The following is a 111,486-nucleotide window of genomic DNA, read 5'->3' on the forward strand; positions in this document are numbered from 1 at the left end:
TCAGGTTAGCCCAACCACACACAGGATAATGGTTCTGGTTAAAGGGGATCGCCGGATGGGATCTGAGGTTAGCCCAACCACACACAGGATAATGGTTCTGGTTAAAGGGGATCGCCGGATGGGATCTGAGGTTAGCCCAACCACACACAGGATATTGGTTCTGGTTAAAGGGGATCGCCGGACGGGATCTCAGGTTAGCCCAACCACGCAGATTTTGATTTTGGTTCAAGGAGGTCGCCAGATGGGATCTCAGGTTAACGAAAAAAAAAGAGAAAAAAAAAAGAGAGAGAGCAAGAAAGAAAGAACGAAGAGAGAGAAAAGAGAGAAAGAAAAAAAAAAGAAGGAAAACAGAGAGAAAAAAAAAAGGTCATTAGATGAGTGAATATTCAACAAGTTAGGAAGACAAAAAGACAAGTTTTTCTTTACAAAGCTTACTATGCAAAATATTGAGGAGTTTTGCTTCGTAAGCATTGTAAAGAGGGGGCATCTGTTGCTACCCAATTTTTTACCCATGTTTTAATAAATTTTCAGAAAAAATCCAAAAATAGCGAAAAGCATTGAAAACCCAAAAAAATACATTTTTAATACATTTGCATCGTTTTTAGCATTTGCAGCGTCGTTTAAAAAGAATTTAAATTTTCAAAGGTCTTTCGAACACGTTCAACTTTTAACGCGTTAATTTTAAAATCATTGATTTTCCTCATTGAGTCGATGTTGATATTGCTCATTTTTAAAAATACAAAAAAAATTAAAAAAAATCAAATTTACAAAAAAAAGAGAGTTGATGACCAATTTTAAGGCTGCATAGGGAATTTTGAATATTGGATGGGGGGGGGGGGGCAATTTTACAATTAAAGGGGGGCAAAACTGAATATCTTTTCTTCTCCCCTGCACCCACTGCGCCGAAAAGCCGCTCCCCCCCGGGTCCAAGACCATTTTTGATCCCTCTCTTTCGGCTGAAAATCAGGGGAGGAGCCTAGACAGCAGCCCCACCTTGTTTTCACTTTCCAGCCGACAGGCGGCTCCTCCCTTTTGGCTTTTCTTCTTCCCCACAGCAGCTGGCAACAGGTCCCTGGTCCCCGGCCCCTCTTCCTTCCCCGCTGCTCCCTTTTCCTTCATATAGGCAGACCTAACGTATGAAAAGGGGAGAGGAAAGAGAGCTGATAGCTCTGCTGCATCTTTGCCAGGCCGCCAGCCCTCCCTTGGCTGGAATTTTTTGCCTTCTTCTCCCTCGCTCAGCTGAGACTCACAGGGGTTGATTCCCCATCCCCCACAAACCAGCCACCCGAAGACCAGCCCCTTCGTCTCCCTCCAGCTTCTTCACCCAAAACCATCCTTCCATCTCCAGTTTTCTGCCCACACAAGACAGCCCCTCACCTCCTCTCTCTTACTCCGATCTTCACTCATCAACCGGCCATAGAGCAACAACAGCCATGAATTAGCTCCCCCTTCCACAGATCCTCTCTCAGCTGCTCCCTTCTCCAGCCGCAGCGGCGCCTTCTTCATCCGGCAGCACCCAGCAGAGCTTTCCTTCTCCAGCTCCTCCCTCACAAATCGCCTTGCAGCCGACCTCCAGCAGCTGCAGCTTCTGCCCACAGCCGATAAACCCAGCTCTCTCTCCATCAACCGGCCTCCAGCGAGCACCACAACAGCAGCAGCTCCTCCCGAACAGCTTCCAGCGGCAGCAACCATCAGACAGCCTCCACACCGTCAGCTAGTAGCGCCGTTCATGCCCGGCCACGGATCCACCATCAGCCAGCAGCGCCGTCCGAAGCAGAGGAGAAGGAGATGAAATCCATGAGACAGAGAAGAGATGAGGCAGGGAAGAGGAGCGGATCTGAAGAAAAAAAAAAAAAGAAGTGGAGCAGATCTAAAAAACGAAGCCGATTGAAAAACAAAGAATAAGACTGAAATCAACTTGCTCTGTTGCGTTTTCTTGATTACTTTGCAGGTCACCACCGGCAGAGAAGAGAAAAGGAGAAGAAGCTGAGCCGAACCCACCATTTTCCGGCCACGCGCCGCCACTGTTCATGCCATCACAAAACTGGTCCCAGCACTGTTATGGATTTTTGGATGGCTGTTTTGTAATTTTAGAATTGTTTAATGTAATTTTTGTTTAATGTAATATTGGTTTAGTTTGGAGTTTTTTTTGTTGTAATTTGTATTTTGTAAACATGTAAGCAAAAAAAAAAAAAAAAAGAAAGAGAAAAAATACAGTAAAGAAAAAGAACAGAAAAAAATACAGTGAAGGTATATGTGTGTTTGTGTATTTTTTTTATTTTATGTGTGTTATTGAATAAAAAAAATGAATTTAATATTTTAATTTATATGTACAAATATCTAAAGGACAGATAAAAATCATGTTGTATTTCCCATGAAAATGTAGAACATGTATCTACATATATTTTAGGAACCAATAACTGATTTATCAAAGTCTTAGAATTGGGCTAAAATTTTATTTTTAAAAAACACATCAAGTCCACGAAGCAGCTTACCTTAGGGTGTGTTAGGGGTGCTAATACCTTTCCTAACCACAACCAGTTCCTTTCCTGTGAATCTCTGACAAGACCAGTACATCAGGTTTCCTAGTAGCCCTTAATAAATTACTAGGTGGCGACTCCGACGAACTAATCAAATCTAAACAAACAACGATAAAATCGCCAGCCGACGCCGCGCGAATTTTTTGACGTGCGACACCCACTATTTTTGTATTTTATATCATGGTAATTAAATGTTGCCTATTAACATAAATAAGGTGACTGTAAATTAGCGGCACAAGTCGTTCTTACAGAATTATATAAAATTAAAAACGGATATTAAGAATATTCATTAGCTTAATGATTATAATTCAAAGTTGATTGTTTCCTTGCCAGAATTATATAAAATTAAAAACGGATAACCTCGACCTCTTTTATAAACATGTTCTTGCTTATCATCCTTTATTAATTTTAGAATAATATTGCCAACATATTATTAGTTTTTTATTTTTATGATCACTTAATACCTTCAAATCAGTTTTCAAGATTAAGAACCGTTTGATTGCTAAAAAGTATTTTTTTAAAAGTGAATTTTAGAAAAGTAAATTATTTTTTGATGTTTAATAGTGTAATGGGAAATAAGTTGGAAAACATTTTCCAGTGTATGGTTATATCATGGAAAATGAGCTGGAAAATAATTTATTAATGTTTTATTTTTTTCAAGTTTATTAAAATAATGAGAAACAAATCTAACAAATTTAAAAGTTAAATGAGAATGAAATTGAAAAAAAAAATATAATAGGTTTTAATATTAACTTTCAATATATATAAAATGAAAGATATTAAGAGTTGATTAATATTGTTAAGCTATACATGTTTATAAAAATCATTTATATTAAACATTTGCAATATGTAAATATTTTGAATTTAATATTAATAATTATAAAATTTCTATAGTTAATAAAGACTGATCTACTTTTGCTCTCTTCTCTCTCTTTTGCTATTGTTCTTTCTTCTTCTTCTTTTGAACTAACTTGTCTCTCTTTATTTTTTTGTTTCTCATCTCTCAATCCTTCAAAATTCAAGATATGTAGCAATTTATGTTAGGAATATTGATGAAAAATTAAATATAACCAGAAAACAAGTACAAACTAGTAAAGCATTTACATTTTCATTGAAAAATGCATCATATATTAATTTATTTTATTTAAACATGCAGTCTGCCAAACCCAATCCAAACCCAATCCAGAATACCAAGGCATCCTCTTATTAATTCACGTAGAAACTACTAGTCCTAAGCTTTATAAATCCAATTATAGAGCAATCAGTGAAGAAACTTCATTATTATATGTCACATGGAAGCTAAAAACAAACACAAATGAAAATCAATATAACATTGCATTTAAACTTATTTAAATCTTGAAACTAAAATACAAAAAGATGCACTAAGGCTATGAAAACCCAAGTTTGGATAAAATAGAAAGATTGTCCACCAGAAAATAATAGCAATTGTTAATGATCACCTCAATAAAATAAAACCAAGCTTGTCGCCAATATGGATTTATGTATAGAACTGCACCTATTACCAATAGCACCATGATGTATGCAACCCCAAAGGTCACATAGAAAACCTCAATATCCATGAAGCCATAATAATCTTCGTTGTTCTTATTTATTGAAGTTGGTGTTGGTGATGGTGGCATAGCTGGACCACATATTTTAGGTAGCGGTTCTCCACAAAGAAAAGGATTGTCTTTGTAGCAGCTCTCCTCAAAAGTGGCAAACTGTGCAACTCTCGCAGGAGTCTTGCCAGACAGATTATTATGTGCCACACTGAAAAATTCTAGAGAAAATAGCTCAGTAAGTCGAGGTGGGATTTCTCCATTTAGTTTGTTGTAGGAAAGATCCAAGCTCTCTATTTCCTTTAAGTTTGAAAATGTTGGTGGAATTGGTCCAGTCAAACTATTGTGCGAAAAGTTCAATACCTTGATCATACTGAGGTTTCCAATTCCAGTAGGAATCTCTCCAGTAAAATTGTTGCATGAGAAATCAATTCCTGTGAAGTACTGGATAATATTGCCTTTATAAAAAAGGGACACATTCTTCGTTGTAAACTCGAAAGATTGGTGTGATGAGGACACAGAACCAATAGAATTGTATTCAATAAATAAAGGATGAGTAGATATCATCCAAGAGAGGATGTTACCAGAAAGATAATTATGAGATAGATCAATCAAGGTTAATTGGTCCAACTTGCATAATTGAATTGGGATTTCACCTTCAAAATTGTTATAACTCAAGAGTAGAAATCTCAAGTTAGATAACTTGCCAATCCATTCTGGAATTCTACCAGTTAAATTATTATGAGAAAGATCTAATTGAATTATCTCAAAGGAGTCATCAAATGCCATTGTGATCGGTCCTTGCAACTTATTTCTAGACAAATAAACATATCTCAATTTTGAAGAAGTGCTGAATCTATACGGTAAAGAACCAGATAAATTGTTCCCTGATAGGTCCAAGAAGTCAAGAGAAGACATGTTACCTATCCATCCAAGGATCTGCCCTTGCAAATTATTGTTGGACAGGTCTAACACTTGTAGTGAGCTAAGGTTACCCAACGAGGAAGGAATGCTTCCATTCAAACCATTATCAGACATCAATAGAATTTCTAACCCTGGCAAATGATCTCCGATTTCTGAAGGGATTTGTCCTTCGAAGTAATTCATGGATATACTTAGTAATGACAAATCCACATGAGAATTCTTTGGCAACAAGAATGGACCCGAAAAAGAACAGTTTTCTAAATGAAGTTCTTGTAGGTATGTGTTGTTCTCAATCAACCAATTTGGAAACTCTCCTTTCATTTGGATGTTTGTAAGATCCATATATTTTAGACTCACCTGATGGTAAAGGAATTTGAAAAATGCTCTCGCACCTTGTCCACGACCTTTTAAATTAAGGAACTCTAACTGGAACTTTGGACTCAGATTATGATCATCTTCTTCTGCGTATATTTCATTACCCGACCCATCAAAAGACTTGAGTTTTGTAAGGTTGTATAATGGGCTCAATGACATAGGGATCTTCAAGTGATTAAAAGAGAGATCTAGTCGTTGAAGGGAAGTCAAATTTTCCAAACACGGAGGCAAGAAACCACTGAGATTATTGTTGTTGATTAACAGCTCTTGGATATGATTTAAGTCACAGAGGCCTGATCACATTATAATTTAGAAAACATTAAAACTCTGAGTGTCTAATGAAAAATATATAACCTAAAGAGAGAGAGAGAGAGTAATCAACCTTACCCATGGTTTGGAAGATGCGATTGTCGAGAGTATTGTAACTCAAATCCAAAAGTTCCAAGTTCTTGAGATTAAGGAAGCCTGTCACAATCAAGAAATTATATTAACATAGAAACAATTAATTATAAAGGAAATGAAAGAGCAAGAGTTATTAACCTTACCTTGGGCCATAGGTATTCGACCATCTAGTTTGCAACTTTGCAAAATCAAAGTTTTAAGAGAGGTCATCATTTTGATGGTTTGTAAGATGCTATTATTGAGAGTGTTGGAACTCAAATCCAAATATTCCAAGTTCTTAAGATGAAGGAAGCCTGCTAGAATCAAGAAATTATATTAATGTAAAAGGAATTAAAATTATAAAGGAAATGAAAGAGTTAACAAGAAGTAATTATTGAATGAATTATATGGATCTCAATTAAGTTGATTTTTAAATTTGGAATTTAGGTCTATCTTATTGGTCAATTTGCTGTTGTAAGTAAATTGCTATTGAGTTGGTTTTGGTCAGTTATTGGTTGGGTAATGTACTTTTTATGCTTTTTTACTTTTATTTTTTAAGGTTTTTTTTTAAATTTAATTGACTCATAATTAGTTTCTTTTTTTATTTTTTCAGATTAATATTAAACAAAGTCTCCCATGATTCCTTTGTTTAACTGTCCTATGAGGCAGTGGCGGAGCCAGGGGGAGGCTGGCAGGGGCCCGGGCCCCTGCAAGGAAATTTTTCCCAGCCTCTTCTTTTGTAAAATAATTAAAATTTTATTTTTTTTAAAATATTTCTTTTAATTTGGCCCTCCTTACTTTTTTCTTCTTGCTTCGCCCTGCTATGAGGTTATTAAATACAATAATTCATTACTTATTAATTATGGCTAAAAAAACTAAAATATGAGAAGGGAAATGTAGAAATTGTAGAGTTCAATTAAAAGAAAGAATTTTCATATGTTTGATAAAAAAAAAACACCAATGTTAATTTATTCTCCTCCTAAAAAGAGCACTCCCTATATATATGAAGTTAGAAATTATTGTTTTTTATATTATCATTCTATTTATATTACACCAAATGGTGTTGAGAGAGGGTAAAACTTGAATTGGATTATTATTCATTTTAAATGGATGGTAGACTTTTAGAATAATAAAGATTTCAATTAAGTTAATTTCTAAATTTTAGATTTAATTTATATTATGAATTTAAATTCTAGTGGATTTGAGAATTCTCCAAAACTTGTATAAAAGAGGAATTCTATGCAGATAAATCTAATCATAGCAGGTATATAAAGAAGTAAAATGGTCTATGATAAGTAATAGTGGAGTTGAAATTTGTTAATTTACCTCCATAAGGTACAGTGATATTGAGTTGTTTCAAAGACAAATTTTTTAGAGAAGGCAATGCTCCAAGGTTTTGAAGGGAGTTTTCATCCAGAGAACATCCGTCCAGATACAACTCTTTCAAAGAGCTTAGATTTTGGAACTCTGTTCAAAAGTAGCAAATTGTATTTTTTAATTAAACCTAAATATATAAATACTATATATAATATATAACTTACCTAATATTCTTCCTCTAAAATCATTGTAGCTCAGATAGAGTGTTGTGAGGGTTGGGAATGCTATTAATGATTGCAATAACTGGAAGCTGCTTCCATAGGTTGTGATATTTTCTAGGTATAGAGCACTCAAGTTTCTTGGACCTGCAAGTTAGGAAAGAAACGTATAGAAAGGCTTTCCGAAAGCAAAGATAATTAATTAATATTGTATTGATGGGCTCATGTATTATTTCATGCTACCATTTTGTAACGTGAATGTGTTTCTAATTACCTCTTGAGGCCACCAATTTGTTAATATCATTGCCGCTCAAATCCAAGGTCTCCAAGCTGCTCAAAGATTCTTGATATTTGTAAAAAATATTAATTAATTAATTAATTCACTACAAAACAAAATTTGTGTTTTTTTTTTAAATTAAATTTAATATAGAAAAAATAAGAACATAAAAAACTAACCTTTTAAATTTATTAACCCTTCCAGCCTATTATAATCTAAATATAGTGATTTAAGAGATGAAAATCCCTCCATAAATGATAAAATATTGTTGTCGAAACGATTAACTCCCAAGTCAATGTACTCTAAATTGCTCACTTTCTGGAACTCATAACCACCACCTATATAAAAAATAAACAAATTAAGACTTCATGTAAAAAAAATAAAAAAAGATATTATTGAAGTAATTTAATTATGATTGATCAAGAGCCATGTAAAGAGGCTGAGGCGATGAAAGTGAGAGTAAGATGAGTAATTGCTACAGTGTTGATGTCATGATTATAATAATATTGGTGATGTTATAGTGTTGATGCCATGATTATGTTAATAATGTAAAGAATTAAACAACACCTTATTATGCTTTCTATTTTCTTCGATGGAGAACCAAAATAATACTAATTTGATTAATTTAAAAAAACTAATATAAATATTATGTAATACTTAAGAGAGCAAACCTTTCTTCTCAACCCAACCAGCTATACGATTGCGTGACAAGTCGAGCCAATAAAGTTCTTGGAAAGGAAGAAAGAGGGAGGCGTTTAAGTACCAATCTCCCAGTTCCTGATTCCTTACGCCGTCAAGAGCGAGTGCGGTGAGTCGACCTGCACTGCTGCTGCACTCAATACGTTCCCAATAACAACAGTGGGCGTCACCTTTTATCCAGGAGGGAAGGGAGGTGCCATTGGGATAGTTAAAAGCATCTTTCAGGTTAAGCAGAGCGATTCTCTCTTCCTCCAAGCAACCAAGAGGCTGCCATCCTTGCAAGGAAACCATCATAATTGCTAAAGCCATCAACATCTGAAGGAACAGCCCCATCTTAATATCAAATACAAATGGTGATCGAGGAGGTTCAGGCTTTTATAGAGGACTTCACGGACCCATGCCGTGGAAAAAACTGCATGATGACAGTGGTCTCTATGACCCATCTCATGGTGGAAAATTTGTTGCAATGTCCTCCATCAAAATCCTTTTTGTTTTGATATAAATTATAAAATACTTATTTCGTATACCCTTGAATTAGGAAGATTAAAATACAGTTGAAAGGATTCTATATATATATAGAATCCTTTCAACTGTATTTTAATCTTCCTAATATATATATATATATATATATTCAATGATCACTCAATATCTTTATATAATTAGTTTTCAAGTTTTGAGATATAAGCTCATAGCTCTTTTCTCTTTAAAGACAACAAATATACCACAAGATTAAAAGACTATTTTATATTTCATTAAAATAAATAAATAAATTACTTATATGATTACTCTCTTTTTTCATAAACAAATAAATTGACTTCATGCGTTAATAACATTTAAGGATTTTTTCCAATCAAATAATCAAGTTTGTTTTAATTTAAAAACATTTTTTATTTAACAATATAATTATTATTTTGGAGGGAACTTTTTCTCCAAGAAAACTCAAACTCTATGTTATTTTGTCAAAGTCACATCATCGACGATTGGTATAATGATATGAGAAAATAAAAGTTTATATACTAAAATCAATAAAAAGTGAAAGTAATTGATTTAATAACATCGCAACCATATGTATTTTGTGGATCAGAAATATTAAAATAATTTATTTTTAAGCTATAATTGTGTATTCGGTCCTCTATTCATGTATATGTGGAAAATGATAATTTTAATATAATTCGCATCCTAGAAATGTTGTGAGTGTCACATTATGGAGAATAGGTTTTGATTGATTGGAAAAAAACTGCTTGATGGCAACGGTCTCCCATCCCATGGGCCCATCCCCGCGTGATTCAATATTTGATTGATTGACATCCGCAAATTGTTGCTTCTTTTCTGGCATTGATGCCCCAACCCTTTAAGTAAAATCCACATCGAAGACTTCCATCGTTCACTTATTTCTCGTGTTTAAATTGTCTCTTTTCATGCAAGTTCTCAATAAATATTGTAGGCTCTGTCATATTTAAATGTTTATTTGGTAATATTTTTTAATTAAAAATATTTTTAATTACTATTTTTTATTTTTGATATTAGCATATAAAAATTATGAAAAAATATCTAAAAAAATTAATTTAATATTTAAGTATATATTTAATTGATACAATGTTTATTAATTCAATGTTCACAATATCTGAATTGATACATTTAATATATATATATATATATATATATATTAGGGTAGAAAATGAGCTGCGTACCATTAACCTTTTATTCATGTTTTTTTCCCCCAAAAAGACTTAGACTTTGACTGACGGTCTACCTTCTAAGAAGGGATACAAGTTTTCTGTTATTTACTTTTTAAGCTTTTTTTTATATGTAGTGTTAGTTCTTAATAGAATTAGGTAGAAATTAACACGGTAAAATTGACAGTTCCACTAATTCTTCTCCACACATCAACCTTCTTTTTTTTTTGTTGGAAGCAACAGGATAAACTTATTTTAAACGCGTTACTCTCTTCTCTTTTAATGGATGTATTATATCTTGTGGTAGATTGACAAACCTCTCATTATGTTTGGCATACTCTTAAGCAAACTCTTGTCTTTACGTTTAATTTTCACATTATGCAACTTCATGGATTTTTTCAAGATCTTCGGCAAGGTGATGCTTCGGTTGCTATGCATATGCAGCAAGCAAAATCCTTATTTGATGAATTGGTTGTTGCTGGGCGACCAATTTCTCTTGAATATTTCAACCTCTATGTTTTTCGTGGCCTTCATGGTGAGTTCAAAGACTTGGTAACCAGCCTCGCAACCAAGGCAGAACCTTTGTCGTATGTAGATGTTTATAGTCATCTCCTTACCCATGAGTTTCTTCACAAGACCTCCCTTCAATTCATGGTTATCAACCCACCTTTGTTGCCTACACTACCTCTATTACCTTCAGCCAATCTTGCCCGGTATCAAACAACCCTAGCTTCAGCCGTAACAAAGTTCATTTTTGTAACATCTCTATTTTCAAGATCAACACATCAATCATGAAAAGGGAAAAACATATGAATATTTTTTTTTTCTGAATTCATACAAAGTTTACCAAGATTTCAGCAGAATCTCCCCTATACTAGGAGGTCCAAGTTATCAACAAGTCACCTATACACATCCATTATTCATTACTTACACACATTCCAATCATTTCAAGTCTCAAACATTATATTAGTCAAGAGTACGAACACTATATTACAAATATTCATCCTTTAAAGTCGAACATAAATTAATTTTTACATAAAAAAATAAATATACATTGAGATTACAGGTACATAATAATACAATTTACATTTAGACATTTGATTTAAAGGATTCTACTACAACTCAAGTCATATAGTTCCATGAAAGACAAAAAACATCAATGTTATAGAGAATTTAAAATAACACAAAAACTAGAGGATTTAAAATAGTACTCTTATTGTGAATATGATGGACCTGCAACAATATAATATTTGGAAATAATTATATTAAAAGCAATAAGGTTATAGAGAAGAGAAAACAACGATATATAAATATGTATATTCAATGCTACATACTATCATAATTTCTTACAATTCTCATCTAATGCTTCTAAGTTTATTGTTTCGGGAATCACTAAATAATTCCCTCCTCCCTTTTCATTCCATAAATTTTAACCAATGTCCTCATCTTTAGGGCTGAAGGGATAATTCCTTCAAGATGTTGATCCTCATTTCATTAACACCTTCAATTATTCCCCATCGAGGATATCATTATAACACTTCTTTCCCAAAACCTAGAAGGAGATGCTGACACTAATGAATTAGTCGCCCATATCGGGACCAACTACTCAAGTTCATTGTAATGTCGACATCAACACAATCGATTGATATCATTGGTTATTTCCAACCCGAAATAGTCAATTAATTTTCCATAACACCTTGGAATATTTTTAGGAATGCCGATGTTAAAGATTCTTCACATCATTAGCTTCCATATCAGGAATAACTAATTAAGTTTCATATGATTGTCGATATCGATTGTTGCAACCCATTTTTAGGTCCCCACACAAAAAAGGAGAAAATACAAAAAAAATATTCGGAAGAAAAGCAAAAAATAATTGCAATGAGAAAGGATTCCAGAGCGCTCGGAAAATGATCGGAAATTGGTTAAGGAGGTTCAAAATACAAAGATTGGAATTTGACAGTAGATTATTGACTAGTGAGAGCCCTGTTAATGAAAAAAATTGAATTTCAGGAAGAAAAGTCCAAAATCAAATGTTTATGGACTCAATTAAATTTTATTGAAGGTTTAATTGAATTTATAGAGGGTTTGTTTGCAAGAAAAAAAATATTTTTAAGGCAATTTGGGTTTTAATTGAAAGAAATTAAAGTTCTGGGATCAAATTATAATTTTTGAGAGTTGATTTGGTCAAATCAGGGGCTTAATTGTATAAATATTAAAGTTTGATGGCCAATTAGGGACATAATTGAAGAAATCCATAAACCAAAGACCAAACTAGAAAAGGCGCGTAAATAGAGGGGCTAAAATTTGTTCGAATTAAAGGCTAAATTGAAGAAATTTGAAGTTTATGGATCAATTGAGGGTCAAATTGCACAAATTCAAAACCAAGGACTGACATGAAAAAGGCGGTCAACTTCAGGATCGACGATTGAATTTGGCAGGGACGCAATTGAGTTGATTCTTAAAATCAAGATTGCAATTAAGGACTTTATTAAATAAATCATAAATTGAGGACTTATTTGGACTCTGACATGTTTTTGGTGTCATTTCCTTTTAAATGAAACAACGCATTTTGGGTAAAACGACGTTGTTTCATCCACTATAAAAAAAGAGCCAAAACAATGTCATTTTGAACGGCACTATAGGTCTTCTTCTTCCCCTGAGAGCGCGAGGCAAAGGAAGAAGAAGTATTTTTCCCCTGCATCTGCTCCTCTCCCTCTCTCCTGAAACCTAGAAAACCGATAAAGATCCCCACTTGCTTAAACTCTGACCCGTGGCCTACCACCAGATGAAAAAAACAGAGGGGACAAGCCCCTCGGCATCCTTGAGGTGTCTGCCCAATGGCCACCCTGCCCCTGTGCCATGATTGGACAGGGGTAGTAGCCCTTTATCCCCCATTTTCCACTTATAAATACCAGGGGAGAGAGAGGGTCAATGAAGGGGAGTGGGGGGGGGGAGAAAATAAAACAGGGGGGAGGATTTTGATAAAGAAAATGAGAAGGAAAACAGATAGAGAGAAGAGAACTGAAAAACAGGGGACATTTGGAGAAGAAAAACAGAGGGAACCGAGGGGTATATTTTTATGCTTGGAAGAACAGGAAGAGAGAGAGGAGAGTGAAAGAACAGAGAAAAAAACCGAAGCAAAAATAAAAACAAAGGAGGAGGATAGTAACAAAAGGAAGGAGAAAGACATAAAAAAAATAGAGAGAAGAGACAAACAGAGAAAAGGGAACGACTGAGGGGAGAGTGTATTGAGAACGAGAGAGGGAAGAGGAAGAAGAAAGAACAGAAGCAGAGAGAAATAGAGATTGAGAGGCGAAGATAGAAACCGAGAGGAGGAAAAATATAAAGAATGGAAAAACAGAAGAGAGAAGAGTAACGGCACCATTGTGACACCACTGTTTGCAGCTGCGTTCTGCCACCTTCACAAGCAACAACACCAAGAGCAGCGCCACCGTGAGTCACCACCGTGTCTGCTCTTCCCGGTTCTTCTCCTCCTTCATTTTCTTCTTCAACTTCGTTGTTGTTACCTATTTTTGAGTTCCCACACAAAAATGAAAAAAATACAAAAAAAAGGATATATATAAAAAAATTCAGAAGAAATCCAAAAAAATAATAGAAGCGAGAAAAGGATGCTAGAATGCTGAAAAATGGTCAAAAATTGGTTGAGGAGGTTCAAAAATGCAAAAGGTTGAAATTTGATAGTATATTTTTTACTAGTAAGAGCCCTGTTGACAAGGAAAATTTAATTTGAGGAAGAAAAGTCCAAAATCAAATGTTTATGGACTCAATTAAATCTTATCTAAGGTTTAATTGAATTTATGGAGTGTTTGATTGCAAAAAAAAATTGATTTTTAAGTCAATTTTGGCTATTATTGGATGAAATTAAAGTTCTGGGTCCAATTATAATTTTAAAGAGTTAATTTGGTTAAATAGGGGTTTAATTGCATAATTATTGAAGTTTGATGACCAATTAGGGACTTAATTGAAACAATCCAAAACCAAGGACCAAACCACAAAACACACTAAAATCACGGGATCTAATTACAATTGTTCCGAGATTTGATTACAAAATTGCATAAACATCCAAGGATCAAATCAGAAATATCATTTAAAGTTGCAAAACGGTGCCGTTTTATTCAACATTGTCCAGTGTCTTTTTTAGAAGACGTTACGTGAGCTGGCCGAGAAAAGTTTGCAGTAGTGAAGGCGCGATTTGCTTCAATCAAGGGGGCATGTTTCACGGCTACCATGATGCACGTCGGCCGTTACTCCGTCCCTGCAACAACAAAGGGAAAACGCCTGCATCCTCTAGCTATAAAAGCCAAAGGATGTACTGCACTAAGGAGGAGAAAAAGAGAGAAGACGCGACAGAAAAAAGAAAAGAAAAAAAAGAGGGAGAGGAGAGGGGAACGTAAGGAAGAGAGAGAAACAGAGGGAGGAAGAGCATAAGAAAGTAAAAAAGCCAGCACGAGAAGAAAGCAGAAGGGGGAGGATAGAGGAGAGCAGACGGGAAAAGAAAGAAAAAGAGAGAGAGAGAGAGACATGAGTTGAACAAAAAAAAACAGAGGAACCCATAGCAACCCAAAGCAAGAACGCAGATAGCAGAAGAAGAAGTCAGCATCACCATCGTCTTAATCTCTCCAGCACCAGGTATGTTCAATTCCTTCCACCGTCCCTGTAATAAAAATGACGCTTGTGTCTTAGGCTATTTGTAAGAAGAAGGGTGAGCAGTGCGAAGGTAATTTAATTACCTTCGCACTGTTCAAGCACGCGTGAAATTTTACGCGTGCATGGACTAACTGGGCGACCAAACTGGGTGGCTAGATCCATCCTGAAAAAAAAATTTCTTTAAAAATTATTTCAAAAAATCTGTGATTTTTCGCAAATATTTTACTACATTTTGATCAATATTGGTTTGTATTTTTATATTGTAAAGATACAAATCCGATATTCAAATACCTGGTTTTTTTCAAAACATAATAAAAAAAATAAAATGTTTTTTTTTCATGCATATGGTCAAGTCTCTCTAAAAAAATATAATAAAAAAATCATATTGTATCTTCATAAAAAAAAAAAAGTTTTAGCATGTATTTTGGCTTTAATAACCAGTTTATTAAAGTCACGAGAACTGGCCATTATTTTAAAAATTTCAAAAAAATTATTTTGTTTTCTTTTAATATATGGGGTTACGACCTTATACGTAAGGCGTATTCCGAATGTTAAATTATTTGTTGACGTTAGAACGGTTAAGTTTTACTTAATAAAATAAGGATTTCTTTACCGAAGAGAACTTTTCTTAAACCATAGACGGACCAATAACTAGAAAACACAACAAAACTTTAAATTTTATCAGATAATAAAACAATGCAGCTTACCTTAGGTAGGGCATATTTGGGGTGTTAATACCTTCCCTTTACGCAACCAGTCCCCGTATCCGTTCTCTGAGATCAGTTACGGTTCCTAGTGACCAAAATACTAGGTGACAACTCCCATTCTATTTTTCCACTAATAAAAGACAAGAATTCCTTGTCTCCCCATATTTGCCACATTTTAGAAGATAAAATTTTGAGATTGGATGTTTTTGCCGCGATGCCGCACACGTGCGACATCCGTGACCTCCACTGTTCACATGAACAGTGGAGAGATCCTCCACTGTTTACTGGGCTAGGCAGTGCCGGCCCAGCCCAAAATCTTTTTCACAGTGGCCTTCTGCATAAAACTTCTTTTTCACTGAGAGGTCAAATTAGACTAATTGGATTTCTTGTTTTCTACATCTTGTTTATTTATTTATTTATTTTAGTTAAACACTCCGTATGTGTGAATTAGTCTTCCTAAAACTTTACTAACCAGTTTTACACCTTCAAACTAATGACTTGTGGCTTACAACTTCAGCACTCATTCAGGAGTGAAGTTTTACCATCAGCAATGTCACTGCTTTATATATCTTGTTGTGTGGTAGAGTTCCTTGATGAAGAAGAGCCTAATGCTTTTACTCCTTTCGAAGTTTCAGAAGACAAGCTTGAAGATGATATCTCATCAAGGTATATTTATTATAACTAAGAAGCATACCCAAGGACGATACTTAAACTCTAAGAATAGATAAAGAAAGTAAGATTAAAGTAATTATTTCTTCTTTGAGACTAAGAGTCAGTGTAGCAGAATGAGCCTTCCTTCTCTCCTTCTGGTCAATCGTCTTGGAGAGCCTATGTTCTTGCCTTGATCAAGACTCCTATCTTAGTTATTCAACAAATATAAAGAAATTTTCCAAAATCATTTCTTGACAAAACATGTCACCCACCTCTTAACCCCTTCAAATCCTTCATCCCCTTGTGCCCTTGCACAGACTTGCCCCAGGGTGAATTATGAAACTTGGGGGCATCTTTTATATGGAAATTTAGAGTCATAACTTGGTTTTGTCTATGTATATACATGTTTAATTCTTTTGATTCATTGCAAAATAACTTCAATAAGGTCAAGGATAAATTTAATTACCAAAAAGAAATGGCATTACGTACTTGGCTATTTTTATTTATTTTTTAATTCTGATAAGATTTTTGCTCAATGTATTACGTACTTGGCTATTTTTATTAAAATTATATTTTTTGAATTATATATTATTTTTTGTTTTGACAAAAAAAAAAAACAGGTTTTTAATTATTAGTATTATAATTTATTGAATAAAAAACAATAATTAGAAAAAATATTCAATAAAAAATATATATAATAATTTGAACTAAAAAAGAAAAAATATATATTTTTAAGCAAAAACAATTTTCACAAAATGAAATATGATAGGGATTTTGTTTTTCATCAACACTATTGATCACTTGTTTGAATGTGTGTTGTTGTTGATGAATGAGAATTGAAGGTGGTAGAATTTGCGGATTTTTAGTATTCTTTCTCATTTTTTGAATGAAACTGTAATATCTTACATAAAATTAAAACAACACTGAGATTTATACATATTCTCTGTTATTATTACTTGCTTAAATGGATGGAGTATGGAAATATGAAATTACAATGATTGTTACAAACCAAACTTTTAAAATGTAATTAAGACTAAAAAATTACCAAAATTTGAACAAATCTCTTTTTTGATGAATAAATTCGACCAAATCCTTAATTCCCAAGCTTACGTTCGTGGCCATTTTTATTTTTAATTCTGATGAGATTTTTCGCTCATGACGTCCAGGGTTGGACACTTAGTTGTGCCAAACCTTGCTAACAAAATTACAGGGGACAAATGTATTTTTTTATTAAAATTATATTTTTTGAATTATATATTATTTTTTTGTTTTGACAAAAAAAAGGTTTTAAATTATTAGTGCATAGTTTATTGAATTAAAAACAATAATTAGAAAAAATATTCAATAAAAAATATAATAATTTGAACTAAAAAAGAATATATATATATATATATATATATATAAGCAAAAACAATTTTTTTTATTCAAGTATTTTTTTTTTGTTTTAAAGAAAACATGTTTCTTTTTATGAGAAGCATTGGACTAAAGCAACTTTGTAAAATAAAAGGATCAAAGTTAATTTTTCGCTCTAAAAATATACCATTTTAATTAAAAAAACAAAACAGTAACCATAACAAAATTTACAAACTTTAACATGATATGTTTTAAAATGGAATTGAGACTAAAAATTTACCAAATATCTTTTTTGATGAATAAATTCGACAAAATCCTTGCTAGATAAGTATAACCTTATCAATTAAAAAGGACAAAGCCAGGTATAGTCGACTGACAAAAGCCCAGAAGTTGAAGAACTTGACGGGCAATTTTCAGCAGAACCTAGTGAAAAAACTTAATTTCAGAATTAAATCGGCCCGGTGCTCGTGGAATATGCATAGAAACTACTAGTCCAAAGCCTTAATCCTTAAACATACAGTCTGCCAAACCCAATCTTGGAGCAACCAGTGAAGAAACTGAATGAAAATCGATACAACATTGCTTGAGCATGCATTTGCATTGGTTGATAAATTAGATAAACTTATTTAAATCTTAAAACTACAATAAAGAACGATGCACCTAGGCTCAGTACCATCAAGATAACAACTTGGATAAATTAAATGGGAAGATTGTCCGCCATAAAATAATAGCAATTGTTAAGTAAAACCAGGCTCGTCGCCAATATAGAATTATGTAGAGCTCACATAGAAAATGTTGCAAGGAGGGAACCGATAAGAGGATTTCAGGGGGTATTAATAAAGCCAATGCTGTGCGTTTCATTTACTTGTTTTTAATTAACTGTTAAGGCCACGTATGATAGGGGAAATGTGCTAGAATGACAAGGAAAGGAAAGACTCTCTGCTATATTTTGCGTTCTGTTGAAACAGAATGGCAGGCAGAAATTAACCATCAATACTCCAATATTTCCGGAGATTCCCTCTCTCACTCTTCTCTTCTCCCTCTCCCTCTCTCCTTCTCAGTCTCTGTATATTACCCAGCATCTTCAACCCTGACTTTTCCTGGTGCCACATCATTGATGGCATCTTCAATTTCATGAGGCTTAACATCTTTTCTCCAAGTATCTGGACATACAATTAATCAAAAACTAAAATCCAATCAATAAAAAGAACAAGTGATGAAACAGACTGTGAAATCCCACACAGTAAATATTTTTGAGGCATCATCCTTGTATCACCCATAAAAAAATAACTAATTCTGCTCAGCTTTAATCTTCTATATCCACAAAAAATGTCAACAGAACTTTTTCATCACAGGAAAATTTGAGGCTTTGGATTGAACCAAAAAAGGATCATAAATGGGTGGAAAACTGACATGATAAGTTTCACAAACTTAGCACACAATATTTGTTGATGTGGCTGGGAAACACAAAAAGTAGTGAAAGAAACAAGCCTTATGAATAAGAATACTAAAACATTGAATGTAATGTAAAATATAAGGAGCTGCAGAAAGAATAGGGCCTTAACATACAGAAAGAACAAACTTGTTGAAGAGCTGACACTCCTTTGTCAGTGCGCCCAGCAACACTAGCACAGCCTTCTAATGGCTTACATTGTTCTTTTAGCTGTTGAGCTTTCTTCTCATCAACAAATCTTCCGAGAGACTTTTCCACTAAGCTGAAAGACACGGAGAAGTGAACAGAAGAACATGAAAACAAATCCAAATAAAAAATAAATTATGAATTCGCTAACTCAGTTTCCCTGGATCATTTTAAAGGAAAAAAAAAAAAAGAAGGTAAATCCAAAGAAATTAAGAAAAAAATATTGGGGCATTTTGGCACAACATAAAAACATACCCAAATAACTGCATCCATCAAATATTTGAATGCAAAACAGTGTAATTTAGAGTAAAAGTCTCTCTAACAGTATTCATATCATACAGATTTCCTTTGAGACACAATAGATGCCTGTTTCCCCAAAACCTCATTACTAGTCGTGGAGAAAAGGAGCAAGATATGAGGCATCACATATTCCGTGTTCAGAACTTGAAACTGGCAAGCAACTCACCCTTGAACGGTATTCAAACTAGGCTGCTTTTGCCAACCATCAAATGAACCTCCATGATATGAAAGCACAATCTTGAATGTTACCCTTGCCCACCTCCCAGACTTATCTACATTTGAAACACCCTCTAATAATCCAGTTTCATTAGAAACCTCTTCAATTTTATCATCACAATGAACATCATGTGCCTGCAAACAAAATTCTTTAGCATCATGCAACAAAAAATTACAAGACCACACTGGATGCTTACAAATAACACAATTTGTATGCTAAAAATCCTAACTTTTTTAAGTTCCATAGTGAAAAATACCTGAGTTCCAAACAATTCCAACAATGACAATTGCCCATTAACACTTTTGGAGTAAAAATCAACCACTTCTTGCCAAGGCCTTGCATGCATGAATTGAAAGCTCTCCCTAACACCCCCAAATAATCAAAAAACAAGAAAACCAAGTTTAACTTGATTGAAACTGAAAACCCAGTTCGAGAAATATATAAAATCTCAAAAGAAGGAAAGTTTGTAATAAAGATGAGTTCTTTCTTGGTTTTACCTGGCAGTCCACCTTGAAAACTTGCAGGAATCAGTGTGGTTATATTGGACATAGACTTTGTCGTTTTGAGCTTCCATTACAACTGAGTTTTTAGTAAATCTTCGAGTCTGTTGTTTTGTAGTGATTGGAAGTGATTTCAGTGTCTGAAGGGAAGTCTTTAACATGTCTTCGCCATTAAACTCTTCCACTTGAGCTCACAACATGCGAAAGCAAAAATCTTTGTAAGCGCAGACCAGTGCTGTCTATAATGACTTCTCTACCCTTAGTGGAAGAAAAATTGAGCTAGAAATTAGCCCCTTGTATTTCTTAAATATGCAAAGTTTGCCCTTCTCAAATCTATTTTTTTGATAAATTAAACTTTTTTAAAAAAATTAACAAGAAGGGTAGGGATTTTTTTTTATAAATGAATTTTATGTTAGTGTAGTTATTAAAATTCTCGTACTTACTTTTTAATTAATATTTTGTTAATGTTTAAATTATTTTTGGGCAAAAAATTATTAATATTTTTTTATAATTTTTAAACTAGATAGGTCATTTAAAAGATTTTTGATCAGGTAGATTAACCACTAAATCAAGTTTAGAATCTATAAAAAAACCAATCTAATTTTTAATTAAAAATAATATCATTTAAAAAAATTAATAGATTTTGATTAAATTTTATTTAAGTTTTCCCAAAATTAACTAAATTATAGATTAATTCAAGTTTTTTACTAGGTTATATTATATCAATCCTATTTTTATTTTAATTGAAACTCCACTTCACCTCCAATTATAGTTTTTAGACCCGGCCTGGTGGTCGGCCTGGTCTAAGACCTGGATTCCTGGTTCCGGGTTTCGACCGAGTTGCCTGAGTCAATTCTTTTTTAAAAAAATCAAAATAACATCGTTTTAGTAAAAAAACAAAAGTCAACGAGTTGTGACCGGGTTTTTAACCTGGTTTTGTAAGGTCAACTTAGTTGCTAAATTTTTCCGTTTTATATTTTTTTCAACTCACCCCGATTTTAATGCCAAATCAATCAAGTCTCGAATTAATCCAGATTAAATTTTAAAATTATGAAAATAATTAAGTCACCGGTAATCCTGTGGGTTCGGTCAAGTTTTACAAATATATTCATTTTTTTTTTATTATTATTATTATTATAAATTTGGAAGATAATTGTAACAAGGCATCGAGCCCAAAAGGGTAGAGACGTAAGAGGCATTTATCCCACAAGGCACAAGATAATACAAAATTCCAACCTAAGCAATTAGTCTCGGAAAAGGAGCATCAGGTTTCAGCCCAATTAAAAGGACTAACCAAACTTCATATTATATATTATAGTTATTAGTCTTGATTTAATAAGATTAAATGAGAAATCCAAAACTTGAACTGGTTTGAATTTAATTTTTAATTAAATCAAATAAAATATTAATTTAGCAAGACTTGTCCCACTAACCTGAGTTTTCAGTGATTTAAGTGCTCAACCAAACTCATCTAACTCAAAAACCAAGAAAAAAAAACCATGATTAATTCTAATTAATTTAACAAACTAATTTTTTTGAGTTAATTCTCCAGTTAAGTATGAAAACTATATCTCTTAGCCTACCTCTAAATATCCATTTGCACGAGAATTATAGCAATTATTCTTGAATTTTATTTTCATATTAAAACAAAATAATTGCTTCATTTTTATATTATGTACTTTGTTGAATACCTGCTCTCTCCTAAAAAAAAGAAGAGAAGAATAATTATGCCACTTCGAGGACTAATTAATTATATATATAAACATGCATGGCGCCACACTATGTATATTGCTGATATTTCCATGTCTCCATGATCACAAGAGTTCCCAAGCTCTGCCACCATCCATATTGAACTTCTTAAGTCTTCCAAACACCATCACCACTATGAGAATAATCTTCCCCTCATCACTCCATTTCCCTGAGAATCCATAAAATTTGTTCACACAATTACTATTAGGTTGTGTTTGCCTGTCACAACTGTAGCCTGTTGTAAACCCTACACTTCCATATGCACTGCACCAGAAAAAAGAAAATCAATATCAAAGATGTTAATTAGCTAATTACCACATTTATTTCATCAATTATAATAAAAATTGAGGTCAAGATCCAAGGAAAAAAAGGCAAAAATATTTGTACCTGACTACCTCAACCACAATATTCAATACATTGAAATTGAGAGGATCTTCCTTCAGTTTTTGCCTCTCTGTGATGCATACAAGGATGATGAAAATAGCTAAATATGATAGTTGAGAGAACAGTATATTCTCCAAAAGCTTTCCCCTTCTGTTTCTTTTCTTCTTATATATTTCTTCGTCATCTTTTACGGGGAGGAAAGAAGTATAAGGAGGAAGATACCTGAAAAATAAAATGGATAAAGCTATTTCAATGTATATATATTCTATTTTCTTAGTATGAGAAATAATATTTTATGAAGTTAACAATGAAAATAAAATATGAATTCTTTTGGGTAAGGTCAGAAGTGGAGTTTTCAAGTCATATAAAATTTTAGATTAAAGTCTACTTCAGTAATCCTAAGATTATTTCGTACCCTAGGTTTCATTATTGGCTTTTCAAGTTTGATCAGGATTTTCCATTTATTCTATAAAATAATAATGATATACAAAATTATTAAATCCTTACAGCAAATTAACTTACTTAACCTTCAAACTAAAACCTAGTTTTTTTAAAGAAAAAATTTAGAAATCAAACCGAGTTCTAACCAACAAAATTGCAGATTGACTTGAATGATTGACTAGAACAACTCATATTTGATTTAATTTAAAATTAATTTAAATTAAATTTTAGGATGGCAAATCACTAAATTGATCCGTTGAATAGAAACTACTTTATAATAAAAAAAAACTGCTTTATAATATAACAAAAACATTATGAATAGAAACTACTTTATAATAAAAAGAAAAGTAAATGAATAGCATGTGAGGACTAACTCAATCTACTCCTTATATTGTTAGTTCATTCCTCACTCTTTTTTTATGATTTATTTAATTTGGACATTTTCTGATTATGAGGCTGTTCTGTGTACCAATTACCAAAACAACAAAAGGAAAATGGGAAAATGCCACCTTTCTTATAGACAAAATACATAGAAACTATAGGTTATAAATTTAGACAATCCAACCATATACATGTCAAAAATAAGGATATCGTATACAAGTTTGCCTTTTTCGTGAGTCTCCTATCCAAGGGTCCAAAAATCAAATCTCCTGTCCTTGTTATTGCATGGAACATGGATTTATGCGTTATTTAAACTTAGCTAGAGAGGAAAGAGAACACTTACATCATGACCACAAACAGCACCAAGATAGCTGAGGAGATGGTTGAGAGGTCGACGATGCTTTCTCCAGCATATCTTGTATTCATGGTCTGAAAAAATACTCCTATAGTTTTTTGGTAAGAATTTAGACCGCTTAATCCAGCTGAATTCTGTTAAATTAATTGAGATCAAATAGAGAAAAGGAGGCTAGAATTCTGAATAATCTGTATATTATGAATGCTTAGTCTTAACCTAAATACAAATAGAGTATATATAGGTCAAACTGAAAGTACTATTCTACCCTTAATAAATAAGACCACATAAATATTATTTAACATCTCCCCTCAAACTCACGATGCGGCAGCTACAAGCATCGAGAGTTTGCCAACCAGAAAATGAAAAACGAGAGATGGAATGCGCCTTAGTAAAGAAATCTGCAAGGAAGAAGGAACAAAAGGCAAAGCAATGGTGCCATGTTTGAGATGATGACGAGTAAGATGACAATCGATCTCAATGTGCTTAGTGCGCTAATGAAAAACCGAGTTATGAGCAATCTGAATAGAACTCTGGTTGTCACAATACATAGGAGTAGGATGAGAAAAGAAAATTCTCATATCAGCAAGTAACCAACGTAACCAAACAATCTCTTTGGTAGTAGATGCCATGGCACGATATTCTGCTTCGGTGGATGATTGAGAAACAATAGATTGTTTCTTGCTCTTCCAAGAAATAAGAGAATCACCTAAAAAGATACAGAACCCGGTAACAGACTTGCGATCTGTGGGATCACTACCATGATCAGCATCAGAGTATGCACGCAACTCCAAGGAAGAGGTGGATGAAAGTAAAAGACTCTGAAAAACTGTACCCCGAAGATATCGCAAAATACGAAGAACAGTTGCCCAGTGAACAGTAGTATGAGAAGCAACAAACTGACTAACAACATGAACAGCATATGCAATATCTGGACGAGTAATGGTGAGATATACCAAACTCCCAACAATAGTGCGGTATAAAGTAGGATCTGTCAAAGGTAAACCATCAGAAGAAGAGTACCTTGCGTTAACCTCAATAGGAGTATCTACAGTTTTGTTATCAGTAAGTCTAGCCCGCTCAAGAATATCTGCAACATATTTCGACTGAGAAAGAAGGTAACCTCTAGGTGAGTATGCTACCTCAATACCCAGGAAATATCGAAGATAACCCAAATCCTTCATTTCAAATCGTCTAGCCAACTCTATCTTCAAAACTGAAATACCATCAATATCATCACCAGTAATAATCATGTCATCAACATATAAAGACAGAATGATACGACCTGCATCAGTGCACTTAATAAAAAGAGCAGAATCATGACTGCTAGAAACAAAGCCAAGAGACGAGATCACAATAGAGAATTTCTCAAACCAAACACGAGGTGCTTGTTTGAGACCATATAATGCTTTTTTAAGCTTACAAACATTTCTAGAGTCATGTGAAATACCAGGAGGGGGTGCCATATAAACTTCTTCTTGAAGATCTCCATTCAAGAATGCATTTTTAACATCAAGCTGAGAAATATGCCACTGACGAACCGAAGCTACGGCAATAAGAGTGCGAATAGTAGTCATTTTTGCAACCGGGGCAAATGTCTCCTCATAGTCCATACCATACTGTTGAGAGTATCCTTTTGCAACCAGCCTAGCTTTATATCGCTCAATAGACCCATCAGAATTAGTCTTGATCTTATACACCCAACGACAACCAACAACACTCTTACCAGGAGGTAGAGGAACCAGATCCCAAGTATCTGTCTTATGCAAAGCAGAAAGTTCCTCATCCATAGCTTGCTGCCAAAGCGGATCAAAAATTGCCTCTTTATAGGAAGAGGGCTCAAAGAGACAATGAATAGAAGCTAAAAAGGAAGTAAATGATGAAGAATAACAAGAATAAGCAAAATCTGGTAGTTTTGTGGACTTACGAATGCGGATGGACTGACGTGGAGGTAGATCCACAATCTCAGATGAAGCTTGAGGGGCTGTAGATGAGAATGGAGCTTCAGATGTGCTAGAGAGTAAAGTACCAGTACCTGCAGAGTTATGAGTACAAATTGATCGAACATAGGGAGAGGTATCATTACCAGAATCCTCAGAAAAAGGATCTATATGAATAAGATCAGATTTTGTCAGGCTATGAGTAGTGGATGGAATAGAAAAGAAAGGTATATGCTCAAGGAAGACAACATGACGAGACACATAAAGTTTCTGAGTTATTGGATCAAAACAACGATACCCCTTTTTACCTTCATCATAACCTAGAAAGACACAAATAGCGGATCGAGAGGATAGCTTACTGCGTTCTACATGAGGACGAAGAACGAAACAAGTACAACCAAAAAATCTAAATGAGGAATAATCAGGGACATACCCATATAACTTTTCAAAAGGAGATAGACCCAAACTATGAGAAGATGGAATTGTATTAATCAAACTTACAGCAGTAAGAACAGCTTCTCCCCAAAACTCACTAGGAACAAAGGCAGACAACAAGAGAGAACGAGCAGTTTCAACAATGTGCCTATGTTTTCTTTCAGCTACACCATTTTGTTCAGGAGTATCTGTACATGAAGTTTGGTGGATGGTTCCATCTAAGGCAAGCATTTGACAAAATTTATTAGAAGTGTATTCCCCACCCAAATCACATCTAAAGCATTTGATCACAGCAGAATGTTGAGTTTTGATAAGAGCTCGAAAAGCTGCATATATCTCAAAGAATTCAGAACGATGTTTCATTAAATAAACCCAACAATAACGAGTATGATCATCAATAAAAAAGACATAATATCGAGACCCTCCTTTTGTGGAAACAGGAGAAGGTCCCCATATATCAGAATGAATCAAATCAAATGGTGAAGATGAAACAGAAATACTTCGATTAAAAGGTAAAGCAGAAAATTTTGCCAGTTTACATCCACTACAATCAGAAATGTCACAAGTTTTCAAATTTCCTAAAGCTCCTGTGGATGCCAAAAATCTCAAACGAGAAGATGAAACATGACCTAGACGGGAATGCCATAAATAAAAACTAGAAGATGAAAGACTCAAACGAAAAGAAGACAAATCAGCAGTAGTAGTAGCAGCGGTAGCAGCAGCAACTAGCACTTTTAACTCATCCAAAATATATAGTTCATTCTCCCTACGGCCTGTCCCAATCAACTTCTGAGACTGCAGATCCTGTACACAACAAAAAGAACCAGAAAACATGACTAAATAATCACCAGAATCACATATTTGACCAACAGACGCAAGATTCAATTTGAGTTTTGGAATAAGATAAACATTAAGGAGAGACAAGTGAGGTGTGACAACAGAACCAACACCTGCTAAGGGCATGGGAGTGCCATCAGCAGTCATAACAAGAATGGAGGACAAAGGGGACACTGAGGTAAAAGATGAGGAATCTGGAGACATATGATGGGAAGCACCAGAATCCAAGACCCATTCAGAATGTGACATACCTGAGGAATTATGAGGCAACTGACCTATGGAAGAAGCGGACATTGCTTGTGGCTGCAAGGAGAGAAACTTCTGAAATTGCTCAGCCAAAGTATTAGGATCGGTAATAGAGCCTGGGGAAGCTACTGCTGCAGTATTGTGGTGTGGTGGTTTATAACCCTGAGGTGGTCGATGAGCATTAGATTGTGACTGACTGCTAGACTTCCAAGCTTGATTCTGCTGTCTCAACTTAGGACACTGAGCCTTCCAATGACCTTTATGCTTACAGAAACTGCACTCATCAAAGCCAACCCTTGTGTAAGGCTTGTTCTGATGATTAGAGAATGGCTTAGAAGGTACTGCTAGTACAGAAGGATTTGAAGCAGAAAGAATTCCCTTTTCAGAATAAGACTGAAGACGTATTTCTTCAGCCAATAACTCACTGACAACAGAGTCAACAGAAGGCAGTGGAGTACGATGCAGAATTGAACCTCTAAGTCCTTCGAAGTCACTGCGAAGCGCTGTTAAAAACTGTACCAATCGTTGCTGCTCTCTACGCTCAATATAGGCACCACATGCCTTTAATTCTGCTGATTCTGTAAGAGCCAATTGATCCCAAAGATCTGTCATAGCAGAATAAAACTCTTGAATACTCATATTCTTTTGATGAAGAGCTCGTAAGTCATTCTCTAATTGGTACTGTTTTGCAAAATTTGATTGCGTGAATAACCTTTGCAGATGATCCCAAACCTCTTTTGCTGTCTCATACTTCGCCAACTGCGTACCTATCGAATGCTCAACAGAATTGTTGATCCAAGTAATGATCTTTGCATTATTTGCTTCCCATGTATCTATCAAAACAACATCCCCCTCCTCAATATTCTTAGGTATTATATAAGTTCCACTAACATACCCCCACATCTTCTTACCCTTAAGAAAATTTCGCATTACATAGCTCCAATACGAATAGTTCTTCCCATCCAACCTCACACTCATAGACTGAAGCGAATCATCTCTTTCAGTAGCCATAATTAACAATCACAGAGAACCAGAATGCAAAAGCAGCGGAAAACAAAATACCAAATTGCAGAAACTGAACAGAGATTGCAGAAACTAAACAAATATCTTCTCAAAATTAAACGATTACTCAAAAACACAAAACCAATTTGCAGAAACTGAACGCAAATACCAAATTGCAAAAGCTGAAGGGTAGACGAAATACCAAAATAATTGCAGAAACTGACAAAATACCAAATTTTGCAGAAGCGGAAGACAAAATCTCACTCCAAAAAATTGGATCCGCGAACTTGTGCTTGGGATTAAGCCTCGTTTCATAAAACCAGCTCTGATACCATGTTAAATTAATTGAGATCAAATAGAGAAAAAGAGGCTAGAATTCTGAATAATCTGTATATTATGAATGCTTAGTCTTAACCTAAATACAAATAGAGTATATATAGATCAAACTGAAAGTACTATTCTACCCTTAATAAATAAGACCACATAAATATTATTTAACAAATTCCACTCCATGGAGCAAAATAATATAAATTGAGTGATGATAAACCCAAAAACAGTAACGACCAAATAAGAAGAATGCTGGCTTGGTAGCAAGTGAAAATATCCAATTTCACTTGTTTTCTTCAAGAGGTAATTTGATTCTACTCTCTTGAAAAACTTTCCCAGGAACCAAACACAGAATCTTAGGCAAGAGGGAAATAGGGTGTTTCCAAGAAGAATCTGAGGGATGAGGATGAGTAGGAGGCCTGAGTTATTCTTAAAGACCACCATGTTTTCGTTTGTTGGAAGAAAACCACAGTTGGCAAAAGTTGAAACAACAGAAAAGATAGAAAATGTTAGCAAGTTTAGCCCCTTGTTTTTTAGCACATTTCTTGCACTAGAAACATGGGCTAGGTAGGTTGAAACTAGGGAAACTCCTAGAACTTGAACAGTTATAAAATATCCCAAAACCACAAAACACAAAAACTTGATCGATTTGTACTTCAAGAAATCTACACTACTATCTAATGAAGTTTCATGATTTCCTGATTCAAGATTTTCAAAATCTTGTTTTTCTGCCATTACCAACTCAGATTGGTAAGTGCTAGGATCATTGTTTGCAAGGGAAGAAATTTTGTTTTCCATTTTCTTAAGTTGAGACTTCTTGAAATGAAGTCCAACCATGGAAGTGAAGATTTCTCCACCAATGAGCATTAAAATGGTTAAAACAATGAGTTGGGAATTGGAGAAAACTTCCATTTCAACAGTTGACATACTTGAAACTGTGGTGGCAGACACGGATGTGAAGAACAGATCTAAGCTCCTAGGCTTAAAAGAATCATGGGTTCTTGGCTTCAAAACCTTCAGAACAACAAAACCAAAGAAAGAAACGCAGAGAAAATAACAAAGTTGAATACAAAAAGAATTCACTCTAACAGCAAGGATTAGACGGTAGAAACATGACATTAGACACCAAGTTGAGCTACAAAGATGGTGCGAGGCTTTGCTAAAAGAACAAATATTTGTCATCCCTAATCACTTTGAAAGGAAATTGTAGTATTGTAGTCCACTAAGGGAGCAAATTGGGAAGAGGGTCCGTGAGTCTATATATAGGGAATGATGTTCATGGTTCACAATTCTTGGCTAGGGAGGTGGTGAAGTTAACCTTGGAACATGGCTACATGTTGAAGCCTATGCCTCTAGTAATTAAGTAAACTGTGGAAGGAAGACAAGCATACGGGATTAGGGGAGGAAAATTCTTCATTGGATATGGTGGTCGGTTGAGTTGTGGATTAGAGCGTATTTAAGTCTGTCCAATGGTAGAGTGACATGTTGAACAACACCTCCCCAAGAATGCTTGATGCAGGGTGGATAACACATGTCGTGTTTTTAAATCATTGCCCACGGTTAACATTAATAGAAATACTTTTTTTTTATCAAAAATAGTTTGAGATACTCAAATAAAATAAAAAAAAATTCGAGTACTAAAAATTCACAATTATATACACACACATATTTCGGGTCAAAGACAGTTGAGATTTGGAATTTCAATATCTAGGCATTTAGGTCATAACCTCGAAAGAAGAAGGTATATATATATATATATATATATATATATATATATATATATATATATATATATATATATATATAATCTGAACCTTTTGATGAATGAGAGGAGCTATTGCAAGTTGAGTTCCATGAAAATATTTTTTCATGAGGAAACGTTAACTTGTAAAATGATGTTAAAATCTTGATAATGTATATTCTAAAGAGTAATATATCTCATCAACATGGGAGGCACCGGCATGCAAATTAAGTTTCAAATCAATGGTCTCTTGTTAGAATTCATTTCATGACTTGTCTCATTACATGATTCTTTATTGAAAGATATATTATATCCATAGTTTTTAAATCTTAATCAAGTTAGTTTGGACAAGTTCTAAGTCACAAATTAGTTGACTCAAGTCAACCAGATTAATTTTATTTTTATTATTTTACAAGAAAATAAAAATGATATCATTTTAAAAAAATTAACAAGAATTTTAATTGAGTTTTTTATGTTAATCAAGTCTTACATCAATCCGGATTTTTTACTAGATCATATTAGATAATTTTTTTTTTTTGAAACTCAATCTAATTTAAAGCTTAAATTTCTCAGATTACAGGTCAACCAACCTCATCATATTGAGTTTTAAAACAATGATTTTACTCCAAATTGTATTTCTTGATGTGGCAAGATGCATAAATGTTTTTCCAAATCTTATTAATTTTATGATTTGTGGTGGGTTTTGTATCAATATCAAACAAAAAAGTGCAAGAGTGTTACGGGTAGGATTGAGGAAGGTTCAAACCAATAATTGAAGCATCAACTCTAAAGAATGACCTTGTTATAAAACGAAATAAACTCTAAAGAGTGCAATTATTTCATTTTATAATGGATTAATTAATCAATTAATTGGACCATTTTATGCCAATCGTTAGGGGATATATGGTACTGATAATAATAAAAAATCCATAATAAACTCAAGTTTATTTTTTTTCTTTCGAACTTTATTTATAATAAAGAAAAACAATACTAGAAGATGGGCTTAAATAAGAATTTATTTTTTATACATGGAAAGCATTAGCATTCCATCAAATATTGTCTAATCCATCCTTTGATTTCTTATAATTAAAACATGTGACAAAAAAATTGGATTTCTTTTACAATACAGCAAAGAAGTTGTAACAAAAAAAATTATAAAAAAGGGTAAAATATTTTTTTTTAGTAATAGTCAAAAGAAAGTTTTATTAAGAAAATAGCTACAAAAATAGTAGCCTAACTTATATTAGATGAACAAATAAAGAAAAGAAAAAAGAGAAAAGAAAATCATAAAAACTACTGCATGAAATAGAGAGCGCACCAATTAGGAGAAACAAAAAAAAATATAAGAAACTAATTCCTTTCTGCTGAACATTCTCTATATTAAGCTCTAAAAGGATGGAATCAAGCCTCAACAATAAACACAATACTTTGGCGTACCTTAGAGAAACAGATTTGTAGGTTAGGAGTGTTAGAGAATAATATAAATCATATCCTGAGATCTCATCTAATAGCTTAAGCTATTGGGTTGAGATGGTTCTTTGACATGATATTAGAGTCTTGATGACTAAGCGGTCACGAGTTCGAATCTCACCATCCCCATTTATTTAATAAAAATTAAGCACAATGTTACGTGGGTCTATGCAAGTTTCAAACCTAAAAGGGCTTTCACTTGAGGGGATGTGTTAGAGAATAATATAAATCATATCCTAGGATCTCACCTAACCATTTAAGTTATTGAATTAAGAAAGTTTTTTAACAAGAAACAGCGTCATCCTGCTTAATGCCTTAAAAAAAAGGTAGGATATTAAGAAGTAAAATACTACAATTGTATTATATAATTGGTAAAACGTATAATTTTGCTCACTAATTAAACAATCAATAAAGAACCTAATCATGGAAGAAAAATTTATATATGAATACCAATCTTTGTCTATGAAAGTACGTCATTCTATACCTAGAGACCTAGAGTGAGAGAGAGCTACGTAACCTGATACTTACTTTTATATATATATATATGCCCCTCCTGCATTTTAAAGGGTATTTATAGAGAAATTTTTAAGGGAACCCTCAATTGGGTATGTTTAATTAGGATTTTAAAAAACTTTAAGCGTAGGATTAGATTATGAAAAAAAGTGGATAAAGATATTTATTCTTTATTTTTCTCTTTTTAATTTTAAAAAGTCTCCAGCTAGCTCTCTACTGACACTCACTATTTTTTTTCTCTTCATTTTTTTTTTGGGTACTCGAACAAAAATAAAAAATGAAAAAAAAATGCCAAACATGTCAAAAATATACGAAATATATTAGATTTTGAAAATGTTGAGAAATTTATGTGCTTAAAAAACTTTGAGAAATAGGTAAATATATAGTTCGATTTTGTGGTAATTAACATGGTGCCAGGACTTCAAAACTTTTCTAAGCATAGCTGTTTGCTTTTAAAAGGAAATTGTTTAGTCCCATACGATAATAAAAACACAGTTTTAAAAGAGTTTTGTTTTATTTTCTCTTGTAATAATAATAGATAAATTAATCAAGTTCCAATACCATGTAATTATAGTACTCAAACTCATATTACTTTTACATAAAATCTTAATTTATCAAGATGGAGAGTCAAATTAAAATATGGATCAAATCAGGACTTCTTTTTTTTTGTCAATTTATGACGGAAATAATTTTTTATGACTTAATAAGGCATGTAATTTACTAAAATCTCATTTTTATTTATTTAAGTTTCAGTTAAATTTATTAGATTTTTCTTGGTTAGAAACAACAATAATAAATTCATCAAACATGAACCAATTATGAATTAGACTTCTCTCATCTGCTACGTTATAACTATTTTAAAAAATTTAGACATTTTTGTATTTGGTTAGTGCATTTTAGAATAGAAAAAATAGATACAAAAAAAATATAAATGTGTTTAATTGGAAGGATGAAGATAATTATATAAAATAAATATATTATTATGATAATCTTAAAATAAATTTATATCATTTCAAAACAGAATGTAAAAAAAAAACAAGATATGTTTCTTGTCTTTATCTTTTTTTGTCTTAAAACAATCACAAAACCTATATTAAAATCAATATTGCTCCATTATGAACAAATCAAATAATAATAATAATAATAATGTCAACAAATCTTTGAATGGTCACAAAGACTTGAATAATTGAATAATTGCTCCTGAAATAGATTTATTAAAACCCACTAGCTACTTGAATAATTGCTCAGAAACTAGCACAACAAGACGTGTCATAGGACAAAACGTACCATGCTAGTTTTAATAAACTAAAAGTGCTGATAAAAGCAAGAATGAATAATGAAGTACCTGTCGTTGTAACAAGAGTACGTACTGCCTTGTGAGAAAGCTATACATTCACACAATCTGTTTTCTATGTGTATGATTAATTATGCATCCTGCATCTATAGCGACTTATCCCAAATAATGTCATGTATTTTATTTCAGTCTATGATCAACGTAATTAAGCCACAGATAAAAGCTACTTAATTCTCTTTTCTTTATTTAATTTATTCTCCCCCATAATTTTGGATGATGTCAGATTTTGATACATAGTAACCATTAACTTCACCAAAGATAAATTAACAGTGTTATTCCAATCTTTAAATTACATTCACTATTATTCCATGAAGTTTTTGATGCATTTTTGAGCGAAAAATATTTTAAAAAACAATCGCTGCCGCACTCTCATATATCTTCTAAACTTGGCTTTGTCCATGACCCGTTTCAAGACACGAATCACGGATTAAATAGGTCAACCCATATTGATTCGGGTCAGTTCAAAATAACACCACTTCAAATTTATTTTTTAAAGTTTAAATAATGTTGTTGTGACTTTTATAAAAAAATATCAAACTAAGTTTTGTCCAGAGTAATTAGGTTATAAATTGATCTATTAGATTTAACTAATTCAATTCTCACCGGCTCACATTCACTAAGTAATTAAGATAGTAATTAAATTATAAATAATCCTAGGAGTCAAAACGTTTGAGCTTAATTTAACTTTATTGATCAAGGCTTTGCCAATTCGTTTGATCATGGTTGAATTCCAACATAATCCCATGTGGAAACCGCGTAACTATAGAGATCAGAATATTTTATCTGAATTATTGTGTTTATTTATTTCTTTGAGAATATTTGAATGTTATACTTTATTATTAAGGGTTTTTATAATGAAATTATTTCAGTAAAAAAATGGTCGGTCTTATATATTACTTGGCTTTGATTTATACATTTATATGTAATCTTAAGTAAAGAGGTAGATGCATGCTGCCCATGTCGTGCTCTCACATGGCAATCGCCATGTGTTAGTTGCCTTCAATTAACACTTCTCTTACTTCTTTTTCTAGGCTGTTTTCTTTTGACCTTTTTTTTTTCTTGTGATGAAAGTCAACCGGGAGAAATTTTATAGTTATAATTATTTATATTTGTAGAGCATAGAAGATAGAGGAGAGAGGAGAGAGAGTATGTGATAATTAAAATTATAAAGAGGTTAAAATTGTTTCTTGTACTCAGTACTCCTCTGGTGGCAAACCTTTCTGGAGCAATGGACATGAAAACAGGCAAAAATTTTGAAAAAGGAAGGGACCATGTCAAATCTGCAACAACAGATACCACGCAGATGATACATGTCGTTTTTGCTATGGACCACCAGCTTTATATATCCTCCTCTCTTCCAACTAGCTCCTACTGCCAACATGTCTACCTTAGAAAACTCACAAGCATGGTATCCTGTGTTATGGTATCCTGAGACAGTGGCGACCAAACACATCACTCCTGACCTGGCCAGCCTGAGTATTTCTGGTGATAACAAGGACGCAAATGACATCTATGGTGATTCCGTAGATTACAACTATTGCCAACCATATCCTTGCAGCATTTGAGCTCCTGCATTTGGCATTCCAAACATGCCCTAGAGAGTGGATGTTCTTTTTGTTGGTGGGAGAAACCACTGGTGGTGGCTTTGAAACACTCAGAGGGGATAAAACACAAAGTTTTATTTCAAGAACAAAAGCTTACAGGAGCAAAAATAAACATAAAAGCTTAATACACGCCCTCTCTCTTTCTCTCTAGTATAAGCTGGTGTTGTCTGATGTCTGATGCCTTGTTGTGTACAATAGGCTTCAAAGTCATTTGCTGTATATTCTCCACCTTGATCAGATCTCACTGTTCTAATTATGTAGCCACTTTGCTTCTCCACAATTGCTTTAAAATCTTTAAAACAATTGAATACTTCTGACTTTCTCTTCAGAAAGTATATCCACGTCTTTCTGCTAAAATCATCAATAAAAGTGAGGAAGTACCTATTTTGTCCAGTCGACATAGGCGTAATTGGGTCACACACATCTGTGTATACTAACTCCAGTGGCCTCTTGTAAAGCATCTTCTTTTTCTTTGGACTCTGGTTCATCATAACCATAGTGTATAATCTCCAAACACTCTTGTGAACCAAGGAATGCCTTTAATTTGATGCACCAACTATCATAGTTGTTTTGGTCAGCTTCGGGATGAGTGTTTGTGTACTTTCTTTAGTCATTTTGCTCTTTGAATGACTATATCTCCTTCTGGGAGTTGAATTTGGCAAAACGGACACTATAGATCGATCCGGAATGGTCGAAATAGTCGGGAACCGGTCTGACTTTGTTGAAACTGGGTCAGCAAATGGGTGAACCGGACAAAAAACCAATTCTGTACGGCGGGCGGTTCGCTGGGTTGAACTGGGAATATTCTGTGGAATATTCTATCGGCTCGGCTTCGGCTAATAGCGGCTCGGCTTGAAAAGGGAATATGCTCAAGAATATTCTTCGGCTCGGCTGGAGGCTCGGCTGGAGGCTTGGCTTGAGGCTCGGCTCGGCGCGGCTTAACGGCTCAAATATGGCGCGCGTGTGTCTCAGTCGTCGTCTACCTCGGGGCGCGTGGTCTGCGCGTGGGAAAACAGTGCCGAATATTCAGGAGGCGCGTGTGGCTCACCCCGGTGTCCGATTGAGCTGAATGTTGCAGCAGGGAGTTCGTATGGATGAGCTCAACACGGTGGAATGATCAAAACTTGTTTTGGACAACTTTGAAAATTCAGCTATCTCTGAAAATACCTCTGTTTTCTGACGAACGGGGCTCTGATACCAATTGTTGGTGGGAGAGTAGAGAGAAACACTAGAGAGAAAAGAGAGGGCGTGTATTGTAAGCTTTTTGTGTCTGTAAGCTTTTGTTCTTGAAATAAAACTTTGTGTTTTATCCCCTCTGAGTGTTTCAAAGCCACCACCAGTGGTTTCTCCCACCAACACTTTTTGGGATAATAGACTAGATTCTGTCAACGAGCTCTGAAAGATTATTGCAGAAGTGAACCCCATCTAAGATAGTGGAAAATTCCTATCTATTCTTCCACCAAATTAAATCATTTGAGATCCAATACTATTTTAATGCTAAGCATAGCCTGATACTTGCCCTTTATGCCATGGACTGAAGGCTTATGATTAGGATCTGATCACCTCGAAACCCTCCTATATCAGAAGATCACCATTATCTTCATGAGAAAACCTATAGACCAGACAGATAATGGAACATTAATCGGAAGTAGACAGAGCTCGTGGATGCATGATAGTTTAATGCCTTTTATCTGCAAATTTGTGAAACTAGGAAATGAAAGGGAAAAAGAAGAATGAACAAGTCCAAAAGTCCAACGTTGTATTGATATCATTTGTTACATAACATTATTCTGTGATTGATATGATTGTGCTCCTAGTTGTAGATAATCAGACGCATTATTACAATTTAATTTGAGCTACCTCCACGTTCCTCAAAAGAATGACAGAATGTGACTTGGCCACCAAAAGGAGAGTATCATAAGCATTGATTATAAAAATGATGTCATCACCGGCCTCCTCGTGTTGCAGTTAGGAGAGGTTGGATTTCAGCTAGAGGGTTCACTGTTGGGTATACAACCAAAATCCCACATTGGCTAGAAATGGGGAGGATCATGGGTATATAAGGATGGACAAATATCTCCATTAGTATGAGGCCTTTTGGGTATAGCCCAAGAGCAAATCCATGAGAGCTTAGGCCCAAAGTGGACAATATCATACCAATGTGGAGATAAGTGGTGTCCATAGTCCTTACAAGTGGTATCAGAGCCAGGCCCCAGAGTTAGCCATGATGGATGAATCCTCGGAATAATGCCGAACAAAAGGTGGTGGGCCCCCAATCACGATGTAATCCATGGATCAGCTCTATTGGATAGGCGGTGTGCTCCCTTCATGGACGTGTCCTGATCCCAACACGGTGAAGAGGAGTTGACCTAGAAAGAGCAAACTCTCAAGTCAGGTAGTGCTCTCCGGATGCTTCATGGACGTGTCCTGACCCCAACACGGTGAAGTAGAGAATGAAGAATCCTGGTTGGTGAGAGTGGACAGATGAATGATCGGTTTGAGGGGAGGCTCGGTGGTCCTTTGTTCGAGGGGAGGATTGTTGGGTATACAACCAAAGTCCCACATTGGCTAGAAATAGAAAGGATCATGGATATATAAGGATGGACAAATATCTCCATTAGTATGAGGCTTTTTGGGTATAGCCCAAGAGTAAATCCATGAGGGCTTAGGCCCAAAGTGGACAATATCATACCAATGTGGAGATAAGTGGTGTCCATAGTCCTTACATTCACTTGATATGAAAATGCAAGCTGCCACAAGTCTCCTATAGCCTTCTTTGCAGCTGAATACATCGATAGAAAGGGAAATCTGATTGCCTCTATACCTTATTCAAATTTACAACCATTTCTTATTCAAAATTCAGCAACCTATAATTGTGATCTAAGTAAATACTATTGAAAGAGTTCTTTGAAACTGCTAACAAGGGAAGACAACTACCTCCACTCGAGCAATTCCCAAACTTCAAAGTGAATGACCGGAACCACCAAAAACATGGATCTACATGCAAAATTGTTTGTTTTGTACTAACCTCCTCAATAGGTCGCTAGGAAATTGTTTTCTAAGTCTTTTGGAGATCCGATCCCTCAATAACATTTGTATCTTTTGACGGAGAATAATGAGCTTCATGGTTATTTTCTTGCAAAACTGAGGAGAGCTGTGATGAATTGATGGTTTTGAGAGAATATATAGAGTGTAATCGCCTCAAAAGTACCTGGAAAAAGACATGGCAGTACGTATAATAAGATGGAACAGAATGATAATCTTCCTATGAATAGGTTAGTCAAAATTCCATGACTGCTTAATTTGTGCCGAGGACATCCATCAGAATACAATTAATTAAAGCGATTCTAATTAAAAAGTAGCTGAGACCCAAGATTTTAAATCTTACCTGTCGTTTTTCCTCAGGCAATGCAGCTTTCTCAACCCAAGGGATCCAAATCTTTCAGAGTTGTGCCAAGAAGTGTTACAGCATAGACTTCAACAACCTCCATATACTTGTCACCTTCCAAAAAATACCTCCCATCACATAATAAATATACTGTTAATTTTTTTTTATTTACTGTTTCAATTTTACAAAAAATAAATTTAATAAAAAATATTTTGAAAAACAACTATTATCATTAATCTAAATAACAAATACGTTTTTAAAAATAATAAATATGTCTCCGCTATTTCATTTAGGTAATATGTTTTACATTTTAATTATGTTTTTAAAAAATCTTGAATTTTTTATTTTAAATTAATTTTTTTATATTTTTTAATTATTTTGAAATTTTAATGTTAAAATAATATATATATATATATATATATATATATATATATATATTTTCAAATTAAAAAAATTTAAAAAACAAATTTCAAACAGTGCTTTTTTAGCCAAAATCATTATTTTCCAGCTTTAGATTTTCTTTTATTTTTTTCTGTTATTGTTTATGATTTGGGTATTTGATTTGTCCTTCTTTTTTGTTCTTCTTTGCAGTGTTGAAAAAAAGGAAGCTTTATAGAGGAAGTACACGAAAAATGGGTTCTTCATCAGCTGAAGATATTCCAGCAATGCAGGTAAATCGAATCACCTTTAAAATTGTGGATTTATCTTAAAATCTCTGTTTCTTATTAATTAGAGCCTGTAATTGCTTTTTTGGATGTACAAGTATGTTTTTTCTTGGGGTTACGTTATGGTGTTGTGATTGTTTTGATGGTTGGAAATTGTGCTGGAATTTGGTGCTGGTAAAATTGTTTTCTAAACCATGCCATGCCGGTTTTAATAAAATAAAAGGTGCTGATAAAAGCAAGAATGAATAATGAAGTACCTGTCTGTCACAGTAACATGACTGCCTTGTGAGAAAGCTATACATTCACACAATCTGTTTTCTATGTGTATGATTATGCATCCTCTATATATAGCGACTTATCCCAAATAATGTCATGTATTTTATTTCAGTCTATGATGTAACCTCTTCATCAGGACCAATGAAATTGGAAGACATGCAAAGAATCCTAAGTAATATTGATGCTGGAGGTATATTCTGTTCAGATAATGCAATTGACCATATCCTTGTTTGTTGTACTTAGGTTGGCCCTCGTGATGTGATGATACATGTTGCAGATAGTTCGGGTGATCCAGATGAAGGTAATTATTAATTCTTATTCTATACATACTGTAAGCAAGTGGATTCTTTTACTTATGTAAGAAATGCGAGGCTGGTTCTTCTTCTTCTGTTTCTTGTCTTTTTTATGATAGCCAATTTTACAAGGTTTAACTCTTCTTTTTGTTTAAAGGTTCTCCGAATTGGACAAATAGATTTTTCTCAATTTGGGATTAACCCCAGTAAATGTGAGTGGTTTGTGGCTCCAGAACCTGTAGCTTAGTAATGGTTATTAAATACATGGTTTTCTCTTTAGCAAATCATTTACTCACGTTCATCAGCATTAACTAAAGTCTTTAGTTAATTCTTTCTTGGGAAATTCTGATTAGGGTTGATTATATAACTAATGATTATAGAACCCTATTCGAACTAACCTGAACAGCCTCTTCCTCAGCAATCCTGGCTTATTTTGATCTGCCCAATACTCGTTTGGGCATACATCTATGTATATTTTTTGGAGTTTCAAGAAGCCACGCTTTGTGTAGGCATGCAAAGAATTTCCCACACCAAATTATAATCAAAATCGATCCCCTTCAGTAATCTATTTTATTTAAACATACGGTCTGCCAAACCCAATCCAGAATACCAAGACATCCTCTTATTAATTCACGTAGAAACTAGGAAAACTCATGATGCTATAAATAATGTACAAAAACAAAAACAAAACATGGAGAATATAGTTCATTATTATATTGTTAGAGCAATCAGTGAAGAAACTTCATTATTATATGTCACACAGAAGCTAAAAACAAAAACAAAACAGAAATAAAAATCAATATAACATTGCATTTAAACTTGTTTAAATCTTAAAACTAGAATACACAATGAAGCACCAAGGCTATGAAAATCCAAACTTGGATAAAATGGGAAGATTGTCCACTAGAAAATAATAGCAATTGTTGATGCTCACCTCAATAAAGTAAAACCAAGCTCGTCGCCAATATGGATTTATGTATAGAACTACACCTATCACCAGCAGCACCATGATGTATGCAACCCCAAATGTCACATAGAAAACTTCCATATCCATGAAGCCACTATTATCTTTGTTGGTCGTTAAAGTTGATGTTGGTAATGGTGACATAGGCGCACCACAAACTTTGGATAGTGGTTGTCCACAAAGAAAAGGGTTGTCCTTATAGCAGCTCTCCTCAAATGTGGCAAACTGTGCAACTCTCGCAGGTGTCTTGCCGGATAGATTATTATGTGCCACACTGAAAACAGCTAGAGAATATAGTTCAGTAAGTTGAGGAGGGATTTCTCCTTCCAATTTGTTGTAGGAAAGATCCAAGCTCTCTATTTCCTTTAACCTCGAGAATGTTGGTGGAATTGGTCCAACCAAGTTGTTGTGCGAAAGGTTCAATGCCTTGATCTTGCTGAGGTTTCCAATTTCAGGAGGAATCTTCCCGGTGAAATTATTGCATGAGAAATCAATTCCAGTAAAGTAGTGGAGAATGCTGCCTCTGTATGAAAGGGATACATTCTTTGCTGTAAACTCCAAAGATTGTTGTGAGGACTCAGGAGCATAGGCATCGGTTGATGATGTGAAAAAAGCAGTAGATATTATGCAAGAGAGGATATTACCAGAAAGGTAGTTGTGAGATAGATCAATTAGAGTTAATTGGTCTAACTTGCATAATTGAACTGGGATTTCACCTTCGAGATTGTTATAACTCAAGAGAAGAAATCTCAAGTTCGATAGCCTGCCAATCCATTCTGGAACTCTACCAGTTAAGTTATTATGGGAAAGATCTAATGCCAATAGCTTAGAGTAGTTGTAAAATGGCCTTCCGATCGGTCCTTGCAACTTATTTCTAGACAAATAAACATATTGTAACATTGAAGAAGTACCAAAGTTGGGTGGTAAAGGACCAGATAAATTGTTTCGTGAAAGGTCCAAAAATTCAAGAGAAGACATTTTCCCTATCCATCCAGGAATCATTTGAGAGAGATGGTTATTGCTGACATCCAACATTGTCAAAGAGGAGCAATTAGATAAGCTATCAGGGATACCATCAAACTGATTGCTATCCAATTGTAACCATCTTAAGAACTTCAAGTTAAAATTTTCAGAGAAAATCTGTCCTTGTAAACTGTTGTTTGAAAGTATGAGAGTGTATAACGAAGAGCAACCTGTGGTTAAATACTCTGGTATTCTGCCAATCAATACATTGTTGGACAGATCTAACTCGTACAGCGAGCTCATGTTACCCAACGAGGAAGGAATACTTCCATTGAAACCATTATTAGACATGTTTAAGACTTCTAACCCTGGCAAATAAGCTCCGATTTCTGAAGGGATTTGGCCTTGGAAATGATTCTTGGATATACTTAAGAATGACAACTTCACATGAGAATTCTTTGGCAACAAGAATGGACCCGAAAGAGAACAGTTTTCTAAATAAAGTTCTTGTAGGTATGTGTTGTTCTCAATCAACCAATTTGGAAACTCTCCTTTTAATCCGAGGTTTGTAAGATCCACATACTGTAGGTTCACCTGATGGTAAAGGAACTTGGGAAATGCTCCAGCACCTTGTCCATGATTGCTCAAAAAGAGGGACTCTAACTGGAACTTTGGGCTTATATTATAATCATCTTCTTCTGTGAATATTTCATTACCTGAACCATCAAAATACTTGAGTCTTGAAAGGTTGTATAATGGGCTCAATGACATAGGGATCTTCAAGTGATTGGAATAGAGATAAAGTTGTTGAAGGGAAGTCAAATTTGCCAGACATGGAGGCAAGAAACCACTAAGATCATTGTCGCTCATATCTAGCTCTTGGAGATGATTTAAGTTACATGGACCTGATCACATCACATTATAATTTAGGAAAACTTAAACTCTAGGTGTTTAATGGAAAATACATAACCTAGAGAGAGAGTAAGAGTCATCAACCTTACCTTGGGCTGTAGGTATTTCGCCATTTAGTTTGCAATCCCCCAAATATAAAGTTTTAAGAGAGGTCATTGTTTCGATGGTTTGGAAGATGCTATTATTGAGAGTATTGAAACTCAAATCCAAGTGTTCCAAGTTCTTGAGATTATAGAAGCCTGCCACAATCAAGAAATTATATCAAGGTAGAAGCAATTAAAATTATAAAGGAAATGAAAGAGTAAGTTTAGAAATTGTATTGTCCAATTAAGAGAATGATTTTTTATACGTCTGACCCAAAACAAATACACCATAATTAATTTATTCTCCCTCTAAAAATAACACTCTCTATTTATAAAGTTACCTTTTCATTAAAGAAATTATTGTTATTTATGTTATCATCTTATTTACATTACACAAATGGTGTTGAGAGAGGGGCAAAATTAAAGTGAAATATTATTCATATTAAATGGATGGTAGAATTTTAAAATAATAAAGATTTCAATTGAGTTAATTTTTAAATTTGACATTTAATTGTCTCTCCAAGACTTGTTTAGTAGGTTGCGAAAACATAAAAGAGAAATTCTATACATATATAGCTCTTCAAGATGATTTAAGTCACATAAGATTAATCACATTATAATTTAGAAAAATAAATAAAACTTTAAGTGTCTAATAGAAAATATATAACCTAGAGAGAAAGAGAGTAAAAGTCATCAACCTAACATTACCTTGGGTTGTAGGTAATTGGTCATTTAAATTACAACTCTGCAACATTAAAGTTTTAAGAAAGGTCATTGTTCCGATGGCTTGGAAGATGCTATTATTGAGAGTATTGTAACTCAAATCCAAGTATTCCAAGTTCTTGAGATCAAGGAAGTCTGCCACGATCAATTAAACAAGAAATTATATTAGTGTAGAAGGAATTAAAATTAGAAATAATACATTACTTATTAATCATGGCTAAAAAAACTAAAAACATCATGTAAGTGTAGAAATTGTATTGTCCAATTAAGAGAATGATTTTTTATACGTCTGACCCAAAACAAATACACCATAATTAATTTATTCTCCCTCTAAAAATAACACTCTCTATTTATAAAGTTACCTTTTCATTAAAGAAATTATTGTTATTTATGTTATCATCTTATTTACATTACACAAATGGTGTTGAGAGAGGGGCAAAATTAAAGTGAAATATTATTCATATTAAATGGATGGTAGAATTTTAAAATAATAAAGATTTTAATTGAGTTAATTTTTAAATTTGACATTTAATTGTCTCTCCAAGACTTGTTTAGTAGGTTGCGAAAACATAAAAGAGAAATTCTATATATATATAGCTCTTCAAGATGATTTAAGTCACATAAGATTAATCACATTATAATTTAGAAAAATAAATAAAACTTTAAGTGTCTAATAGAAAATATATAACCTAGAGAGAAAGAGAGTAAGAGTCATCAACCTAACATTACCTTGGGTTGTAGGTAATTGGTCATTTAAATTACAACTCTGCAAAATTAAAGTTTTGAGAAAGGTCATCGTTCCGATGGCTTGGAAGATGCTATTATTGAGAGTATTGTCACTCAAATCCAAGTATTCCAAGTTCTTGAGATCAAGGAAGCCTGCCATGATCAATTAAACAAGAAATTATATTAGCATAGAAGGAATTAAAATTAGAAATAATTCATTACTTATTAATCATGGCTAAAAAAACTAAAAACATAAGGTAAGTGTAGAAATTGTACTGTCCATTTAAGAGAAGGATTTTTTATACATTTGACCCAAAAAATAAAAATACTCCATTGTTAATTTATTCTCCTCCTAAAAATAACACTCTCTATGTATGAAGTTACCTTTTTATTAAAGAAATTATTGTTTTTTATGTTATCATTTTATTTACATTACACTAAAATAGTGTTGAGAGGGAAAGAGAGGGGGAATTAAATTGAAATATTATTTATATTAAATGGATGGTAGAATTTTAAAATAATAAAGATTTCAACTGAGTTAATTTCTAAATTTTAGATTTAATTTGTCTCTCCAAAACTTGTTTAGTAGGTTGCTAAAACATAAAAGAAAAAATTTATACAGACACCTAATTGTAGCAGGTATAGAAAGAAATAAAATGATCAATGATAAGTAATAGTGGAGTTGAAATTTGTTAATTTACCTCCAGAAGGTACAATGCCATTAAGTTCTTGCAATGACAGACTTTTTAGAGAAGACAATGCTCCAAGGCTTTGAAGGGAATGTTCATCTAGAGAACAACCATCCAGATACAAACTTTCCAAGGAGCTCAAATTTTGAAACTCTATTTGTTCAAAAGTAGCAAATTGAATTTTTCAATTAAACCCAAATATATAAACATCACTATATATAATATAATATATGACTTACCATCACTTAATATTCTTCCTCTAAAATCGTTGGATCCCAGATAAAGTGTTGTGAGGTTTGGAAATGCTCCTAATGATTGTAGTAACTGGAAGCTACTTTCATAGGTTGTGATATTTTCTAGCCATAGAATAGTCAAGTTGCTTGGACCTGCAAGTTAGTTAGGGAAGAAACAAGAATAATTAATATTATCTTCCTAATGCTACCAGTCAGGTAGGTAATGTGAATGTGTTACTAATTACCTCCTGAGGCTACCAACTTGTTAATATTATTGCCGCCCAAATCCAAGTACTCCAAGCTGCTCAAGGATTCTTGATATTTATATATATATAAATGAATTAATACAATACTCATTAATTGTGTTTTTTGAAATTAAATTTAATAGATAATTGTGTTAATTAAATTTAATATTTATAAAAATAATAGTATATAAAAAAACTAACCTTTCAAATCTATTAACCCCTCCAGTTTATTATAATCTAAATATAGTGATTTGAGAGATGGAAGCCCCTCCACAAATGATAGAATACTGTTATCGAAGCTATTATATTCCAAGTCAAGGATCTGCAAATTGCTCAATTTATGTAACTCATAACCACCTATATAAACAAAACAAATAAAGAATAAATTAATTAAGACTTCATGTAAAGAATAAAAAAAAGATATTATTGGAGTGACTTAATTATTATTGATGAAGAGGCATGTAATTGGTACGATGAATTCATGTAAAGAGGTTGAAAGAAAGAATATAATTTACTACTTGTCCATTGCTTCCATGATCACTGGCTTAGTGTTCGTTATGAATATGCATTTACAGGTAAAGCTGCATTTCACCCTCAATGAGAACCAAAATGATTATATTAATAATGTAAGGAATTAAACAAATTACTCCTTTTTACTAAATATGCTTTCTATTTTCTTCCAAAATGATACTAATTAAACAACACCTTATTGGATTAATTTAAAAAAGTAATATAAATATTTTGTAATACTTAAGAGAGCAAACCTTTCTTCTCAACCCAACCAGCTATACGATTATCTGCCAAGTAGAGAACGTTGAGTTGTTGGAAAGGAAGGAACAAGGAGGCGTTTAAGTACCAATCTCCCAGTTCCTGATTCCTCACGATCCAAAGATCGAGTCTGGTGACTCTACCTGTACTGCTGTTGCAGGTAATACGTTCCCAGTCACAGCAGTTGGCGTGGGCTATTCTCCAGGAGGGAAGGGAGGTGCCGTTGGGATAGTTAAGAGAATCTTTGAGGTGCAACAGAGCGACTCTCTCTTCCTCCAAGCAACCAAGAGCCACCCATCCTTGCAGCGAAACCATCAGAATTACTAAAACCATCAACATCTTAATATCAGAATATAAACCAAGAGAGAAGGTTGGATCAATATTTGTTATAGAGGACAGCTAGCGAGGAGGTTCAGGCTTTAATTTATAGAGGACTTTGCGGGCCCACCTCTTGGAAACGATTATCTGGCAATGGAAAAAACTGCATGATGATGCACCGAGGGTCTTGGCCTGGCGGTAGGAGGGGTTTGTCTCCTTCTGTTGCTTCTGGGTTTGAGTCTTCACGTGCACGCCTGTCATTCCCGTGATGCCTTACATGCCCACTGGATTTGCAGGGTATTCAATGGGCCGTGGGATTAGTCGTGGTGCGCGCAAGCTGGCCCGGACACCCACATAAATCAAAAAAAAAAAAAAAAACAGCATGATGGCAACGGTCTCCCATCCCCTCTCGTGTAGAATATATATAATTCATGACTTTTTTAAGCTAGTTTTACTACATAATTCACAATATCTTTTTGGAAAAAATAAAAGATGAAAATTTGATTATTAAATTTTTAATTATTGTATATTTTATTTTAATTTTATCTTTTATAATTTGATTTAATTTTATTTTTATATCAACTTTGGTCTTTATTTTTCTATTATCATTTATTTTTTTCTTATTCTTTTTTAATTAAAGTTTTTATTTATCAAATTTAATCCTTATTTTTTTAATTGTTATTTATTTTATTTGAAATAATTTATAAATTTATAATTATTTTTTTAAAAAAAAAAAAACTGCATGATGGCAACGGTCTCCCATCCCCTCTCGTGTAGAATATATATAATTCATGACTTTCTTAAGCTAGTTTTACTACATAATTCACAATATCTTTTTGGAAAAAATAAAAGATGAAAATTTGATTATTAAATTTTTAATTGTTATATATTTTATTTTAATTTTATCTTTTATAATTTAGTTTAATTTTATTTTTATATCAACTTTGGTCTTTATTTTTATATTGTCATTTATTTTTTTCTTATTCTTTTTTAATTAAAGTTTTTATTTATCAAATTTAATCCTTATTTTTTTAATTGTTATTTATTTTATTGGAAATAATTTATAAATTTATAATTATTTTTTTAATTTCATTATCTTTCAAAAAAAATTTTATATATATAATTTCAATTCAAATTTAAAGATAAACTAACTTAAATTATACAATTTAAATTTTAAATATAAGTAAAAAAATAAGAGTTGAATCAATATGATCCGATCGACTCAATGAGTTCAAAAATAGCTTGGATGACTAATAAAAATATAATTTGATTTAAAAAAGTTCAAGATAACATATTTTTAAAAAAAATATTAAGACAATAACATATTAGATCGATTCGGGTCAACCTAGGTTAACCTTTTAAATTTGTAACTCGGTTCATGAGATCATAGTAACTACAAATAAAATAAATCAAAATAAATTATGAATCTCAATTTTCAATAAACTTATTGTTGAATTATAAAATTAAAAAAAATCAATCTAAAAAACACAAAAAAATAACATTTCAAAACAAAATTATAAATTTGAATAAAATTATGAAAATATGATCGGCAATCCTGCAAAGTTCTTCTAAACTTTGATTGCTCTAAAATTTTAACCGTTGATATGAATATATGTCAGGAGATTCCTTATAAAATTTTAATCTGATCTAATAATCAAATTAAAAAATATAATTAATACTATAAAATTAAACAATATTTTTTTATAAAAGCAAAATAAAATATTATTTAATCATAATAGAATGGACGGAATGGAACCAAAATATTCCATCCAGAATTTGGGTGGAATTCATGGAACGGGCTCAGATTTTAAATAAATGAAATATCTTCTAATTTATTCTATTTTTTAAAATTAAAATAAAATATATCTATCATTCTAGATGTGAGATAATAAAATTAAAAATCATAGCTTTTAGAGCCCCAAGCATACGGCCCCATCTCGCGGGGAAAAAATGCATTATGACAAATTTGTTGCAATGTCCTCTCCATCAAAATCCTTTTTGTTTTGAAAAGGAATATATATATATATATATATATATATATATATATATATATATATATTCTCTTTAAAGACAAGAAATATACCACAAGATTAAAAACTATTTTATATTTCATTAAAATAAATAAATAAATAACTTATATGGTTACAATATTTGTTTTTAAGAAAATAAATTGATTAATTTCATGTGCTAATAACATTTAAGGATTTTTTCCAAACAAATAATCAAATTTATTTTAATTAAAAAGTTTTCAATCAATAACAGCATTCCCAGAATCCCAATTAAACCAAACTTTTTCCACGAACCCGTCTCGGGGGAAAAAATGCATGATGGCAACTGTCTCACAGTCTCAGGGACCAATGTGCAGAAGAAAATGATCTCACGAACACATAAATGCATGATAGAAATGATCTCACGGACTCATCCCGAGGAAAAGCAACACTATCAGGGACCAAAGTGCAAAGGGAAATGGTCTCACTGACTCATAAATGCATGATGGTGATTGTCTTTCGGACCCATCTCGAGGAAAAAAATGCATGACGGCTAACTTATAAAATATTTATTTGGTGTACTCCTGAGATAGGTGGATGGCCACCATTTATACTGATATTTCCCTGTTAGAGACATACAGTAGTTTAGGGAATTTTATTAAATATATTATATTAATATAAGAGGTGCATCCTTAAAGTTATTAGGATAAAAAACTTAATTAGTTTTTCAATTAATATACAATCTAACCCTTAAAAATTTAAATTTTTTTCATTTTTTTTTAAAATACAAAAACAAATATATTTTTCTATGTCATACAACTAAATTTATTTTTACGTTGTTCACACGAAAATTATATATTCAATTCGTTAAGTGTTAGCAATGCAAAAGAGATAACGATAATTACAAATTATATATATTTTATAATTTTTTTATTTAAAAACTTGTATCAATTTATTTTTTTAATTTAAATACTTATATTCACAAAATTTAATCAATAATGATGTCATAATTAACTCTTTTTTAGATGAGTCTGAATTAATTGTATTTTATTTTTAATTTATCAACAATAAAGATATATATAAAATACTTATATTTTATATTTTTTTATTCAAGTAATCTAATTGATTTTATTTTTTTATTTAAGTACTTGATAAATTAGTGTGTGCTCATAAATTTGTTTACATTCATTTTCCTAAAAAAACGTAAGATTTACTTAAAGTAACTATGGAATAATAAAAACATTAACAATAAGTGACTATCTCTTGCAAATGGCAGCAAGAAGTTTTAGGCTTTTAGTTTATTTTATCAATTGGAACATAATGTTTTGGTTTAAAGTGTTTTAGCGTAATGTCAATGATTAGAAATATAAGTTTGGTTTAATTACTTTTATGCAATTCATTTTTTTTGTACTTTATATATGGTCCTGATGAATATGACCTTAATTGTAGTATATAGATTAAAAAAAAAAACATTTTAGAAATATTTCACATTCGAGTTAATTAATACTTTCACAAATTAAATATTTACTTTTAATATATATAAAATGAAAGATATTAAGAGTTGATTAATGTTGTTAAGTTATATATGTTTATAAAAATCATTTCTATTAAACCATATGATATGTTGAAATATTTGCAATATGTACATATTTTGAATTTAATATTAGTAATTATAAAATTTATTTATTTAATAAAAACTGCTCCACTTAATTTTGTTCTCTCACTTTTGCTCTTTTTTCTTCTTTTGAACTGTCTTGTCTCTTTCTTTTTTTTTATCTCCCATCTCTCAATCCTTCAATATTCAAAATACCTAGCAATTTACATTAGGAATATTGATGAAAAATTAAATATAACCAAAAAACAAATACAAAAAAAATGATATTCTAGTAAAGCATTTATATTTCCATTGAAAGATGCGTCATATATTAATATAAGGTCCATTGTCCATTAATTAATGGGTGGTCGCATTGTAACACTTAAGATTTGTTTTTTATGCTTAAACATTTAATTCTTTTTATAAACTAAATTGAAATTAAAGCATATTATCCATTCCCAAGCTTATGGAGCAACAGTCTCATGGACCCATCTGGTAGAAAAAACACTTGATAGCAATGGTCTCATGGACCATCCCACTGGCCTATATCGTGGAAAAAATACAGATGGCAATAGTCTTATAGATTGTGTTACACGATATAGGTACTTGTTGATTGTGTTATAAAAAATAGATTGATAAGTATTTTAGAAAAAAAGAAGAAGAAGACTTATTGTCATGACATGAAGTATTTTAAAAATATTATCATTTGTAGTTCATTTTATCAACGATATCTAATTTGATAGTATTTTATCAAATATTATCATCAAAATTAAAGCATAATTTTCCAACCGTTATTTCCATAAAGAAAGTGACAAGTCTTCCATATCCATCTTCGTCATGCAAAGTGAGCTTCCTAGCGGTAACCTTTTATTCATGTTTTTCAAAAAAAATAAATTTGACATGGGGTAACTTTATAAGAAGAATGCAAGTTTTTGGTTAATTACTTTTATACAATTCAATTTTTTTTTATATGGTATGGTTTTAATTAGCATTTTTAAATTAGATTCAAGACCGATAAGTTAATCTCATGTTTAAAAAAACTCAAGCAAGAATTGATTCAATCAAACTTGATTAACTAGATAAATTAACTTACAATTTAGTCAACTCAATCAAAACTCAATTAATTATCAAACCATATATGTATTTTGAATTTAATATTAATAATTATAACTTTAAGTTTATTTAGTTAATAAAAACTAGTATACATATGTTCTCTCATCTTTCTCTCATTATTGTTTTTTCTTGTATTATTTTTAGGGCTTGCTTTGTCTATTTTTCTTTTTCTTTTTGTCTCTCATGAATACTTATAAAACCTAATATTGTTTTGGTCGAGTGATTCAATTTAAAATAATATTTTTTATAATACTTTTAATATGAATATCTTTTCAGTTTTTTCGTTTTCGTTTTAATTATTTGTTGTGGCATGAAATGATGGAAAGGATAATCACCTTCTTCATTGTCTGGTTCTATGATTGAACACAAATGAAAAAAAGCTTTACATACAGATGTTTGGGTTTGTTTAGAAAATGGGAAGGCATCGTTATAGTACGCTCAAAAGGTTGGATATGTTATTACTTCCTCCCCCTGTCCTCTGTTTTTCTTTTATGCTAGCTAGCCTCTAATTTTGGCTCTACCACCTTTCTATAATAATACTCGACTATTATAAAAAAAAAAAGAAAAAAAAAAGAAACAGAATTGATAAATTCACAAATTAATATAATAGGTTTTAATATTTATTTTTAATATATATAAAATGAAAGATAATTAATATTGTTAAGCCATACATGTTTATACAAATAATTTCTATTAAACCACATGATATGTTTAAATATTTTCAATATGTATTTTTGAATTTAATATTAATAATTATAGCTTCCTAACAAAAGTATATTTAGTTAATAAAAACTATTTTTTCCGATTTCTGCTCTCTCATCTCTCTCTATTATTTCTTCTTCTTCTTCTTCTTCTTTTGGACTACTTTGTCTCTCTTTGTCTCTCATCTCACAAAAAAATCTCTTCTATTTTCTCAATCAAACCCCTAAATTCCCAATTAAACCAAAGTTTTTCCACGAACCCATCTCGTGGAAAAAATGCAGGAAATGGTCTCACGGCCTCATCTCGAGGAAAAGCGACGCTATCGGGGACCAAAGGGCAGATAGCAATGGTCTTACAGACTCATAAATGCATGATGGTGATTGTGTGTCGGACCCATCCCCAGAAAACAAAAATGCATGACACCTGGAACTGGAGGATTGCCACCAATTATTGTGATATTTTCGCTGTTGGAGAAATACAGTAGTTTAGGGAATTTTTTTAAAGATATTATATTAATATAAGAGGTGCATCCTTAAAGTTATTTTGATAAAAAAAAGTAATTAGTTTTTCAATTAATATACAATCTAACCCATTGATATATCTTTCTGTCGAATACGGTAGATTTGGAGCTAAAATTCTAAAAACAATCAGCAGCAAAATTTGTTTTTTCAATATGCTACTTCTATTCAAACTAGTATTTTAGTCAAGGATAGTGACTCTTATTTAGGGACAAATTAAGGATCCGTAGAGAAGACTTGACTTGGGGTGCCAAGCATTAACCTTTTATTCATGTTTTTTCTTTCCAAAAAACAACCTTGGCTTGGGGTCAACGTTTTAAGATGGAATATAAGTTTGGATTAATTACTTTTATGCAATTCAATATTTTTTTTTTTACTCTATGGTCATGATGAACATGACTTTCTTAAGCTAGTTGTAGCATATAGAAATTGTTTTTTTTTTAAAAATAAGAATATAATTCACATCCAAGTAAATACATTCACAAATTAATATAATAGGTTTTAATATTAACTTTTAATATATATATAAAATAAAAGATATTAAGAGTTGATTAATAATATTGTTAAGCCATATATGTTTAGAAAAATCATTTCTATTAAACATTTGCAATATGTACATATTTTGAATTTAATATTAGTAATTATAAAATTTATATAGTTAATAAAAACTGCTCCACTTTTCTTCTCTCCTCTCTTTTCCACTATTGAACTGGCTTGTCTCTTTTAATTTTTTTTTCTGTTTCCCATCTCTCAATCCTTCAAGATTCAAAATATGTAGCAATTTATGTTAGTAATATTGATGAAAAATTAAAAATAACCAGAAAACAAATACAAAAAAATGATATTCTAGTAAAGCATTTACATTTCCATTGAAAGATGCATCATATATTAATTATCTAAGGTCAATTGTCCATTAATTAATCAATGGTTGCATTCTAACACTTGAGATTTATTTGTTATGCTTAAGCATTTAATTATTTTTATAAACTAAATTGAAATTAAAGCATATTATCCATTCCCAATCTTATGGAGCAATAGTCTCATGGACCCATCTCGTAGAAAAAACAAAAAACACTTGATAGCAATGTTCTCATGGACCATCCCACTGGCCTATATCATGGAAAAAATGCAGATGGCAATAGTCTCACAAACCCATCTCACACTGCAAATTCCTATCCATCTTACGTGTTTATTGTGTTACAAAAAATAGACTGACAAGTACTTTAGAAAGAACAAAAAAGAAGAGTTATTGTCATGACAATGACAAGAAGTATTTTGCAAATATTATCATTTGTTGTTCATTTTATCAACGATACTGTTTGATTTTGCCATTGCCATCGAAATTAAAGCATAATTTTCCACACGTTATTTCCATAAAGAAAGTGGCAAGTCTTCCATATCCATCATCGTCATGCAAAGTGAGCTTCCTAGCGGTAACCTTTTATTCATGTTTTTTTTTAAAAAAAAAAACTGACATGGGGTAATTTTATAAGAAGAATACAAGTTTTCAGTTAATTAGTTTTATGTAATTCATTTTTTTCCCTACCATGCGGTTTTAATCAGCATTATTAAATTAGATTCAGGATATCTAAAACTAACTTGATTTATATTTAAAAAACTTAAGTGAAAATTAACTCAATCAAACTTAATTAACTAAATAAATCAACTCATAACTTAATCAATTCAATCAAAACCTAATTTATTAAACTACGTAACATATTTTGAATTTAATATTAATAATTATAACTTAAGTTTATTTAGTTAATAAAAACTGTTGCACAATGTTCTCTCATCTTTCTCTCATTATTGTTTCTTCTTGTACTATTTCTGGGGCATGCTTTGTCTATCTTTCTTTTTCTTTTTTTTTTTGTCTCTCATGAATACTTATAAAACTTATGCAGGTTATTGGTTCGAGTGATTAAATTTAAAATAATATTATTTTAAGATATATATTTTTAAAAATATTATAACAATATCATTAATTTTAAAAAATATTTTAAAAGATAAATTTGGTAGATACTAAGTTGATCTATTATATTGATATAGTTTGATGACTTCCACTTAATTTAACAATAAAACTTGATTTGAGTCAAATTCTAAAATCTTCGGATCATTAAGTTGAGCCGTGAGGTTCTACCGGGTTTAATAACACTTCTAACGTCTCTGAATCCATCAAAATTCCTCTTCAATTTTCTCAAACAAACAATTAAATCCCCAATTAAACAAAAGGACGTAATGTAATAGTTAAAAAGAAATGGGCTAGGAGTGTATGCCTAATTAATTTTGTAAACAGGCCTTGGGCTTCATAAGGGGGAGTACACAGCCTTCTCAACTTTATAATACTTTTAATCTGAATATCTTTGCAGTTTTTTTCGTTTTCCTTTTAATTATTTGTTGTGGCATGAAATGATGGAAAGGAAAATCACCACCAAAAATACAAGTCTTCATTGTCCGGAGGCTCTATGATTGAATACAAATGAAAAAAAGCTTTACGTACAGATGTTTGGGTTTTTTTAGAGAAGGGGAATGCATCGTTATGGCAAATAGGCTCAAAAGGTTGGATAAGTTATTGCTTCCTCCCCCTGTCCTCTGTTTTTATTTTATGCTAGATAGCCTCTAATTTTGGCTCTACCACCTTTCTATACTAATACTCGACTATTATAAAAAAAGAAGAAGCAGAAGCAGAAGCAGAAACAACTTAGCGCGGTTGTGTATAGATAGTTTCCTTAAATGAAGCATGTACATGTCTGATGAGCAGAAAGACAAAAAAAAGAAGGTAAATGAGGACAGCATTGCATCACCGCCATGGCAAACTCGGCATGACCGAGGAGTGCAGCAATGTGCAAACGAGTTATTCAAATAAAATTACCCACCTCAGGACTCAAGGCTTAGGTTATGCCATGGAAATGTTCCAGTTTAATAATTTTGTTATTTCTCCTTCAAACCATCATAGATGTGAGCAACAATTGATTTTAAGTGAAAAATTAAATTCAACTAAAAAATATTATATTTTTTTTTCAAATTAAAAATTGAATTTTTTAACAAAAAATTGGTTATTTAGTTTTTGGTTTAATTTTAATATTTAGGTTTCCATAAAAATCCTAAATTATGGAGTTTATTTTGAAAATTAATTAAGTATAGGGACCAAAACACACACACACACACACACACATATATATATATATATATATGCACATGTTTGTATTAAAGTACTTAAATACATATTATGTAATACTCTAAAATACGTGGGAAAAACACTTAGCTTTTTTTTTATGTTATCGTGGATTGCTATAATGTTTTTTTTTTTTCACAAAATTATTTTTGTTGATTTTGTTTTTTTAATATTGAGCTAGTTAAAAATTTAGTTTTATAATTTTTTAAAAACACTGTGAATTGCTACAATGTTTCTCTACATAGTTTTTTTTTGTTATGATTTTTTTCAAATTATTTATCGATTTTATTTTTTCATTTTTTTATATTATTACAGTATTTTCCCTACATGATTTATTTTTTATTTTTTGTTATATTATTTTTAAAATTATCTTTTACAATTTTAAATTTATAATTATAACATTATTAATCATATTTATTTTATAAATCTCGGGCATGCCATCTATTACATAAGCAAAAACAAAAAAAAAAACAACTAAACAAACCAACCCTACACAAAGAAAAGAAATCTTGCCGCCTCGTACCGTCTTCCTTTACTACTGCTCAGTCACCCCTACTCGCCACGCAACACCCACCAGCCACCACCATCAAAACTTGCAAACTGGCGGTCTCCGTCCACCAGACAAGGGATCGTTCTTTTATACATTATTAAAACAAAAGCCATCCTCTTTGTGCCAGGGGTAGCTGCTGCCTGCTGCTAGTTGTGTTTCTGTGGTGAGGGAAGTTAGTAGAAAATTTTGGTTTTAGCCTTAAAATGGGCATCTTCGAACCGTTTAGAGCAGTCGGATACATAACAAGCGGCGTTCCCTTCTCCGTTCAAAGACTAGGCACTGAAACCTTCGTTACAGTTAGCGTAGGAAATATATTTTCATTTTTTTAAAAAAAAATGAACATTTGAAGCTGAAACCATAATCAATTTCTTCATTAAATGTTTTAAATAAAAAAAAACTACAAAACAAGTTTTCTTGATTTTTTCCAACTTTTCAATTTCTGGTCACATATTTTACTTCTTATTTTAATTTAATTTAGTAGGAAAAAAAAAGATAACAAAGAGAAGGAAAACAAACGAAAAAAAAAAGATTAAAAAGAAAAGAAAAAGGAGAAAGATAATGAAAATAAAAGAAGAAAATAAAAGCAAGAGATGGAAGCCCAGATGCACATGACCTAACTAGAGTCTGAATTCATCTTTTATATTGTCATGTTTTGAATAGCATAGCATTTCAAGCATAACAAAAAAAATCAAGCAAAATAGAGGGATACACACGCGTGCGCACACCCTAGTATTAGTATAATACATACATGTATATATAATTTTTTCATTTAATATATAAATATACCTCAAATATATACAAATCTTTTATTTTATATTGAATAATAAATATTTAAAATACTATAAATAAAATATAAATATATAAGTTTTATATTTGATAAATAATAAACATAATATAGATAATATAGAAACTCAACCCCTAAATACTAATAGCTATAGCTCGATAGCAGAATCCAATTATGTGGAATTAGAAAGTCCTGCCATTACATATATATGGCAGTCCATTATATTTTGATAACAAGGCATGATGGAAAAAAAAAAAAAAAAACTACTAGGGTGTGCTATCAATGAGCAATTGTCATCTTACGGAGTTGAAATTCTATATATTTTAAAAATAAGATCCCGCACCCCTTCGGAATGGAAGCAGGCTGCTACCTGGATAAGAGGTTCAGAATACATTGCAACTCCAACATGACTCCGAGGCTTTCTATGAATGGAATCAATCTAGAGGTGTTGAACATCTCTGTTGATGAAGGCACAATTCACGTCAAATTTCCGATTTTCTATTCAAGTAATTGTCGAGGCAAAGAAAGCAATCCAGTAATTGTGAATTTGGAAGGAAGCCCTTTTGTCTACTCAGAAAAATGGAACAACATTGTCTTGATGGCCCAAAATGACTCAATCTATGGTGGGTGCATGTCTATTTGCGATGAGAGCAGCAACTCTGCTAGAAATCATGCGAGTTGCAATGGCATCAACTGCTGCCAGATGAGAATCCCGTCGCATCTAATGTCTTTCAATGCAGTATTCAAGGATCTTGACGGTGGTCAAGGTAGAGGCAGGGATCAATGCAAGCATGCCTATTTAGTAGAACAAAGATGGTTCCATGATAGGCTCAATAGTAGTCTTGAGACCCCTTACTCAGTGACAGATACGGACTCTGTGCCTGTGGTGCTGGACGGGATGATAGATTACTGGATATTTGAATCTCTAGAAAGGAATGGATCATTAGCAGATAATAAAACATATCATTGTCATGTTAACAATTACGATAACATTTCAAGCAATCAGAAATCCATGGTTAAATGTTCTTGCAGCGCTGGTTATCATGGGAATCCTTATCTTCCTGCTGGTTGTCCAGGTAAACTTTCTCTCTGTCACAAAAATGGAAGCCTTGTAAATAGAATTCAGGGGCTTCCATTTTTGTTCCATTTTCTTCTTACTGAAAACAAATTATTACTGGATTACTTAGAGCTAATATCTGTTTCTTTGTATATATATATGGATATATTCAGATATCAATGAATTTGAGGACCCTCGTTTCAACGATTGTTGGAAGAATATGGTCTGCGTAAATTTTGATGCTGGATATGGCTGCTTCCCATCCGAAGTCAAGAAGTCTCCGGTTAAAATTGTGGTTGTAGGTATGCCCCTCTGCCCAACATATAACATATTTTTATCTTACTTAGCATCAAGAATTCTCTACAGAGCATCGCAAGGAATTGTTTGCAATATGGGAATATATTTATTTCTTGATTTATGCAGGTATTTGTGCTGCCCTTGAGGCTGATCCCACTATTTAAATCCATCCTAAAAGTTTTGGAATGATACATACTGATTACAGATTGTTAGAAATTTCATGGAAAGATAATAAAGGTTCTGAAACTCCTTCGAGTGCTGTGTATTAATAAGATTTTCTTCATTAATTAGAACCATAATTACTCTTAAGATATCCAAAATCGGTTTGACCAAACGAATTATTGTCAAATTCTGCGGGGGTATAGGATTTTCTTAATTATGCTTAGCATGATTTTTAATCATTTTGATGGTAGCTGATCAAAGCCTGTGAGTAGTGATCAAAGCCACCTAATGCATTATCAGAATTCGAAACACTTCAAAGATAATAAAGAAAATGAATCATAAACATTGTTGATGTTGAGTGTAAAAAAAATCTGTCAAGCCCATCTCACCTTGGGCTGGGCTGGGCTGCGATCACCCTTCCTGGTCCAGGCCCAGGCGAGGTGAAACTCCCCATGCATGAGCGAGACTCGCCCCGGCCTGCCCTGTATATATTCTTTCTTACTATTTTTTTACACATTTATTTTATAAAATTATATAAACCATTCACCAGTAATTTTTTCTACCGCTTACGCACTACAATAATATCTCTCCATTTATTAATACCCTGATAAAGCATCACTCTGCATAGTAAACTACACCATTCACCGTGTGTTATTCACGGTCCATTTTCTTAGAAAGAACTTCAATCCCATCAAGGTAAGATGATAAAAGGGTTGTTTGGAACTGCCTTATGTTTCTAAATTTTAAAATTATTTTTGTTTAAAATTAATATTTTATATTTTTTTATCATTTTAATGTATTGATATTAAAAATAATTTTAAAAATAAATATAAAAAATATTTTAAAAAACAATTATTATAACACTTATAAATACTTTTTAATGATGGTTCCTTAGCTCACTCTCCACTAAACATAGAACTCATTTAAGAAAAGAAAACACACCGATCTTTTTGCAAAAAAAAATTATTATTTTTATCTTCTTGAATTATTTTATTTACTTGTCATTGGAAAGACTTTAAAAACTAATTAAATATAAAAATATTTCTCAATGAAAGATTTATTTTACAGAATCAACACAACACGGACTCAAAACTTATTAATCAAGAAAAGTCGATTTCCATGTAAAGATTTTGGTTCAATATTTGTTTTATTTTTTTTCCTTTTTGATTTTTCTTTTTGAAACTAAATATGAATTTGATATTTACACATTTAATGTTATTTTGTAATTGATTGAAACTTTGAAATGATTTTTATTTTAAAATAAATTTATGAAAAGACACTATCAAAATATTAATAAATATAGAAGATCTAAATTATGAAAAACAATTATGTTAAAAAACCAAAAATTATAAAATAATTTTCTATATTAAGAAAAAAAAAGAAATATATCATGTTGTAGCATTTAATTTATGTTATGAAATAGAAAAGATAAATACAAATGGGATAAGAATATACTTTATAGCAAGGACGGAGATAAAAACCATAAATTATATGTCTGAGAGACAGATTTAAGCTAATTTTTATCCCTCCAAAAAGGAGGAATGTATGGAATATAGGCTGAGGACAACATCTATTATTATAGAAAAAAAACTGTGCATTATTTTTTTTTGTTAATTTGAATATATGAGATATCTTCTAAATAACTTGCACATCATTAAAATTAAATCTTTCCGATGATCAAAAAAATTCAAGTAATTTGGAATGAAGTTTTATGCATGTTTTGGATAATTAGTTAATCTTTTGATATTGACAATCTAATTTTTTTTTTTAGTTAAGGTGATTAGAGAAGGGTGTTGAATACCTGCAAAAGTTTTATTTAATAAATTTAGGAATTCTCTAATGATTAAGTCAGTGACTTTTTGAGAGAAAATATAATAATATTATAAGGAGATTCTCTGAAAATAATTATGCAGTAGAGAATAAAGATTCTGAATCTTTTTTGGTTAAAGGATTCATAGTCTATTTATAGCACATGAGTCTCTTTTATGGAAAAGAGAGGCTAAAGCGTAATATTACCCCGATGATTTTAATGAGAAAAAATATCATTAACATATATATTAATGTTGATGGGAAATATCTCTGATATAAGTATTAACGAGGAAAAATATCTCAGATATATGTATTAATATTGATGGAAATATAGTGGGCACTTAGAGAACTTTTACACACTATCCCTTACTCAATAATAAAATAAATGAAAATATAGTGGAATCTAGAAGAATTTGATATAATTAAAGGTGTAAAAAGAATATGAACCAAAATGTAGTTGTGTCCATGGAATTAGGTCATTCTTTTTATTGAACCTATAATAAGTGTTTTTTAAGGGTGTTTTTAAACCCATTAAATCTAGATTTATCATTTCTATTTAAAAAATTTTAAATACATACCTCTCACATCAGTTTATTACAATTAAAAAAAGTTTAATATGATCATGGCTTTTCTATTATCTTGGACCCGATATTTTTGTCCATTTCATTAAAGAATTGCCATTGCTCGAGCTTTAATAAGGAAGGCTGGGCTTATGCTACTCGATGAAGCAACAAGTGCACTAGATGCTGAGTCTGAGAGGTCTGTCCAGGAAGCCCTGGATCGTGCCTGCTCAGGAAAGACCACAATTGTTGTTGCACACCGGCTATCAACTATAAGAAATGCTCATGTCATTGCTGCAATTGATGATGGTAAAGTAGCAGAGCAAGGATCCCACTAGCATCTATTGAAAAATTATCCTGATGGGAGCTATGCCCACATGATACAGTTACAAAGGTTCACACTTCACACATAGCGAAGTCATTGGAATGACCTCAGGTTCAAGTTCACAGAGCAAGGATCCCTTGTGCATGTGGTTTGTCGCACCTTCTTTCACAAAAAGATGCCCAATGTCGGAAGATAATTGAGAGAAAGGTGTCAAGGCATTCCCTGTATTTTTCATGTACGATTAGGAAATGTGCTCCTGAAAGTGTTTGAATTAAAAACAGTGAAACAGTAAATAAGATTTCCAGATTTTAATCTGAACAGTGGCTGTTTTCTACTGTTTTATTAGCAAGAAATCTGACGAAGGTGTTTCTTGTAGTTGCTAGAATTTTAGGTGTTTGAAGTGTGTTTCAAGAAACAAGAGAATAGAAGAGAAATCAATATTGATACTGCACTGTTTTATTAAGAATAAATTAATACAGAATTGCTTGATTGTTGAAGCAATCTCGTACATATTTATAGAAGCAAATTACAACTGAAAAAGCTAAAATAAAGCCATCATCTGTTAACAAACTAACAGATTAACAAGTTTCTAATGACTAGGACAAGCTATTATTATTGCAGGAAAATATAAACTAAAAACAGAATCTTTGACCGCAGCATCTTAAAGCAAACTTCAACACTCCTCCTTGCTTTAAGAAGTGCAAATTCCTAACATTTTCCTTAGATACTCAAACCTACTTACTGGAAGTGGTTTGGTAAATAAGTCAGCAAGTTGATCTTCAGACTTGCAATAAATTAACTTAATATCTCCATTTTTCTGCACCTCCCGTAAAAAATAAAGCTTGATGTTGAAGTGCTTAGTCTTCCCATGAAATACTGGATTATGAGAGATTGCAATAGCAGCTTGATTGTCTACTGAAATCTCTATTGGTTCTCTTTCCTCCATTGACAAATCACTTAAGATTTTTTTCAGCCATAGAGCCTGGTTTACTGCTGCTGTGGCTGCAATAAATTCTACTTCAGCCGTGGATTGTGCTACAATCTCCTGCTTCTTTGAACACCAAGAGAAAACTCCAGAACCAAGATTAAAACAATATCCTGAAGTACTTCTCATATCATCAAGGGAACCAGCCTAGTCACTATCTGAAAATCCATACAACTTGAAGCTTTGACACTTCTCAAATTTGACCCCGTAGCTGACAGTCCCTTTAACATACCTCAATATTCTCTTTGCTGCTCTTAAATGTAATTCACTAGCACCATGCATAAAACGAGATAAGAGACTTACAGCAAATAGAATATCAGGCCTTGTTGTTGTAAGATACATTAAGCATCCAATCATGCTTCTAAAGTATCCTTCATCAACTTTATCTGCCCCATCATTCTTGCTTAGCTTTTCCTTTTGGTTCATTGGTCTGCTGGTTGCTTTACACTCTTCCATCTGAAATTTCTTCAATATTTCCTTTGCATATTTCTTCTGGCAGATGAAGACTTCATTCTGGCTTTGCTTGACCTCTATTCCAAGAAAATAAGTCATAAGACCAAGATCGGTCATTTCAAACATATTCATCATTTCTTGTTTGAATTCTTCAACCAGCAATTCAGTATTTCCTGTCACTAAAAGATCATCAACATAAAGGGACACTATAAGAACATCATTGTCCTTCAGTTTGACATACAGAGTGGCCTCGAATAAGCTTTTTACAAAGCCTAAATTTAGCAAATGCTCATCAATCCGGCTGTACCAAGCTCCTGTACCAAGCTCTAGGAGCTTGCTTCAGCCCATAGAGAGCCTTTTGCAAAAGGTAGACCTTATCCTCTGCTCCTTGAATCACAAATCCATCAGGCTGCTCCACATATATTTCTTCTTGTAAAACTCCATTTAAGAAGGCTGATTTTACATCTAACTGAAACACTTTCCAGCCCTTCTGTGCTGAGATTGCTAGCAGCAATTTGATTGTGTCCAGTCTAGCAACAGGTGCAAACGTGTCAGAATAATCAACACCAAGAATCTGAGCATACCCTTTAACAACAAGCCTAGCCTTGTGTTTGTTGATGGAGTTATCTGCATTCAGCTTCGTTCGATATATCCACTTCACTCCTATAACTTTTCTGCCTTCAGGTCTGTCAACTAATGTTCAGGTATTGTTTTTCTGAATCATTGACAGCTCCTCCTCCATGGCCTTCTTCCATTTGCTGTCTTTGAGTGCCTCTTCATATCCAGCAGGTTCATAAAATGCAATGTTGCATCTTTGATAGATGTCTGACAGCAGCCTTGTGCCTTTAACTGGAGGATCATCTTCTAGTTCATTCTGCCACTGAGGAGCCATTTGATCCTCAGAAGGAGTTCTCTTTTGAAGGTTCTTCCAGTCCCATTGCTCATCTTCATTGAAGTGTACATCCCTTGTAATTGATATCTTCTTTGTTTGTGGATGATACACTTTGTATGCTTTGGAGACTAAGTTGTATCCCACAAATATGCCTGGAAGTGCTTTCTTATCAAGCTTGTCGCGCTTGACCTGAGGAATGTGGACAAAACACACACTGCCAAATACTTTAAGAAAGATCAGTGAAGGTTTATATCCATACCAGACTTCGATTGGTGTTCTTTCATTCAAAAACTTGGCTGGAAGTCGATTTTGAAGATAGACTGTTGTATTTGCTGCCTCTGCCCAGAATTCTTTAGGCAACTCCTTGTCATGCAACATACACCTAGCCATCTCCATTACATATCTATTTCTCCTTTCACTAACCCCATTTTGCTCTAGAGTGTAAGGAGTAGTGAGCTGATGTTTAATTCCAGCTTCTTCACAGAATAGATTAAATGTTGCTAAAGTATACTCCTTCCCATTATCTGATCTTATGCTTTGAATCTTGCAGCCACTCTGATTTTCCACCATCTTCTTGAATTTCCAGAATATTCCAGCAACCTCTGACTTGAACTTCAAGAAAAAAATCCAGCACATCCTTGAAAAATCATCAATGAACACAATGTAGTAGAGACTACCTTTCAGTGATGGTGTTCTTTGAGGTCCTGCTAGATCTGTGTGAATGAGTTGCAGCTTTTAAGATGCCTTCCAGGTAGATTTAGGAAAAGGCAGCCTCCTTTGTTTGCCAAATTGACAAGCATGACAATTCGGCATTTGATCAGTAAGAGCAGGCAATCCTATTATCACTTCATTCTTTTTCATTGTCAGTATTCGCTGGAGATGACAATGCCCAAGTCTCTTGTGCCAAGTTTCAGTGATGCTTGTATTTGTGGAATAGGCTGTATGCTCCTTCTCAGTTGGAAAAAATGAAAAGCTTTTCCCTTTCATTTTGACTTGTAAAATTTTCTGGCCAGCAACATCATATATGAGGCAGCAATGATCTTCAAATGTAACTTTGAATCCCTTTTCTATTAGCTGACCCATACTTAGCAAATTTTGATCAATATCAGGTACGTAAAGAACATCTGAAATAGATTTTGTACCTGAGTTTGTTGTAATTGAAATGGTTCCTTTTCCCTTTGCTGAAATATAGTCACCGTTTCCTATTCGAACCTTTGTGATTTTAGTGGACTGCAAGTCTTTGAAAAGGGTTCTGTCATATGTCATGTGGTTTGTACAACCACTGTCGATCAGCCAACATTCTGAAGAGCTCTTGGTTGAAAAACAGGTTGCCACAAAAATCTGATCTTCATCATCTTTCTCAGCAATTTGAGCATCTGCTTCCCTCATCTGAAATTTGTTCTTGTATATAACAGCCTCATGTCCAAGCTGATTGCACTTGTTACATTTTGCATCAGGCCTTTTCCAACATTTGAATGGTGGATGACCTGTTCTGCCACAATACTTACAAGGTGGATAGCCTCTATTTGAGTTTCTTCCTTTGTCTTGATTTCTGGTGCTGGTAGTGGCTTCATTAATTGAAGCCTGAAATTTCTTGATGAATTTCCTTTTGTCCTTGCCGTGGTCCTGATGCTTGGCTGGTAAAGCTCCTTCAGCAATCTAATCTTGCCTCATAAGCCTTCGTTGCTCTTGAGCTTGTAAGGCATTCAATAATTCTGCCAAGGTGATCTTGCACAGATCCTTGGTATTTTCCAAGGTGGTTATGGATGCTTCATATTTCTCAGGTACAGTTACTAGGATTTTCTCTACAATTCTGGAGTCAGAGAAACTTGTACCTAGTAGCCTTACCTTGTTGACGATTCCAAGCAATTTATCTGAGTACTCTTTTATGGACTCAGAATCCTTCATCCTCTGCAGTTCAAATTCTCTTATCAAGTTGAGACTTTGCATGCCACGAATTCTTTCATCTCCTGCATATTCCTTCTTCAAGTAATCCCAAACATCCTTTGCTGATTGAAGTGACATAATTCTGGTGAAAATGGTTGTGGAAACAGCAGCAAATAGACATGCTTTTGCTTTTGATTTCCTTGTTTTTATCTCTTTGTGGTTTTTGATCTAAGCCACTGTTGGATTATTAGGCAGAGGATGCACTTCATAATCTTCCTCAACAGCTTCCCACAGATCCATAGCATCCAGATAGGTCTCCATCTTCACTGCCCACAGTTGATAGTTTTCTCCATCAAAGATAGGAGAAGACATGTGAGAAAAACTTGTTTCAACCTCCATTACAGGTCCCTTCAAGAATTAGCTCTAATACCAAATGAAAGTGTTTAAATTAAAAACAGTGAAACAGTAAATAAGATTTCTAGATTTTAATATGAACAGTGGTTGTTTTCTACTGTTTTATTAGCAAGAAATCTGACAAAGGTGTTTCTTGTAGTTGCTGGAGTTTTAGGTGTTTGAAGTGTGTTTCAAGAAACAAGAGAATAGAAGAGAAATCAATATTGATACTGCACTGTTTTATTAAGAATAAATTAATACAGAATTGCTTGATTGTTGAAGCAATCTCGTACATATTTATAGAAGTAAATTACAACTGAAAAAGCTAAAATAAAACCATCATCTGTTAACAAACTAACAGATTAACAAATTCCTAATGACTAGGACAAGCTATTATTATTGCAGGAAAATATAAACTAAAAATAGAATCTTTGACCGCAGCATCTTAAAGCAAACTTCAATAGCTCCCATCACAAAAAGTGTAATGTTTTGTATTAAAAGGATTGGAAAATACAATAAAGCCCTTGAAGGCTTAAAGGTTAGAATAAATGAATAAGGGGTATAGTGGTAATTCAACAAAACTTGATAAATATAAATAGAAGAAAAAAAAACAAAACAAAAGAAGGGATCTGAATATTTGAGAGAGCAAACCGTGAGAGAGAAGGGAGGAAGAAGAAGAAGAAGAGAAAAGAGGGAAATTAGAAGGGAAATAGAAAGGAGTTGAAGAGAATAAGTTTAAAGGTAAGATTTAGGTTGTTAAATGTATAAATGTATGTTAATTGAACTTAATTTCAGTTTTGATGAATGTTAGGGTTTTGAAAATTTGTGTTTCGGGTTTAATTGATGAATTAAATTGAATGTTATAAGGTTAATTGTTATGGGTAATTGATTAATGAGTTGATTATGGAAGATTGTGATGATTTTGAGTTATGAATTGTGTAAATGGTGAATGTTGAGTTAGAAATTTGTCAAGAACAGTAGGTAACCTGTGAGAATTCTGATTTGGAGGTTGAAGATGACGAAAAATTCAATTTGGTCCCTCAATTTTGGAAAATTACAGTTTAGTCCCCGAACTTTGGAAAATTACAAATTGGTCCCTGGAGCCTATTCCGAGAATCTGAACAGAATAACATATGAATTATGGACAGAATTATTGTATAGATAAGAGAATTTAACACTTTCAATTTGGTCCTCCAATTTGACAAAAAATTACAATTTGACCCTAAAATTTTGGTAAAATTCCAGAATGGTCCTTGGAGTATAATGAGATGATCTGGACAGAAATGAGGACTAATTATGGTCAGAATTTCAGTATATTCATGGATTTATGATAAATTTTAGTTTGGTCCTCTAATTTGACAAAAGTTGCAATTTAACCCTTAAGAATATGATAAATTACAGATTAGTCCCTAGCTGTAATATTACCTTTTTAAGATTATTTTGATGAATAATTAAGGGTTATTTAGTGAATTATTGTCAATTTTATTAGTTGTTTTTATTATGGATTAGATTTCGGGAAAACCGTTAAATGTTGGGTTTTTAGGAAAAATTGACTAGTGAGTTCAAAAAACATTCAGGGTTATGAAATATACCCTTAGATAAGTGTATTAAATAGGTTATATATTCTTTTGAGTCATTCTTGAATATGTCTCCTTTATATTCAGATAATCCTGATATTCTACCGGCGGGACGTCAGTAGGATTTTCTTCGATATCAGCTTTGAGTTTTGTTGCTTTTGAGTCAGGTGAGTGGATAATTTTCCATATGCATGAGAAATAGTATAAATATTTGATTTGTTAATATGAATTGAATCATGCTTCTTGATAATATATATGTTGATTATTATCCTTGTTATGATAAAGCATGATCAATTATTGAATCTGAATTCTTGATATGAACCAACATATATTTTGAATTGACTTTTGAATTGATAGCTCTTCATTTGATTGATGTCATGAGTTGAGTTTTGAGATATGAATATGTTTGTTAGATTATGATTATGAACCTATGGTATGTAAGTCAGAATACCCATGCTAACAGGGTAGTGTTAGTCTTTATGCACATCGTATCTGAACCCTAGTTGGTCGGGGAAGTCACCAACCTGTGTGGACTGATCATCCCACAGTACGGAGCCTCATGCTCATTGCATTTTGATTTTCTGACGAGTTTTACCATATGATCTTCTTGTTATGGCCAATTTGAGAACACTTCCATAAGAACCTAAAGCCATACTTGTATATATATTTCTCATTGCTGTATTACCTCGTGTGTGTATATTGAACGTTATCTACTCACTGAGTTGTTGAACTCACCATCTCATTATTTATCCTTTTCAGGCTTATAGCTTGATAGCAGGTCATTTTGTTGGACCTTCAGAACCTGCTCTTTTGGTAGTAATTTGTACCTTCCTTTATGTCTAGTTAGTGCTCCAAAACTCTGAACTTATATAAACTCTTGTATTAAGACAATTCAATTATATTATAAAGTTGATTTTGTTATTAATGCTGCGTTGAACTCTGATTGAGTTAGGATAAGTTTGTGTGTAAGTTTGGGTTCGCATAGATATGGAACCTTGGAGGGGAACCTTGCCTATATGCCGGTCATGGATCTGGGACTCGGGTCGTGACAAAAAGTGTCTGCTTTCAAATGTCAATCAAATCATGCAAGGAATCCTGATCATATTTGCAACAATGATCAAGGGCTTGTGCAATTAGGCTACAAGGGCTATCATGCATGCCAGGATTCCACTACTTTCCGACTTACTGATGGAAAAAGAATGGACCCAATGGCAATGGATGTAGACCTGAATACTAATGACGTGTTGGACAATTATGCATCACAATCCAAACTTTGAGGCGATCATATTCCTGGGGATTCGAAATCATCCAATCTTGAGCTTAATAGGATGCGTATCTATTTATGATTTGGTTTGTGGGGATGGAAACTATTGAGTGTCAAAGTTCACATGGTGGTTGGTTGCACGTGTGTCATTTGAGTGTCCAAGGACAAGATAGCTCCATGCGAAACAAGGACAAGTACTATCCCAAAGAGGGGACCTCGTTGAAATCAGTAGACCACGCTCCTTCGACCATTAGTAGAAGCTGGTGGTGATGGTGGTGGTGGACAAGCGGGAGACAAAAGTTTAGGATATGGCATTTGGAAAATGACAGCAAGGGAGATGATAAGAGAGTTAGATCATGGCCTCACGGGATGCTCTGTCCTTGTGTTCATTGCGCGGGCCATACCCAATCTCTTTCCATAAAAGAAATACAAGGATGTTAGCCTGCACAGATGGGCTTTAATGGCGCTCTTGTTTTCAAGTGCTCAAGAGCATTATGCTTTTGGAGAGACTGGATGATGACTCTCTGTTAATAAGAAACGACTTCAACAGCTGTTTCAAATTACGGGCAACTAGAACACACAATTACAAAAAAAAAAAGGAGGAAAGTGCTACAAGTCTAAAACCAATACCACAAGCCTATTTAAGTTTGACGTACCAACACAAAATTAAGACATGTAGTAAATAATTTCAATATGTATGTAAGAGTGGTTTTTCATCTAGTGATGAAGGAGCACCAATATCGAAGCTGGAAATTGTTGAGGCAGAAGTAACATCCCAAGGTGCTCCCATCACTTCATTTCTGTCATATTCATTCTCTTGTTGGACGGTCAAGTTTTCGGATTTTTTAATCCTCTCCAGCACCATTGTGACTTCTTTCATCGTAGGCCTTTCTTTCCCATTTAACCTCAAGCAGCTCCTAGCCAAGCTAGCAACCATCAACACTTCCTCTCTTTCCCCTTGCTTCACAACCTGAGGATCAAGAATATCAAACAGGCAGTTGCTCTCCATGGCCATTATGAAATATGTGGCTAAACTTCTGCCTTGTTCTTCTGTTCTTGTGAACGAGATTGGCTTCTGCCCAGTAAGTAGCTCAACAAGAACGACACCAAAGCTATAGACATCACTCTTGTCTGTGAATTGGCTTGATTGGAAGTACTCTGGATCCAAGTACCCAAAGGTGCCTTGTACTAGAGTTGTGACATGAGTCTGGTCGATGCTTACCGACCTTGAAGTCCCAAAATCTGCGACTTTGGCTCTATACTTTTCATCAAGCAGTATGTTTGTAGACTTGATGTCTCTATGGAAAATGGGGAGGGAGGCTGCTGAATGTAGATAGAAAAGTGCCCCTGCTACCTCTGCTGCAATCCTTAAGCGCATTTCCCAAGTTAAAGGGAATTCCTCATTAGGGTCATGGAGAAACTGGAAAAGGGTCCCATTAGGAATGAATTCATAGACTAACAATGGAACTTCAGTCTCTAAACAACAACCCAAAAGCTTAACCACATTTCTATGGTTAATTTGGGATAGAAGGACGACCTCGTTGATAAATTGTCTGAGATTCCCTTCATCAATTACTTTGGATTTCTTGACTGCAACGATTTTTCCATCCGCCAACATCCCTTTGTAAACTGTTCCTTGGCCTCCCTGGCCCAGCGTTCTATTCACATTGTAATGATCAGTGGCCTTGTCTAATTCTTTCGAAGGAAACATTTTGATTTTCTCAACATTGACTTCACCTGAAGATAGTTGTTCTTGCAGTAATAGACCACCATTCCTCTTAAAGTACTTTTTCTTTAGTTTTTCACTCCTCTTTCTCTTGAATACTTTGTACAACCACCATAAACCAATGAGTAAAAACAGTGCTCCAAATCCCACTCCAACACCTGCACAAGTCAACCAATTGCATTCAATTCTTTTATTAGAGCTGAACTCAGAAAAACAAATTCTGTGTGTTTGCTTTAGTAATGGTGCAGTATCTGCAATTATTTGATATTGCTGGGCTAGGATTGGTGATTTTTGGGCTGTACAGCTGCAGCAAGGGTCTAGATTTTATCACTAACTTCCCTTTTGCAGACCGTCTTTACTACTTATCCAGGCAACAGAGTCTGTATCCTATAACAAGAATTGAATTTCCTTCTTGCTTCCTCTACCTCATTGTTTTTCCTAAGTGTACGAATCTTATTTTTAATCTTATGTGAAGAAAAAAATATTATTAGAAGCATATTTCAAGAAAGTGTACTTTTTTACTTGAAACTAATTATTCATACATTTTTTCAAGAAAGCATTATTCATACTTGGGAAAGAAGAAAATTGTGAAACAACGATCTAATTACAAATAAAATTTGAAAACAAGGGCACAAAATTGAATAATTTAGAAGGCTAAATTGTACGATCAACCTCCATGAGTAATTGGTTAAAATGGCATCAACAAAAAAATTTCATGTCATTGGTTCTTGAATAAATTGATTGATTTTATTTAATCCATTAGTTGACGACAAATTATAGTACGACTTATATTATAATTTTACATATGAAATATTTAAAACTAGAGTGATATATACAAGAAATTTTATGGTGTTTATAAAATAATTAGTGGCATATATAAAAAGAAAAATCATAAGTGAAAATATTTTTAGTATTTTAATGGTTCATGGATTTTGTTTTTATTGTTCTTTTTATATCTGTTTTTTTTTCTTTTTCAAAGTGAATATTAAAAAATAATTAATAGAATATTAGTAATTATTTTTTTGTATTATAAAATTTGTCGCATATATACACGTGTCACCTGATAATTAATTAATTATTACTAGTTATAGGAGCATAAACGTATATACTACTTGCAAAAAAAAGAAAAAGAAAAATCGCAAGGGAGGCTGCTGTCTTCTCCGATCTCTCTTAGAGGATCCGCCATTGAATCTGATATATTTTAATTTCTTCGAGCTTATAAAATCGTCAATTATGACATTTGTAGCATAGTTTTCCTCTAAGCAAACATTACAATGCCAGTCAATTGTTTTCTTGACCCGTTTAAAGTGTGACATAATCTATAGTCATTTCTGTCATGATGATATAGAGTGAAAATGCAACATACCTATGCCTGCCATTTTAGCTTTGATTTTACGCCGGTAATTGTCGTATGCTCTACCCGCTGCAACACATGAAGAAACCACAGAGTTGATGGATCAGTAAGCCATACAATGGTATAAACCATGCCAGAAGAATCTATAGAGTAGGAATTGTAACCAGGAGTTTACCTTGACAAATACCATTAAGATAAGGATTTCCTACGAAGCCTGGATAGCAAAAGCATTGAACGGTGGAGCTCTGGTTGTTTGAATTAATGGAAGAATTCACATTCGTACACATAGAAGTATAACTTGTATTATAGAATGATCCATTCTCAACAAGTGATTCAAATACCCTTTTGTCTATCCCCCAATCCAGCACTGCGGGAACATAGTCCCTGTCTCTCCTGTAATAATAATAGTCAAAGCTCCCTCCGACAGAATAATACTCCCCGTAGTAGATCCACCTTCTTTGGGCAATTAAATAGGCAGACCTGCATTCATTTTTCCCACTGCTTCCTCTTACATCATCTAACCCCTTCATGGTTACATTAAAAACCTTGAGAAATGAAGGAATCCTGGTCTGGCAACAGTTGATCCCACTGCAGCTAGCCATCGTGCTATCACTGTTTTTGTCACAAATTGACATACACCCACCAATAGTAGATTGATTTTGGGTCATCAAGGCAAGATTGTCACAACCCCTTGCAATGAAGTAATTCTCGGAGGAGAAAACAAAAGGGCTTCCTTCCAAGTCAACAACTGTGTTTCTATCTTTGCCACTACAATTTGCAAAAACAATTGGAAACATGACCTCAATCGTACTGTCATCAACTGAGATGTAACTCACCTCCAGATCAGTGCCGTTTACAGTAAGTTTAGGAAGTACTCGACCGCTATAGTTGATGCAGAGTATTTTGAACCTTTCTTCTAGGTAACATCCTTCTTTCATTCCAAAGGGATATGGAATACTAATGTCTCCACAATAAGATTCACAGCCAGGCAATGTCATAACCTGTGATTCTGCAGTACGCAATGACCAGAACAACAGGATGACCTGAAATACTGTTAACTCAACAGCTGCCATATCCTTTTTCTTCTTCTTTCAGACAGAGTAGCTTTATAGAAGAGAGAAGGTATAAAACGGGCTCTTACTTGGCAAGTAACCCAGCCATATGTTAAGTTATCCAAGATCTTCTTCTTCTTTCTACTAATTCTTTCTTTCTTTGTTTTTTTTACTTTCGCCTTCCATGAGTAGAAAGCTCAAAACCAAAGTCTTTAGAACCACACAAAGAATTAAGCAGCCAGACTTGACCGAGTCAGTCAATTACACTAACCTATACTATAGTGGGTTATAATTGCATCATCGGTCTATTTTTGCCACTGGGACTCTATCTCCTCTCGAAGCTACAGTACTCCCACTTTTATTAGAGGTTGCAGGTTCAATTCCTCGAAAGGGAAGTCAATCTCAATTGCTAAAGCATTAAAAAAAAATCATTTTCTTTGTTTATTAATTTGAACTTGAAATATTTATTAAACGTTCTTCAACATTAAATTTTCTAGCTATTTCCTAAAGTATAATATATATATATATATATGAGTAATCAAATTAAAAAATCTACAAATATTTAATGCTAACACAATCCTGCACAAATCTAAACCACATTTTTCTACTTTGAGACGGTAGCTTTTTAGCAGAGAGAAGGAACAAAAACGGGCTTAATTTTACATGGAAAGTAATTAACGCAGCCATATGTTAAGCTGTCCAATCTATATATATATATATATATATATTAAGTTATCCAATCATTTACCCCTAATTATCAAACATACCCTAACATCATATATCATGCTATAATCAAGTTAAATCTTGACATTACATTTCTTTCTAGGTGCACGTCTAATCAACAGATCTCTGATCACTTGTAAGGTTCCATCCACTTGATGTTAGGGGCTCCACAGTCATTATCTTCATTAGTCTATTTGTTAATGTTTTTCTTCAACTTGTGGAACGACGTGCATGTTCCTCCACCTACTTGTTTAACAGCTTAATTTGATTTTTTTTTTCCCTCCTCTTAAAAATTTACTTCTGGCTATTCAAATTTGCAAATCAGCCCTTTACATTTTTTTTCTTTGGATTTTTTATTCCTCTTTTTTTTATTTGTTTTATTTTAATTTATTTCTAAAATTGAAATTTTTTAATTTGATCCTCCTTCAATGTTTTAATATTTTATTCATATTCTTTTGATTATTTTTTTATTTAAGATAATTTTTTAAATTGATTTTTTTTATTTCACCCTCCTTCATTTTTTTTTAGATTTGATGGTCATTCTTTTTATTGTTATTTTTTTCTTTGATAAATTTTTAAATTGAAAATATTTTTGTTAATTTCATCCATCAACATTAAATTGATTGAAAATTGAGTTTCTTAATTGAACTCAAGTCTATTATTTTACGGGTTGTGAAATTAAAATATTAGCCTATGTTTAGAAAATTTTTCCTAGTCAATTACTATGGATTAAAATAATAAATTTACAGCTTTATTTTAAAAAAAATTTCACACTCACTCTTCGCTAATGGATGGTGGGTTGATGAGGTGACTACATTTAGCTACTTGTAGAGGGGTTGGGGGTGATTTCCATACTACTATAAGAATAAGCACCCTACCAAAATAAGAAATACTATAGTATTTAAGTTAGTAAATATCCGAGGAGAATAATATATAAAAACAAGAGTTAGTAAATATACTAGGAGAATAATGTATAAAAACAAGAAGTGTAGTAGAGTGTCTAGAGGGAAAAGTGTGCACAACTGGGTAGGAGGGGGGATTGTGGAGCAGGGGAATAACAATATGTATAACAGCAGAGGTGTGTGTAGTAGAAGAGGAGAAATATGTGTAGGAGGAGAGGAACAATGTTGTTTGGTGGCTTTTTGTGGCCTCTTATGCTCTGTGTGATTCTGTCCTCCTTATGTCGTGGGTGGCCTGAGGTATTTATATCCTTGGCCCTTAAGACCATGTGGTTTACCTAATGAGAAATGGAGGAGAAGAAATACCTTTTAATTATGCCCATGTAACTGCAAAATAAGTTATTGAGTGTAGGTGCCACACTATACAGGGTAGGTGCTGTACTTAATAGTGGTGTAGAGTGAAAATTCAGCAACAACATACCTAGGCCTGCCATTTTAGCTTTGATTCTCCGCCGGTAATCGTCGTATACTCTACCCTCTGTAACACCTGGATAAACCACAGAGTTGATCAGTAAACCATACAACGGTAAACCATACAACGGTAAACCATGCCAGAAGAATCTATAGAGTAGGAAATGTAACCAGAAGTTTACCTTGACAAATACCAGAAAGATAAGGATTTCCTTCGAAACCTGGATTGCAAGAACATTGAACTTTCTCCTTATTATTTGTGGGTGCAGACATTACATATCTATGTAAAATCTTTGCATTATGATTATTTCTTTTATATTCACTACTTTTTGGGATTTTTCTACTTCCCCAATCTTCTTCTCTAATGGTAACTTTTAGAACTTCATTTATACACTACATAGGATTTTCTATAGATTTTAATTCGATCATCAAGCATGCATGCATGTAGCCTGGTAGCATGCAGCAATACGAACAACAAGTGCTAGCTGGAGTCCTGGCTATTGCAAAAGGAATCAATATTCATGTAGAGCATGATAATATTTTTAGTTATTTTCCACTTAAGTTTCCGGAAAATTCTTTATTTTACAAACTATGCACATGCCTAAATTCCCCGTTTTACAATTTGTTAGTGTGGCATCTGCTTGAATGTCTTGTCTGAGAGGGGAGGCCGGCGCCTCCATGAGTTAGTAGTCTTATAGGTTAGTTACGCAGTTGTTTATGGTAAAGTAATTATTCTCGTAATTATTCATACGATTAGGATGCGTAGTAAGTTTACAACCCTACAAAGTCTATAAATATCAAAGACGTACGTCTTGTATGAAGAAGAGAACATACAAAACCCCACACACTTATAAGTGTCGAGTTCTGAATCCTCCCATTCATTCAACCAACCAGTTGGCAACAGTTCAGTTTTCTTGTATACCAGGCTTTGTAGGAAATCCTTATTTAGGTCATTGTGAAGGTAAATTCCTGGTTGATTTTACAATTTTCTTATTTTCTTTGGCATTATACTTCCTACTCCATCGATTCTTCTCGAATTTTTTTACCATTACATGGTGTAAAGATCAACTATGTTACTCTATGTGACAGAGGATCCAGACTACATGGATTACTTACCAGGGACATGTGAGAGAAAAAACGTTGGTCCTGGGGTATGTTGCTGCATTTGCATCCTATATCATCTAAGAAATGACAATTGCTTAGGAGTAAGAGTACTTGTATTTTTCCTGATCAGTCCCCTTTCCCTATCTGTTCATAATTGCTTGACTTTTGTAGGAATTGGAGTGGGATTCGGAGCATTGTTTATGCTCATTGGTCTGTGGTGGTTGTACAAAGTATTCAAGAGGAGGACTGAAAAACAGAGGAAAAAATACTTCGTATGGAATGGTGGTTTATTGCTGCAAGAACAACTGTCTTCAGGTGAAGTCCATGTTGGGAAAATCAAATTGTTTACATCCAAAGAGCTAGACAATGCCACAGATCACTACGATGTGAATAGAATGCTTGGCCAGGGAGGTTGGCTGATGGAAAGATCGTTGCAGTTAAAGAAATCCAAAATTCTTGATGAAGGGAATCTCAGACAATTTATCAATGAGGTGGTCATCTTTCACAAATTAACCATAGAAATGTGTTTAAGATTTTGGGCTGTTGCTTGGAGAAGTTCCATTGTTGGTTTATGAATTCATTCCTAATGGGACACTTTCCCAGTTTCTCAACTACCCAAATGAGGAACTCCCATTAACATGGGAAATGCGCTTAAGGATTGCAACAGAGGTAGCAGGGGCACTCTCCTACCTGCATTCATCAGCTTCCATCCCCATTTATCACAGAGACATCAAGTCTACAAACACACTGTTTTAAGCATTGACCAGACTCATGTCACAACTCTGGTACCTTTGGATACTTGGATGCAGAATACTTTCAGTCAAGCCAGTTCACCGACAAGAGTGATGTATATAGCTTTGGTGTAGTCCTCGTCGAGCTACTCACTGGACAAAAGGCAGTACCTTTTGCAGATCGGATGATGAACCCAGAAGTTGGAGCAACCGTTTAGGATTATGAACACTTGTCACTGTCAGAGTTAATGAACAATAAGAAGATGATAGCAATGGCAGGTAAGGGAAAGGAATTACACAGATTGTTTGGTAAAGAATGTAGAGGAAAGAGTGAGAGAGAGATAGAGAGTGTGTTCCGAAGATTAAGGAATTTGTTATATCATTCTCATTTCATGCCCCTGCTAGCAACAGAAACGTACTATATATAACAGTTTTTCCCTCTTAAGATTCTAGAGCCTGTGCTCTTGAGCACGTGGCTTTTACAATTGAATTTAAAACGCATAGCATTGACTATAACTGAAATGTTCAAAACGCACCGTTTCACTTAACGGTAATTTAAATTCCCCTCCCTTAGATTATTTGTCCCATCTCTACTTGTAACAGAAGTTTAGTCGCATATTTCATTCAGTCCATGAAAGACAACCATCTGTTTGATATTCTTGATCCTCAAGTCATGATGCAAGGGAAGAAAGAGGATGTGTTGATGGTTGCTACCTTGGCTAGGAGTTGCTTGGGGTTAAATGGGAAAGAAAGGCCTACGATGAAAGAAGTTGCTTTAGGGATGGAGGGGATTCAAAAAAAATCACTTAGGAATCAAATTTCAGAAAAGGATTTCAACATTTCACAGGAGATTGAATATGATAATGGTTATGAAGTAATGGATGCTCGTTGGGACCTTGCTTCTACCTCAATAGGCTTTGGTTTTGACAATGGTGTTGCTTCTTCAAAAGAAACGACACTACTCTTGCACACATAATAGATTTTTTTTTCTTTTTTGTAATTATATGTTTTGTTATAGCTATAACCAAATAGTTGTTCCTGATCATATAAATAATATAAAGAATTTTTTTTATTTTCCATTTTTTTTATATATCCATTGTTCTTGATAGTATCCATAACACTATCAAGAACAACGTTCGTACGTAGATTTATTTGGTGATATATGTATCCTTGACTGGTTCAAGATGAAGCACTCCATGAGCATGCTGTGTTGGTCACAGGCATTCATTATCAGTCAAGAATGGCTCCTGGAATATATAGAGTTTCGAAACTTATTCAAATATTAATTTAAACCTTGAAAAGTTATGATACCGCAAGTCCAGTGATGGTAAGAAGGAAATCATTTGACATTTCTATAATTTCTAGCATTCACGCGTTATGATTGATTAATTTCCTTGCAAGAAACCAAGATATTTCTTTCTTTTCTAGATGAATGGACAATGAATACGTCAAAAAATTAAGAATTAATTCATAATTACATAATTATATAGTTTATCAGAACTAATAATTAATGAGTCCTTTAGTATGAAAGTAATTACATAATTCTTTCACAAATGTTTTTAATTTAGCACTTTTATTTTCAAAAATCTCTTTTCTTCCCAATCAAATTTTCTCATCTCAGACATTACACATCTTTTCTTTCTTTTATATATTATCAGTCAAGAATAGCTGTAGAATTTATTGGGGTGCGAAATTTCAAACCTTATTTAATAATAAACTCAGTCCCTATAGTTTATTAAAAATAACTAATGAGTACCATAGTATGAAAAATAACTATCTAGTCCCTTGACTGGTGATGACCTACTTCAACTTAGTTGTTTATGTTTTCAAAAATACCTTCTTTCATAATCCATTTTCTCATCTTAGCTATATATGCTTTTAATTAACCCAAGGTTTAGTTGAAGAAACATCATCTTTTGTTTGGTCAAAGTCCCTCATCTAGAATAATATCTGGCTCTAAAAGTGATGCGAGTAAATGGGGAGAACAAAAGCAAGAAGAAATCAGCTTTGAATCCTTCTACTATTAGTTGGGAATTTCACAGGGTAGAATGTAAAGAATCTGATCTATATAGCTTCAAGCGGCAGGATTTTCATTTCAGTCAGGGAGAGGAAAGCTGTACAGAAAAATAATGGCTTTTCAGTTAGTGTTTCAAGTCATTTTTTTGCTCTGCTCATTGAATCCATTTCTTGCAGAAGCACAATCTATGACAAAAAGTGGATGTAAAAAACGTTGTGGAAACATCATCATTCCATATCCATTTGGAATGGAAACTGGTTGTTACTTAGAAGAGAGATTCAGGATAGATTGCAACTCTAGCAGCGTTCCTACACTTGACCTAAATGGAACCAGCCTGGAGGTAACAGATATCTCAGTTGATAAACCCAACAATATTCAAATCAATTTCCCAATCATCTTTCAAAATTGCAGCAGCAAAACCAGCAGCAGGGATTCACTGGTCGTCAATTTGGAAGATACCCCTTTTTCTTTCTCAACTGAAAATCGGTTCGTTGCAGTTGGTTGCAACAACCTTGCTTTGTTGAGCAGACATGAGGCTACTGTCGGCGGGTGCATGTCAATTTGCAACGTAAGCAGTAGTGATGCCTCTGCAAATGGTACTATTTGTAATGGCATCAACTGCTGCGAGACCACAATCCCCTCAGGTCTCGATTTTTTTAACGCAACCTTACAAGTTGTAGGCGACAAGGTGAAGGATGGGTGCAAGTATGCCTACTTAGTTGATCAAAATTGGTTTAATCTGAGGCTCGACAATAACATTTCGGTGATAGATATGGACTATGTCCCAGTGGTGCTAAATTGGAGAATTGATCTTGGATTATACGAAAATATGACGCTGAATGGATCAGCGTATAGTGTAACAAATTTAACGTCTTCCGGGACTTCCAGATGTAGCCCGAACTCAACTTTTCTTCTATGTTGGTGCTCCTCAGGCTTTCAAGGCAATCCTTATATTCCTGATGGTTGTCAAGGTAATAATTATCATCAACTAAACTAATAGTTTCTTTAAACATGGATTAAAGAATAGGATAATTACATGATGTACTGAATTTTGTGTTGTCTACATATGCAGATATTAATGAATGCCAGATCTCTTCCATCAACAACACTACTATTTGCTCCAGGGACCTAATCTGTCAAAACCTATACGGCGGCCACCAATGTGTGAAGCTTGAAATCAAGAAATCTCGGGTTAAAATGGTGGGTTTAGGTATGTTGTCTTGCAACCTAGGACATGATACAAATGGATTTGTTTCTTTATTTTTCAACAGTTTGAGAAGAAGAGTGCATGAATTTCTCAAAATGTGAATAGTCATGAAGGCTTATTGATCTGTTAATCATTATGCAGGTTTTGGCGTGGGGTTTGGAGTATTGGTCCTACTTATTGGTTCATGGTGGTTGTACAAAGTTATAAAGAAAAGCAGGAATGAAAAACGCAAGAAGATGTTCTTTGAACGGAATGGTGGTTTGTTGCTGCAAGAACAACTATCTTCAGGGGAAGTCAACGTCGAGAAAATCAAATTGTTTGGTTCAAAGGAGTTGGACAAGGCCACTGATCATTACAATGTGAATAGAACGCTTGGCCAGGGAGGCCAAGGTACAGTTTACAAAGGGATGTTAGCGGATGGAAAAATCATTGCAGTCAAGAAATCAAAAGTTCTTGATGAAGATAATCTCAGACAATTCATTAATGAAGTTGTCATTCTTTCACAAATTAACCACAGGAATGTGGTCAAGCTTTTCGGTTGTTGCTTAGAAACTGAGGTTCCATTGTTGGTCTATGAATTCATTCCTAATGGAACCCTTTACCAGTTTCTACATGACTCAAATGAAGAATTCCCATTAACTTGGGAAATGCGATTAAGGATTGCAACAGAGGTTTCTGGGGCACTTTCTTACCTACATTCAGCAGCTTCCATTCCAATTTTCCACAGAGATATCAAGTCTACAAACATACTACTAGACGAGAAGTACAGAGCCAAAGTAGCAGATTTTGGGACATCAAAGTCAGTAACCATCGACCAAACTCGTGTCACAACTCTAGTACTAGGCACCTTCGGGTACTTGGATCCAGAGTACTTCCAAACAAGCCAGTTGACAGCCAAGAGTGATGTTTATAGCTTTGGGGTGGTCCTTGCTGAGCTACTCACTGGACAAAAGCCAATCTCTTCCATGAGATCAGAAGAAGAAAACAGAAGTTTAGTAACATATTTCATTGTTTCCATGGAGGAAAACCATCTATTTGACATTCTTGATCCTCAAGTTACTATGCAAGGAAAGAAAGAAGATGTAATGATGGTTGCCATGTTGGCCAAGAGATGTTTGAGCATGAAAGGAAGAGAAAGGCCAACAATGAAAGAAGTGGCAATGGTGTTAGAGGGGATCCAAAAGTCATACGGGACTCAAAAATCACAGCACATGATCATTCCTCAAGAGATCGAGTATGATCCAAATGGTTTCATGGAGGGGCTTTGGGACCTTGCTTCTTCTGACACAACAGGCTCTACTTCGGATAGTCGTCTTGCTTCATCACTAGATAGAAAACCACTCTTAATAAATATTAAATAGAATTAATGCTTCCCAAATTACTAAATGTTTTTTTCTTCAAAGATAGTGAAGCTGATAGAACTTAATTATACCACTGGATATTGTATATATTAACAGATATTGCTGCTGCTTAATACTTACTTTTCATCTGTGATTGAGGTTTTTTTTTTTTTTTTGGATCTCAGACTGAGTTTGTTTTCTAACCACAAATCAAACCTAGAAATTTATTCCTGACAAGAAAAGCTAAAATAAATAAATATTGTTAGTTATCCGATTACCTTATATAATCAATAATTCATTGTCACTCAAAGATTTAGTTGATGCATGGCTTTTAAATCGAATCTTAAATATAAAAAAGTATTACGTAAATTAAGTCAATTATACTGTCAATAAACTAAACTACGGTGATAAACATAAAATGTATGGATAAAATGTCATGATCCTCGTTAAAGGATACTTGCATTCCACCTATTTTTTTATATTTATTGTGTTTATTGATTTTGTTTGATATTATAGTACATGATGTTTTGTTTTGTAATTAAAAATACATTAAAATAATATTTATTTTGAATTTTTTTTTACTTTAATATATTAAAATTATCCAAAAATATATTTAAAAGCATTAATTTTATATTTTTTAAGAGAAAAATAATTTAAAAAGTAGGTTATAAGACAAAAACTTACAACTAAATATAAATGATAATTTCTCATCAAACTGGGCCACGTTGTCAAAAAACAAAGGCCTTGCTTGTAAAGATAAACAAGTTGGAGACGTGTAAAATCCTACACGGCTAGGAGCTCAGAGAAGAGTAGCTGGGTCACAATTCAATTAATTTTACAGCCGCACAGGTCCAAAGTCGACTCCCTCGTTGATTTTTGCTCCAACTGTTCTTCTGTGGCATGTCATGATCAAGAGAATTCCATTGGTTCGATATACTATAAATCAAATCTTATTTCAATAAACTGACCTCTATATAATTCACTTCTAAGATTTCATCAAATACCATGAATTCTCAAGAACATAGATAGAGAAGAAAATACCAACACATAAAATATTATAATATCACATGGATCCATGATGAAATTATATTAAAAAAAAAGAGTTGCATAAAAAAAAAAGATGAACTGAACAGGGTTATCTGTAGCGTTTTAATAAATGTTTAGTATTGTAGTGTAGGATGTTTTTAAAAAATTCTTGTTAAAATATTTTTATTTTATTTTTTAACATTAGCACATTAGTCAAAAAAAAATATTAATTTGATATTGTTTTACACGAAACACACTTTTAAAAAATATAAAAAAACAAAAGTCATAGTAATTTTAAACACTAAGAAAAAGCACAACAGGGAATAGACAAAAAAAAATAAAATGTTTTGTATAATTGTACAGTGCTGTCAACCACGTTTTATGAGAGGCAAAGAATAGTAAAAAAAATATTTTTTTTCATTATTTTGAATAATGTATAATTAATTTGACATGAAAGTAAAATTAACAGTTATCATCAAATGATTCAAGAATTTTTTTTGATTTGTTTAGCATTACTGCAGTATTTTTATAACAATAAATAGTTAGGTAAAGAAGTTTATTCTCTTACATGACTTTTCGAACATAATATATGAAAAGAAATATAGTTTCATGGACACCTCATCTCACTTGTCTGTACACCTATCCACATGTAAGCCTAAATTAAATAAAATCTTGACGAGACACATTGTTAGAAACATCGATCGGGTCATGACTATTTACCAGCTTTAATACATCTGTGATCGTTGTCGCGGGGTGCGCGGCGTCGCGGCGAATATTCCACTTTTAAATCTAGGAAAAAGTATATGGTATCTATTTGACAAATGTGGGGAGACAAAAAAATATTGTCTTTTGTTGGTAGGAAATGGAATGGGAGTCGCCACCTAGTATTTTGGTCACTAGGAACCCTAACTGGTCTTAGAGATTGGGTACGGGGACTGGTTGCGTAAAGGGAAGGTATTAGCACCCCAAATACGCCCTACCTAAGGTAAGCTGCATTGTTTAACTGTCTGATAAGATTCAAGGTCTCGTTGTGTTTCCTAGTTGTTGGTCTATCTATGGTTCAAGAAAAGTCCTCCTCAATAAGGAGGTCCTTATCTTATCGGTGAAACCTAACCGTTCTAACGTCTATGTAAAAAACCATATTTTTAATATCAGGAATACGTTTTACGTATAAATTCGTAATCCCAAATACTAAAAGAAGACAAAAAGATTTTTTAGAATTTTTGAAATATTGGCCTAGTTCTCATGGCTTGAATAAACTGGTCATTAAAGCCACAATGCATGCTAATACCTATATTGTTTTTGAAACTTTCTTTGTTGTATGAAAATATGATATTATATTTATATATATATGTTGGAGAGACTAGGCCGTATTTTAAAACAAAACATTTTTTAATTATGTATTTTTTTTCTTTGATGTTTTGACGCAAATCGGGTATTTTAATACGGGGTTGGTATCCTTACGGTATAAAAATACAACCCAATATTAATCCACTTTAACAAAAATGCAGAAAAATCAACAATATTTTTAAAGATATTTAGGAAAATTTTTGAAAGCAAAAGACATTTTTTATTTTGAAAATCTTTGACGTTTTGATGAAAACCGGGTATTTTAATACCGGATTTGTATCTTTACAGTATAAAAATACAAACCGATATTGATCAAAATACAGTAATAAACTTACAGAAAAATCACATATTTTTGGAAATAATTTTTCGAAGAAAATTATTAATTTTTTTTATATGTATCTAGATATAAATAATACAAAACACAATATAATGTACATAATATATAATTGGGCTGGGCTGGGCCGGCCCAATTCGTTGGGCCGGACTCAGCCCCAAAATATGTCGGGCCGAAATCTCGGCCCAACAAAAATCTGATATTTCTTTTCTGGGCCAGACCCGGCCCAGAAGACAGGGCTGGGCCAGGATTAGCCTGGCCCATCAACAAAACCAGCTGGGCCAGAACAAGTCTGGCCCAGCACAAGAATCCAACGGGGGGGGGGGGGAATTATTTTCCCCCCATCCTTCTGCATGCAGAAGGAAACGCAGCTGACACAAATAAAATGAGGAGGAAGGAAAGTTTACCTGGCGCGGAGGAGTTGGTGCGTTGCTGGGAGGCCGGTGGTGCTGCGGTGGAGTCTGGTCCCGGCTGGAAGAAGGAGGAGCGGATTCCTGCAGAGGAGAAGGAAAGCTCTCGGCTGGAACCTTTGGTGTGGCTGAGGAAGGAGCTGCTACTCCGGTTGCTGCTGGGCGTCGCTGGAGGAAGGAGGACTGCTGTTGGCCGGTGAAGAAGCTGGAAGGCGGAGGCTTGCTCCTGTGGAGGCTGTCACTGCTGAGGAGGCCGCGGGGGGCGTTGCTGGGGCTGCTGAAGCTGCGGTGAAGGAGCAGCTGAGGGAGGAGCTGCTACTGGCTTTGTGTTGATGGGAAGGAGAGGGGACAGTGTTTTGGGGGGCTGCTGGAGACGATGGGGCAGGTTGAGGGAGAAGAAAAAAAAAAATCAAAAACAGGGGGGTGGCTCTAAGGCTGGCGGCTAGAAATGAAGAAGAGGGAGGGGAGATGTGTGTGAGGGTTGTTCGGCTGCTGAGGGTCTGTCGATGGAAGAAAAAAAATAGAGGCGCTGATGCTGGCGGAGCAGAGGGAGAAGAAGCTGGAAAAAGAAAAATGTTTGCAGGAAAAACACGCAGGAAAAGCTTATTTTGTGCCAACTTTGAGCTCCGTTCCTCCAACCGTCTGACCATGAAAATTCTTTCTATTTATAGGGCTGGAAAGAGGGTAATCTTGTCTTCAATGGGGAAAAAGTCTCAGCCCTTGATTCGACTCGAGCAATCCAAACCGTCGGTTCAAAGTGTGCACCTCGAACTGCCAAATTTGCAGACTGCCCGAGGTGCATGTTTTGGCCCAATAAACGGAGCCGTTCCAAACCTTTTCGACCCGACCGGACCACTCCCCGGGATAAAGGAGTTCCAGGTGGACATGTTGGTGCATGCTTTGTCGGATTTGGGGGCCAAACGAGGCAGAAAACACGTCTGGAAGTCGGCCACTCGGGCAGCTTGGTGGGGAAGAAAATGAACAGTACCGGGCGACGCGTCGCCTGATTCCTGCCCCCTTTTTTTTTTTTTTTTTTTTTTTAAGTTTCAAAACAGCCCCTCAATCATTTTTTTGCTTTTCGATTGCATCCCTGCCAATTTCGGTCTCCGTCCCTCTTGTTGGCCGCGTTTTTCACTTTAGTCCTTGGTCTCTGATTTATGCAATTGAGCCCTTAATTGATCAATAAACTTTCAATTTCTTCAATTAGGCCCCTTAATCAATTAATTCCAGCCCCTATACTTACGCGCCTTCTTCAATTTGGTCCTTGGTTTCGGATTTCTTCAATTAAGTCCCTAATTGGCCCTTAAACTTCAATATTTATGCAATTAAGCCCCTGATTTGCCCTAATAAATTCCTAAAAAATATATTTTGGCCCCAGAACTTAAATTTCTTCTAATTAAAGCCCAAATTGACTTAAAAATCAATTTTTCTTGCAATCAAATCCCCTATAAATTCATTTAAAAATCCAATTAAATCCATAATCATCTAAATTTGGGCTTTTCTCCTCCAATTTCAAATTTCCTCCTCAATAGGGCTCTCCTCCTTCAAGAATATACTGTCAAAAATCCAATCTTTGTATTTTTAACCTCATTGACCAATTTTCCGATCATTTTCTGAGTGCTTCTGCCTCCTGTTATTTTTCTTAACCTCCTTTGGCTATATATATATATTTTTATATATATATTTTGTGGGGACCCAAAAATGGGTTACAACAGATGCCCCCTCTTTATAATGCTTACGGAGCAAGGTTTTTGCGCAGTAAGTTTTATAAAGATAAACCCAAAACGGAAACTCCCGGAACTGATCTGATTGAAGCTTGATTGATCTGAAACTTGTCTTTTATAGCAATCTCAACTTGGAATCCCATCCGGCGATTCCATTTAACCAACATGAAATATGAGGTCCTGTCTGACGACCTCCTTTAACCAATATCGAAATACGAGATCCCTTCTGGCGATCTCCTTTAATCAACTTGGAATCCCATCTGGCGATTCCCCTTTTTCTTTTTTCTTTTTTTCTTTTTACGAGGTCCCATCTAGCGACCTCCAAATAGCGAAATGCGAGATCCCTTCTGGCGATCTCCTTTATTCAACTTGGAATCCCATCTGGCGATTCCTTCTTTTATTCAACATGTAATACGAGGTCCCATCTGGCGACCTCCGAATAGCGAAACACGAGATCCCTTCTGGCGATCTCCTTCAATCTTGGAATCCCATCTGGCGATTCCTTTTATTCAACATGTAATACGGGGTCCCATCTGGCGACCTCCGAATAGCGAAACACGAGATCCCTTTTGGCGATCTCCTTTAAACGACTTGGAATCCCATCTGGCGATTCCTTTTATTCAACATGTAATACGGGGTCCCATCTGGCGACCTCCGAATAGCGAAACACGAGATCCCTTCTGGCGATCTCCTTCAATCTTGGAATCCCATCTGGCGATTCCTTTTATTCATCATGTAATACGGGGTCCCATCTGGCGACCTCCGAATAGCGAAACACGAGATCCCTTCTGGCGATCTCCTTTAAACGACTTGGAATCCCATCTGGCGATTCCTTTTATTCAACATGTAATACGGGGTCCCATCTGGCGACCTCCGAATAGCGAAACACGAGATCCCTTCTGGCGATCTCCTTCAATCTTGGAATCCCATCTGGCGATTCCTTTTATTCAACCTGTAATACGGGGTCCCATCTGGCGACCTCCGAATAGCGAAACACGAGATCCCTTCTGGCGATCTTCTTCAATCTTGGAATCCCATCTGGCGATTCCTTTTATTCAACATGTAATACGGGGTCCCATCTGGCGACCTCTGAATAGCGAAACACGAGATCCCTTCTGGCGATCTCCTTCAATCTTGGAATCCCATCTGGCGATTCCTTTTATTCAAAGCTGAAATACGATGTCGTTCTTCCTGATGGTAGGGCTCAACACTTCTCATTTTTTTCTATTTCTTGTTCTTCTCGTTGTTCCAGAATCCACTATGATTCACAACTGTGATTCTTTGCTATCATCTGCTATATGATTCCTTCTTCGTCTCCAATCTTGTGGGAGTGCATTAAGAATTCCTCCTGTAATGATCCAAAAAACATATATACAATGATTTATGATTAGATGCCATGCATGCATTCGTACCTGGTTTTGAAACATAGGCCCCATCCTCTTCTTCTAGTTCATGGGACTCCCTCTTAACATGAGCTTGCTTTTGACGTCGTATGCTGGATTCATCTCTCGTGTTGTCTCTGACTTTCTTCAAGTAGTCCTTTTCCCAAAATGTATGACTTGTCATTGCCCCTTTGTCATGCTTTTGTCAAATGCTTTAGCTTGGTTTTCAAAACTATAGGCTTCCGTGCATTTTAAACACGTAAAACTTTCCATGAAAACATCTCTTATTGCCCCCAGTGTAGGGGTGTGATTCTAGCCTAGGCTTTTGTATAGAGAAGAAATTCGTTCAGCCGATGCTAAACTTTTTAGGTGCGATAACAACAAGACATGCACTGTTGGGATTAATGCAAAAATGATTGTTGTGAGATCAATGCAAAAGAGAAAGAAGTCAATGGCCAAACTTTGCTTTATTGATTTAAGAGCCTACATCAAGCATAATATCTTTTTACAGAGTCAGAATTCACAGGTCGAGCTAGGTCTTCTCCATCCATTCTAGCCAACTTCAGCGCTCCTCCTGAGAATGCCTTCTTTACTACGTAAGGACCCTCGTAATTTGGTGCCCATTTGCTTTGATCGACTCCAGGCAGTGACAATATTTTCTTCAATACTAGATCCCCTTCTTGAAACAACCGCGGTCTAACCTTTTTATCATATGCCTTGGCCATTCGTTTCTGGTAGAGTTGGTGATGACATATCGCAGCTATCCTCTTTTCGCTGATCAAGTTCAGTTGCTCATATCTCACTTTGGCCCACTCGGCCTCCTCTAATTCGGAATCCATCAACACTCTTAACGACGGGATTTCTACTTCCAAAGGCATCACTGCTTCCATACCGTACACCAGAGAATATGGGGTAGTCCCTGTCGAGGTCCTGACTGTAGTGCGGTATGCATGAAGGGCGAATGACAACATCTCATGCCAATCTCTATATGTGACTACCATTTTCTGAATAATCTTCTTGATGTTCTTGTTGGCGGCTTCTACTGCGCCATTCATCTTTGGTCGGTAGGGTGAAGAATTTGAATGCTTGATTTTCCATTTAGTACACAACTCTGCTATCATTTTGCCATTGAAATTCTGTGCATTATCTGTCACTATCTTTTCCGGAGGACCATATCGACAAATCAAATCCTTCTCTATAAACCTCTTCACTACGTTCTGCGTTACGTGGGCATATGAACTGGCCTCCACCCACTTTGTGAAGTAGTCAATAGCTACGAGGATGAATCTATGACCATTGCTAGCTTTTGGGTTAACAGGACTGATTACGTCAATTCCCCACATTGCAAACGGCCAAGGGGATATCAGATTAAATAGCGGAGCTGGCGGCATATTGACCCTGTCACTGTAAACTTGACATTTGTGACATTTCCTGACATAGTCGATACAATCTTTCTCTAGTGTCATCCAGAAATAACCAGCCCTTTGGATTTTCCTCGCTATCATATGCCCGCTAGCATGGGTTGAGCAAATCCCCTCATGGACCTCCCGTAGCGCCTTTCTAGCATCTGCCTCATTTAAACACCTTAGTAGGGTTCCGTCAAATGATCTTTTGTACAAAATCTCTCCATCTAAATAGAAGTCTATGGCCAACCTTCTCAAGGTTTTCTTATCCGTTTTGGAAGCTCCCACCGGATATTCATGATTTTGCACAAGGTTCTTGATATCATAATACCAAGGTTGTCCGTCTATCTCTCCTTCAACTAAGCAACAGTGAGCTGGGTCATTTCTAATGTCAATGTGTACCGGTTGTACCTTGCACTTGAGATCAATGGTAGTCATAGCAGCTAACGTGGCCAATGCATCTGCAAAATGGTTCCCCTCCCTTCCTAGATGGGTGAATCTAATTTCTTCAAATTCCTTTGCTAGTGTGGATAGGTATTCCTGATACGGCCTCAACTTTTCCTCCTTGGTTTGCCATTCCCCTTTAACCTGGCAGATAATCAACATTGAATCCCCATATACATCTATCTTCTTTATCTTCAGCTCTAATGCCGCTTCTAAACCGAGGATACAAGCTTCATACTCAGCTGTATTGTTGGTGCACTCGAAATGCAGTTTAACTGAAACTGGATATTGTCTCTTATTAGGAGAGATTATTACCGCACCGGCTCCATTACCATATGCATTCACTGCCCCGTCAAAAAACATTGTCCACCAATCTGTCTTCTCTTCTTCTTTCTCTATTGACAATATATCTTCATCTGGGAAGTCAAAATCCAAAGGTTCGTAATCTTCAACAGCATTATCAGCTAGATGGTCCGCGATTGCACTTCCTTTTACGGCTTTCCTTGTCATGTATACTATGTCATATTCTGCTAATAGAACTTGCCACCTTGCAATTCGACTTGAAAGAAAGGGCTTGTTACAAATATACCTCAGAGGATCCACCTTTGATATCAACCATGTGGTATAGTAAAGCATATAATGTCGTAACCTCTTTGCTGTCCATACTAACGCACAACAAAGCCTTTCTATCTCAGTGTATCTAGACTCACATTCAGTGAATTTCTTACTCAAATAATAGATAGCGCTTTCCTTCCTTCCAGTTTCATCATGCTGACCCAATACACATCCCATGGCTACTTCAGTTACTGTTAGATACAATACTAGGGGTTTTCCCGATACTGGAGGAACCAGTAAAGGTGGATTTTGTAAGTACTGCTTGATTTTATTGAATGCCTCCTCACACTCCTCATTCCAGGTTCCCGGATTCTTTTTCCTTAGTAGTCGGAATATAGGTTCGCATGTTGTTGTTAGCTGAGCTATAAACCGAGCAATGTAGTTCAACCTTCCCAAGAATCCTCTTACTTCTTTCTCCGTCTTAGGGGATGTCATACCTTGGATGGCCCTTACTTTATCTGGATCCACCTCTATACCTCTATCGCTTACCACAAATCCTAACAGCTTGCCCGATTTAACTCCGAATGAACACTTTGCAGGATTGAGCCTTAATTCATACTTCCTCAACCTCTCAAACAACTTCCTCAAAACTTCAACATGATCCTCTCCCTTTTTAGACTTGGCAATCATGTCATCTACATACACCTCAATTTCTTTGTACATCATGTCGTGGAACAAAGTCACCATTGCTCTTTGATAGGTTGCTCCTGCATTCTTCAATCCAAATGGCATGACCTTGTAGCAGAATGTCCCCCAAGGTGTGACAAAAGTTGTTTTCGCCTTATCCTCCGGAGCCATTTTTATCTGGTTGTATCCTGAAAAACCATCCATAAAGGAATATGTAGAACTCCGGGCAGCGTTGTCCACTAAAACATCTATGTGTGGTAGAGGAAAATCATCCTTGGGACTAGCTTTATTCAAATTCCGAAAATCCACGCACACTCTAATCTTCCCCTCTTTCTTAGGTACCACAACAATGTTAGATACCCATTGTGGGTACCTAACTACTTCTAGAAAGCCAGCATCCCATTGCTTCTCGAGTTCTGTCTTGACCTTCATCCAAACATCCGGGTGGGCCCTCCTCAGCTTCTGCTTGACTGGCTTATAACCTTCTTCCAACGGTATCTTGTGTACTACAATATTTGTATCCAAACCGGGCATATCTTTATAGGACCAAGCAAAAACATCTGAATACTCTTGTAATACGGTGATCATTTTTATCCTTTGTTCCGAAGTAATTAGGGTACCTATTTTCAACTCCTTCTTGAACTGATCACTGCCTACATTGATGGTTTCGAGTTCCTCTGCGGCAGGTTTCCAAGTCTGTTCTTGTTGTTCTACTAGCCTGGTGAATTCACTGATATTGCTTTCATCCCACTCTTCTTCTTCCATAGTTATCACATGTTCATTCAAGTTTGGCCATTTATTCTTGATGCTGAATGTATGTAATGTTGTAGGAGATCCGCTTTCAGGATTCCTGAAAGCGGGAAGTGTTTGGTGTAAATGCATAACAAAGAAAGCAATTTGTGAAAAGTGCATGATCTCACAATTTATTAAAAGAAAAGGTGGGCTCCATGACAAACATAAAATCTAGTTGACATCATGAGCCTTGATTGTCAACTAGAGGAAATAAAAGCAAACATAAGCAATGACAAAAGCACGTTAAGGCAAACAAAGTTGGTTTACATTTTGAAAACTACTGGAGCTTCTTGGGTTACCCAGTTCTGAAACTTCTCGTCCTGAGCCAACTTGCACACAAAGGTCTTGGCGGAGACGTCTTCTATGGTGTAGACCGTCAGTTGTGGGAGTGCTTCATCTCTCTTTCTTGCTACTGTCTTCATGTCATCTTCTTCTATCTTGTTTTCCCCCAAGGTATTTATGCCCATGTTTGACAGTTCTCGACCAAGGCTTTCGGCTTCTTTATCATGTTGTATTATGTATGCAGCTTTTGGGAATGACACGCTAAGAGGAGGGACTTCTAGCTTTTCTTCCTCAGGCTCTCTTCCTTTAATTCTAGCCATCCTTCTTGCCCTTCTCCGACCAGCAGCCCACCGATAATCCTCTTGATTAGGTTGATATCCTAACCCAAATCTTTGAGCAGCACTTTTCATCCTTGCCGGATTAACCCCTCCTGGTATCCCGATAATAAGGTTGTACTGAAATGGGATCCCGCGGTCCAAAAAGCATAGACTTGCCATCCTTGCTGCTTTTGAGATCCTTGGCCTTCTTAGCACTGTGTTCTCCGGAACCCAGTCAGTGTTCACAATCTCAAAGGCATGGATATTATTATCTTTGCAATCTTTTGCTTCGATAAAAGGTACAGCCACATTCTTTATCATGGATACTGTCTCCTCGGCTTTGACAGTTACCAACATCCCATTCATGATATACTTCAGGCATTGGTGCAATGACGAAGCTACTGCCCCCGCTGCATGAATCCAAGGTCTTCCTAACAACATACTATAGGAAGGGTGGATATCCATAACCTGAAGTGTTACTAGGAACATTTGTGGTCCCACATACAACTCCACTTCTAAAGTTCCAATTATTGGCCTAGGTGAACCATCATATGCTCTGGCCATCATAGTACTCGGCTTTATATGGGATTCATCGATCGGCATTTCTTCCAGAATACGCTTTGGCAACACGTTAAGGGCCGAGCCATTATCAATGAGTACTTTTCCTATGAGGCAGTCCTTGCACCTAACCGTAATGTATAAGGGCTTGTTATGTCCGGTACCTTCAACATCAAGCTCGTCAGCCGTGAAGTACAGGTAATTAGTTGCGTGGATCCTCCCCACGAGATGCTCCATGGTTTTGTGTTCAATGTCTTGGGGTACATATGCCTCATTCAATACCTTCTGCAAGGCGTTTCGATGCGGCTCAGAGCTGAGTATCAAGGACATCAGGGAGATCCTAGCTGGAGTTTTCTTTAGTTGATCTACTATGCAATATTCGCTATGCTTGATCAACTTCAAGAATTCATTCGACTCCTCTTCCGTTACCGGCTTATTAACTTCTAATGCTTGGTCCAGATCTACCACTTCTTTGCCCTTCGCCTTCCTCATCTCCTCGGGCGTAAAGCAACGACCACTCCTGGTTAAGCCACTTATCTCAGTCTGGAACAAAGGAGCTTGAACGTTGGAGGTATAACCGTAATTATAAGGCATGGCATTGTGATTCCCTTTCGTGTAGGATGGTTTAACCAAGATTAGCCTTGGGGGCCCATTAGCCGTGTGTTGGATCCTGCATACTCCTGTCATCTCATCTTGACCTTCCATCATGCTCACCTCAACCCTGCTCTCCATGGGTTCAATTCTCAATTGCCCCATTTTTAACATTTTTGCAATTATTTCCCCAAACTCGATGCAATCTTCAATATGGTGTCCATCTCTTCCATGGAACTCACAATAATCACCTCCCGCCGGATGGCTTCCCACATTCGCCTCTAGAAATCCTGATCGTACTAACATGTTGTACATCATTTCCATAGACACCTTCAACATCTTGCATTGATTTCCAACTTCTATCATGCCTATTCCACTACTACTTGAGGCATGTTTAGGCAACGGGTTTGAATTAATGTTGGGCTTGTCTTCAAATGATACCCATCCTATCTTAATAAGCTCCAACAATCTTTTCTTGAAAGCGTAACAGGTTTCAATCCCATGCCCGGGATTACCCGCATGGTACTCACAAGTCAACTCAGGCTTGTACCAAATTGGGAATGGTGGTTGTAATGGTAGTGTAGGGATAGGAGCGATGTGCCCAATGCTCAATAGTTTGGCGTACAAGTCCTTCAAAGGTATGGGTAGGGGCGGTAGTTGTTCTGAAGGGTATCTTATATAGGGTCTTTGATTTTGGTGGTTTAACTGGTTATTTGTTCGATTAGGGGAAGAAGGTTGGTTAAAGTTCATGTGTGAGAATGGAGAGGTAGGTACTTGTGGATTGTGGGAATATACTTTCTTGCCCTTATACCCGCCTTCCAAATTGTTAATATCGCCTTCTCTCTTTCTTCCAATAAAACCCTTCTTTTCCACTGGCATCGCTATTCGCCCAGCTTTGATCCCTTGTTCTATTCTTTCAGCTATGCGTACCGCATCATAGAAATGTTGAGAGGAGCTACCCATTAGGTGCTCATAATAAGGTGCCTTGAAGGTATTGGCAAACAAGCTCACCATTTCTGTTTCTATCAAAGGGGGTTGGACATGCATTGCCTCATCCCTCCATCTTTGCGCATAAGCCCTTACCGACTCCTGGCTCTTTTTCTCCATTGCCATTAGACTTGTTCGATCAGGAGCGATTTCTATGTTAAACTTGTACTGTTTGAGGAAAGCCTCCACCAAGTCTCTCCAACTTCTGATCTTGACACTATCTAACCTCATGTACCAACTCAAAGCGGACCCTGAGAGGCTATCCTGAAAGAAATAGATTAGCAGCTTATCATCGCGGATCACTTCTGCCATTTTATTACAGTAGGAACGAAGGTGAGTGTTTGGGCATTCCAAACCAGTGTACTTAATGAACTCTGGTATCCTGAAATCTTTTGGTACCACGATGTTTGGTACCAGACATACTTCGGCTGCTCGCATAGGGTCAAACCAGTCATTACCCTCAACTGCCCTTAATCTTTCTTCCAAAGCAAACAACTTATCCTGGTCCATCAGACTGGGAGACCTATTATCCGGGGTTCCTTCCGCTGTTAAGTCAACAGTGACTGGAGCATGAGTTGGTAGAATAGGAGTAATAGGCACAAACTGCTGCCCATTGGCCGAGTTTGCCCCCTGGTTTTGAGATGTTTGAGGAATGTGAACTGCTGGTGCTTCTTCAAGCTGTTGTGCTGATGTTCCCTCCCCATTCTTAGCTCTTAGAAGCTGCTCCAGTAAGCCAGTTAGCCGAGAAACTTCATTCTTTACGGACTCCAACTCGGTCTGATAATGTGACTCTAAGTGAGCTCTCTCTTCGTTTTCCATTCTTGCTCGAGACCGGGTGTTGTGGATTTTGGATGTGGGACCTATGTTTCACGATCTGGACGTGCATATGATAATTTATAAACAAATGCGTGATGAAAGTATGATGCATTTAGTCATGATTCCAGCTCAAAAAACCTGGTTTGATGAACTATTAATCTTGATGCAAAGGAAAGTAAGATACATATCCTAAGGACAGGTTCTATGTATTACGTGAGAGCGGGTAGGTTTTCTATCTGGTTTCGAAGGGTCTCATATCTGCCCAGTGACGTTCTTCGTAAAGACAGTATGGGGGCGTTGCAAGGAATAGTTAAGGTAAGTATACCCACCATTACCGAGCAGGCACTCAGATATGAGTTGGGTGTTTCACGCATCTGAACCCTGACCAATAGTCATAGGGCAGATCGCTACTCCCCCACCTAACTTAAAGCTTGTGTGTGCTTCTCAAAATTAAAGTATGTGATGCATGTGACAGTTCTATACAAATGCATGAACAATATTGCGTAAAAATATTTAAAGCATATAAGCAGATAACAAAAGGAAAGGCAAATTAACAATAAACACATGAAAACACAAATAAATCAGACAAAAACAAAGCTTAGTCTACAAGGTCCCCAGTGGAGTCGCCATTCTGTCGCGGGGTGCGCGGCGTCGCGGCGAATATTCCACTTTTAAATCTAGGAAAAAGTATATGGTATCTATTTGACAAATGTGGGGAGACAAAAAAATATTGTCTTTTGTTGGTAGGAAATGGAATGGGAGTCGCCACCTAGTATTTTGGTCACTAGGAACCCTAACTGGTCTTAGAGATTGGGTACGGGGACTGGTTGCGTAAAGGGAAGGTATTAGCACCCCAAATACGCCCTACCTAAGGTAAGCTGCATTGTTTAACTGTCTGATAAGATTCAAGGTCTCGTTGTGTTTCCTAGTTGTTGGTCTATCTATGGTTCAAGAAAAGTCCTCCTCAATAAGGAGGTCCTTATCTTATCGGTGAAACCTAACCGTTCTAACGTCTATGTAAAAAACCATATTTTTAATATCAGGAATACGTTTTACGTATAAATTCGTAATCCCAAATACTAAAAGAAGACAAAAAGATTTTTTAGAATTTTTGAAATATTGGCCTAGTTCTCATGGCTTGAATAAACTGGTCATTAAAGCCACAATGCATGCTAATACCTATATTGTTTTTGAAACTTTCTTTGTTGTATGAAAATATGATATTATATTTATATATATATGTTGGAGAGACTAGGCCGTATTTTAAAACAAAACATTTTTTAATTATGTATTTTTTTTCTTTGATGTTTTGACGCAAATCGGGTATTTTAATACGGGGTTGGTATCCTTACGGTATAAAAATACAACCCAATATTAATCCACTTTAACAAAAATGCAGAAAAATCAACAATATTTTTAAAGATATTTAGGAAAATTTTTGAAAGCAAAAGACATTTTTTATTTTGAAAATCTTTGACGTTTTGATGAAAACCGGGTATTTTAATACCGGATTTGTATCTTTACAGTATAAAAATACAAACCGATATTGATCAAAATACAGTAATAAACTTACAGAAAAATCACATATTTTTGGAAATAATTTTTCGAAGAAAATTATTAATTTTTTTTATATGTATCTAGATATAAATAATACAAAACACAATATAATGTACATAATATATAATTGGGCTGGGCTGGGCCGGCCCAATTCGTTGGGCCGGACTCAGCCCCAAAATATGTCGGGCCGAAATCTCGGCCCAACAAAAATCTGATATTTCTTTTCTGGGCCAGACCCGGCCCAGAAGACAGGGCTGGGCCAGGATTAGCCTGGCCCATCAACAAAACCAGCTGGGCCAGAACAAGTCTGGCCCAGCACAAGAATCCAACGGGGGGGGGGGGGAATTATTTTCCCCCCATCCTTCTGCATGCAGAAGGAAACGCAGCTGACACAAATAAAATGAGGAGGAAGGAAAGTTTACCTGGCGCGGAGGAGTTGGTGCGTTGCTGGGAGGCCGGTGGTGCTGCGGTGGAGTCTGGTCCCGGCTGGAAGAAGGAGGAGCGGATTCCTGCAGAGGAGAAGGAAAGCTCTCGGCTGGAACCTTTGGTGTGGCTGAGGAAGGAGCTGCTACTCCGGTTGCTGCTGGGCGTCGCTGGAGGAAGGAGGACTGCTGTTGGCCGGTGAAGAAGCTGGAAGGCGGAGGCTTGCTCCTGTGGAGGCTGTCACTGCTGAGGAGGCCGCGGGGGGCGTTGCTGGGGCTGCTGAAGCTGCGGTGAAGGAGCAGCTGAGGGAGGAGCTGCTACTGGCTTTGTGTTGATGGGAAGGAGAGGGGACAGTGTTTTGGGGGGCTGCTGGAGACGATGGGGCAGGTTGAGGGAGAAGAAAAAAAAAAATCAAAAACAGGGGGGTGGCTCTAAGGCTGGCGGCTAGAAATGAAGAAGAGGGAGGGGAGATGTGTGTGAGGGTTGTTCGGCTGCTGAGGGTCTGTCGATGGAAGAAAAAAAATAGAGGCGCTGATGCTGGCGGAGCAGAGGGAGAAGAAGCTGGAAAAAGAAAAATGTTTGCAGGAAAAACACGCAGGAAAAGCTTATTTTGTGCCAACTTTGAGCTCCGTTCCTCCAACCGTCTGACCATGAAAATTCTTTCTATTTATAGGGCTGGAAAGAGGGTAATCTTGTCTTCAATGGGGAAAAAGTCTCAGCCCTTGATTCGACTCGAGCAATCCAAACCGTCGGTTCAAAGTGTGCACCTCGAACTGCCAAATTTGCAGACTGCCCGAGGTGCATGTTTTGGCCCAATAAACGGAGCCGTTCCAAACCTTTTCGACCCGACCGGACCACTCCCCGGGATAAAGGAGTTCCAGGTGGACATGTTGGTGCATGCTTTGTCGGATTTGGGGGCCAAACGAGGCAGAAAACACGTCTGGAAGTCGGCCACTCGGGCAGCTTGGTGGGGAAGAAAATGAACAGTACCGGGCGACGCGTCGCCTGATTCCTGCCCCCTTTTTTTTTTTTTTTTTTTTTTTTAAGTTTCAAAACAGCCCCTCAATCATTTTTTTGCTTTTCGATTGCATCCCTGCCAATTTCGGTCTCCGTCCCTCTTGTTGGCCGCGTTTTTCACTTTAGTCCTTGGTCTCTGATTTATGCAATTGAGCCCTTAATTGATCAATAAACTTTCAATTTCTTCAATTAGGCCCCTTAATCAATTAATTCCAGCCCCTATACTTACGCGCCTTCTTCAATTTGGTCCTTGGTTTCGGATTTCTTCAATTAAGTCCCTAATTGGCCCTTAAACTTCAATATTTATGCAATTAAGCCCCTGATTTGCCCTAATAAATTCCTAAAAAATATATTTTGGCCCCAGAACTTAAATTTCTTCTAATTAAAGCCCAAATTGACTTAAAAATCAATTTTTCTTGCAATCAAATCCCCTATAAATTCATTTAAAAATCCAATTAAATCCATAATCATCTAAATTTGGGCTTTTCTCCTCCAATTTCAAATTTCCTCCTCAATAGGGCTCTCCTCCTTCAAGAATATACTGTCAAAAATCCAATCTTTGTATTTTTAACCTCATTGACCAATTTTCCGATCATTTTCTGAGTGCTTCTGCCTCCTGTTATTTTTCTTAACCTCCTTTGGCTATATATATATTTTTATATATATATTTTGTGGGGACCCAAAAATGGGTTACAACAATCGTTGTGCAATGATTTTGTCTTTTGCTACAACTGCAGGCTGCGGACTACTGCGGGCTGCGGGCTTTGAATGTCTTTTTGGATAATCCAAAGGAAACCGAGCATCTTCAGCTAGAATATGCAAATATAATATTTCCCTGGAACTTGCCAACTGATTAATCGAGAGGTATGTTAGAAGATGCAGACGAAATTAATATCTTGAATATAGTTTTCCTGTGCATATATACTTGATCTGTTGAGTGGATCGAACAGCAGTGAATGGCAGCAACATCTACATCAGGGCAGGAAAGAAAAGGGAATGGCAGCTATTCAGTTAGTACTAGTGTACTTTCAGGTAATGTTGTTGTTGTGGTCATTTGATGATCCATGGCTTATTGCAGAAGCACAAGCTATGGAAAACCCTGAAATTTGTCCAAGTGCCTGTGGCAATGTTAGCATTCCATATCCATTTGGAATGAGAGAAGGTTGTTACTGTGACGAAAGCTTAAAAATACATTGCAACTCTAGTAATATTCCCCTACTTTCAATAAACGGCACTGATCTGGTGGTGACAGACATTTCGGTTGGTGACAGCACCATTACGGTCAACTTTCCAATTGTCTTTGCAAACTGTGATGGCAAAGAAAGAAACACCGTTATTGACTTGGGAGGAAGCCCTTTTGTTTTCTCCTCAGATTTGAATAACTTCATTGCAAGTGGCTGTGACAACCTTGCCTTGCTGATTCAGAACCAGTCAGCAGTTGGTGGGTGCATGTCAATCTGTGATCATGAAAGAAGCAATAACTACTTATTGAGTAGTTGCAGCGGCATCAACTGCTGCCAGACTAGCATTCCTTCATATCTCAAGGTTTATAATGTAACCTTGGAAGGGGTAAATGATGGGAAAGGTCCTGGAAAAAAACAGCCGGCGAAGAAATGCAGGCATGCCTATTTAGTTGACGGAAATTGGATGGATAATAGAGTGTATGGTTGGAGTGGAGGCATAATGACCTCTTATGACATTAGAGATATGGACCATGTTCCAGTAGTGCTGGATTGGGGGATAGAATTAAGGGTATATGAATCACTTGTAAATATTGGATTATTCTCTAATACAAGTAACACTTACAACTGTCAAGTTCTGAATCCCCCCCCTGATTCCACCAGCCAGATGGCAACAGTTCAATGTTTTTGTAAGGCAGGCTTTGCAGGAAATCCTTATTTAGGTCATTGTGAAGGTAAACTCTTGGTTAATTGTACAATTATCTTATTTTCTTTGGCATTATATTTCCTAATCTACGATTCTTCTCGAGTTTTTTACCATTACATGGTGTAAAGATCAACTCTGTCACTCTATTTATGGCAGAGGGTCGAGACTACATGGAGCACGGGGGACATGTCAGAGCAAAAATGGTGGTCATTGGTATGTTGTTTCATTTGCATCCTATATCATCTAAGAAATGACAATTACTTGAAACTAAGAATACTAATTCAACAGCGCCATTTTACCTAACCAGTTCCGTTTCCCTATCCGCTCCTAATTGCTTGACTTGTGCAGGAATTGGAGTGGGATTTGGAGCGTTGTTTTTACTCGTTGGTTTGTGGCAGTTGTACAAGGTATGCAAGAGGAGGAGGAATGAAAGACTGAGGGAAAGATACTTTAAAAGGAATGGTGGTTTATTGCTGCAAGAACAACTATCTTCAGGTGAAGTCCATGTTGAGAAAGTCAAATTGTTTGCATCCAAAGAATTAGACAAGGCCACAGATCACTACAACGTGAATAGAATGCTTGGCCAGGGAGGTCAAGGTACAGTTTACAAAGGGATGTTGGCTGATGGAAAAATCATCGCTGTTAAGAAATCCAAAATTCTTGATGAAGGGAATCTCAGACAATTTATCAATGAGGTGGTCATTCTGTCACAAATTAACCATAGAAATGTGGTTAAACTTTTGGGCTGTTGCTTGGAGACTGAAGTTCCATTGTTGGTCTATGAATTCATTCCTAATGGGACACTTTCCCAGCTTCTCCACTCCCCAAGTGACGAACTCCCATTTACTTGGGAAATGCGCTTAAGGATTGCAACAGAGGTAGCAGGGGCACTCTCCTACCTACACTCAGCAGCTTCCATCCCCATTTATCACAGAGACGTCAAGTCTACGAACATACTGCTTGATGACAAGTACAGGGCAAAAGTAGCAGATTTTGGGACTTCAAAGTCAGTAACCATCGACCAGACTCATGTCACAACTCTAGTACAAGGCACCTTTGGATACTTGGATCCAGAGTACTTTCAATCAAGCCAGTTCACAGACAAAAGTGATGTGTATAGCTTCGGTGTAGTCCTCGTCGAGCTACTCACTGGACAAAAGGCAGTGTCCTTTTGCAGATCGGAGGATGAAGCCAGAAGTTTAGTAACATATTTCCTTATGTCCATAGAGGACAACCGTCTGTCAGGAATTCTTGATCCTCAAGTTAAAGTTCAAGGCAGGAAGGAGGATATAATGATGGTTGCTGTCTTGGCTAAGAGCTGCTTGAGCATGAAAGGAAAAGAAAGGCCTGCAATGAAAGAAGTTACCATGGTGTTGGAGGGCATCAGAAACTCACATGAGTGTCAAAAATCAGCGAAGGATTTTATCATTCCGCAAGAGATCGATTATGACGCAAACGATTTCATGGAGGTACCTTGGCACCTAGTTTCTGTCACAGCAGATTCTGATTGAGATCTTTTACAGTTGTGGTGCTTCATCACCAGATACAAAACCTTTCTTAATTACATATTTTATTCTGCCATAGATATATTGAACCTGATTTATAGATTTATTATATTAATGAACAATGGTGCTGCCAAATACTTTTTGCTGTTACATTTTAATTACTAAATTATTTGTGTGTGTGTGTATCGTCTCAATCTAAAAATGTAATATAAATATAGGCTTTTTTTTCTTAAATGCCTTGTGCTAATTTAATTTAATTAATCAAAGAAAATGTGGCGGTAGAATTAATACTCATAATTGTTTAGTTAAACTGTTTTTTTATGAAAAATAACTAAATTATAAACAATCAAAATTTTAAATCGTATCAATATTATTTTTCATCAATTTTAATTTAATTAGAGAGAATAGATAGATTTGAATTTATAATCATATGATTGCGATCTTGAAATTATATGTAGAATTATCTTAGATTTTTTTTCACCTGGTTCATTTTAAAATTATTGAAAATAAAATCTCAAATTCTTATGAAATTAATATTCTTTATTGGGTCATATTTTCTCTGAAATTTTGTTATAACAAGTTTTTACTTCTATTTATTATGCAAATATTATAAATCATAGAAAAAATATCCTTGAATTGTTTTTCTTTAAAAAAAACTAGCTGTAATTCTCGAATGTTTGTCTAGAATTATTTATTATTTAAAGACTTTGTGTTTTACGATTAGTTTTTACTTTCTTACTGGGAAATTTTTCTACTTTGAATGGTGCAAAATTAAAATACTTTGTGTTTTGGGGATTTTCTTATTTTATTTTTTGAATATTTATTTATTTTTTATTATTCAAAACTAACTATAACATAATGAGAATAAGGTTAAGAGAAATGTAAGGAAATGAAGAAGAAGAAAAAAGTGACAGTATTAACTTTAATATCCAAATTATATGTTGTAACCCATTTTTGGGTCCCCCACAAAATATATATATATATATAAAAAAAAATATCCAGCCAAAGGAGGTTAAGAAAAAATAACAAGAGACAAAAGCGCTCAGAAAATGGTCGGAAAATTGGTCAATGAGGTTAAAAATACAAAGATTGGATTTTTGACAGTATATTCTTGAAGGAAGAGAGTCCTGTTGAGGAGGAAAATTTGAAATTTGAGGAGAAGAGCCCAAATTTGGATGTTTATGGACTTAATTGGTTTTTTAAATAAATTTATGGGGGATTTGATTGCAAGAAAAATTGATTTTTAAGTCAATTTGGGCTTTAATTAGAAGGAATTTAAGTTCTGGGGCCAAAATATATTTTTTAGGAATTTATTAGGTCAAATCAGGGGCCTAATTGCATAAATATTGAAGTTTAAGGGTCAATTAGGGACTTAATTGAAGAAATCCAAAACCAGGGACCAAAATTGAAGAGGCGCGTAAATGGAGGGGCTGCAATTATTCGGTTTAGGGGCCTAATTGAAGAAATTGAGAGTTTATTGATCAATTAAGGGCTCAATTGCATAAATCAGAGGCCAAGGACTAAAGTGAAAAACGCGGCCAACAAGAGGGGTAGAGACCAAAATTGGCAGGGATGCAATTGAAGAAAAAAAAATGATTAAGGGCTGTTTCGAAACTTGGCGCGTTCTGGCGCCACTTTTAAATGAAACGGCGTGTTTTAGCCAAAACGACATCGTTTCATAATTATAAAAAAAAAAGGGGGGAACCAGGCGACGCGTCGCCCGGTACTGTTCATTTTCTTCCCCACTAAGTTGCCCGAGTGGCCGACTTCCAGGCATGTTTTCTACCTCGTTTGGCCCCTAAATCCGACAAAGCATGCACCAACATGTCCACCTAGAACCCCTTTATCCCGGGGAGTGCTCCGTTTATTGAACAACATAAAGGGTTTGGAACGGCTCCGTTTATTGGGCCAAATCGTGCACCAAATCGTGCACCTCGGGCAGTCTGCAAATTTGGCAGTTTGAGGTGCACACTTTGAACCGACGGTTTGGATTACTCGAGTAGAAACAAGGGCTGAGAAGTTTTCCTCATTGAAGACAAGATTACCCTCTTTCCAACCCTATAAATAGGAGGAATTTTCATGGTCCGAGGGTTGAGAAAAAAGAGCCCAAAATCGGCACAAAATAAGCTTTTCCTGCCTGGTTCCTGCAACCAGTTTTCTCTTTGCTTTTTTTTTTCTCCGCCGTGGTCTCCAGCCGCCACCACTGATCTCGCCACCATCCTTCCCACGAAACACCACATCCCCTCCATCACCCAGCCACCTCACCACAGGTCACAACACCTCTCTTTCTCTCCCTCTCTTCTCTACAAAAATCTTCTCCAACAGCGGCGGCGATAGCAGAGGCAGCAACCATCTTGCCCAAAAGCTCTCTTCCACCCCTACCAGCAGCAACCGGAGTAGCAACTCCTTCCTCAGCCACACCAACAGTTCCAGCCGAGAGCTTTCCTTCTCCTCTGCAGGAATCCGCTCCTCCTTCTTCCAGCCAGGACCAGCCTCCACCGCAGCACCACCGGCCTCCCAGCAACGCACCGCCTCCTCCACACCAGGTGCTCTTCTTCCCCTTTTTTTGTGCGCCGGTTTGGTCCTTCTCCTGCATGCAGAACGCACATTCCGCATGCAGGAAGGGGGGAAAATAATCCCCCCCATAGTTTTTAATTACGCTGGGCCAGGTTGGTTCTGGCCCAGCAAAAATGGGTTTCCTTCTGTGGGCCAGACTGATCCTAGCCCAGCCCTACTAGCTGGGCTGGGTCCGGCCTATGATAAAAAAAATTCTGGTTGGGCCGATATCGGCCCAACACATTTTGGGGCTGAGTCCGGCCCAATTCATTGGGCCAGCCCAGCCCAATTATATATTATGTATATTATTTGTGTTTTGTATTATTTATATCTAGATATATATATATATATATATGGAAAAATTATTTAATTTCTTCGAAAATTATTTCCAAAAATATGTGATTTTTCTGTAAGTTTATTACTGTATTTTGATCAATATCGGTTTGTATTTTTATACTGTAAAGATACAAATCCGGTATTAAAATACCCGGTTTTCATCAAAACATCAAACATTTTCAAAATAAAAAATGTCTTTTGCTTTCAAAAATTTTCTCAATATCTTTAAAAATATTGTTGATTTTTCTGCATATTTTTATCAAAGTGGATTAATATTTGGTTGTATTTTTATACTGTAAGGATACCAACCCAATATTAAAATACTCGATTTGCGTCAAAACATCAAAAAAAATATACATAATTAAAAAATGTTTTGTTTTAAAATACGGCCTAGTATCTCAAATATATATATATATATATTATAACATCATATTTTCACACAACAAAGAAAATTTCAAAACAATATATGTATTAGCATGCATTTTGGCTTTTATAACCGGTTTATTTAAGCCATGAGAACTAGGCCAATATTTCAAAAATTCTAAAAAAATCTTTTTGACTTCTTTTAGTATATGGGATTACGAATTTATACATAGAACGTATTCCTGATTAAATATGTTTTTTTGCATAGACGTTAGAACGGTTAGGCTTTACCCGATAAGATAAGGATCTCCTTATTGAGAAGGACTTTTCTTGAACTATAGACGGACCAACAACTAGGAAACACAACGAGACCTTGAATTTTATCAGACAAATAAACAATGCAGCTTACCTTAGGTAGGGCGTATTTGGGGTGCTAATACATTCCCTTTACGCAACCAGTCTCCGTACCCAATCTCTGAAACCAGTTAAGGTTCCTAGTGACCAAAATACTAGGTGGCGACTCCCATTCCATTTTCTACCAACAAAAGACAATATTTTCTTGTCTCCCCACATTTGCCAAATAGATACCAAAATACTAGGTGGCGACTCCCATTCCATTTTCTACCAACAAAAGATTGTGTTTATTTAATTTTTTAATCATTATCTACTTATAATTAATATTAAATTTAAAAAATGCTTAAGCATATTAATTAAGTTGCTTATAATAATAATGATTTTAAAGAAAGATATTATATTTAATTAAGAAAAAGGACTTGATAGGAAGATAATAATAAGATGTAAATGATACATAATCAAATTATTATATATATACCAAAATAAACTTTTGACAACTTAAGAGTAAGAATAAAATGATCAGAAAACTAAAATAAATTGGATTAGTGAATAATACAGCATTGATCGATACAAAAACATCGTGTTTCAGTATATAATCCACTCGAATGGGGTTTTTATAGAAAGAAAATCCTGAGATAAAGTTTTCTATAAAGCTAGCATCACTGTAGATGAAAAGCTAGCCAAGGCCAAATGCTGTAGTTTTGGTAAATATAAAAGTAAAGCATCTCACAAACGTCAAGACTCTTGAAACGGCACAACCTCTTGCTATATATATAATACGACGGGCACCATATGCTAAAATATGATCCAAACGAACATGATTTCTTTCACCAGACATTTCATACTGCTAGTGTTATTATCTCTGTCGCTGATCATAACTATCTGTGATGCAATCTGTCCATATACACCAACTCATTTAAATATCACCAATGGCTTAATTAGGTGCTGGCTTGGACCTTACAATCCATTGCAAATCCAAAGACGACGATCTTGGGCAGCATGTAGTCCCTTTTGGTGGCGAATATACTATTGATTTCTGCACCAACTTTTGGAGAACCACAGTGTTCTTCTGTGGCATGTCATGGTCAAGTGAATTCCATTGGTTTGATATCTACGATGCTTCCAGGGATCCCTATTGTGGCGACTGCAATTGGATTATTATAAATATATTTGGAAGGAATTTGTATGTTATCCTTGGAATAAGAAGGCATATCTTCATTAAAGTGCGAGCTAGCTCTCAATCTCATCCTTTGTTTAATTTGCTAGCTGCATAAAATGGAGGCAACTAAAAAATAATTGTATCATGTATTAATAATGAATTTCTCCACCCATTAGAGTGTTTTCTTTTCATTATTTAGATAATTTTTTAAGGAACAACCAGATGCATGAACCAATTTAGTAGTAATTATCACTAATTCATTGTAGCCAAGTGCAGTTTGGCTAAATATACAAGGAAGAAACCCTTGAAACGGCACAACCATTTGCAATATAATACGAAGAGGCACCATATACTAAAGCCTATAAGTAAGTTGGATTTGCATGAATACAAAAAAATAATCCAATCTAAACAGATCAGAATCTTCTTGCAGACATGATTTCTTTCACCAGCCATTTCGCCCCACTGATATTATTATCTCTGTTGCTGCTGATCATAGCTACGTGTGATGCAGGTTGTCTATGGAAACCAACACGTTTGAATATCAATAATGACTTAGGCCCAGGCCTGGACCTTACAATCCATTGCAAATCCAAAAACGACGATCTTGGGCAGCATGTAGTCCCTTTTGGTGGCGAATATACAATTGATTTTTGCTCCAACTTTTGGAGAAGCACACTGTTCTTCTGTGGCGTGTCATGGTCAGGAAAATTCCATTGGTTTGATGTCTACGATGCTTCCAGGGATTCTAGTCGCTGTGGAAATTGCAATTGGACAATACATGCAACTGGGCCATGCATGGATTATTATAATTATTATATAAAGGAATTTGTATGTTATCCTTGGAATGACAAGGCATATCTCCAGTAAAGCGCTAGTTATGTAGCTCTATCTCCTGTGTTCAATTTACTAGCTGCATAAAGCGGAGAACACACAAAAAAAAATATTTACTATATATTATTGAGTTTCTCCACTCATTAGGAGTGTTTTCCTTTCATGATTTACATATTATTCTTTTCAAGGAATAACACTATTTTGGTTGTGATAATCATGATTTGCCGTTGATTACAAAGTTTAGAAAAGTATATTTTTGTGTTATAGAATATAATTAGTCAATATAATATCCGTGTTACGATTTGAAATGTTTATTTGGCAACGCGTTTCGCCAACAAAAACTGCTTTGTTAAGCAATATTGTACTACACTTATCGGAAGGAAAAAACATTATTTTAGCTGTGATCATCATGATTCACCGTTGCTTATAAAATCCAGAGACCCCACATATTTGATAGCCATAATCATTAGATTTATGAAGTTTAGGGAAGCAAGAGTAGCCATCCTGATGAGAAGGATTAACGAGGTAGGCAAGTGGACGATGGATTAATTAATATATGATAAAGGGAAACCACATATTAGTCGTTAATTATTTATATAAGTTCCCGATAAAATCCCATCATTTGGTGATTCCCTAATCTATATACTTTCGACTTATTAGTTGTTAATTATAATCATTAACATGGTTGATCCAATTAGATTTTTAATAAAAATAAAACGATATCGATAATTTAGTAACTCTGCTCTTCTCTGTAAGTGTACCCCCAGATCAAGTCCCATAATTAGTGCTATCACTGTGCAAAAACAAAAGTTAAAGTATAAAATTGCTTAAATGTATATCCATGCCCAATATGGTCGGTGAGACAAATTTTCTGGTGAAGGACATATTTTTTCAGATTTTCCTTAAATATTGGGTGGGCAGCAGGCTCTATTACAGTATTTCTATCCATACAATTTAGGAAAGATAACAATATTTTCTAAATTGACTAATATTTGTTGTTGTTGTTAAATATGAAATTCTGTTTAAAATTATTCATGACAACTGCGATGATGCTAGCTAGAACGCAGAAAAGAAAAGAAATTAAGAGATTTATTGTGAATACAGAGTACCATCCAATTGTTTTCAAATTCGAGGAACCAAGATTTCATTTGTAATATATATATATATATATATGAAAAGAAATACAACACAAGTATAGTTAAGATATAATTAATAGTTAATGAGACAAATAATTACAAGGAAAAGGACAGCTGTTAGGCCTGTGTATCTAGTATGGAATCTTAATCACACAAATACATAGATTTAATCATCCTTTCTTGATTACGGAAGGTCTCTCTAATCCAAAAGGTGTAAGGCCCCTAATCCAAAACGTGTACACGTAATGAAATACTTAAATTAATTGCCATGTATTTCGTCCTAAATTAATCGTCCTTATAGGCAACAACAAAGCATGCATGCATGTATGGTAAGAAGTAATAAATAGAAATTAAAACATCAGAATTAAATGTCACTTCGTTGTTCTTAGATGTTGCTAACACGGATCATCAGATCCCAAATCACAGTTGGAAAATATAGGGGGGGAAAGGGTCTTACATATTCACCATGCATGTAGACAGCCTATAAATAAGAGGCATGCGTTCAAAAAGAAAAATCAAAATCAAAATATTATACAAAAGAAAAACACTTAATCATACAAGCATGAATCCCTCTATCACAAGGCATTTCATTCTGCTAATATCATCTTTCTTACTGGTCTTTACTACTTGTGATGCATTTTGTTTTCTTCGAACAAGTGTAGATTTGAAGATCACAAACCAGTTGGGTTCAGGCCTGGACCTCGCCATCCACTGCAAATCGAAAGATGAAGACCTTGGCGTGCACGTAATCCCTTTTGATGGCTATTACACGCTGAGTTTTTGTTCCAATGCTTGGGGAACTACACAATACTTCTGCGGCATGACATGGTCAGGTAAACTCCATTGGTTTGATTTCTTCATTGCTAGAAGGGACTCTTTTCGCTGTGGTAAGTGCACTTGGAGAATACTTCCAAGAGGCCCTTGCATGACTTACAATATTGGTGAGTTAAGAGAGTACAAATGTTATCATTGGAATGGCGATCAGGTATTTTAGAAATCTCGTAGCATAAAATAGAGTTAAATGTGGCTCTCCACAAATTAGAAATGCAATTTGTGTACTCCTATATATACTCCATGTATTTGACTCAATGAATAAATTTATTCATTTTTCTTGTTTTTCCTTTTAGCAGTTTTATTTGCCATTGTAAGAATCTCCTCTAGGCCATGACTGATTAAGTTCCTTCATGTACAAATTATGAACTGTTGATTGTCAGTATAGAGATTAAATATTGATATGATCTGATGAGGTGATATTCTAGCCAATGCAGGTTGTAATCATGGTGATTAAAACCGAAATTAGAGATTATGCAATTTATCAAATGAATAAGATCAACGTTAAAAGTACGTAGTTCAATCAAACTAATTAATTAAACGTTTAGCCCCTCAAAAACATGGCCTCCAAAATTAATTAATACATAAGCAAGCAATCGAGTAATGATAATATATATTACATGGAATTCATTTATTTAAAAAACATCAATCAAGTAATGTAGTTTTGACTTTCCAACTGTGAAATACAAGGAGCCCGAGAGGAAAAGTGTTACCATCAATTTGGAAATATTACAGGCACTTCCAAATCAATAATTTTAGGGTTTTTTTTAATATTGAATATTATTGTCTTGAAATAAAAAAATATAAATAATTAGAACAGAAAAAACATGTCCTCTTTTCTTTTTTATTTTGAAAATATAGAAAATCGTTTAAATTAATTCATAGACAGATTTAGTTTCATAGCAATCTGGTAGTGAATGAAAAAATCAATAGTTTCAGGGGTGATGAAATTTGGAAAGGAGGGTAAATCATCATGATTAATTTCTTCGTCTTCTCTGTTCATGTGAGATAAAAATAAATAACAATGAATACTTGGAGTTGATCTTGAGAGTTTGAAATATAATGAGCTATAATTTCTTCTTAAAATAAGAAATCAAAATATAATGGATTATTTATTCTTAAAATAATGTTTGAAAAAAATACTCACCAATGAAAATATTGTCGGCAGATAGACTTTGGGCCTATATATATATATATATATAAAGTTATCAGTCTATTACTTAATTAATGGATTTCATTTAATAAGGAAATAAATAAGTTTATATATACACAACACATCATCTATGACTTCATTGGCTTTGGAGGTGTCCACCATTACTGTTTTCTGCGTGCCCTCTTGATTCTGCACAAGCTTTATCACTCTTGATCTTGCCGCCATTTCTGAATTCTGAGAGTTCTAGCTTTCGTGACGGTCATTGTTTCTCATTACTTGGCATTGTTAATTATGTGATTCCTCAAAGATATTACTACAAGTGTTTAATTTCATGATTTATGTACTTCAGCACTCCAAGTTTTTTAATCAATGAACAATCATTGTTCTTGTTCTTCCATTCAAACCTGTTTTCGTGGTTGATGCGTGATAAATTTATCTGGTATCATGGTAGATTTTATTGTTGTGGTTTGATAATTTATAACTGAAACAATTTATAAATTATGAATTTTTTATAATCATAAGTTTTTAATAAAATTTTGAATGGGATCTTCGTAAAATTCTAGTATATATTAATTAGCTAAATACTTTTAAAATTATAATTAAAATATAATATAATTTTATTCACAATTCATCACATTAACAAACAAAAATGATATAAATGTTTTTAGACAAGGTAAGAATTTCCATAGGAACTAGGCTAGGCTCCAACCTTCTTTGCTTTGCCTGTTTCATTCAAATGGATAATCATTACTTGATTCTACTTTTTATTGCGTGTCAAATTAAAAAAGTATTATTTTTTTATATTTTTAGTTTGATTTAACTACTGATGGTATTTTTTTTAATTTAACGTAAGTGTTTAGGTCAGTTTGCGCGTATCTTGACGAATCTCACGAGCCCTGAAGTTAATAATTATATAAGCCTCTAGTGGCTATCATATGAACAACCATAGGGTTCGAACTTGAGACCAGAGGGAGCAAATCTCTTAATCTCAAACTCTTACTACTGGGCCAACACCTAGATAGTTTATTTAGAGTATTTTTAAGAGTATAGTAGATATTGTATTTTAAAATATTTTTTAATTTTATTTTTAATATTAGTTTATTAAAATAATTTAAAAATACATAAAAAATAATTTAAAAATTAAAAATATGGTTGAATCTGGAAGCAAACAGGGCTTAGATAAACGATGTTGAATAGGTTTTGAGTTTGAAACTTGGATCATCATTATAAGGGTAAGATGTCAGTCACCTCGTTTGTCCTTCGACTGATTTTATGGTGGTGCCACCGTCCACGTAACTTTTCTGGTGACAATAGCCAAACCCAAATGAGGTGCAAATAGGAATCGACAGGTGGAACAACAAGAGCCATCTCTTTCCCTATCCTATTAATGGTGACCCAAATTCGATTATTATAATTAAATTTTTTGAGAAAAGATTTCCTTTTCCTTTCTTTTCTTTTCAAACTTTTGAAAAAGAAGGAGGAAAATAAATAAGAAAATTGGACTAAAAATTCAAAGCTGAATTGATGTGGAGAATATATAATTATTAGAATTAAATTAAATTATGGACCCAAATTTTAAGATGCTTTGAATTTTATTTTATCAGCTTCTTGATTTTTTTCGGCTCCTTGTGCTTTATATGCTTTTCTATTATATTTATTATTATTATTATTTTAAAAACTTTCCTCCAAAAAAATAATTAGAATATATATATATATATATATATATATATCTTTCATTTATTCAGAATATTTTAATTTCATCTCCTTGCTATTAATTGATCCAATATTATCCTTGATCCATTGATAGAGTTAATCTCTCCACTTGTATTTGACATTCTAAATTACAATTCCAATCATTTACTGACGTTATCATCCTTTTGGCTTCCAATTATTTTTTTTTAAAAAAGACTTCATTAAATAAATAATTAAATCTAACTTATTTATTAATGACAAATGCATAAATTATATTGCTAGTGTCAAATTAGGGA

The 111,486-nt window shown here is 34.6% G+C and overlaps 9 protein-coding genes, 2 long non-coding RNA genes and 1 pseudogene across 12 annotated transcripts; 5 read left to right on the plus strand and 7 right to left on the minus strand.

The window, feature by feature from the left end:
• Positions 1-3,928: 3,928 nt before the first annotated feature.
• LOC133674022 (cuscuta receptor 1-like) lies at positions 3,929-5,695 on the minus strand (the record flags this gene model as incomplete). Its single annotated transcript, XM_062094978.1, has 1 exon — positions 3,929-5,695. A coding segment is annotated over one exon (1,767 nt), but the record flags the coding sequence as incomplete, so codon positions are not given.
• A 68-nt stretch (positions 5,696-5,763) lies between these two features.
• LOC133673717 (uncharacterized) lies at positions 5,764-7,660 on the minus strand. The gene is made up of 4 exons (XR_009835043.1): positions 7,589-7,660; positions 7,106-7,461; positions 5,944-6,093; positions 5,764-5,863 (listed from the first exon to the last, which is right to left on the minus strand). It is a non-coding gene; the product is annotated as an uncharacterized LOC133673717 (long non-coding RNA).
• Positions 7,661-7,765: 105 nt separating this feature from the next.
• LOC133674023 (receptor-like protein 9a) lies at positions 7,766-8,630 on the minus strand. Its single transcript, XM_062094979.1, has 2 exons — positions 8,263-8,630; positions 7,766-7,929 (listed from the first exon to the last, which is right to left on the minus strand). The coding sequence occupies exons 1-2, from the start codon at positions 8,621-8,623 to the stop codon at positions 7,766-7,768; spliced, it is 525 nt and encodes a 174-aa protein (XP_061950963.1). The 5' UTR covers positions 8,624-8,630.
• Positions 8,631-18,404: 9,774 nt separating this feature from the next.
• LOC133674925 (uncharacterized) lies at positions 18,405-20,256 on the minus strand. Of its 2 annotated transcripts, none has more exons than XM_062096220.1 (5): positions 20,002-20,256; positions 19,761-19,866; positions 19,454-19,638; positions 18,918-19,063; positions 18,405-18,511 (listed from the first exon to the last, which is right to left on the minus strand). In XM_062096220.1, the coding sequence occupies exons 1-5, from the start codon at positions 20,163-20,165 to the stop codon at positions 18,420-18,422; spliced, it is 693 nt and encodes a 230-aa protein (XP_061952204.1). In that variant the 5' UTR covers positions 20,166-20,256; the 3' UTR covers positions 18,405-18,419. The 2 variants fall into 2 exon arrangements, with proteins under 2 accessions (XP_061952204.1, XP_061952205.1); XM_062096221.1 differs by having other exon boundaries at positions 18,444-18,534.
• A 1,397-nt stretch (positions 20,257-21,653) lies between these two features.
• On the minus strand, positions 21,654-29,297 carry LOC133674323 (cation transporter HKT1;3-like). Its single transcript, XM_062095370.1, has 4 exons — positions 28,255-29,297; positions 23,303-23,448; positions 22,141-22,359; positions 21,654-22,017 (listed from the first exon to the last, which is right to left on the minus strand). Exons 1-4 carry the CDS (start codon positions 29,278-29,280, stop codon positions 21,819-21,821), a joined length of 1,590 nt encoding a protein of 529 aa, XP_061951354.1. The 5' UTR covers positions 29,281-29,297; the 3' UTR covers positions 21,654-21,818.
• A 10,891-nt stretch (positions 29,298-40,188) lies between these two features.
• LOC133674247 (cuscuta receptor 1-like) lies at positions 40,189-46,088 on the minus strand. Its single transcript, XM_062095277.1, has 9 exons — positions 45,705-46,088; positions 45,142-45,297; positions 44,941-45,009; positions 44,702-44,848; positions 44,475-44,615; positions 43,777-43,926; positions 43,033-43,182; positions 42,331-42,480; positions 40,189-42,234 (listed from the first exon to the last, which is right to left on the minus strand). The coding sequence occupies exons 1-9, from the start codon at positions 46,045-46,047 to the stop codon at positions 40,265-40,267; spliced, it is 3,276 nt and encodes a 1,091-aa protein (XP_061951261.1). The 5' UTR covers positions 46,048-46,088; the 3' UTR covers positions 40,189-40,264.
• A 10,711-nt stretch (positions 46,089-56,799) lies between these two features.
• LOC133674024 (wall-associated receptor kinase-like 2) lies at positions 56,800-60,670 on the plus strand. The gene is made up of 3 exons (XM_062094980.1): positions 56,800-57,523; positions 57,678-57,806; positions 60,462-60,670. Exons 1-3 carry the CDS (start codon positions 56,800-56,802, stop codon positions 60,668-60,670), a joined length of 1,062 nt encoding a protein of 353 aa, XP_061950964.1.
• Positions 60,671-65,904: 5,234 nt separating this feature from the next.
• On the plus strand, positions 65,905-67,769 carry LOC133673902 (uncharacterized). Its single transcript, XR_009835093.1, has 3 exons — positions 65,905-66,008; positions 66,932-67,011; positions 67,604-67,769. It is a non-coding gene; the product is annotated as an uncharacterized LOC133673902 (long non-coding RNA).
• An 866-nt stretch (positions 67,770-68,635) lies between these two features.
• LOC133673901 (wall-associated receptor kinase-like 1) lies at positions 68,636-72,397 on the minus strand. The gene is made up of 3 exons (XM_062094833.1): positions 71,364-72,397; positions 71,201-71,257; positions 68,636-69,992 (listed from the first exon to the last, which is right to left on the minus strand). Exons 1-3 carry the CDS (start codon positions 72,259-72,261, stop codon positions 68,797-68,799), a joined length of 2,151 nt encoding a protein of 716 aa, XP_061950817.1. The 5' UTR covers positions 72,262-72,397; the 3' UTR covers positions 68,636-68,796.
• Positions 72,398-75,403: 3,006 nt separating this feature from the next.
• Positions 75,404-77,144, plus strand: LOC133674025 (wall-associated receptor kinase-like 22; annotated as a pseudogene).
• Positions 77,145-78,297: 1,153 nt separating this feature from the next.
• On the plus strand, positions 78,298-80,814 carry LOC133674027 (wall-associated receptor kinase-like 10). The gene is made up of 3 exons (XM_062094981.1): positions 78,298-79,156; positions 79,258-79,395; positions 79,534-80,814. The coding sequence occupies exons 1-3, from the start codon at positions 78,298-78,300 to the stop codon at positions 80,751-80,753; spliced, it is 2,217 nt and encodes a 738-aa protein (XP_061950965.1). The 3' UTR covers positions 80,754-80,814.
• Positions 80,815-98,257: 17,443 nt separating this feature from the next.
• Positions 98,258-100,937, plus strand: LOC133673673 (wall-associated receptor kinase-like 10). The gene is made up of 3 exons (XM_062094522.1): positions 98,258-99,302; positions 99,431-99,487; positions 99,623-100,937. Exons 1-3 carry the CDS (start codon positions 98,384-98,386, stop codon positions 100,783-100,785), a joined length of 2,139 nt encoding a protein of 712 aa, XP_061950506.1. The 5' UTR covers positions 98,258-98,383; the 3' UTR covers positions 100,786-100,937.
• Positions 100,938-111,486: the final 10,549 nt, after the last annotated feature.

The sequence above is a fragment of the Populus nigra genome, chromosome 15, assembly GCF_951802175.1.
Source record: "Populus nigra chromosome 15, ddPopNigr1.1, whole genome shotgun sequence".
NCBI classification, from domain to species: domain Eukaryota; kingdom Viridiplantae; phylum Streptophyta; class Magnoliopsida; order Malpighiales; family Salicaceae; genus Populus; species Populus nigra.

Excerpts from the sequence above, each read along its gene's own strand:
- LOC133674023 (XM_062094979.1), bottom strand. The coding sequence starts at position 8,623 with ATGGGGCTGTTCCTTCAGATGTTGATGGCTTTAGCAATTATGATGGTT. Across the intron at positions 7,930-8,262 it reads TGGTTGGGTTGAGAAGAAAG|GTGGTGGTTATGAGTTCCAG; the intron begins GTTTGCTCTCTT and ends TTTTTTATATAG.
- LOC133674925 (XM_062096220.1), bottom strand. The coding sequence starts at position 20,165 with ATGTTAAAGACTTCCCTTCAGACACTGAAATCACTTCCAATCACTACA. Across the intron at positions 19,064-19,453 it reads AGTTTGAATACCGTTCAAGG|CTTAGTGGAAAAGTCTCTCG; the intron begins GTGAGTTGCTTG and ends CGTGTCTTTCAG. Across the intron at positions 18,512-18,917 it reads TCAACAAGTTTGTTCTTTCT|ATACTTGGAGAAAAGATGTT; the intron begins GTATGTTAAGGC and ends TTGTATGTCCAG.
- LOC133674323 (XM_062095370.1), bottom strand. The coding sequence starts at position 29,280 with ATGACAAATATTTGTTCTTTTAGCAAAGCCTCGCACCATCTTTGTAGC. Across the intron at positions 22,360-23,302 it reads GTGCTGTTTGTGGTCATGAT|GTATCTTCCTCCTTATACTT; the intron begins GTAAGTGTTCTC and ends TTTATTTTTCAG. Across the intron at positions 22,018-22,140 it reads ATTGTGGTTGAGGTAGTCAG|TGCATATGGAAGTGTAGGGT; the intron begins GTACAAATATTT and ends TTTCTGGTGCAG.
- LOC133674247 (XM_062095277.1), bottom strand. The coding sequence starts at position 46,047 with ATGTTGATGGTTTTAGTAATTCTGATGGTTTCGCTGCAAGGATGGGTG. Across the intron at positions 43,927-44,474 it reads TGGCATTGTACCTTCTGGAG|GCTTCCTTGATCTCAAGAAC; the intron begins GTAAATTAACAA and ends TGATCATGGCAG. Across the intron at positions 42,235-42,330 it reads CGAAATACCTACAGCCCAAG|GTCCATGTAACTTAAATCAT; the intron begins GTAAGGTTGATG and ends TGATGTGATCAG.
- LOC133674024 (XM_062094980.1), top strand. The coding sequence starts at position 56,800 with ATGGAAGCAGGCTGCTACCTGGATAAGAGGTTCAGAATACATTGCAAC. Across the intron at positions 57,524-57,677 it reads TCTTCCTGCTGGTTGTCCAG|ATATCAATGAATTTGAGGAC; the intron begins GTAAACTTTCTC and ends GGATATATTCAG. Across the intron at positions 57,807-60,461 it reads GGTTAAAATTGTGGTTGTAG|CTTTAATAAGGAAGGCTGGG; the intron begins GTATGCCCCTCT and ends CCATTGCTCGAG.
- LOC133673901 (XM_062094833.1), bottom strand. The coding sequence starts at position 72,261 with ATGGCAGCTGTTGAGTTAACAGTATTTCAGGTCATCCTGTTGTTCTGG. Across the intron at positions 71,258-71,363 it reads TCTTAATGGTATTTGTCAAG|CGGGTAGAGCATACGACAAT; the intron begins GTAAACTCCTGG and ends CATGTGTTGCAG. Across the intron at positions 69,993-71,200 it reads AGCTAAAATGGCAGGCATAG|GTGTTGGAGTGGGATTTGGA; the intron begins GTATGTTGCATT and ends TGACTTGTGCAG.
- LOC133674027 (XM_062094981.1), top strand. The coding sequence starts at position 78,298 with ATGGCTTTTCAGTTAGTGTTTCAAGTCATTTTTTTGCTCTGCTCATTG. Across the intron at positions 79,157-79,257 it reads TATTCCTGATGGTTGTCAAG|ATATTAATGAATGCCAGATC; the intron begins GTAATAATTATC and ends CTACATATGCAG. Across the intron at positions 79,396-79,533 it reads GGTTAAAATGGTGGGTTTAG|GTTTTGGCGTGGGGTTTGGA; the intron begins GTATGTTGTCTT and ends ATCATTATGCAG.
- LOC133673673 (XM_062094522.1), top strand. The coding sequence starts at position 98,384 with ATGGCAGCTATTCAGTTAGTACTAGTGTACTTTCAGGTAATGTTGTTG. Across the intron at positions 99,303-99,430 it reads TTATTTAGGTCATTGTGAAG|AGGGTCGAGACTACATGGAG; the intron begins GTAAACTCTTGG and ends TATTTATGGCAG. Across the intron at positions 99,488-99,622 it reads AGCAAAAATGGTGGTCATTG|GAATTGGAGTGGGATTTGGA; the intron begins GTATGTTGTTTC and ends TGACTTGTGCAG.